The sequence below is a fragment of the Leguminivora glycinivorella genome, chromosome 5 (genome assembly GCF_023078275.1).
Source record: "Leguminivora glycinivorella isolate SPB_JAAS2020 chromosome 5, LegGlyc_1.1, whole genome shotgun sequence".
Classification (NCBI taxonomy): domain Eukaryota; kingdom Metazoa; phylum Arthropoda; class Insecta; order Lepidoptera; family Tortricidae; genus Leguminivora; species Leguminivora glycinivorella.
Genome location: NC_062975.1, coordinates 19,307,478 through 19,426,358, shown reverse-complemented (window position 1 = coordinate 19,426,358; position 118,881 = coordinate 19,307,478). Strand labels below are relative to the sequence as shown.

At 38.1% G+C, this 118,881-nt stretch overlaps 4 protein-coding genes and 1 long non-coding RNA gene across 10 annotated transcripts; 2 read left to right on the top strand and 3 right to left on the bottom strand.

Moving 5' to 3' along the window:
• Positions 1-1,473: 1,473 nt before the first annotated feature.
• Positions 1,474-22,317, bottom strand: LOC125226212 (calcium uptake protein 1 homolog, mitochondrial-like). The gene is made up of 10 exons (XM_048130128.1): positions 21,952-22,317; positions 21,644-21,767; positions 20,722-20,881; positions 17,648-17,685; positions 13,662-13,776; positions 8,120-8,280; positions 7,586-7,721; positions 5,531-5,636; positions 4,485-4,702; positions 1,474-2,137 (listed from the first exon to the last, which is right to left on the bottom strand). Exons 1-10 carry the CDS (start codon positions 22,188-22,190, stop codon positions 1,983-1,985), a joined length of 1,452 nt encoding a protein of 483 aa, XP_047986085.1. The 5' UTR covers positions 22,191-22,317; the 3' UTR covers positions 1,474-1,982.
• LOC125226213 (carbohydrate sulfotransferase 11) lies at positions 9,153-13,249 on the top strand. The gene is made up of 4 exons (XM_048130129.1): positions 9,153-9,546; positions 10,340-10,589; positions 12,040-12,359; positions 12,861-13,249. Exons 1-4 carry the CDS (start codon positions 9,352-9,354, stop codon positions 13,227-13,229), a joined length of 1,134 nt encoding a protein of 377 aa, XP_047986086.1. The 5' UTR covers positions 9,153-9,351; the 3' UTR covers positions 13,230-13,249.
• Positions 22,318-23,405: 1,088 nt separating the features above from the next.
• On the top strand, positions 23,406-81,198 carry LOC125226688 (2-oxoglutarate dehydrogenase, mitochondrial). 6 transcript variants are annotated; one of them, XM_048130749.1, is made up of 23 exons: positions 23,406-23,555; positions 25,531-25,658; positions 36,529-36,663; positions 40,868-41,018; positions 42,059-42,126; positions 46,597-46,729; positions 57,519-57,597; positions 58,868-59,044; positions 64,235-64,383; positions 66,836-66,921; positions 67,651-67,830; positions 68,938-69,118; positions 69,475-69,693; positions 70,168-70,361; positions 71,562-71,815; positions 72,887-72,999; positions 73,573-73,760; positions 75,443-75,536; positions 76,280-76,472; positions 76,933-77,070; positions 77,537-77,701; positions 78,359-78,448; positions 79,202-81,198. In XM_048130749.1, the coding sequence occupies exons 2-23, from the start codon at positions 25,572-25,574 to the stop codon at positions 79,299-79,301; spliced, it is 3,174 nt and encodes a 1,057-aa protein (XP_047986706.1). In that variant the 5' UTR covers positions 23,406-23,555; positions 25,531-25,571; the 3' UTR covers positions 79,302-81,198. The 6 variants fall into 6 exon arrangements, with proteins under 6 accessions (XP_047986706.1, XP_047986708.1, XP_047986705.1 ...); XM_048130751.1 differs by lacking the exons at positions 23,406-23,555; positions 46,597-46,729 and adding exons at positions 23,580-23,773; positions 50,151-50,253; XM_048130748.1 differs by lacking the exon at positions 23,406-23,555 and adding an exon at positions 23,580-23,773.
• Positions 59,100-63,601, bottom strand: LOC125226691. The gene is made up of 2 exons (XM_048130755.1): positions 62,587-63,601; positions 59,100-59,824 (listed from the first exon to the last, which is right to left on the bottom strand). The coding sequence occupies exons 1-2, from the start codon at positions 63,449-63,451 to the stop codon at positions 59,811-59,813; spliced, it is 879 nt and encodes a 292-aa protein (XP_047986712.1). The 5' UTR covers positions 63,452-63,601; the 3' UTR covers positions 59,100-59,810.
• A 7,266-nt stretch (positions 81,199-88,464) lies between the features above and the next one.
• On the bottom strand, positions 88,465-90,991 carry LOC125226692. The gene is made up of 3 exons (XR_007177110.1): positions 90,841-90,991; positions 90,184-90,250; positions 88,465-89,223 (listed from the first exon to the last, which is right to left on the bottom strand). It is a non-coding gene; the product is annotated as an uncharacterized LOC125226692 (long non-coding RNA).
• Between the last annotated feature and the right edge of the window lie 27,890 nt (positions 90,992-118,881).

Here is a 118,881-nt window from a genome sequence, read left to right as displayed (position 1 = left end):
CAATGGGAAATAAATAGTCAGTTAAAAACCTGATTTTGGTACCAATTGAGTTGAATGTAATAATTAGTGAGTTTTGGTTGACACCTTTACGTATTATACTTAACACTAGCATAGACAAAAATATATAGACGCACCCAGCACAACATTTTTTTGTCAATAGATTGCTGCATTGCGATACGGGTTTTGTTGCTTGAGTGCTGGGAAAAAAATTGTTCTTCTATATATAATTAATTTGTCTAGAAAACACTAAAGCCGAACGTGAGGGTAAATTACACAAATGATGGACCTTACGATATATTAACAGTTGGAAAAGCAGCAGTGGTGAATTTCATACGTAAACTGGAGGCCAAGGATCTGATAGTGTACCCTAAACTTATTACAACAATTAAAATATACATATTTATACATATTTGAGCAGCCAAAAGTAAACGACGTAAATTAACGCTTTAAACGCCACGGTCGAAATTGAAAGCCTCGGTCAAAAACTAAACATCTTACATACGTTTGTATTATTATTATAATATCTTATTTATGACGTTTACACGTTCACGGACGCCTAGTGACGTCATCTGTCATAGACCAAAGGAAACGAATGACTACGCGGATGCTATAGAATACGTGTCCACGAATGTGTTAAAAATAGTTCTTACGTCAAATGCAAAACCATAACTATACAAAAGATCTTTAAATGTATCTAAAGAATTGTATTCTAACAAAAATGTTGTTTGGCGATATGAAAAAAAAACTTAACTATGTAGGTATGTATCTGTGTATTTATGTATGAATGGTAACTTGTGATGTGATTGCCATAGTAATCAAATTTGAACCTTTCAAGAACTGAATAAAGTAGAATTTCCATTGTTACATTGATTTTTGAAACAAACGAAAATCTTACCAATTTATTTATAGAATAAGGTTAAAATTTAAAATGGGAAAACTAACTAAAGTTAAGATACATTTTAAAACATAAAATAATTGGCTCCTAACTATTTGCTTCATATCAATTTTGAAACATGTACGAGTAAATGAGTGGTTTTCTTATTATTTAATATTTGATAAGATTCTTTACAGATCGTAGAATATATAAGTAATAAAAAAAATCTAAGGCCTAACCAATTTAATCCCCGACATCAAAGTTTGACGTTCATTCTTATTAATTTGACCTCAGTAGTATATCGTAAATTGAATGCGGATTTAGCGTAATCGGATATCTATATTTTATGAAATCCGATGAATTCGTTTTCCAAAAAGTACCTATAGCATCACTTGTCTTGCGGTTCGAGAGATTCGTCTAGGCCTAAAATAGTCGAGTGTACAACCTTAGAAATCCAAGATGGTGGGTTTGGTTTGGCGTCGCGAGCGAGTGACTCAATTTGATATAAAGTATATCGACAGTTAGGGGCCAAGGTTCATCTAGGCCTACTCAAATTGGAATCAACAAACTCAGAAATTCAATATGGCGAGTAATATCAAGGTGCACTTTTCGTGGCAAATGGTACGGTTGGCAAAAAAAACAAATACATTTAAATATTCACTTTGTTCTTAACTACAAAATAAATACTTACCTTCTTTGGATTACACCTCTAGGGTACAAAGCCTTTTCCGACCAACTATATATTTTTAAAACAATATACGTCAAATGACATTAATTATGTCATAAAAATACATTACGCGAAGTGTATATTATTTTAATCCAAATAATCAAATGCACTCTAGATACGAATATCTAGAATTGTTATTCAAGTATAGTTCAAGTCAAAAGTAGTGCACGAAGCCAAATCTGTTGAACAAATTTTAGTTATTTATTCAATGTAATTTAGATATATTTCAGAATTTGTTAATATAAAATGTTTTAAATACTTGTGTACTTGTTTTTTTGCCAGTCATTGTCTGCCACCAATACAGCACGCTGATAACGATCTTTAATTATAGCTGCAGTTGAGGGCCGAGCTTCGTCTAGGTCTAAAGAGTAGTGTACAACCTTAGAAATCCAAGATGGCGGGTTTGGTGTCGCGAGCGCACTTGATCAGCGAATGCATCAGTTTGACGAAGCCGGTGTCTTTGGGCTTCTCGAGGCCGCGGAGGAGGCGGTTCTTCATCACGGCCACGAACTCGCGGTTGGAAAGTTGTCCGTCCACTGGAAAGATGATTATTTATTATACGTTAAATATGTTTGGCATGGGACTTCAAAATTGTACAGACACAGACAGCAAAGACAAAAAATCAAAGATTATTTATATAGGCATAGTTATAGTGACATCTAGCGACAATCATGCGTCAATTAGCTTAAATTATCAGTACTGCTACTTGTCAATAGATGTCGCGACGAACGAAGAGTCTAATACTCACCAATTTTTAGCTAATATTACAATAGTATTAACCAGTATTCTGTTAACACTTTCGCTACCAAGAACCCGACTGTCGGGTACACCGCTCGTAGAAGCGTAGCCGATTACATGGGTTTCCCCGTATGTAGCGAAAATGTCGTAGCGCCGCGTAGAGCCCGGTTTCGAAAGTGTTAATTTACGCTAGTTGACGCTTGATTGTCGCTAGATGTCACTATAACTATGCCTATTCAAATAACTCGCATTTACTGATGTATGGTGTTACAACTCTTCCCTTACTTATTCCTCTATGGGTGTGTTGTAAGTTATAACAAAATATGTACCACCCCCTTTCTTCCCGTGGGTGTCGTAGAAGTCGACTGTGGGATATGGGTTAAATTGTGGCGTGGGTGAGAGGCTGGCAAACTGTCACTGCAATGTCACAATTTGGATTTCTTTCAACCCCTTTTTGCCAAGAGTGGCACTGAAACTTAGTAGTTCATGTGCTCTGCCTACCCCTTTATGGGATACAGGCGTGATTATATGTATGTATGTATGTATGTATGTAGGTATAGGGGACATGGTGAGGACAATGTTGATTCCATATGTATAGACTATCGAGCATAGCGAAAACGCATACAATTTAGAAGTCGATAATCCCTTATTTTATTACATATGTACTCATAAGTTTATAGACTGGTCTATTGGGACCGTGCGCGACGACAACGCCACGTGACAGTGACAATATTGTAGCCGCTGCCAAGCGAGAAGTAAGTAAACATTGTGAAAAAATTAATGAAATCTTGTGCTATTTTACTATTAGACAATTTTGGACGATGGTGGTTACAACATTATCGCCAATAACATTAAAATCGTTGTTTTCAGTGAGAAATTAACAAACTGGTGACTAAAACGGGGTTTCGTGCCATCGCTCACGAAATCATTTTCCAACCTGAGACGATGAATAAAGGCAATAAATTGGTGCTAGCTGGGCATTTTCTACAGATTGAAGACATTATTCCACCATTTATACCTATGTGCAATAAAGTATAAATAAATCATTGGCTTTTGAAATAGTTGATCAGTTCACTGCTATCCTGTCATTTTCATAGGCTAACTATCTATGTATTATAAGTATCATTGCAGGGTACAGGGTTTATTGTAAAATAAAAACAAACTAGCTATAATAACGTTTAATTATAATATACATTACAAAAACTTGTTATACATTACAAAATATTGGAGGTTTACCAGATATCACATCAAATACAATCATGAATGCGATGAAATAAGTTCTCAGGAATTTTATTTAAAATGTGATAAGCCTTCAGTGGATGGACTGCTTCTGCTTCTATTGTTCTCGTGCTCCTTCTTCCCATTGAAACCTCGATATTTACGCATTTTCGTCAATCCGTTTCGATTTGTAAACAGGAGCACTGATGAGGAAACAAATAAAATGATTTTCGAACATAAGTAACTGGGATTGGCTTCCACGTCGGCTTTTCTACCTCCAATGAAATTTGCACTATAAATTCACCGTAAATTCAATTCAATACTTGTGTCAAATGATTACGCACTTTAAGTAAAACTTCAGAGATTGGACGACACTTTTCTTCTTACGGCAACTATTCACTTAAACGGTGGTTCCGTTTCCACCACGGTCTTGGAAATAGCTAGAATTTATTCGCTACTTTTCTTGGAGTTATTACAATTCGCCATAACAAATTTTACTGGGCCCGTATTAAATTTATCTCAAAAACGACATGAAAATGTTTACTGCAATATGGATTTGACAGCGCAAGTCAGCGACTAAGATGTCAATTTTGGCCGTAGTGAGCGCTGTGATCGTTTTAGCTACCCCCTCCACCCGCTTTGCACCCTGCCAATAAGGCCGCGGCGATGTAGTAAGTATTGTATCCTAATATTATTGTTGAGTTGAAACAATATCTTTAATTTATGCTATACACTTACTGTTCTCATCAAAGATGGTGAACACCGAATTTATAATATGTGCGTCTAGATCCACGTGTGCGACGGTTCGCGCGACGTGTCTCAGTGTCGGTAGGTCTATAGAGGCCCCGGCGCTGTGATAAAACATTAGTACTGTGTCCATGCTAATATTATTGAGAAGTTGAAACTATATGAGCTATAAATACTTACTGTTCTCATCAAAGATGGTGAACACCACATTGATCACATGTGCGTCTAGATCCACGTGCGCGACGGTCCGTGCCACGTGTCTCAGTGTCGGTTGGTCTATAGAGGCCCCGGCGATGTGGTAAAACGTCAGTGCGGTGTCCACATCGTTAATGTTGTTGAGGAGATGGAAGAACGAGAGGTAGTCTTCTTTGGTGATTCCTACTCCATGGTCGCGGAAACTGGAATGTTATAGGTAGTTTATGAGTTCGTAATAACATTTTTACAGCTATTGACAACATGCATGAAGAAGTGGAGGAATTTTATGGATATGTCAAATATTAACGCTATCGGTCGTTGGAATTAACCATAAGTTGACTATAGTATCCATACTAATATTATAAATGAGAAAGTGTGTGTGTCTGTTTGTTTGTCCGTCCTTCACGGCAAAACGGAGCGACGAATTGTCGTGATTTTTTAAGTGGAGATAGTTGAAGGGATGGAGAGTGACATAGGCTACTTTTTGTCTCTTTCTAACGCGAGCGAAGCCGCGGGCAAAAGCTAGTAGTCTATAAAATGAGGGATTCACCAGTCGTACACATGACGAAGCCATCAACTGACCCTAGCGGCCGTCACCTACCTAATTCGTGTATGCAGAATAGGTTGAAAAGTGCGCACGTTAGATGGTGTACAATGGGATAAAAAACCGACAACGTAACAATTTTAACTAAATAATGCAAATAAAAATGGTTGCCACTGACTTTGTAATTTGCTTCTAATATGTATTAGAGAATGAAGTCATAATAATCTATTTTCCTATACTTAAAATAAAATATTTTATGCAGTGCGCGAAATAATTAGTAGAAAAATATGGAAAGTGGTTATGTTTAAATCTAATTTCTATTTAATAAGTCACAGAGAAAGATATAACGTAAATAAATTGACTGTGACGTCACTCCTCAAGCATTTTCATAAAAATTCCATATTAGCAAATCGTTTTGACAGTTTTTAAAAAGAAGCTGATTTGAATAGTAGTAAACTAGCCTATTATGGAACTAAATTATACGTACGCTTTTTTAACTCTTTTGAGCATCCTCGCCTTCTTCTTAGCCGGGTAGCCTGCGTACGCTAGCAGCAACTCAGCGAAGTCCGCCTCAGTGATGCGACCATTTTCATCTGAAAACAAGTTTTTTTTAATTCAGTTAAAAATATCTTTAACTAGACGATTTTAATTTTGATCAACAGGAAGGCCTATATAGGTATAGTAGTAGGCAGACAGTCACCAGCAATAAAATGTTACTCCTTGAAGGCCGCAAAATAGTTATTTGTTATACAAGGGTGCAAAGTTGTATTTTAACGCCGAGTGTGGAATTGAAAAACGAGCAAGCGAAAGGATTCTATAGTTGAACCACGACCGAAGCGAGTGGTTCGAGAATAGAATCCTGAACTTGGCGAGTTTTTCAACACACGAGAAGTGAAATACATTTGCACCCGTGTGTAACACAAAACATTTCCCCTCACTATAGCGAGGAAAGTACAACGCAAAAAACGCGTTTATCACGGTTTCCAGTAGTTCTATAGGTGGTAATTCATCTTAATCACTAGATTCACCCAGTTTTATCAATTTTAAAGCAGAAAATTTGACTATATTCAAGGTAAATTACTTTATCCACTAGTGGATAAAATGCGTTTTTACCCGCTGGTATTAAAGGACAAAACACGTGTTTCCGAGCTAGTGAGGGGAAAAATATATGATACACTCTTATAACTGAGGAGTGTCTTTTCAAAAGGGCTTATTTCCATTTTTTCTTTTTTTTAAACTATGAATGCAGTTTTTCTTAGTATAGAAAATTACGTGTTGTTTTGATATTAAAGCTCAAAAAGTCTCGCCTTGATCTTTAAAAAAAAGAGTAACATCAAAGTTAATACAAAGTTAGTACAACAAACATTAAACCAATGTATGTAGTACAACAACATTGATATCAACTAACTTAATACAAAATCCAAAAATAAAATACAACTATTTTAAAATAATAACATTTACGCTACAAGGCCACAACAAAAGGGCTTAATTCCCAAAAGTTCGCATCAAAAGTGCTTAATTCTGAAAAAAATTACCTGATATGGTAATTAAATATTTATTTAGGTACACATGTTACGTTTGAAGTAATCATAGCATTAACGTCAACTTACAATATTACAATTTTGCAAATTAAATATTAATTTCAAAATAAATACCGTGGAATTATGTTTTTCTCGATTTCCCAAAAAAAGTTCAAAGTGGAAATAAGCCCTTTTGAAAATACACTCCTCAACTAGAGAGCGGATTTCAGGTAGCGATTTAAATATTAATATGGATATGACTAGTGCAATCTTTTAAATAAGGGTCGGTTGCACCAAACCCTCTGTCACTGTTAATGCGTTTGTTAAATTTTATAGTATGGGAAGTTCTATAGACGTCTGCTGCGTGACGATGATGTGTCTGTCAAATGTGGTTGATGCAATTGGCCTTTAATGTCATGTGGTTTACAATAAGGTCTTACAATCTATTATTATTTCCTTTATTTATCTTTTCTCTTAGATTAGGCTATTTTATAATATGATTATAAAAGTAAAATACAAAACCACATACAAAACAATACAAAATATATAAACACATTATAAAAAACCTAACCTAGGGTGCCGCCAGCAGCGGGGTAGGGCCCAAGCTGCCGGTGGTTAGGGCTGCAGAGAGAGGAACCGTCGGACTATCCGCGCCGTGTCCAAGATCACCGCCTTCTGCATCTGGCCCTTGATCCAGCCACCTAGCGAGAGTCTCTTAAGATGTTTACAATCTATTATTATTACATCGCACACCGCAAACTTCGCTCTTCATCTTAGATATTTATTGCGGTCTTTGCATGTTGTTCACATATTATTGCAGATGATTGGACAGGGGTTGTTTTGAATTGTAGTGTACCTACATTTTAATTCATAAATTGGACGCAGTAAAAGGAAAAGGATCCGATCTACAAAAATTTGTCAATAGAAAGTGAACTTAAAGTCAAAAAGAATAGTAATTCTTTTGAATGGCAATTTTCAGGGGATACATGTTTTTCGCTTAACTATTTTACGTAAAAAAATACCTGGTTGCTTTCTCTGGAACTCGAGAGATAATATCTCTTTCTGCAGCTGATGCTGGAAGTCGAGGAATTTCTCTATCGTCAGTTTCTCGTTCAGCTTCGGCCCGAAGAAGTATGTTGTGAGCGCCGAGTTGATACCCTGAAAACATGTTTGCATTTATAAACTAACTGTTCGAGACGCACTTAACTGGTTGTAAAACTGCAGGTTTGTCAGTGTTACCACTTTATACGTAGCTTTCTAGCTTTACTTTTAAATGAAAAATAAAAGCCATCTTTACGCCCGCGTTCCTTAGACGTCCAGCTACTGTTATATTAACTCGGTGCATTTCTGTCACATGGCGACCCTGTCATATCTTGAAAGTGTTTCCAGTGTTAACGTGAAACCAAGTTCTTGATCCATGCTCTGCTGTCGGACAAAAGTGGCGACTTTTACAAACTACTAGCAAGCTACGTCACAGTCTTCGTTTAGAGCATACTGTTTAACAAACCTTAACAAAATTGTTCTAATAACCTACGTTTTACTAGTGAACAACTAACCTTAAAAGTGTTGCCAGTGTTAGCGTGATCCCTATGTCTTGATCCAATGCTGCTCTGCTGTCGGATCAAAGCGGCGACTTTTTCGAACTCCTCGCAATCAACGTCTCCATCGCCGTTGAGGTCGAACATGCGGAACGCGATCTCGAAGTGGCGGCGGGATGCTGAAAGAGAACGTGGGATATCGTTTATTTACTCATATTAAACGAGTTCACTGTGGTTTTATAATTTTCTTCGGTGATTCTGCCAACTAGTCCAGCCAAAGTGACAAAAATCGTTGATGTTACGTGGCGAACGAAGGGCAGCCTTGCTCCGTCGTTCCACTACAGAAGAGCGACGCTAGCTAGCTACGAAAACGAAATGCTTAGGAAGCATTTCTGACGCTGGTACCTAGGTAACCCCGATCAGTAAGAGCTGTTGGTGGAAAACTGACAGCGCGTCTCGTAGTTACGAGTAGTAAGGTAAATTACCCTGGAGGTAAGATTTGGTGGTGTTACAGCACTGTCTGGGGGGAATTATTTCCTCTATCATGGACAGTTTTATCTGCAGGTGGATGGAGTAGTCCAGTGGGCAGTCCAGTAGCCCCAGTAATTGCTAACATGCGTAAAGTAATGAAAATATTACGGCGAGATTGGATAAAGGTCGTACGTGGGGTTAAGAATTTCACCACCCAAGAACTATAAAAATGGGTCACTATAGGTATGGTTTTATTTTTAAGTGCAACGTTTTGATTCCTTTTATTCTGAGATAAATATATAAATTCAGGTTTCACTTTTGGCCATTGTATACATATTTTGTGTATTTTCATTCAACTTAAAAATCTCATTGCTAAAATAAATTGAAATAGCATATTTGGATTGACACAGTGGAACTACTTATAAAAATGTATATAAATAATTTTGGCCAGATTTTTTAGTCAAATACCCCTATGTGCGGCGGTAAACCTATTCAAATAGATATATTTATGTCATTGAATCTAAATTTTTAAATGTATACCCTAAATAAAGCATAAATAAATACATATACATACGATAAGAGAGATTATACAGACAATTTACGATGTCCCATCGCAACCATCATCCCTCTGTATAAATTCCCATCTTAAACTAGCGGGATAATAAAATCGATAAGCCCGCTCATGCCCAGTACCGGGATGCTGCGCTCATCAAAACAAATGTTTTAGCGCCTTCGTCACAACTTTAATAAAATATTAAATTTCCACATGTCGCAACAAAATGATCTCAGTGAAACGTATCAGAGCGAAAATCAAGACGAAAACGACGCACTATTTGAGATGCGGGGCGAAAACGGCCACTTTTCTGTTCTGGGCCTCGCTTTATATGATTGTGATGAGGATGACGATATTCAAAGGAAGCTCGGAGCCACCTGTGAAGGAGTGGACCATTCCTGACAATTACACGAAGTGGCTGGTAAATGTTTGCTGAAGTTTTTCTGTTTTGTTACTGTGCCTGTTGCTTCGCCGGACAAGCAACGTCAGGTGACAACCAAAACTCGTCCATTGTAAAAAAGTCATTGAACAAAAGTTTACCTTATTTTGGTACTACTTAGCACAGTTAATTATGACTCTTAACTTGTAGTAATAAGTGAATAAAATAGATATTGTTTTTTCCCGAAGTACACGAAAATATTTTCTGTGTGTTTCGACTTTCAGCTAATACCTAGATCAGGATAGATTTGCCCGATGAAACTCCCGGATTGTAAGTTTAATTCACATTGTTAACCCTTTGACCGCCAAAAATATCAACAAACGCGCGCAAACATTATCAACAATCTTCCTTTTGCCGCGCATGATAGTCGTGTCAATCGAAGGGTATTTCCTATATTAGGTATATCTACTAGGGTCCTTATTGAGGTCACGGTGAAAGGACACTTTATTACTTGTCTCGTGCTCGAATGCCATTCTGGCATAAAAGGGTCTCTCCAAACCTATCGACTCGGAATCGGCTCTAGCCGACCAAAAAATCGCTCGATATTATGAAGACGCTCACGCGTCGTCACCGCTGAACGCATGTTCATATCTACTAACAAGCGGAGACCCTAAGTGCGTTTCCACATTATCCGATCCGATATCGGATGTCGGACCGATATCCCATACGTTACAGGCGCCATCTTGGATTTTTTCTATTGAAATCCTTCCGACATCCGATATCGGATCGGATAATGTGAAAACGGACTAAGGCACTACGGAAACTTTTTCTTTAGTTACAGGGCCCAGTTCTAGGCGAGGACGAGACAGACTCCGAACCAACCATAGACTGGTCTGAGCCCGACAACACCACAATAATCGAGCTGGAGAAGCGAGCTGCGCGCGCGCAAGCCGTGTGCAAACAAAGAGGGATCAGACAGACTGTCAATAGCAAGGAGTTCTTTGTGGACCACGCGCACAACCTGGTGTGGTGCAACATTTTTAAGGCGGCCAGCTCGAGTTGGTTGTACAAGTTTAATATTTTAGGTGCGTAATGAAATATGGTATTGGGCATGATAGCGTGCTGCCTGCCTGCTGATAGGGCCTATTATTTGCACGGTGCGAGAGCTCGCATGCGAATTTCATTACATTGAATTATTTGGCGTGGTGATACTGAATTCAATGTATTGTATAGCCTCAACAGTCCGCAATGTAGGGGAAAGTGGGGTAAAACCGGGACCTTAAGGAAAAATAATAATAAAAAAAATATTATTAGAAAAATAAACAATATTTAATAGCCTCTGCTTAATTTATTTAATTGACAACATATTTATTAGGTGAGAACACTGTTAGCATTATCATACGTAGAATAATAAAATCAACTTCAAATCTCACTATTTTACGTTTTTGCCCCATGGGTAGTCCAAAGCCGGGTATACCCGGTTTTGGAACAGCTCTTATACCCGATATTACCCCGGCAACGATAGCAATGGACCTCGTCAAGATCTTCAAGTTTCATTTTCATTCATTTCTCACTCCAAGATTGTCGTGTTGCAGTTATTTTACAATTTTGCGGCATTTTCCTTAGATCTGTAACAATTATTTAAATTATATAAAATCAAAACACCTGACTCAGTTACTTGTACAAAACCGGGTACTACCCGGTATTACCCCGTACGGTTTTGACCCAAACGCACCTACAAGAAACTAAAAAATCCACTAATCTAAAAAGATGTTGCAATAACAATCAAAGTTATGTTTGTTCAAATGTACAACATACTTAATCGTATAAAAAATACAAATGGTACTTACCTCAACGTACGAAAGATTAGTCTGCTTATGAATTCCATGAAATTTTAGATCAAACACTGCTAAAAACTTTTTTCTCTAATTATTTTTACACACCGGCACGCACGCCTTCTAACTTTTGTTGAAAAACTAACCGAGATGGCTGACAGCTGTCACCAAAGCACGCGTAAATTTGAATCGATCTAAGTAGCCATACTGCCACGTCCCGGTTTTACCCCCATACCCGGTTTTGGACTAATCTCCCCTAACTAATAAAATCGCAAATTCGCCCCCTAAGGCCACGAAAGCCGTGCAAGAACGCGTAAACAAATAGTAACACTTAATTAACTTCGCCTCGCTCAACGCAGCTCTTGTGAAGACAGCGCTAAGTGGATAATGGTTTTTGAACAATAAACGTCAATGTGACTTTTAAATCTTTTAATGGCAAATAGAACACGGTTTCAATGAGACAGGGTTCTAGAGTGGCCTAGGATTCGAATTGGTTAACCGTACATAAAAAAAGGTAAAAGATGTGACCGCGCAATGTGTTATGCTTGATAGCTCCAATCACGTATGGACTTCACACTACTCACTTATTTGAAACAGACCGCCACACACCGTCGCTATTATACTCATCCTCGTACCGCTCGACACAGCATAATTTATAGAAATGCAGCAGTAGTTTTAAAACACTGATTTATTTTTTCAGGAGGCTACGAAAAGAAATTCCTAGCCCGGAGTCGTCACACACCCCTCACACTAGCCCGTTGGAAATTCCCCCGACCAAGCCTAGATGAGCTCAAAGACGCCATCAACACACCAGGGGTAATCTCCATGCTTATAGTCCGGGAGCCCTTCGTACGGCTGCTCTCGGCCTATAGAGACAAGCTGGAGAATATAACGCCGCCGTATTATAGGAAGCTGGCGAGAGCTATAGTCGCTGAGCATAGAGAGAACGCGGCGAAGGTTTTAGGACCAATAAAGAGCTACGGACCGACGTTTTATGAGTTCGTCGCGTATTTAATACAGGTAACTTAACATTAAAACGAATGTGCTAATAACTTTCCAGCATGATGCACTTTTGATACCATCTGAGATAACTGCATTGTTTTGGCAAATTCCTACGTTTATTTTTAAGCTTTGTCAAACTTTGCCGCTGCCAAGTCGTAGCATTCTTTAAGCGTTCACATTTATAGCTGAAAGTTCTTGTTACATTATATTATCTTGCTGACGAAACAGTTATAGGAGTACAGTACAGTTGGCTGAAAGCGCCGCCCACCCCCGCTCGGTTAGTTTGGAACAGTCGAGTCATATCTCTCATACAAGCATAGTACGCGAACTGTGTGTTAGAACGCGCCTCTTTTTATTTGATCGCCAATATAGGGACAGTTTGGCTAAAGTCTCTTGAATAGGCAATTAAAACGTCAATGCCCCAAATAAATTAACCTGCATACCATGTTGATATCATTTAACGCGCATATTTTTGTATCGATATATGTTTCTTATCTAAAAATCGTGTATTTCTTTCAGAAACACAAGGACCTGGACGACAAATTCCCATTCGACGAACACTGGGCCCCGTATTACCACTTTTGCTCTCCGTGCGCCGTCAATTTCACGGTGATAGCCAAAGTTGAAACTCTTTCAAGGGACTCAGGGTACGTTATATACGAATTAGGGTTGTCCCATGTATTAGGAAGAAGAGTAAGGGATCGAAGAACAAGACTAAGGACAGTTATGAACAAATCCAGAGACGGAAAGAACACGACAGCCCTATTAAAATATTATTTTAACCAGTTGGATGGAAGTATGCTGAATGACTTGTTGAGAATATATGGAATAGATTTTGAGATGTTTGGATATGATCCTAAAATTTATAGAAGTTATGTGAGAAAATAAAGTCTATGTGATGTGTTGAACATGTCGTTTCACTTTGAAGCTTCAAAAACTCAAAAGAAGATCCTTACAATACAAGACCAATAAAATATATAAGGATGTCCTGCATTTTTTTTACTAAACCAGAGACCAAATTTAAGTTTAATTGTTATTTTTTAATACGAAGGCATGCAGCTTGAGCATGTGACTTTTCGTTGGCGTGATTTGACGTCAATGATTTACTTTGAAAACTTTTCATTTATTCCAGGAAAGTATAAAGTAAATTGTAAAGTATGTAACCGATCATAAAATAATCATTTATTCAGTAAATATTAGGCCACAGGGACACTTTTAGGGGAAATCCAGTCATATGATCTTCTAACGCATTTATGAAAGTTGAAAAAAATCAGGCGTCGTTACTTATCAAGCTAATAATTAATAATAAGGTTTACTTACTTGACAGAACAGTCAGCAGAAAGATGTAGTCACTGAAGGTGATGAGACCCGAAGACCCCAGTTTGTAGAAGATCGAATCCTCGTCGAGGTCCAAGTTCAAGCGTTGGCTGATGCTCTGTACATACAATAATCCAATTAACAAAACATATTTAAAACTTTTTACGTCATGTTATTCTTGGGTTTGTTCTACAACATGTCTGTCCGGGGCAAAATATCAACGCCCACAAGTTACGAAAACGATTAAAAGTTACAAACTCAAGAATAAACGATTGTCTTATTCATCTAAGAGCTTTTAGAAAAACACTACTTAGTTAAATGCTATTTAGCAAATTCCTTGCATTTATTTATTGCCATTGCATATTTTATCACACAATTTATCATTTCATTCGACCAAACGAGAATAGAGAATTTGTGATCACATTCCAATTTAGACGCTCAATCTAGTTTCATGTTATTCAGAGTTTGGTCAAATCAGTCGTAAGACTATATCTTGCTGTGAATGTTCTAATTGTAAACAAAACACAAACACTTGGATGAACTAACTGAAAAGCAGTGGTATAGAAAGTATTTGTGCATGGAAACTGAGGTGCTCGTGAGAAGGCCAATAAGATCTGTCCGTATGATCATGCCTTGTGACAAATTTAGAAAGAATTTGAAGTCTATTCATCCTTTCGTTTTAGATAGTATATGGAACAGATAGATTTTATTTTTGTTTTGAATGAAAAACGAACAGTTGAATATAAAGAAATTAGGGATGACAAAAAAACACAAAAAAAAAATATGTTTACCTGAGATAATTTTTAAATTTCAAATTGAAAATATGAGCACGTATATAAAAATCGTGACAGGTATATAAAAATATCTTTCCTTCTTCGTCAGCAGAAAAGTGATTTTAAAATAAATAAATACATAAGAATTACACAAAGACAGAGGGAATATTCAAGGTTATAAGTATATTGGTATCAACATTGATAGGAATAAGGTTTCACCAGAAATAGGCGCGGAAGGATGAACTGACTTTATGGCACTACACAATCGCCCTGACAGTGAAAATGAAACATAACAAGATAAGGTAGAAGAAGTAAACTCTATGTCCTGGATAAGTACTAAGTGGGTAAAATCGCATACTCGGCAGTCCTTGCTAACTATTCTAAAAGCCGGCAAGTCGTGTAAAAACCGTTGTTTTATACCCAACTAATACTGAATCGTTTAGGGTTTCCATTCTAAGCACAAACCTATACTATAAAAACACAAGCCAAGAACGAAATCTACGTCTATATCTACAGGAAGTCATATCATAAATATATATTCAGGTATAGAAAATGATCGAGACAGTAGGGAAAAACAAAAAAGAGCTTGCACTGACAGAACAACCAATTGAGTGCAAACTTTAATGGTGGGTCAAGAAGACAGTACCTCTTCGAAATTCTGAAAAGACAAGAAAGTGGTGTGAGTAGGGGAGTGCCGGTGCAAAAAATATAGAGGGTAGGCGATAAAATTATGTAAGTAGTAGGGATGTACCGACTATTGATTTGGCCGACTAGGCCGACTACCGACTAGTCGGCACTAGGGTGGCCGATTAGTCGGCCAAGACAGGTTTTTCGACTAAATTGACATTTTGAATGTCGTCTTTGGTCCTTCGTTCGCGCTTTTCATGTTTTTTTACAGGTTCAAAGGTCTATGAGAATATTTATGTACATTTTCTATTTTTAACAACCGGTTTGGCGCAGGTAGTGAATTAGTGATCCTACCTATGAAGTTGATAGTCCTAAGTTTCTGTGATGACTGATATTTGTTGTTTTGACTAAGAAATGCATAACAAATAGGTACATAATACAACCACATCATCTGTTGATTTATCTTTGTACTGTTTTTCTATCACTTATGAAGTGCCGACTAGTCGGCCTTTTTTGCCGACTAGTCGCCGACTAATCGCCGACTACAAAAGTGGCCGGATAGTCGGCTTTCCCGACTAGTCGGCGACTAGTCGGTACATCCCTAGTAAGTAGCCATATCAGAGGTACTTTCAACAAAGATTTGTTTTCATGGTGGTCTACTTTGAGCATTAGGTAATATGCTATGAAGCCTATGAACAATTAAAATTACGTCTGAACGTTTTTATGGATACTATCATAATATCAATACACATTTACATTTTTTTCCCCCAGTTTACTTGCACCTTTATGAGATATTATAGAAAGTGTATTCATGTCATTAGGTACACAACTTGTTGAAATTTATAAACTCCAATTTAAAACGTACAAACATGGACAATGCTGTTTAGTACTTAAGGGCCCATTTACACGGAGCGCGAATCCGTATGTCATTTTAGTTGGCTACATTGCGGTTAATTACAATTCACTACACCAATTAAACACAAAAATGTATTGAAATTCTCATGCGACATGTAAATGGGCCCTAACGCTGGCAAATGATGTGGTACAAGACACATATTTCATTAACTTACAAAACAAGTTCTTTGTTGATAATGTATTATTTTCAAAATCCGAGATAGGTAGAAAGAAGTAGGACAACAACAAAAGCATAAAATGTAATGTGAAATAATTTCTTCACAACAATAAGTGCCATTAAAGCACGGTAAAATAGGTCAGTCAGGTATTATAAAATATATTTAAAAAAAATTCAATAACACATTTATATAAACAGTCACGGTAGTAGGTAATTAGTACAATCAGGTACCTCGTTAAAGAAATTCATTAAGAATCAATATCGTTATAGATGAGTGAAGCATCGCGACACGAGTCACGTAATAGCGTGGCATTAATTATTTGACAAACACGATTACTTAACAAGGCATTTGATCTTGTATAAGGTTATTGTCACTGACAATAATTATTACAAAATTTCTGACATGATAATGATTTTAGAGAATGTAGAGCCTTAGAGCGTGTCACATATTTTTGCGGCCCTGGCAGGCAAGTATGGTCGCGCGATAAATGATAAAACATCTGGGCCGTATTTTATAAAGTTACAAGTTACAGGTTACAAGTGTACAGGCTACAGGTACCTGTAATGCACTGTGCACGATTACAGGTGTTTTATAAATACACACAAAAGTTTACAATTGTAATGGACCACGGTAAATCTCGATTACAAGTGACATCTACAGGTGTGGCGGACATCACTATTTAAAAACAAAACATCTGTCATAAAAACTCGTTCTACTTAAGTATTATTTATAGCCTTAACAACGCCATGGACAGCTTTGCACACACTTGACTTGGAGACGCCGTGCATGTCACCCACAGCATGGTATTGGCAGCCAGTTCCGAGCTAGTGCAAGGCAACGCAGAGCTACAACTTCGAGCTCATTGCGTGATTGGTGTTGGTCGGGGACTCCAAGGAATCTCCAATCTCGGCAAGCATGTTCTCCATTTGCGTGGAGTTCATTCTAAATCGTTCGTTGAACTCGTACGGCGTCCGAAAGTCCAAATTTGTTCGAGACCGAAACAACCTAGATACGCTGTCGCGGTATCTCGTCATCTGAAGAATCGGATGAAGAATCTCTCAAGAGACGGATCATTTTATTAACACTGTTGAATGAAATAACCGAGAAAACTGAACTACTTAGATGCCGTTACAGGACTCAAGACCCCTGTAAGTTTTTGTTACAAGTGTACCAACCTACACTTGTAATTTACAATATTTTTATAAAATGCCTGTTCGATTATGAGTTTAAAACTATTAAACTCCCATATTTTTGTCTTTGGTTAAGCTACAGGCACTTGTTCCTGTAACCTGTAAAATTGTAACACAGTACTTTTATAAAACGCAAATTGTAAAAAACGGGGCAAGTGTTGCCAGAAAACGCCTGTAAACTTGTAACTTGTAAGTTTATAAAATACGGCCCTGGCCGTCCCTATCGCACTTACTATAGTGCGATAGGGACGGCCTGATGTTTTATCGTCTATCGCGCGACCATGCTACCCGTGCTGTACAATCTGTAAAAGAATTTATTGACTCACCTTAGGGTCATATCTCCGATATTGATCAAGTCCCAACCCTGTGAATAAATAAAAAGAGTAAAAACAATGAAATATATTAACATATTAATGATATTAAACATGTAAAATCGGGTAAGTCACGTAAAATTGTCGAAGGTCGCTCGACATGTTTCGCTCCGTAGCGAGGAGCATTTTCATGGGCATCGCGCGTGCTCAATGAAAATGCTCCTCGTTACGGAGCGAAACAAGTCGAGCTACCTTCGACAATTTTACGTGAGTTACCCGATTTTACATGTTTAACCCTTAAATGCATGATTTTTTCTTTTAACGAGAAGTTAAAAATATATGTGATAGACAATGGATTTCTGACTCTAGGAAAAATAATAAAAAAAAATTTAACATCGATTTTAATAATAAATCAGTGTTAGAAGTAAAATCGGCTAAATCTTATTTATATAAATAATATCATTATTGGTAAAATTGATATGAAAAGTTTTACTAATTTTAGAAAGGTACACTATTTAAGAAACCCCTATGGTAAAATATTTAAATAAATTAATTACTAACTTTGAAAAAATCGGCCTAAATCATATACTAAAACTCACCATCATCCAGTTTTTTTAATACTTTTCCGCCATTTTATCTTAATTTATAATTCTTAAATGAATAGGTTTTTAGTTTTGGTTGGAAATAATGATTTTATTTAGTTATTTAGATGTAGGATCTAGGAAAAATAAATAAAAAAGTTCAGCTTATATTTTGGCTAGTTTATTTACAAATATATGCATTGCAGCCAAATGGCAACAATATGCAATTAAGGGTTAAGTCGGTAACCCTACATTTTCGTTGGTGCAAGTGGCCCTAAAAGGAAAAACCAAAAAGACACTATGTAATGTTTCTATTATAATGTTCATTTCATACCTTGGTCGGGTATGGCCGACCGTGGCGATGAAAAGGTTAAACGTGTTAAACCAAGCAGGGACTAATGCAAAGAGGCATATATGGGTTCTTCTGTATGTACAGAATACGCTAAAACACATCCAACTGGTCAGTAGAAAAAAGTGAAAAAGTCTAATTTAATTCTCTATGAGGAGTCAAATCTTCGAGCCAAAATTTATTTCATTTCCCGCTTTTTCCTACTGACAAGATCTCTGTGCCAGAGTATATAGTTCTTGCCAAAGAACTAGATTTAGATAGAAGAAACAAGTTCGTCTATTTCTATGGCGGCCGAGCGTGTCAGATTTTGTACTGAAGTTGTTACTTGCCTGTGATTTTAAATATGTCTCAGGCCCTAGAGTGTTCATAATTTTTGTGTTGTTGCAATTAAATATCACGTAACGTTCTTGTTGACTTCAACTTACAAAAATTGACGTCCGAAAGCTGCAAGCTGCGATTAAAGACGGACAACTCAGTGGATTTTACTGAGTCCATTTGGCACGCTAAATAAATACATTTGATTGATCTATACACATGACATCATGCTGGAAGGCCCTCAAGTGTTCCAAGGGTGCTTTCAGCGGAGTAGGCTGCATGACCAACCACAAGAGCCGGGCCCGCAAGGGCAACGCTGGTGGGGCAACGGTGGTTACAACCGTGGACCCCGCCCAGGCGAGCGTCGGAACACCCGAGGGGGTTTAGTCCGTGGGAGTCGGACATACCCACTTGGCTCTCCCGGGCCGGTGGGATCCATAACGGATTCCCCCTGGGTAAACAAAAAAAAAGGTATATATGTCATCTGTGGTTCTTACCATCAGGCTGCTTGACCCCAGGCGTCATGGATCTCAGGAAGTCATCCGGGGTCATGAACACCTCATGCTGATCATGGTGCGTGGCCTGAACGGTGGCAAAGTAACGGAATACCTTGTCTGGGGTGGAATACTGGCGCATGCGGTTTTCATACTCAATGATCTGGCAGCGTCCGGGACAAAAATAATGTGGTGTATAGGTCTACCATAACCTTGAACTGTGTTGCAATGTTTTAAGGTTGATGCTGTGGTATTGGTCACGTGTGTCAATAGCTGGGTCTACACGGGGCGAGAAAATTCGCGTGGTAATATGATCGCGCAGCATATGCTCAATGTAAACACCTCGGACATTGGCGATCAAATATATGAATGAGGCGCGTTCCTAGCACACAGTCTGAGCTCGTGAAGGTGAACGCGTAGGTACTATGCTTGTATGAGTGAAATATGACGGGTCGACTGTTCGTGTTTTTGACAGGCGCAAACTGTGAGGTAACCGAGAGGGGGTGGGCGGCACTTTCAGCGGGGAGCGGGAGTGGCCATACTGTATGGTAGTACTCTTTATTATACTGTGATGTAGACATGCCTTGGCCGAAGCAAGTTGCTCACGTTTGCCGCTCGAGGGGCATTCCACGATGCTTTTGCCTTGTATGGCAGTTATATCAATCAAATCCGTAAAGTTCGAGAAAATACTGCCTATTGGCAAAGAGGATCGAGTATTATAGAGAGTTACTATCGAAGTAAAATGTGTAATCACAGTGCATAGACTGCCATTTCTTGACACCGACTTCAAACTTTTGAACCTCAGTTTTGACAATTTGGCCCATATTCTTAGCTTGATATGTGTTAAAATGTCAAATATTAATATTAGCGCCATCTAGCTGAGCGTACCCCAAAGATGTAATGCCATCTAGGCCACCGTACCTTTTTCTGTATGGTAATGAGGTACGTTTTTTTCTTAGACTATATCTGTCTATACGGAGTTATATATGTCTGCTACTGGCTAACCAAGTCATGAAAGGTTGTCAGACACAACTTCGCTTTCTTAGCGAAAGAAGTATTAGAAGAATTGCATGTCGTAAGCGACATTCTCGTGGAATGCCCCTTGAGCACATTAGGTACCTCGCGACGTGATTCGCCCCGTGTGGACCCAGCTAATTAACATCTTTAATGGTCAAAGGTTAATGTGGGTGGTTAGTACAATGTTATTATACTTATTATGGTTCATTACAGAGTGGTTAATCAGTTTTTTAACATAACCTTAACCAGTGATGTTCAATATAGATAATGAAATCATGTATAAAACATTTAAAAAAATGGATAATAAAAACCGAAAATTAAAAAAAAAAATACCATCAGGTTGCTTCATGCCAGGTGTGATAGCTCGTAAAAAGTCATCAGGAGTCATGTAAACTTCCGTACTGTCACCAACTGCTAATTTGACAGTGGCGAAATATCGGAATATTTTATCAGGCGTTGAGTATGACCTCATTCGGTTCTCATATTCAATAATCTGTAGCAAATTAAAATAAAAAGGAATTAAAAGAAAATAAATTAAATGAAAATAAACACATGTAGAAAAAAAGGGACAGTTTTAAAACACCCACGAATGTAGTCAAAAGAAAATTATTATTTGTAGGGAGTAATAGTTTTATGCATCCGATATCCGATCGGATATTGTGAAAATGCACTAGGACTCAGATATATAACTATACCTAGATATTTTTTGGCATTAACATCAAGTTGCAAGTGCTTGACAAAATAAAAACATCGACAATCTTTTTATCAATAAAATAGCCTAAGGTTTTTAATCAATGAATAAATAGCCTATTAAAATAAGGTTTATTAATTGTCTAAAAATACTAACATTATTAATATCTAATAATAATAACCTCTGAAAAATCTTGAATAACAATGTAAGAACTTATGTACTCTATTAAAATATAGTTTGTTTTATTGTTGGTTGTTTGAGACCCTGAAAAGGTATGGCAGCTCAAATAAATAATAAATAAATAGAAGGCTTGTGTTGTGGGTACTCAGACAACGATAAATATTAAATATACAAATACTTACATACATAATATATAATATTATTTAATATACACAGAAAACATCCATGACTCAGGAACAAATATCTGTGCTCATCACACAAATATATGCCCTTACCGGGATTTGAACCCGGGACCGCGGCTTAGCACACTACCCGCTAGGCCAGACTGGTCATCAAATACTTACTTATACTTTTGGTGATATAATTTTGTTGTTTCATACATACCTTCCTATCTCTGAATCCTATTTTTTCCTTCCTATACCTTTTCTTTTTCGTGTCTGCATCCTCAGAGTCAGTTTCAACTAGCTCTTCAGCAGCTGTTATCGAGGGAAACACTTGATACCTTATCCTAAAACAAGAACAGATTTTAAGAAAAATAACTATACCTTTTGTTAAATAAGCTTCTACTTTGTGTAAATGGGCATATAAGACATGATAATAAACAGTCCAAGTAGAATTATCGATTTATAAGTAATAATATCACTACATAAAAACAAGCCATTTCATAACAAGTACTACAGTTAGACACTTACCAAAGTTTATAGGATGTGAAAGCTGCAGCACCAAACAACAAGGAATAACATAAATATTTCAACGATCTTTGCCGCAAATTTTCTTTATTGTCATTTTTCTTGTAGTCGTGATAGTTACGAACCAAATTATGAGAATTGGAAGCTAGGATAGGCTTGGATGTCTCTGTGATCAATGTGATTCGACGCAATGTAGCCAAATCCTTTGGCAATTTGAGGAGGTATGATGATATGCTGTACATTGTGGCTAAAGTAAATGCTCAGGTGAAATGTTACACAGCTCTTTTAGTAATTGTCTTCTATTTCTATTCGTTCATCGAGAAAAATATGTCCTCAAATTTTATGTGGCCACAGATAACTTTAACTATTTTATTTTGAACTGCCAGTGTCAAGCGGCTGTCAGCTGTGACAGCTGTCAAAAGCTTGAAAGGAAGAAAACATGAAGAATAGAGATAAAGGAGCAACCTCTTTATGTATCAGAACTCAGAAGTGCACATATTAAAGAAAAGATAGGTGGCGCTGCAATCGCAGGTGCAATAACGGTTTGACAATCTCTTAGCCTTCTCGGTAGTGATCCCGCCTACGGAGCAAGAGGTCCCGGGTTCAAATCCTGATGAGAGCTTTTTTATTCTTTTCAAATACAATTATATTTTTTTATCAATTATTTTAGTATTTTTAATATCAAAAGACAAAAAAAATAAAGTCGGTTTTGTTTTTAACGTATTACAGTAGAAGGGGCGGTCAGATTAGCAAAAAATACGGTTTTTTGTTCTTATTTGAAAGAAGGCATTAAAAAAATCTTTTATAAAAAAGTTTTTTTAAAAACCTACTAATTTAGGAGTTAGAGTGGTGCAAAGTTACGAGTTATTAGACGTTATCACGTCAAAAAATCGCTGTCAGGATCGAACCTGAGAACATCCGCATACGAAGCCAGCGCACTACCACGGGACTACGTCTTGACTGGCTCAGTCCGACGAAATCAGTCTGGAGTAAAGAACGTCTAATGACATGTCACGTCTCTGAGTATTGAGCGAGACATGCGCTCCTACCGGAGAGATTTGTAACTGCAATTAATAGGCCTCAGCTGGTCATTTTTGCGACGTTCTACTTCGACAGATTGTTCACCTAACCTCTATTCTCCATGGAAGAAAACTTGACACGTTTAATTGCGTTTAATTCTTTCAGTAAGACAACAGCACGGATGTTGTAAAAATATTGTTTCACATTAATTTACGAGCAATTTCTGATAACCAATCAACGTATATATTAGATAAACTATGTAAAATTATACATAGTATTTTTGTCTTAACTCATGTTTCAATAAAAATGAGTGTTCATATTTGATTTAGAAAATCAAAGAATTCATTTAGACACAACATATTTCTTATAAAGAATTTTAAAGGTTGAGTACGTATATTTTGTGTTCATTTATATCTTTCATATTAATTATTGATATATGTCAGCCAGAAATTTAAGAAAACAAAACGAAAATTTCGCTGAAAAAAGAAAAAAATATAGAACGTAGTAGTCTTGTCTGTGGTTGTTCTTTAAAATCAAAAAATTGACTACGCTTGCTTTGCAAGATCTACTTTCGAATAGTGTCAAAGGTAAATATCGATAAAGATAAAAAATAAGTAAAAAAATAGAACCACGTTTCAACAGTGCCATGCGGAGAAATTATTTTTTTGTGTGAATTTGTGTGCTATAATTTTGTCGCAGACGAGCGGATTACATAACCTTGAATCACGGGACTTCAGTATTGATCACATTAATTTTATTTATATTTTCTTGAAATTATAACGAGTTTACGGTACTACCACATCAGGTACGTATTTTTATTACCTATGTTATAGTTACAGTATTTAAATACGTTTTTTATTTCGGGTGACTACGAATTGGTTTTATGAATTTTGTTCAGAATTGTAATAAAAATGTTATTTTTCAATAAATATTTCAACTCTACATTGTAATTTAGAGAAGAAAAAGATATACATGTCTCATTTTAAATGTATAACTAACAAGGTTACTTTCTAAATTAAACAATATGTTATACATGCTAATGTAAATTGCCATCAAATATAACATGTAAGCAATCAAATGATCCCTACATACTGTACTTAATAGAAATTTCATAAAACTGTCCCAGTTTATTGTAACAAATTTGCAGATCCTATATGTGGGTATCATGGGGGTTTCCCATGACCTGGTGACTCATATAGTAACCTAAATAATCAAATTTATGTTCATAGGTATTTAAATGTATATATTTGTGTTCTACAATATAGTCACTATATTATTACCATATAATAATATACTTATATTTCAATTTAGTTTGTTTATTTAATTATTCCAAATTTTAAATAATTTGTTTTTTGAACATTAGGTCATAAAATACTATAACAATTATTTACATTTTGAAATTGGAGCATTTTTAAAAATAATCCCTGTAATTTTACATATGAAAGTTAATAAATATTGTTCTGGGAAAAAACTTATTTACTTATATTTATTTATAATCTATAATTCTTCATTGTATTCATTTTTTAATTACTCAGGAGTAAATAATATATACATGTACACAACACAATACTTTAAAACTAGCATTAAATTACAATTCATTAATACAGTAGTTAATTAGTTACTATCAGTACCATCACATTCTACTATTATCATTTCACCTATGCCCTTGATCTAAATTTAGCCTAAATTCACATAGACAACTAAAATAGTGGCTGCAAATTTTGAACCTGTGCCAAAATGAAATGTTTAAAAGTCAATGTCAATTATTAGATTATTTACTAGTTTTAGTATAATTAGAAACTTAGTGATTGTTACATAAACTTTTACACTTGACAGTTTGGCATTGTGATCAAGGTGCCCTAAATGCAGGTTTTATTATTACTTTTTTCGTCTTATGCTGTTAATGAATTACCTTGACATTATTATGAGTTCTTTTTATATTTATTATTAAGTTCACACAGTAAATGCACATTCATGTATAGTATATAGTATAATTGTAATGTCAGTTTAATTCTTATATGTAAGGGATAAAGTGGAAAATTGTGTACTCCTGTGTGACTGGGTCATGTTTGATTTATTAGATTATTGAAGAAGAAAAACATTCAACACTTAAGTCAAGCAGGGAATAATATTCACTGTACGTGTGGTGTTGTGTTTTTTAAATAGTGCATAAGGTTTCTCAACATTAACTGGCAATTTTGTCATGATTGGCAATCCAAACAGTAATACCTATGGAAGAACAGATTATTATTTACAATGTTCTTGAGACAATTTTCTTTAATTTTATGTTTTAAAAGTATCAACATTTTTGCTATGGCAATTATGGATTGAATCAACCATACTAAATTAGGTAAACTAAACCAATATCAGTGTTAAGTCCCATCAGCGGAGACAAAAAATAGGGTCAGTGTTTGGAAGACAAAGAAGTTTGAAAGTTACATTGAGAACGGATGGTGTATGCATTTGTTTGTGTTTTCAGTGTTGAAACAATGGCGTCTCAACTAAAATAATTTATACTGATTCTTATTTATAATTAATAATTCCATTTTATTTTGTTGGCAGACCTGACACTTCACCAGTAAGGAGCCAGGCATACCACAGCCATGCATCGCGCAAGGGTAGTTTTTAACATCTCCAACAAAGTTGGCAACACAGAGAGATTTGCATCATGGCTCCTCAACAAACCACAGGTGAGAATTTTATCAATATCATTCCTGATTTATTCATTAGCATTGTGATAAGGATGGGTGATATGCTGTCTCTTTTGTTTATATCTTTTATTTCTACATACCAACAATGTTCCTTTTAGACCCAGATTTTTACTAGAAATATCATACAAAACAAGTCATACAACATAAGCAATTGACAGTAGAATGTATTTTTGACGAAATTTACTCGACCTTGCTTACTTCCGTTCAATATTGTAGTATGGGATAATCATGTGGGGTTCTCGAGTCTGCTATTATCTGAACAGAACTGTCTGTTTACCCATAAAATGATGTGCCATTACAGGCAATCACACTGTAATTGGCAAGTGATCTTTATTTCAGAGACTTAAGACCCCTTATTCCTTAGAGCGCTCATCAATTTCACGAAACGGCCATCGATAGATGGCGTTGGCGCTCGGTACGCGAGCACCGGCAACTCAACGCGCGTTTCAACGCAGACACGAATAATCTTGATAGTTTTAATAACATAATTTTCAATTTTATATGGGGACTCTTTATTTAATTTCATATTCATGGTATGGTAGTAGTAAATAAGGTATATGAATGTAGTAAAAGTATAGTATTAGTCTACATGTACATATATAAATTCAGGTTTCCTAATTGATTGATTCAACAACCAACACCGCTGAGCCGAAACTACGAAAGCTAGAAAGTCGAAATTTGTATAGATTGCATTAACAAAATTTCGAAGAGATAAGAATCGATTATGAAAATTTACACCCCTAGTAGAGGGAAAAAAGGGGGTGAAAGTTTGTAGCGGGATCAATTTGTTTTAATTTTATTAGGAAAATTTTAGTTAGGAACTTGAAATTAGAGAATAGTTTAATAGTGATTTCTGTTTTTTAGGGTTCAGTAGTCAACTAGGAACTCTTATAGTTTCGCCATGTCTGTCTGTCCATCCGTCCGTCCGTCCGTCCGTCCGCGGATAATCTCAGTAACCGTAAGCACTAGAAATCTGAAATTTAGTAACAATATGTATATCAATCACGTCAACAAAGTGCAAAAATAAAAAATGGAAAAAAATGTTTTATTAGGGTACCCCCCCCTACATGTAAAGTGGGGGCTGATTTTTTTTTTCATTCCAACCCCAACGTGTGATATATTTTTGGATAGGTATTTAAAAATGAATAAGGGTTTACTAAGATCGTTTTTTGATAATATTAATATTTTCGGAAATTATCACAGTTATAGTGACTTTCATATTTTTATAAGAACAGCATGCACTTACGTCCAGAACAGTGACATTTGGTGCATTGGAACTGCTCATGATGTGTCACTTTTTAACCGTCGCCTCAAATCTGAGAGATTTGAGGCGAGGATTCGTCTGTATGTTTATTTATTTTTTTAGAATAGAATAGAATAGAATATTTTTATTCGAAAGCACACAGATAATAAACAATTTTACACTGACATAAAATAGTAATAAAGTGCCACGAAATGGCTTCACCTCAGCATATTGCTGGCGACTTCCAGCGCTGGTCTTCCGGTGAGACCATTAAGTGAGAAAAATCACGGAAGGTAACATAACATACAAAAGAAGAACAAAAGGAACAAAAAAAGCATAATTTAAAAATAAAAAACATGTCAAGAATAAAAACATGGCTAGACGGACTTTATGTTTTGATAGCGACCGAACCTGTATCAGTCCGGTCGGATATAGCGTGGCGTGACATTAAACGCTCGTGTACTAGCGCCAACGGACGTTACATGAACTAAAGATGACAATTGACACAAGACAACAGATTTAACAACGTGACGTGATAATGAGGATGGATTACAAAACTGTACCAAATATAAACTAATTGAACAACTATCTTAATAAGGTTTGCAAGTTGTCGATTCCATTCCCAGGCCGATGGAACATAAATATTGTGGTGAGTATTAACTACAGGCAACTCGTGTCAAGTGCGCAGGTTTCTTGGTTAAGTTGGTGATCGAACAAATACTGTTTAAGCTTTCAAGCTTACTGTGCAAGTTTTCATTTTTTTATGTTTGTTCCTCGATATCTCCGTTGTTACTGGACCGATTTAAAAAAAAAACATTGAATGTATATGAATACAGATAAAAAAAAAGTAGTAGATAAAAAAAAAATATCTGCTCCCTCTTTACATGTAGGGGTACCCTAATAAAACATTTATTATTATTAACGACCTTCCACATATTTATAATGAGCCCAAACATGATGGGGTTATGATGAGGAGAATAGCAGTTCTGTTGACCACCTCCTGACTCCATCATGAGAACTTGGACCTCGTCTAGTTCGATGATGCTCGTCAGCCCAAATCGAATGAGCCCGAACATGATGGGGTTATGATGAGGAGAATAGCAGTTCTGTTGGCCACCTCCTGACTCCATCATGAGACCCTGGACCTCATCTAGTTCGATGGTGCTCGTCAGCCCAAACATGATGGGGTTATGATGAGGAGAATAGCAGTTCTGTTGACCACCTCCTGACTCCATCATGAGACCTTGGACCTCATCTAGTTCGATGGTGCTCGTCAGCCCAAATCTAATGAGCCCAAACATGATGGGGTTATGATGAGGAGAATAGCAGTTCTGTTGACCACCTCCTGACTCCATCATGAGACCTTGGACCTCATCTAGTTCGATGGTGCTCGTCAGCCCAAATCTAATGAGCCCGAACATGATGGGGTTATGATGAGGAGAATAGCAGTTCTGTTGGCCACCTGCTGACCCCGTCATGAGACCTTGGACCTCATCTAGTTCGATGTGTTGGGGATATTACCAGGTTGGTGATGAAAACTATTACTTGTACCATCACATTTACTTTATTCACTTATAACAACCAATTTACAATAAATAATTCAAGACTTCTTCACTACTACTCGTCTGTACTCGAACTGCCCACCGTCACTGCTTGTCCGCCATTTTTATAACATTCCAACATGGCGGAAACCCAGTGACTACTATTAGTCAATTGATATTCTTTAATACTTTCATCATAAATGACAGTAAGATAAATCAAAATAAGGCATTAATAAATAATTACTCTAACAGCTCGGCCATCCTGTTCGAGGCGAGACCCTTCGCCAAAACTTAATGTGAAATAATTCAAAAGAAAGACAATATCAGTTTATACAAGAAAGATTATAAAAGTGTAGTATAATATGCATTTGAAATAATTCTTAAACAATAGAAATACAAAACATCACTTAACTTCATACCGATACCTTAACCACATAATTACGATATGCTATAAAATGGATTTTTAAATATTTCCATAAATCTTATCAAGAAATATAGGCCCGTGAAAAATAAATATATGAATAACATTAACTTCGATACAATTAAATTAATTAAATTAATTACATCTAATTAAATTCATTACATCCAATTGAATTAAATTATGATAATTAAATTAATTTCACAAGTTATAAACATATTTAAGTAAACAATGCAATACTTCACTTCACACTTCACTCGCAAAACAAGCAAAAAGAACATATTTACACGGTTTTATGACATCACCACCTTATCACACGATTGAATGAAATTCCTGTGCCGCCACGGGCTTCGGCAACATGATGTACTCGTCCGCTGCAACAGCATCATGGGCCACCCAAGCTCTGTCAGCCTGGATAGTGCTGCCGATGCTGCTCATCACGGACGCCGGACATTGCGCCGCCAGACGCAAGCTCGCATACCATGCCAGCGTATGAGGACCCACGGTGGACGATCGAAACAGAGGTATCTTTACCCTGACCCTCTCACCTGGGCACTCCTGGGTCGGAAGTGAATCTACACCCCGACCCTCTCACCTGGGCACTCCTGGGTGGTAAACGAATACCAGACCCTGGCCCTTTCACCTGGACGCTCCTCGGTCCTTGATCTGAAACTTGCACCACTTTCTTTAGGAACATAATTTCGACTGTCTTCGAAATTATGGTAAAACGATTATGGTTCGGTAATCAATTCAATAAGTCATAATGTATCGATAGTCGTTATGATTAATTAAATTATTGTCATCGCCTATTAATATATCTACTGTTTATATATACTGAGTATATTCAAGATTTTTCAGATGTATATATCATACACATTTACAGAATCTTTAAATACTCAAATGACCTGTCAATAAAATATCGCGCCTAGTTAATATTTACCATTTGTAACGTACACATATTATATTACGCAACCATTTAAGACTAATCGCAAGTACACGACTACGGTGTAGGTCCTTATTATTTTTTTTTTATCCAGTTATTATTATTATTATTTTAGGTACTAGCTAAGATTGATGCAATAGTATGCCGAAATAGAAAAACTCTTTGTACATATACTATTTAGGTTACAGGTCAACAATAGCGACACCCGTTAGACATTATATACATAATCTCTTTTTTTTTTTTATATATACCGTGTCGTATGAAAAACCAAATACGATATCCGACGTATCTTTATTCGCGCTGATTACAAGCCGCTAGTGGTAAGCAATTCATTTAATTATCAAAAGATCTATTCACACATAAAGCAAGTATATATTTTCTTTTCATGAAGAGCTATCGCGAATTTAAAGACAAAAGATTATTAATGTTTGCTCTCTAGATTTCAAATTGCACATTTTCAATTTATTTCTTTTATCTATGAAAGGGAAACTAGTCGTTAGTAACGATTTTATTTTAAATCTAATAGGTCTCTTCATAACCGATACAAAGTTTAAGTACTTCACTTTTAATATTTTACGAGCTAAACCTGCTAGGTAATAAGTTTTATATGTTATTAATAAAGTCTCTTTTTTTGTTACTTTATTCTTGATCACCTAAGACTATAAAATATGTAAAGAACTGGATACACGTATTACACGTAGCCAAAAGATAAATATGTAATTATTGCTGTACTGCTTTATCCAATCAAAAGTCGCAAATAATATACATTCTGATATTAAGGCACAGTCATTTATGTTGTACTTTTATATTAATGTTTCATGTATTTATAAAGGTTGAAATGAAAGTCTTTCACGTTCATCAACGTGCTTAAATGTTATGCACGTATATCCACGCGCTTTGAATCTCGCACGTCCATCCACGCGCTTTAAATCTCGCACGTTCATCCACGCGCTCTAAATCCCGCACGTCCATCCGCGTGCGTCAACCATATTCCACAAGATACGATTCATTGTGCAATACCCTGGCTCAAGTCATTATTTTATACTGGGGCCAAAATACTCGAGTTTACGCGTACATATGACTCTATGACCTACATATGACTGACTGTACATATGACTGACTCTACATATGACTGACTCTACATATGACTGACTCTACATATGCTGACTCTACATATGACTGACTCTACATATGACTGACTCTACATATGACTGACTCTACATATGACTGACTCTACATATGACTGACTCTACATATGACTGACTCTACATATGACTGACTCTACATATGACTGACTCTACATATGACTGACTCTACATATGACTGACTCTACATATGACTGACTCTACATATGACTGACTCTACATATGACTGACTCTACATATGACTGACTCTACATATGACTGACTCTACATATGACTGACTCTACATATGACTGACTCTACATATGACTGACTCTACATATGACTGACTCTACATATGACTGACTCTACATATGACTGACTCTACATATGACTGACTCTACATATGACTGACTCTACATATGACTGACTCTACATATGACTGACTCTACATATGACTGACTCTACATATGACTGACTCTACATATGACTGACTCTACATATGACTCTACATATGACTCCATATGACTCTACATATGACTCTACATATGACTCTACATATGACACTACATATGACTACATATGACTCTACATATGACTCTACATATGACTCTACATATGACTCTACATATGAGTCTACACATGACTCTACATATGACTACATATGACTCTACATATGACTCTATATATGACTACATGTGACCATCACCCGTCATGTCACGTGCACCATAATATATAAGCATATCAAGATTGAATCGTTATTCTCAAGAAGCAAACAGATATTACTAATAGTCTGAAACATGTCTTAATGATATTTATTCACACCATAGATGTAATTTTTCGATTTCCCATCGAATTATCACCCATGATCACCATGGTAAAATGCGAAGAATTTTATTTTATACGTTACTTTGATTAAATAATTCTGCCATCACTGGCCATTATAAAATAGTATTCATAAATGTGGTAGCATACCGTCAACAATCAAAATGAGATCAATCAGTCCAATTCGTGAAATAAAACGTTGAAAAACAACACATTTCAATTCGTTGAGTTTTAAAACTTTAAAACGCTAAACATTTTTATAACTAGTTATCATAAAATATCTGAAGATGATTAGAGATACAACTTACTCTCCATTATTCATACCAGGGGTTGGCAACCTTATTATCAAAGTTGTTTATTTAAATTCAGTACTTAACAGAATTAAACTACCCACAATTGCACAACTTCAATTTTAACGGTTAATATAATATGTTAAATTCACTATTAAATATGTATTTGCAAATGAACAGGAATCGTTTTTGTTCAAAATCGTACTTAAAGCATTAAATATCAAAATTAAGAACTGCATTATAATTCTCAGTTTGAATTGAGATCAACTTCTCATAAGTATACATAATTTTTACCAATCTTGTGTTACCGGACACGAGGGATTAAATTATTGAAGTACTTTATGAGAACATATTTTACACAGCGTATTTCATTCAGTATGAATGTTTAATTGTTTATCTGATCTGTATAACTTGATAAGCTCGAATATGTATAATTATATTATAATAACAGAATACAACAGCAGGACAATTGCCTCGTTGGAATAAATTACACCACTTTTCGGAAACAACATAAAATGGCTTGTGTTTAACAACTCGAGGCATCGTTAAATAAAGCAATCGTTTAATCAGAACTTTATTTCTATTGATAAGATACAAATTTACTTAACTCATAATTCCACGATTTCCTTATGCCAATTAATTTATGAAATTTTACTGTCACAAACTGAATGACGTATCATATGACGGCGCTTATTGTGTATCCAGAATATACTAGTCATATAGTTATCAGATTTATGTGTTTCAATAACTAATGGGCAATGTAATGTTACACACCTTTTGTAAAAAATTTTTAGGTACAAAAGTAAGTCATCTTTTAAATAAAACAATAATGAGAGCTCATCAATTTATACTGCCATGAGGGTAGATTATCAAACCAGTTTCAGAACATGAAGTTTAATTTTAAGAAATAAATATAATACATGTCTCACTTACCAAAGCAATTTAAATGCACGTTTCGTTAAATAAATCCGTTACATTATTTTGACTAAAAAAAAAAAAACCTTACACTTGTGCGGCGTGGCAAAAATCTTATCGATTTTTGTTTCGTCCAACTTCTGAACTGTTGGGGATATTACCAGGTTGGTGATGAAAACTATTACTTGTACCATCACATTTACTTTATTCACTTATAACAACCAATTTACAATAAATAATTCAAGACTTCTTCACTACTACTCGTCTGTACTCGAACTGCCCACCGTCACTGCTTGTCCGCCATTTTTATAACATTCCAACATGGCGGAAACCCAGTGACTACTATTAGTCAATTGATATTCTTTAATACTTTCATCATAAATGACAGTAAGATAAATCAAAATAAGGCATTAATAAATAATTACTCTAACAGATGGTGCTCGTCAGCCCAAATCTAATGAGCCCAAACATGATGGGGTTATGATGAGGAGAATAGCAGTTCTGTTGACCACCTCCTGACTCCAACATGAGACCCTGGACCTCATCTAGTTCGATGGTGCTCGTCAGCCCAAATCTAATGAGCCCAAACATGATGGGGTTATGATGAGGAGAATAGCAGTTCTGTTGACCACCTCCTGACTCCATCATGAGACCTTGGACCTCATCTAGTTCGATGGTGCTCGTCAGCCCAAATCTAATGAGCCCGAACATGATGGGGTTATGATGAGGAGAATAGCAGTTCTGTTGGCCACCTCCTGACTCCATCATGAGACCTTGGACCTCATCTAGATCGATGGTGCTCATCAGCCCAAATCTAATGAGCCCAAACATGGTGGAGTTATGATAAGTAGAATAGCAGTTCTGTTGAACATCTCCTGCCTGACTCCATCATCATGAGAACCAGAACCTCATCCTGGTCCCAAAATATAATAATAATTCAAACTCTCAACAAACTTTACGTATAACTTAAAATCCAAAATCATATGAAAAGCATGTCGAATGCTAAAATTGCATAAGGTGTAAAAAGGATCAAGATTTGTTTAGTCGCAGTTTACGGCACTTCTCGGAACTATCGAGCTGCTTACGAAAGCTAGGTGCGCCGGACGATCAAACGCAGGTCAGTTGTCTTCGAGCGCTCGGCGCAGACTGAGCGGGCTCGCGTTAGCACAGTGTCTTTTATTCTTAAAGCTCACTGCTTGCTGTTAGTACATTTATATGTGCACAGATGTCCAACATATTGTTAGTAATTTCAGTTCTACGAAATGTCTTCTAACTTATGTTTACGTATTTTTCGTCGGCTAAGACTATAAAATAATTGGCACTATCTTGTACTTTGTAAAGCCAGACAATGATAAGATAAGATTATCATTCAGTAATCAATTTGAATGACGAAAAGGTTATAATAAACTGAACAAGTAAATGATTGTTCACATACAAACTTACGACTAATCCCAAAGGAAGTAGAGAGGCACATGAAAGTGCTCAACATTCTGAGGCACTTTAGCCGTGATCCACACACAGCACGTTGCGCGTCCTACGACATGTGTCGCCTATGTGTGGGTTGCCCCCAAAGGTTGGCAAAAGGAGTAGAAATTAAAAAGTGGCCATATCATAGTGCCATCTCGTTTTCTCACACGTATGGATTTGAAAATGACAACATTACAATCTTGCCCTTTGTGTTCTTTATTGCCAGTCTGATTTACCTACTCAATAACTAAATAGGGATCATCCACATATTACGATGACGCCATAAATAAACCCAGCAACTCCTATCAATCAAAGATTTGTCTTCCCATCACACTCTTATTAAATATCGAATGCAAATATGCTTAGAACAAAGAATCATCGAAAAATCGAGTAATACATTAAACGAAATGATAACCCCACTACAACAGAATAAACAAATGAAACCCAGCAACTATTATCTATCAAGATGTTTGTCGTCCCGTGGTTTTGTTTTGAGTGTATGTTATGATCACGCCCCATGACGGGACGAGCCTCCAGCGCGATAGCGGCGAGACGTTATCACTTATCCCTTATCAGACAGCTGGCAAAGTCCACGACATCAATCTTTGCTTTATCTATTTTGCCACTCCTTAAACACTGAATAATAATGACGACTTCTTTTATTTCAATGATGCAATCGGTTGTTTTTAAGTTTACGAGAAAGTTCTACATTTATCATGATTTACGTATGTTTTGAAACTATGCCTAAAACTTTTGTTCCTTGTGATATGTACTTCACTGTTGGTCTCATTGTTGTTCTTTTAGAATGCAATCATTAGATCCTAATGTTTCGATTCTCAAGTAGATACCTAATCTGAACTGTACTAATATGCGTGCACTATTTGGTCAACTAGAAGCTGAAAACACACTCGTGATTTGTCTTGTTTAAAAAAAATAAAAAGCTAAAAACCTACGATCTCGACATTGGCATTGAGCCGATTAAGCGTTGAAAATGACCATACAAATCGTAATGGAAATGCAAATAACCAATGGACTGTAAAACCAAGTAAATTGCACTATACTTTTCATTGAACTGCACGAATACATACGTTTGTTGTTAGGCAGTTCTATTCAGACCTAATTTATGATACAGAACAGAACGACAGCTTTTTAAAATACGCCGTAAAAGTTTAAAGAACATCTTAATGTCACATTCATTATACTTAAAATTATATGGAGAAACTCTCCGGCATGTGACTGCGGAGCCTCTATCCAGACAATACAACACATTATTCATGACTGCCCTAAGAGGAAATAAGCAGGCTGTTCCCTGGAATTGCTCAGCCTTGATGTGACCGCAGCCCGTGGAGTGAAAAAGCTAGATGTAAATAAAATTGTAGTCCTTAAATTGATAATATTTTGTTAGTTTAGTAAGCGACCAGTTTGTAGCTATACGATTAAATAAATAAAACTTAAAAATCATACATGGTTTAAAGGGGCTCCTTTGCTTTACCGAGCGATTCTTTCCCCTAGTTAATAATTGAGCCCTATTTATTTTTATACTGGTAATAACCACGACGCGATAGGTAGGTATTAATAATTACCCAGTGCTTAGAATATTCAAGACGGCGGCTTGGGAAATGCTTACGCATATTAGGTACTGTTTTCAACGTGATACTATTATTATGCTAATTATAGTTCATTATTGTGTTAAACGGTTATATATTTAACGACCGGACGTCATATTCAGTAATTTTACGGAAATATGACGCAGTTTTAGTTAAGAACAATCAACTTCATATATATCGAAGCGGCTCGAGTGCTCACAAATATTTGAACACGCTTCTATTGGCAAAGCGCTGAAGTGTTTCCATATTGGCAGACCTGATATTGGAGAGATACAGTCGAGTTAGTTTCTGTTTACACATAAGTGAACAAGAATAACTGATTGTTTAGAAATTTTCGTTCGTAAAGTGTTTAGGTAGAGATGTAAACGAACTCAACTGCACTATGACAAATTGTCTAAAACATTGACACCTCTGTTTTGTCCTTTTAAAATCTTTAACAGGTTAAGAATAACTTTTTATGTGTTCTTCTTTGCCCGCAGACCGCCGCTGTGACAGTAAACGCCAACAGGCTGAAAAGTTCCACAGCGGCCGAACCCTTCCTCAATGGCTCCAGCTCAGCGTACGTCGAGACCATGTACAACTCGTGGCTGTCTGACCCCAACTCCGTACATGCCGTAAGTGCACTCATCATCTTATATGTAGTTTGTGTAGTGTAGTTTTTAGGATATTTTGGTGGAGAACTCTCCACCAAAATGTAACTACGCAGCGTCAGCAGAACATTTCCCGATCAGCGTTCGACCATGTCTAGTGGCTTTATGACTCCAACTCTGCATATGTCGTAAGTGAACTTGTCATCTTAACAAGATTGTTTTAGATCGTTAATGCTATCTCATACACTTACAGCACAGTATAATAAAGAGTACTATCGTACAGTATGGCCACTCCCGCTCCCCGCTGAAAGTGCCGCACACCCCCTCTCGGTTACCTCACAGTTACCGCGTGTCGAAAACGCGAACAGTAGACCTGTCATATTTCACTCATACAAGCATAGTACGCGTTCACCTACACGAGCTTAGACTGTGTGCTAGGAAAGCGCCTCTTTCTTATATTTGATCGCCAGTGTCCGAAGTGTGCTTACAGTAAAGTTTGACGTAGAGTTTGAGTTAGTGAATACTCTCGGACGAACGTTTAGGTTGAATTTTCAAGAGGATAGACACTGATCACTGATTTGTCTTATTTCCTTATTATCACTCTAAAGTCCGAAGGCCCTTTAAAAAGCTTACGCACTGTACCTACATATTGTACAATGCCTGATTATGAACAGTAAGGTGCAAAAAAAATAAAACGTCTGACGCTGTTTGTAGATATGTAATACAGTATAGCATTTGTCGACTTCCAAAGAGCATGTTTCGTTAAAAAATTATCCGAATTCAGTATCGTTTTCAATCGTTTTAATGTTTTTGTTATCAATAAGTTCGTAATTTCTGAGAACGTGGTCAACAGGAAAACCCTGTGATTTTCCTCAATGTAAAAGGTTGAGCACATCTACAAAACAAATTAAGAATAACTTAAATCGCCTTTAGAATATTGCGCATGAAATGCCAACCCTGATATTACTAATTTAACTAAGCATTAAACTTTGAAAAAGGTCTTAACACCAATGCGACAAATACGTCAGTCTTTTGTACAATATATGATTAGACAAATGATTTTTCACCACACCAACTGGTAAAGGCTTTCTTTGATATTCGAAAACAGATAGCAAAATTGCATTTTATCCACAAGGGGGCAAAGTAATTTCATACAAATTTTAACTCGATGTCTTGATCTGGCTGCTAGATTTTACCTATAAATGATGATTTTGAATCATAAATACTGAATAAATTGACGGATTTGATTTATTTTGATGTTTTATAGTCAGTATTTTGTTCGTGTTGGTGTGGTGAAAAATTGTTTGTTTCACTCGGTGGCAAAATTTGTTTAACCTTCGTGCCTTGATACCCTCGCAACGCTCAAGATTCCACTTTTGAATCACTCGCTACGCTCGCGGTTCAATATTGGAATTTTTTGCTTGCTCAGGTATCAATATTGGCACGTGCGGTTAAACAACTACTTTGCCCCTTTGTAAAACAAATAACTATTCCCTGCAGGTAATGATTAACAGTAGAAGTAAGACTGTTAATTTCTCCTGTCTAAAGTCTCAAAATGAATTAATTATTATTGAACTTCACCTGTTTATTCATTTGTTACTGTGGAAGTTTTGATATTCTTCGATTGATAGTTAATAGTGTGGTGTCACAAGGGTCAACAAGGTGCAAGTGCATGATTATATATTTGATTGGTCACTTGAGCATAATTATTTATTCGACGCGTTATATCGCGGTTCCTGACATCCAACCTTATTATTTCTAAAATGATGTAAGTCAGTAGACTAAATATGTCATATACTTCCTTTTAGAACAATCGGTAATGTTGACTGAATGCATGTTTATATATGGACCTTCTTTCCTTTCATTAAGAATCATTATGATCAGTTTCATATCTCCGGTCACAACTGACCCAGACGGACGACAGACTATCGTCTTATAGGCTTGTCAGTTAATAGTGAGCCTTGTTGTCTGTGGATTATAGTCTATTTACATAAACAATTTATAATAATTTACTCAAATCAATGTCCCTTGTTTAATAGCGTGTTGAATACAGCTGTAAATATGGTCATAGTGTAGTCATACTTAGGTGTGTAAAGTGCATGCTCAATAGGCTACTTGACCCTTTTTAGGGTTCCGTAGCCAAAATGGCAAAAACGGAACCCTTATAGTTTCGTCATGTCCGTCTGTCCGTCTGTCCCACTTTTTTAAAGTTTATCTTATATTATTACTTACTGTCCAATTAACCGAAAAAAATATCACTATATTTTATTATGACTTATAAACCGCAAAAATATTTTTAAAGAATACTTTTACGTAATCAGGCAAAACCAACATCAGCCATGTCATCTATAGATTTTCTGACACTTTAAGTACGAGGCATAAAGGTCATTAGTGGTTGATTTGACATGAATTCTATGACGTTACTACGCGGCCGACAGCGTTTTCGTTGGGCAGAATTAAAAAAAATTACTCGCATTTTTAAATTAACAATACGTAATCAATTAATCATCGTACACATTTAATACCCAAAATCATTAAATATTGGTTTCTTATGTCAAATATTACTGAATACGATCATTTGTTGTGCCAAATTAGATATGAGTCTAGTAGCCTATTCCATACCCATCTTGTTGCAATATTGGAGAGAGGTCTACATCTTCACAACAAGTATTTGTCTTAGTTATGATATTCGGCGTCTCTTTTATTTACACGGGAACGACTATCTTTTGTTCGTTTCTACCGCCAACAGCTCATTGCTCAGGTACAGTCACCGGCATAAATAAGTGATGATTTCTGTACCTTGTCACTTTAACGTCGTGTTTGAAATGTCATACGAAATTGTCAAACGACAAGGTATCGAAATCATCATATTTATGACGGTGAGTGTACTAGCTTTTGGTACTGGGACCAGTGTCTATACGACTTACCGTAGTCGTGTAAAAATGAGTCTCAAGTGTCTCAACCTCATAATCGTGTCAATGTTAAACGTCATTTGATCCGCTCGGAAGCGTGCGCCGGCAATTCTCGACTCACCACTAACTCGATCCAGTTAACACCAGCTTCAACTTATTGCACCAGTGTAACTTGACCTTAAATCCGTAGTAACTATGGTCGAGGATTAAAACTGGTGGATTTTTGCGGTAGAGCGAAGAGGAAAGAAGTCGTCATGATTGTATCTACCAGTACCAGTATACCTTGAGCTTGGAACCGTAATTAGTGTAGCTGAGGTCTTGAGAGGAAATGCGAAGGGCTAAAAGTCCTTACTTCCACGAATTCAGTGCGGCCCAAATTGTTACGACATGATTACATTTTCTGAAGGCTACGATGCCTGCGATTAAAGTCCATGTGATTTTACATACGGTAACTATACAATGACAACAAGTTAAGTATGACTCAGATGTCTGACTATTAAGATGTTCTAGTAACATACAAAAACAACCAATATAAAAACAATCAATACTATTGAGTTTTGACCGTAAATAAGAAGTTAGAGCTTGTTAAAATTTGTCGTTTGTGATAAGTCCTGAATGTCACGGACTGGACTACTCTCCAATTTATTTAGGTAACCTTTTAAGACTGCAAAGGAATATGCCGTGCTTCATCGACAGGCGATCGCGGGAGTCCCTATTGCATTGGCTAAGCGAACTTCGTATGCAGTTTTTAGCAACTTTGATGGCGGTGAAAACGTTATAGAGGTACTTATGACCAATTGACCATGTCTTATCTGTCCCCGACATGCGTTGAGCTACTTGTAAAAAACATCATTTATTTCGCCCAGAGAATATCCCCCTTATTCATAAACGTTTACTAAAGTTATCAAGCCGATAAAGTTCGTTTATCCCTTTCTATCTCACCAATACCACAGTATAATAAAGAGTACTATAGTACAGTATGGCCACTCCCGCTCCTCGCTGAAAGTGCCGCCCACCCCCTCTCGGTTATCTCACAGTTACCACCTGTCAAAAACTGGAATCGACCTGTCATATTTCACTCATACAAGCATAGTACGCGTTCACCTACACGAGATCAGACTGTGTGCTAGGAACGTGCCTCTTTCATATATTTGATCGGCAATGTCGGAGGTCTGTCTACATTGAGCATATGCTGCGCGATCATATTACCACGCGACGCGACTTTTCCCGGCCTGTGTGCCAATTGCCAATACGTCAGAGGGGTATATGTAATTGCGGGAAAGTTCTACATAATGCTCTATCAATATTGTTAACAGTCCTGGGACGCGTTCTTCCGCAACGCGACCGCGGGCGCGGCTCCGGGTGCTGCCTACACTTCCCCGCCGAACCTGGCGCCCTACAACAAAAACGAGATGCCCCTCAGTGCTCTAGTGCCTGCGTCTGGTGGCATGCCTTCTATATCTGCTGGTAAGTTTTATGACAAAATGGTAAATTAGAATAGGTATGACGACTACATAAAAAAATGACATTCTGTTTAGTCCGTCATCAGTTAGATCGTCCAAAAATACCGAACACATATTTTTCGCTTTTTCTAATTAATGAAAAAATACAAAGATATAGAGCATCAAAGTTCCATAGTGGGGGCTTGTGACGTCACGTTTAAGTAAAAATTGATACCTAAGGCGTGACGTCATGCGAAACTTCAACGCAATGTACCGTCGTCATTTTTCGTTTACGAGAAAAAAGAAAAAATACGTGTCTAAAATTCTTTGAAAATCTAAATGACGGACTAATTAGTTTTTTTTGTCGTCTCGCCTATTATTTAGGCCCACCAAGTAAGAGTCCGAAAGACATACGTGGTCAAAACCGCTCATGCTTAAAGAGTCAGGCGAAGCCAGTCTTACGCGGTCGAAAGTAGGGCGCCTTGGTCGCCCTCTTACTTCAAGAGTCGAGCGAAGATGTACAGTGAGCAGCAAAAGTGCATGGTGAATTTATCAATGAATTAATTCATAATTTCTCCATGCAATTTTGCATCTCATTGAACACGGTTCAAAAGCCGGGCGCATTCGGCCAACGTCTTAAAGAAACAAATCTCACTCTTTACTGAGTTATGGATCCTTTGTATTTAAATATTAGTACCGCTTATAAAATATTATGACTCAAACACAAGTCCTATTGGACATAATTATTATGCTGTATAGCGTGATATTGCTGTAATAAACAACGTAATTATAAAAGCAAATAAATTCCAAGGGTAACTGCAATAAATCTTATCATAACTCGTCAACAGGATATGGAAAGAACTAAATCTATGAGACGACTGGTGATGTGACATTACCAGACAAAAAATGGCGCACTACGTCAAAATCCGGTCGTAAATAATAACCGCCCGCTTGTATGACGAGAACCCGCCCAGTGAGTGCTCCGGTATCTGAGCAAAGTTCACGAGTACCCACCAGGCGGGTTCTTGGTTGTGAAAGTCTTAAATCCGTATTTCTTTCCAACAGGATCTCCAATCAATGAAAAGATCATCGACGACCATCTGGCTGTACAGGCCATCATCAGGAGTTACCAGGTGAAATATGTTCCATATACAAACCTATTTATTAGTAATTAGAATAAGTGTTTACCTCTATATTTTTTGCACCTTTTGTTTAGACCTTTAGACCCATGGTTACCTTAGCTAGTTTCCTATTAAATGTGACAATACTGATACACACTCACAGTAAAAATAAGTTACTAGTTTTCAAGTAATAAATCATAGGAATAGGTATAGGGCGGTGTATGATCATTGTAAATTTACATTAGGTATGACACGAATGCATGTAATTTTAGAATCTCCCTAAAACAACACTGGTTTCATAGGATTTGGATACCTATGCCAATAGTCAAAGAAATACAAAAACTAAATGAATTTATTTATTCGTGATTACCAGGCAAGGCAGGAGGTTCGGAAAATATCACTGAATTTCAGACTATAAATATTTTAAAATAAATTCAATCGGACTGAAAACAAATCAAATTGTTTATCTTATTTTTTTTTTTTTTTTATCCGCGGTCCCGGGTTCGGGTAAGGCATTTATTTGTGTGATGAGCACAGATAATAAATGGACATGGAAATTTTGTTATATCTTAGTACCCGCAACACAAGCCATCTTTTACCGTGGGATCATATTTTTGTCCTATAATATTTATATTTATTTAATATATTTGTGTAAATGTTCAATTTTTATTTGTGTGTCAATAAATGTTTTCTTATTCTTATTCAAATGAGGTTCTAGACTATGTCAAAGTTTGACACACTTCTATGTTAAACTGTCTGAATGAATTTATGGTCAAATAACTTTTTAAAGTACTTACTTACCTATGTCAAATTACGACTACTATAAATTCCCCAAAAACGCCTCTAATTCATAAACGACTGATTCCCAAGTTTTTGTATTTCTTGACTGTGATGCGATCATAAGACTAATATGGTTGTCATATGCAATGCATTACGCACCTGTATTCATATTTCTTTAAACCGTAGTTTCTTAAAATACATGCGCCTCAGATTGCTAGGAAATAATGTAGAATTTGATATAAATGGATCTACTTATGGGATATTTTAGGTAAAATTGGTTTTTCGTGCTTCGACATAGATAGGGAGTATTAAGTAAGATTATTAAGACTATATTTATTAAGAGTTTCTAATACTCAAATAGATAAAATATATGCTAAACAGCAAAATAAAATCTTCATTCTTTGGTCAGTGTAACCACCGCTTAATTTTTTTTTACATTATCTACTTAATATCTCAATTTTCAGGTAGTTAGGTAATTAGGTATTGAATAATGTGAATTTCAGTGGATTATTCTGAACGAAAAACGAGATAGGCATATAGTTAAGATAGGGTTTCCTCAATCCGATGTCATAAAACTCATAAATTTATTGTGCCTATTTTAAGATGAAGATACAAGGAGTACGTTTTTTAAGTTAGTCTCGTGAAGATCAGTCGCGTCGTATTTTGCCTGAAGCATTTGAAAATTGTGAATCAAAGTATGTGTCGAATTTAGCCAAAAAGTTCAAAAGTCCTACTTTGTCGCTTATAACAAGGACGAAATTGACCTGTAAGGTCAATGTGGCCAATACCATCATAGGGGATAATCTGTCCACGAGCTTAGGAATATTTTATTTTAAGTTCAAAAGTAATCGCTGCTTTGTCGGTGAAATTATCAACTCGGAAATTTGCGCCTTTGACGAATTTCACTTTGTTCTTTCGTCCTTAGGGTGAATCCACGTAAAAGTAACATGCGTCACGACACGACTTCATTGAGTGTATATTTGAACTACACCTGCAAATTAAAGAATCTATTCATATATCTGGAAAGTAACACTTATTTATAGATAGATTATCACTAGAACTTGCGTCGTGAATAAATGGAACATGCTATAAAATCGTGACTCATGTTACTCTTGCCGCGGCCTCGGTCGTTCTAACGCGGGCCACCCTCGGCGCCTGTCTTATGTACAGTCATGTTCGGGAGTGTCCGTTCTCATTTGCGGCGAAAAGCGACAAAGTAGGACCATTTCCATGGAACCGACACATATCTCTAAAAATTGGTCCTGGGCATGAGCAGGCGCGCGGTCACCTGGCAGCAGACGTGGACCCGCTCGGGATCACCACGGCCAACCTGCCCGCGCTCGGCATGCGCGGGCCGCGCTCCGAGCAGTCCGAGCTCATCATGCGGAAATATTTCAACTTCGGTACGAACTGTCACATCCGACGCCTGCCGACTTGTACAGGAATCGACACTGAGGGTGTCCCCGCGAGTATCGACGCGAAGTCTGCAATAGTCGATAGCGGAAAATACGTTGATGATGATCACGGGAAGCATCGGCCGATGCGAGCCGAGCCGAACAGCGATTTTTCGCTTTTTTCTATTCGTTTTTCGCGTCGGTAGATGTGTGGAGACTCTTAATTTTTAGACCTTATCTACTTAAGGTTTACGAATTGTTTAGTGTGGTGCGCAGTATTACTTCATGATAAAGCGGAGTGTTTACCTCGCGTTCGTGGTTATCAGGAAGAAGTACTGATGTATTGATTCTATGCTGTCAAGTCAAGGGCTTTAAGGTGTGATTCCGATATCGACTGCAGTGAAGCTGACGGATCTGCAGTCGGCGACGATATCATGCCTTTGTCTGTATGATTTTCAAGGTCAACATCGTTGTCGATTCGATTCATATTTTAGGCACAGCAACAGAATTATCTACGAAAGAAAGCTCAACACCGTTTTTAAACGCCGATGTGGTCCTTTACGCGGAGATCTTAAAGTGAATAATTTAGAGCATTTCGCGTAGATACTTTTAACGCAGAGTGATGCTTAAATGAGTGCAAAGAGCGATGTTTACTTGATAATTTCATACAGATGGAAGCGACTACTCGGTTCTACCAATGGACTCCGACTTTCGAAATAACTAGTTAGCGATTTGCATTTCGTTTTGAGTAGTGTTTGAAAGCTTATATGATACGAGTACGATAGTTAAAACCTTGTTTTCATACCAGACACTGAACTAACAGTTCGATTGCAACTTTTCCGACTGATCAATCGTTTTAGTATCAAACTAGTATTAATATTCCAATGGAGTTTTCAATGGGCTGTCCGGTACAAATTTCATGTTTTGCGATTTTTTTTCGGCGTTTTAAGCAGGCGATCAAGGTAAAGATCGTCTTACACCAGCCAATTTGCAGATAATTCACGTTTGTACGGGACAACTCGTGTTTGTACTATACTCTTTCATGGAATGCTTCTGGAGCTGTTATTTTAGCATTTGGATATGGAAACTGCTTAGTGTGTCGATGTTTATGAAAGTCTGAGCCGGTTAGTGGATTTCATTGGCATTTTTGTATGTTACCATTGGTGTGCTAAATTCAAAATTCATCAAAATTTTACCGAGTGGTTGCTGCCTTTTCGTGGATGTAGCGTGCGATCTCGGTAGACATTCAGTCATACAAACTTGTTGCCACAACACACAAATTACACTCTCATTTTAAAAATATGAGAAGAGTAATTTAATTTGACATGAACATTAAAGTATTGAAGTATGAGTAACATATCTATGGTATGTTTTCAAGTTATAACTTGAAACCAAACCAAACCAAAGGCGTACAGTGTGTAGAACTTTTCTGTGTGCAACTATTACTTGCTATAATTTATTTGTAGCTGTACTACGATTTGTAGCAATGGTATTTGCATGTTAATTTAGTGTATCATTTTAAAATAAGAGTGTTAATTCGATTATAATAATGGTGACAAAGTTCGTATGATTCTTTAACGTTCTTGCCTAACTAAACGGTCTACCGAAATCAACCAAATTTCATGGCAGAAGTAATTTCATTCGTTACGTAGAGTGGTCATTAAAGTACTCGTTTTCTTCATTCAACTAAGTAATTAACATTTCATTTTTAAACTAAAGATTTTTCTTTTCGACTAACGTTTCTACCGTTAAACGATTGCTAGTCTCAAATAGTTTTATACTTGATGTGATGATATGTAAATGAAGGAATTTTAGTTATTTTATAATTTTATGTTATTTTAGTTTGTTTAGTGTAGGTCAAGAATAGGATAGGTGTAATCTATTTTAGTACAAAATATGAATGATTTTGGAGGTCAGCCACGATGCGCTTAGGTAATTTTAGATAGACGGTGTATGCAGCTGAAAGTCGTTACTACACGTATTGCTGAAATAAACTAGCTTGTGATTTTTACTATATGTACAAGAATATTATAAAATTATTTTATTATTTGCGTTTATACATGCAAATGTTAGTAAATGGTTATCAACCTAGAAGGTCTAGCACAGCTTGCGTATGGACTTCTAATATGGACTCGCGAGCGAAAGCGCAAGTTGTGCTAAATCGCCTGTTGACCAAAAAAGTCAGTTATTGATGTACCTCAACCTAAAGTCGTAATAAGGTGCACCAAAGTGTTGAATGTCCTTAAGCCGCTTTAATCAGGGCACTAAACATTTTTATCTTGGGATTAAAACTTTTCTCTCCGGCCAGTCTCGAGGTCACCTAGTGGCGCATCTAGACCCTCTGGGCATATCCACGGGGGACCCCGTAGAGAGCACGGAGTGGCACGGAGGCCTACGGGGCTTCGCCAGCGAGGCGGTGGTTAGGCAACACGTGCGATTTGGTATGATATATTCTATCGTGATTGTCGGTTAGGGAGATGTCGGCCTTTCGTCAATGTAAATGTAAAAAGTATTATTCGAATTTTGAACGCTCGTTGCGGTACGCTTCGCGGCAATCTCAGTCCTAAAGCTAGGGTTTCCTAGAATAAGGGTCGTCTTATAGCTGCCGTCTTTCTTTGTACCAGTAGGTATGAAGTTTGCAGACGGTCACTATATGACGTCATCGCTATCATAGGAAACCAGAGCTGAATGATATAAAATACTACATTTGAAGTGTGTGGAGACTGGAGTAACGTTCCTTTACTATATTTCTCCGATTCCATTCACTTCAAATTGAAGTTTTTTTTTAAATATCATTAAGGATTATTTATATTCGGGGAAGTGTGCTCTTGCTTGTGTTTGGAATTTGAATTTTACTTTTAAGGTGTTATTCTGCGCTCGACTTCAGTTTTATCAAGAGTAAAAAAAATGTTGCAATAATATAAAACAAACTAAATATGTATGCAGTGAGTTTATGTTTGTAACATCTTTTTGACTGAAATACTGCAATTTGATTGTTACCAAAATAAATCATTTACAGTTGAATTTAGCTAATTGCGGTCGAGTATGGAACGTAACTTTTATTGGTTATGGGTTCTTTTCTATCGGTGGCGGAAAGCTATTGCATATAAAGCGTATATATGTATTAATATTGCTGCATCTAGCTCCCATGAGGCCTAACTCTTTGATCGAAGCAGTTGACTAACAAAGTTCGAATCGACGTTCAACTGCGGAGTTTTCCGTTTACAACAGTCAAAGGGTTACATATTTTTGATATTATTACAATGCTACATAAGTATTTTTTTAAAAATATATTTTAAAGTTTCCGTTATCTCCCAGACTACCACATGTCTGTATTTAAGTCATCGTAAGCCACGTTTATACGATTAAGTTGCATACGATTTTCGTAATTGGTTGTTCGACTGATGAAATACGACAAAAGTACTATTTTATATTTGTGTGCGTGCGTTAGTAACATTACTTGAGATGTGAGGGGCGTGAACTTTAAAAAGAAAATATTTATGTCTATATATTTATCAGAATATTCATTTAATACTATTTTTGAGTTAAACAGTATTTTTTTATATTATAAATGGGCTTACTCTTGGCCACAGACTAGCCAAGTATTATACCTACGTATTATAAGCTACTGCACTTTTGGTCGATACATCTCTCTAACTTTCAATAAACGATCCGATTTAATATGGTGTAGGGTCTCGCTTCGGCACTTGAATTTTTCAACACTAAGCGTAGTGAGGGTTTACGGTTCTAATACATTGTTAACTGTATTTTCGGTGTTTTATCGGCCTTTCGTTTTCTTATTTTTGTGAATTATAATAATACGATTTATGACAGTGAATTTATGCGGACTTATGTCTGCTGGTTATCAATAGGTCATTAGGAGTTCGGAGGTCTATCATACTCTAATATGACTGTATGTCATAGAGGTTTTCGAAAACAATTCATATCATTTTTCACATTAACTGTCCGTTGAAACACCATGTTTAGAAAAACAGACACAACTTTGGGAACATAATAAATGCCTAACACTTAAGGGCTATTAAGTATAACTTACGGCACGAAAATTATAGTTAATAATGTTATTAGAAAATGTAGGTATATGATTTATTTCAAGGGAATCCAATAAATAATATATATTAGTAGTTAGTTCTAAAATCTGCTTAATTTTCCTATGCTTTTTATGCAAATCGATATCTACGTATCGTCAACTATTATTACTTATTTTATTACACACTATATTTTTATATGCGGTGCTTGGTTATTAGACTGAATAGTCATCACTAGCTTTAACAAATTATTTATATTGACGAAAAGCTTTAGTGGTTTCATGTGCTCTGCCTACCCCTTTACGGGATACAGGCGTTATTTGCCAAGAGTGGCCCTGAAGCTTTAGTGGTTTCATGTGCTCTGCCTACCCCTTTACGGGATACAGGCGTGGAAAGCGTTATTTTGAATATTTTTTACGTATGAGACTAGCTTTGAAATATTCGGTCAAACTATTACTAATCCACGGCTGAGGCTTTAACTAATAAAGAACTATTAAGTTTAGGTTTTTACGTATTTTAGCTACTAACCTCACGCACGCAGTCATATTCCTTTACTAGAACTAGTACCGGTACCTAATACTTGATATATTATTAAGTAAAATATGTGTGGCTCCATATCGAAAACCCTGATGGCTTTCGACACTTACGTTGTACGTATAGGTATGGCGTAAGCGTCATCCATCATAAGGTCCCTTTTCTTATGGGCTATCACATTTTTGTTGCCGTTTTGCTTAGTAATATAAATGAGTACCTACCAATAATGTCATTTAACAGTCATAAGTATAGTACTTAATAACTGCGGAAATGTCTGGAATTTCATGATTTTTAGTCCATCATCGGTTTCACTGGACATTTGGAAGTGATTTTAATAGTCGATACGGACGGACTGCAATATATACTAGTATGTGCAATTGTGCACTGCATACTAACTGTTCCCATACAAGTTTCAATTGTATTGAAGTCTGTCTAAATCGGTTCTAAGTAGAATATACCTTAGTATAAGATTCGTTCATATTCCTAAAAATATCTGTGTCCCTTTGCGTTAGGAAACATTCGTAAGAAACATATACCTACTTAAACATTAAATAAATGTCATATACAAAGAAAAAGTGACCAAAGCCTCCAGCATATACCTACTTATTGTCTCTGTAACTAACCCGCAACATATGAGTGTGTTCAAATAAATATATTTACTAGACATGTAAGGTAAAGTCCTCATTAACCGTGATAAAAACCAATGTTTACGTGCACGTTATCGTTACTGTCAACTAATTTGACGTAGACGCTTGGTCAATTAACACTTGATAATTATTGTTTGATTGTTTAATAACATTATTTATTTATTTTAATGATGTTTTGTGAGTCAGTTTTGCATTTCTTGACAGGTTCTTTACTTTTTATGTTGATTTGTATTGTAGACGTGATCGAATTGATAATGATAAGACATAGAAACAAGTAAGATTATAATTTTACTTGAGCATATATTATTATAATACTTAAATATGTCTTCAATAGGTACTTTGTGTCCTACTTATACTCATAATATTACTTCTAGAGAACAATTTCTGTTTGTTACATTGCCAATATTGTCGGTCACAAATTATTTCTGATCAGTGATCACGTCACAATCTTAATATTAGTTTTTTTTTATTTCGAGGTATTTCTTAAATGTACACGATGTTAAACTGACTAATTTCGGCGCTACAGTATATCTATATACGGTCCATTTCTTTAAGCTTTTTCTTCTTATTTAAATTTACTTTCTAACGCACAAGCAGTTGTACTTTCGCATACTAAAACCCGACCAAAACGACAGATCCGAGGACATCATATAGCGAATCTCGACCCGTTGGAAATATCGAACGCCGACCTGGGCGGTAAAAACCCGAGGGAGGTCATACACAACAGTTACCGGTTCGGTAAGAGGGCTTTCAGAAAATATCTCGAACCGGCCTCTAGCCTATATTCGCCGCAATACTAACAGGCGACTGAAGTCATATTCCTGTCTCTTTCATGCCCAGTGAGATAGAGAGGGATTGTACTATAACATCAGTCGCCACTTGGTATTGCAGCAAGTATAGAGTAAAATCTTTGACGTCCCGTAGCGTACAATTAGCTCTCTCTATCGCTCGGTACTGGTGCGACAGACCGTGACGTGTCGCTCGCCACTGAGCGTCAATGATTGTATTCTTTGCTACAGAACCTGATTCTCACAAATCCTGGTGTTTTTGATCTCATTCAACTCAGAATCGACAGCACTCCGTCGCCATTAAAAACACACATTATGTTTAGAGGAACCAAACATATCCTTCCATTTTTTTTTTCAATTTTTTGATCATTACTGTGAATCTGCTAATGATTCTGAGCTCAACTGACCCAAAAGTATTAGGATCTATGAGATATCAGGCTTTCGGCCTCTTAGAAAAAGCCCATGAACCCTGACCGATTCTCCTTTTGAAATCTCTATTTGTTATTGTTCTGATAAAGTAAACTGAGAATCAAGATTTTCTACCCCTCTCGTACAGTAGTACCAACGGCCGGTATTTATTGTCAGCATTGACTATATTTTGACAGCCAAAGCGCCAAATACCCATATCTTAGAAATACCTTAGAAACAAAGATGTGTTCCGGTATGTTTATATATTCCATGTTGCCTGTACAGTAATAAAATTCTATGCGTGCACCATACCGGCCTTTTAATGTACCAAATTTTTGGTGATTAGCGTTGTTACTTTGTCAAGACTCGCTGGTCTAGCAGTGAGGTATTATAACAATATCAAAAATAGAGATTTTAAAATTTTAATATATCCCTGAATGTGGTAGCATGGAGTAATGGCTGGATGGGGGTCGGTCGGAGACGTCTAGTGTCAATTTTGTCACATGTGTTTATCTTTCAAATAAACTTGATTTACCTATGAATTGACTAACGTTCACTCTTCTTATAGTTTGACTGAAAACTGCCTGAATATAATTTTTTTTTATTCATGTTGTGTTTAATTGTTTGTTATCGCTGTAATTCTCTTCATTAGATTTCTTATAATGTTTATATCTATATTTTATTTGGGACGCCACTTTGTTTATAGTGGTTCCTCTAAAATGTCAAAAATGAGAATCATTTTTGCAATTTTGACTTTATACGTCACTGCTGACTTTTAAACCCTTGATTTTTGATCCCAACATACATATGAAAGGTGAACTACCAACCCAGATTTGACATAAGATCTCCCGTCCGTTCCCCAGTAATAACTTATGAACAGAAGCGAATCAACTGCGGTGCAAAGTTAAATTTGATTGCATTAGCTTTTTGTTATGATTTCTTTTTCTGTTCGTAATTTATTTTCGGTCTCCATAACCGTAGCAGCACTGGTCCTCGGCTCGCACGTTGTGTCATGTCACGCACGTATACTAGTGCGTATGCTTAGACGAAGAGTTGGCTCCAGAAAATTGTTCACAATTTTTAAAGCAACGTAACAAAGGTGCTACTGGACTACTACGGCAAAGGCATGCTAATGCCCAATAGATGTCACTCCTATCACATTTATAAACAATGACTTGAAGATGGAAAGAGGCATCTACTGGTAGTTACACTGTCGAGCATTTGTACTTTTATCTTGTCAATAATATGTGCCTACCTGTATCATTCAGAAAACTAACCCGACATTAGGCGGAATTATTACCGATTTTGCTTTGAAAGCATTTTTTTTAATATGACATAATTTTCCATGTATTTTTGGGGTGTATTAAAATAAACTGTCTGTCACTGATTAGATAGTTTTCTGCCATCAGCCGTTAGACGCCAGTACATATAAATAGTTAGTAAGAAAGGAAAATATGTATTGACAGGTTACGTTGCTTAATAAATCGTTGGCCGTTTTCGGGGCTAGCTCTTAGGTATATCTATTGTAAATACATACCTATTATATTTTGGTGCATGTTGAATGTAACGTTACTTCACAGCATTTGTTGTAATGATATCTCTAAAAAAGTGAGAAATCTAATAAAGGCATGCGAAATGCCATCATTAATGTAATCAGACGCATGTTGGTAATCCGTTAATTTTCAGTTATATTCATCATTTTAGTTTATAAAGCACATTTATTTTTTGTATAATTTTATTCCTTTCCGTTACCTACATAAAACATAGAACATTGGTAAATACTTTATATTCAATACAAAAATCTACATCTGTTTATATGGATGATACTGGTCCATAATACATTTGAAAAGGAAAATACTTATTGTAATTACAATATAGTGTAGGTATTTTAATACAACGTAAACAAAAAAAACACAGATAAGACAGTAATGCGTAAAAAGGTCACGTGGGGTCGTTTTGGACCCAGACCAAATAAACAAAGCGTAATCTTTCACTCTTTTGCACTCGTTATGTAAGATTTGTAAAAATTGGCCGCGATTCAACTATTACTCTGGCTAAATTTATCACTTCATTCACTGTTAAATTGTAGTCATCTGAGCCAGCGAGATGCTCAGATATATCTATACATGATCGGTTTAACCTTTTCTACTCGTAAATGTTATATTTCAAGCATTGTACTTTTTCAACAGATTATTCTACTTACCCAAATAATGGCACTTTTACCGTCAATTCAAAATTGGTTCTACAGAAAAATAATTATGTTTATTTTATTTAGTATAGTTCCAGCGACTTACATGTTTATCTATCAATGAATGAAATTATTAAAAAAAACACTTTGTAGGTAATTTGTATTTTGAGAGGGGACACTATTATAAAAAATATAATTACATATTAATATGTTCGTATACTTACGTTTATTTACTTACTTCTTATTATCTTATATACTTACACTAACCTTGCTTTCTATTGAAAACAAATATGAAATTTAATGTGCATTGGAGTTCATCATCGTTGTGATTCCATTGTACGAAATTGTATCCATAAATCCAACACTCAATTGGGTCGCTTTGATTACAAATATGTATACGTTTCATACTTTTTATTAAGAGCGTTATAACATTTCGGCGTCGGGCGAAATTAGGTATTTTACCCGCCGCGCGAGCCCAATATGCCGACCCTTTCTAGCACGTCTTATCACTCGCTCGCACTACAATAATGGACAAAACAATCTTGATCCTTTCTATGGAATTTTGATAACAACCACAATCTACTATCTCGATATAAACTTTTGGTTTCTAATAAACATTATTTTGTACGAAAATACGAGAATATAGCGCGAAATAATATCAATTATGTTAAAATTTATTTAAAAATTTAAAGTAATAATTATAAAAGTAGATCCCATCCCAAATATTTGCTTTTGTTATATGATAAGTATTAGAGTAAAGTATAATTATATTAATATGATGATAAAATAAGACAAATACAATTCTAATTACTTCAAGGTGGTGCTCAGGGTCTGATGATGGAGCCAGATGGTGGTCACCAATACCAATGAACAATATGACTATACAACTTCGTGGTTTACATGTCATTCTAGCATTTTCACTTTCACATTTCAAGTGCATATACCACGAGTATAGGTTTTCGGGTGTGCTGATTTAAAAATTAATGACCGATTTGGAATCTGACATTGCTGACTGTCACTTTGACACAAAAGTCGTCATGGGTGTCGTAAAATAGGTTTTAGGGGGTGCTTATTCCAAAACTAATGGCCAATGTGGAATCTGACATTGCTGACTGTCACTTTGACACAAAAGTCGTCATGGGTGTCGTCAAATAGGTTTGCGGGGGTGCTGATTCCAAAATTAATGAACAATGTGGAATCTGACATTGCTGACTGTCACTTTGACACAAAAGTCGTCATGGGTATCGTAAAATTGGTTTTAGGGGGTGCTGATTCCAAAATTAATGACCAATGTGGAATCTAACATTGCTGAATGCCACTTTGACACAAAAGTCATCATGGGTGTCGTAAAATAGGTTTTAGGGGTGCTGATTCCAAAAATAATGACTAATGTGGAATCTAACATTGCTGACTGTCACTTTGACACAAAAGTCGTCATGGGTGTCGTCAAATAGGTTTCCGGAGGTGCTGATTTGAAAATTAATGACCGATTTGGAATCTTGACATTGCTGACTGTCACTTTGACACAAAAGTCGTCATGGGTGTCTTCAAAAAGGTTTCCGGGGGTGCTGATTCCAAAATTAACGACTATTTTGGAATCTCACAGTGCCAATTGTAATTTTGACACAAAAGGAATCATGGGTGTAGTCAAATAGTTTTTAGGGGGCACTGATTCCAAAATTAATGAAATGATTTAAAAAGTAATGACCGATTTGGAACCTGACATTGCACAGTACCCCTGGAAAGGAAACCTATTTGACGACACCCATAACGACTTTTATGTCAAAGTGACAGTCAGCAATGTCAGATTCCAAATTGATCATTAATATTGAGATCAGTACCCATGAAAACCTATTTGATGACACCCATGATCACTTTTGTGTCAAAGTGACAGGCAACAGTGTCAGATTCCAAATTGGTCATTAGTTTTCAAACACCTCCGGATACCTATTTGACGACACCCATGACGACTTTTGTGTCAAAGTGACAGTCAGCAATGTCAGATTCCAAATTGGTCACTAATTTTGGAATCAGCACCCCTAAAACCTATTTTACGACACCCATGACGACTTTTGTGTCAAAGTGACAGTCAGCAATGTCAGATTGAACATTGGTCATTAATTTTGGAATCAGCACCCCTAAAACCTATTTTACGACACCCATGACGACTTTTGTGTCAGAGTGACAGTCAGCAATGTCAGATTGAACATTGGTCATTAATTTTGGAATCAGCACCCCCTAAAACCTATTTTACGACACCCATGACGACTTTTGTGTCAGAGTGACAGTCAGCAATGTCAGATTGAACATTGGTCATTAATTTTGGAATCAGCACCCCCTAAAACCTATTTTACGACACCCATGACGACTTTTGTGTCAAAGTGACAGTCAGCAATGTCAGATTCCAAATTGGTCATTCATTTTGGAATCAGCACCCCCTAAAACCTATTTTACGACACCCATGACGACTTTTGTGTCAAAGTGACAGTCAGCAATCTGAGGTACTACATATTCGTAATCTGAAAGTAATCAAGTCAATAATTTCAGTTATTTTGAATCGACTATGATTCCGAATTATTGGTAATAGTAATGATTGTATAGATGATTAGTGATTCCTTTACATGTAATGGTAATTTACCGTTTCACTTGATTACATTACAAGTAATCTGACACCCAGTAGTGTCAGATTACAAAGTAAAATCAAGTAATCGTGTAATCCGGAATCGATTACGATTTCCCCATCTCTGGGTTTAGTTATATGGTTCATTGGTACTGGTGACCACCATCTGGCTCCATCATCAGACCCTGAGTACCACCTCTTGTCAAAGGTCTTGTTGAGACGAACCCAACGAGCCTAAACACGAAGTCGTTTACTTACATGGTTCACTGGTACTGGTGACCACCTTCTGGCTCCATCATCAGATCCCGAGTACCATCTTGATGTGTCTTATCATCTTGACCGTATTGTAATTTTCACATTTTTATCATCACAACGTTGTAATACTTTAACATTTAAACATAACAAAGTATTACAAAAGCAAATATTTACGGATCTAGGATCAAATTCGTTGGTCGCTGTTTACACACACACAATGCGAGGATAGCCCGTGTAGAAACAAGGCGTCCGACCCACACAACAATAAATATTCTCGACGTTTGCGATGAAAACTCGGAGACCAAAGCGACATACGTCTTACCTCCTCGAGCTCCGGCGCGGCACTGAAATCGCAGGCGTCCGTCGCCGGTAAAATAGCGACAGGAAGGCTAGTTTTCAAAAAATTGGCAAAAAATCATGATAAAATATTATAACGACAAATGGATAACAGCAGTTTAAGCACATTGTGCAGATTATTTATATACTAAAATAACTTCGATAACATGTAGATTTTCGGAGAAATGATCACTTGTTTCGATGTATTTTCAAGACAAAATTGAGTTCGTTTTACTTTCAATTTCTCAATTTCAAAGGATTAAATGATAAATATTGTTTAATGGGCCTTAAGTACAAGATATTTGGAACTTAAATTTACCTCATTTATGAGAGTGATCTTATCAAATTGTACATAATAAGAGCTCCGAATTATGTGCTTCACTCGGTTTTTCCTAAACGAGCATCAGAAAAACAATCATTACTAATTGAAAAAGCTTTTTTTTTCATATGTTTTTTATTTAACCGACAGTTAATAAGATGTTCTAACTGAAACAAGTACTTTCACTGTCTTTTAGTATGAGTAAAGTGTACAATTTTGTCGATAAATATTGTGCATTTTACAATATATCGCCTTTTTTTGTCATAGCGCTCTTAATTCGAATAAAATATCTAAATTTCTTAATGACTTGTTGAATTTCCACTTTAAAAGTCAGTTTTTTTAATGACGTTGTCATAAATAATTCCGTATACGTATTTGTACCTCATTCATTATATAAGAGGTATCACCCATGCAAGAAGCACTGGGTTATGCGAACACAGGTGTTATACCATATTGTGATGTGTCATTATCATTACGGCACGCTAGTAAAGGGATATGAGATTTATATTTCACTATTTGCTTGTCTTGCTCTGCTTTCTTTTGTATGTAGACGTTAGAAAGTCAAATAAAGAATAGTTTTATACTTTTTTAAACTAGATGTCAGTATACAAGTAATATTTTTACACCAATCGATTATCAGAACTGTTGGTCAGTTTCAAAAGGTGTAAAACTGTTTTTTTCTTCGACTCGTTTAGATACCTAGTATATGTCATGCATTAATTCTTGGTAGAATATACTTAAGTCAAATCAGATGGGGTAAAAAAGACAATTGCCTTTTTTAAAAGAAGGGTTTCCGATGTTTTTGGTAGAATTTACATTATCGTCCTTTTTGCCCCTTCTCACCTTAACATAAGGACATTCATGAAAAAAAACCATAAGGATATGTACTTTGGCACACAGACACATCATACATTTGAATACACTTAAAAATCGAATACAAGTCAAACTTCTTATTGGCTACTTCGCTCACTTCTAACAGACTTGTCTTTTTCGCGTTATAATCTGGGGTAAAGTAAGCCCAGTGTTCATGTTTATGAGTGTCTGGCAGCGAAACAGATGTTCCTTCTCTTATGAGCACTTGTGTTTTAGATGAAGCCGACATGGACAGGGTGTTCAAACTGCCCTCCACCACTTTTATTGGAGAGAAGGAGAAGGCACTTCCTCTCAGGTATTGTGAAATTATTGTTAAAATGAGTAAATGCAAACTAGTTTTGCCCCATTAGCTGTAAAACCTGTACAGAACCTACGTATACATTAAAATAGTTATCTACATACCTCTGCGTTATGCACACTTAAGTATGTTGGTATACATTTTTCAAATACTGGTAACGTTATCTGCCCTGCAAGTATGGTCGCGCGATAAATGATAAAACATCTGGCCGTCCCTATCGTCACTTACAAAAGTGCTTGCCTGCCTGGCCTGTATTACACTGTCCTTATATTTTTCATAGCCATACCTGTATAGTATGAAAACCCTGGCTTTCTAAATTAGCTGTCCTTGAAATCAAAGCAAATTACCACAAATATCATTCAGCGAATACTTACGTTGATGAAATGATGACGGATTATGAAGAATGACTTCCAATTCGTTTGACCGCCGAGTAAGGTCATAAATGCATCGTATGTTTTCTCAAGCTGTAAAACCTTGTAGCAGACACATACGATCTACAATTGGACATTTATTATTGTATGTAATTTGCGTTGGTTTAAGAGGGTGTATTGCAGATCAAACAGCTCCATTCAGCAATTCTAACCGGCTGGATAACTGATTTTATGCGATTTACTGATCCTATTCATACAGCGCTGTAAACACTTCGAAATGCAAAAGGAATGTGTATATAACGTCAGTGCAGATAATTCATAGATAATCATTTATTTTATAACGTCACGTTCGTAATATTTAACAATGTTTGAAATATAATTGAAATCAATAAGTCTGCCCGATGCTGAAAAACGCAACCCTAATAAATGTTTTTAAACAGAAATGATTGTGGATAATCACCTTACTAGTTTACGCTTTTAAGTTACCCTATACCAGTGCTGGGCAAAGTACGGCCCGCGGGCCATGTCCGGCTTGCGAAAGAAGTGTATCCGGCCTGCCACAGGTCCTCCAAAATAGTGTTATGGCCAGATTTGCACCATAAATCCATTTCGCAATTTTGGTGTAAATCTGGCCCTTTAAAATTCCTTAAAATTTTGGCAAGTTTGCCCACCACCGCCATACGACCTAATAAGATCCATGAGTAACTTAAAAAGATGATAAGTATGAATAATATATCGTCACTACTTTTAAAAAACTTGTATCTTCGTCTGTCAATGAAAAGAAAATTGTAGTAAAGTATGTATGGAATGCATATAGACTTACTGCGTTTTAACTTTGAGGAACAGCGTGAGATACGAGATTTTTTAAAAGTAGTGACGATATACTGTTTCTCCAGGGAAATCCTGTACCGCCTCGAGCAAGCGTACTGCAATAACATCGGCATCGAGTTCATGTTCATCAACTCCTTGGAGCAATGCAACTGGATCCGGCAACGGATGGAACCCCCGGATGTCACCAAAATGAGCAACGACCAGAAGAGACTCATCCTCGCCCGTCTCACACGATCCGCCGGGTAAGTTACTGTTAGTGAGGGGTGCGGGGCGGGGCAGAGAAATGAAATACGTGCGTCTCGCGTAGGTGCATCTATTCGACTAATTTGCATGCGGGCGCAGCCGCACTCTTATACTAACATCCCTCCACCCTTAGCCTAAAAATATTGTTTGTAATTAACTATGTTTCGATTTCTCCTCGGGGGAGGCGGCTCAGCAGTTGGAGAAGAGTCAGGTGACTCAAACCGCTCGGCGAGTTCTCCGGCCGACTCTGACGTAGGCTCTGCCTGGCATGCCACAGTTTGCTCAGAGTGTGGAGATTCGAGTGAGCTGATTCCGGGTTGCTGCTCTGCGTGCTGTCCAGCCACTTCATGGCTTTCTTCACATGGAGTCGCATCAGTGGTAGGAATCGGTTCCGGCTCCGCCTCAGTAGGTACTACTGTAATGTGCGTATCAGCGCGCTGTGTTGGAGTCATGTCGTTTCGATGTACTAGTGGCAAAATAATTGTAGGCATCTCTGATACGATAGGCTCCACGTTAGAGGAACTTGGTTGAGTCGCCGAGTCATTACGATATCCTTGATATCCTTCCTCCCCATTTAATTTCAGAAGTTGGTTAGCGTGTCTTTTAATAATGTTTTGAGAACCACTTAACTTGACAGTGTACAAACTTTTACCTAATTGTTCAATTATTGTTCCCTTCACCCAATAGTTTTTTTGTGCACTGTACATTTTAACTAAAACTATATCGTTCAGTTTAAAGTCAACAACTCGCTTGCCGCCGTAATGTTTACACTGCGAAAACTGGTTTTCTTTTACAACGCATTCGAGTGCTGCGTCAGCTGTTGCTGGGCGATGCATGGCTAGTGTATCTAATCTACTTCTCAACTTGTGGCCAAAAACGATCTCTGCTGGTGACTTACCTGTCGTGCTATGCACTGAGTTTCTGTATCGCATCAGGAATTCGTACATTTTGCAATTGAATGATTTTGGATTAATCCCAGACAAAATGAATGATTTTAACGCTTTTTTTACTATTTTACAATATGCCTCAACCTGACCGTTGCTACTTGGTTTATAAGTAGGGGAAGTTAAATGAGTGATTCCATTTCGCAAACAAAAGTCCTTAAATTCAGCTGAGACAAAAGAAGTTCCGTTGTCAGTACATATAGTATGAAATAAGCCAAACCTTGACATTAACTCACATACCTTTTCTATTACTATTTTAGATCCATATCCGTTTGAAACATCGAAGCATTCAGGCCATTTCGAATATGCATCGATTGCAATTAAATACATTTTATTGTTTAACGGCCCTAAAAAATCTAAATGTACTCGATGGAATGCATGTGGCGGAAACGGCCAAGGCGTGAGAGGGGCGCGCGGGGGCGAAGGTCGTAAGGAAGTACATATATCGCAGGACGCAACAAAGTTATCTATGTCTGCAGACATGCCTGGCCACCAAAACCGACTCCGCGCCTCCACTCTCATTTTATTAGACCCTAAGTGCCCAATATGCAGTTCAGTTAGGATTTTATTACGACAATTAGTAGGAATCACTACCTTATGCCCTCTAGTTACGCATGATTTTTCTACTGATAACTCGTTCCTGACAGAGAAAAATGGTTTTAAATAATCACTAACTTGGCTAGGCCACCCTTGCAATACATATGTCCGTACAGTTGAAAGCACGCTATCTGCTGAGGTATGTTTACCCAATTCGCTAATAGTTATTAACTGCTCGTCCTCGTAAACAAAGTTAATATAAGTAGCTCTGTCGATAACTGCGGCCGGCTCGGCGGCGGCGTCAGCTGTTCCCTTATCAGTGACCGAGCGACTCAGGTAGTCAGCTGCGTTGCGTGCACTGCTAACATACTCAATGACGAAGTTATATGACATTAGGTATATAGCATACCGCTGTAACCTATTTGCCGTTACCTCCGGTATCCCTTTGTCTGAACTAAATATTGACAACAACGGTTTGTGATCAGTTCTAAGCACGAAAGGAACTGAACGGCCGTACAAATAATGGTGATATTTCCGTACCGCATATATTAAAGCAGTTGCTTCCTTTTGGATCTGACTGTAGCTCTTCTCGGCCGAAGTAAGCGACCTAGACGCGTATGATACCGGCCTCTCGACTCCATCGGCCCCGACTAGGGACAGAATAGCCCCAAGGCCCCAAGGTGACGCGTCTGCAGTCAGAATTAACTTAGCATTGGGATCAAAGTGTGCTAACGTTTTTTCGGAAATTAATTCGCCTTTGATGGTAGATACAGCTATGTCATGCTCTTTCCTCCATTGCCACGGAACATTTTTTTCAACAGGTTATGTAATGGGCTTAAAATAGTCGATGCATTTTTTACAAAATTACGGTAATAATTTACCATTCCTAAAAAGACTTAAGTTCGGTGACATTGGTTGGAACTTTTGCATCACTTATTGCTTTTATTTTGTCTTGACATTTGTGAAGACCATGGCGATCAATTTTAAATCCCAAGTATGACACCGAGTCTTGAAACAACATGCATTTATCTTTTTGCAATACTAAGCCCGATGCTTCCAGTCTTTCAAACACTTTATTTAGCCTTGACAAGTGTTCCGACCGATCGCGCCCTGTGACTAGAATATCGTCTTGAAAAATTAGAACACCCTCTAACCCTGACAATATCGTATCCAAAGTCCGTTGGAATATAGACGCCGCCGACGCTAAACCAAAGACGAGCCTTGTAAATTTAAACAAACCTTTAACTGTATTTATTGTTGTTAACAATTGCGAAGATTCACTCAACATTAACTGGTTGTAGGCCTGTGATAAATCAAGCTTAGAGAATTGCTGACCGCCATGTAACTTTGCGAATAGCTCTTCGATGCGCGGCAGCGGGTACTTTTCTATCACTAACTGCTTATTTAAACTGACCGAATAATCGGCGCATAAGCGTATGCTACCATTGTGTTTTAAAACGGGCACGACGGGGCTAGCATAGTCTGAAAATGTCACTGGTACTAAAATTCCTAGTCCTACTAGCCTATCTATCTCATTTTCGACCTTTGGCCTTAAAGCGAACGGTACTGGTCGTGATTTAAAAATACCGGTTTGGCCTCTGGCTTTAAACGCAAATCGACGTAAACATCTTTACAGCAACCCAGTCCACCTGTAAATAGTTTTGGGTACATGTGTTCGGCCTTTTCAATAAAATTTTCTACTTCGCATTTTTTTACTTTTACCATCTGCAAATTGAATTTTGATATAAAATTCCTACCTAGCAATGAAGGGCCTTTGCCTTGCACTACAAATACCTGTAATGTGATCGTTTCACCGTCATAAGTGAAAGGCAGGTTGAGGGTACCTAAAATCGGAATATTACTTTCATTATATGTGATTAAAACCGTGCGATTCGGACATAGCGGTATGTTACTAAAATATGAATCATACATTTTGTCTGGCATAATTGTAACCGCCGAACCTGTGTCCAGCTCAAAAGATAAGTTATATTCCGCAACCTGGACAGTCACCATCATCGGTTCGCCACGTGATGAACGAATATGATACACTACAAGCTTACCATCATCGCCAGCATCAGCATCCACATCACCGTGTTCACCACCGATATAATTTTGACGATACACTTTTCTGCCGGGACACACGCGCCGTAGGTGACCCTTTAAGCCGCATTTACCGCACTTATACCGAGAAAACTTGCACGTAGCCACTTCATGTCCTTCATAACCGCAAGCCGCACAAACCACCTGTGGTTTTTGGTTCATGCTACCGCTACCGAAGCTCCCTCCTGCGCCGCCAGGCCTCGCGCCACGTGGAACCGGCGCCATTTTATACACTGGCACGTCGGGACATGGCAGCGTGCTCGATGCCGCCGGTAACGCCTGTGCAGCGCCCTGCCGAGCACACTGGATCCTCTCCGCTACTTCCAGTGCTTTAGTAATGGTCAACTTCTCCATATCCATGGTGAAGAGCTTATCTCGCTCATGCCCCGGGGTCATACCGAGTACAAAGCGATCTCGAAGCGTTTCGTCTAAAGTTGTGGCAGAAAACCCGCAGTCGACTGCTAGTCCACGAATGCGTGCTGCCCATTCTGCCATACTTTCTGTAGATTTTTGAGTCGACGAGTAGAACCTGTTGCGCTCCGCAAACCCGCACTTTGCCGATTTTAAGTGACCATCCAAAAGTTTCACCAGTTCATCATACTCTAGGGTTCCCACGACCTTGGGTAATGCTAAGTCCCTCAGCAGCTTATATGAACCCTCGGTAAGGCTGCTCAACAATATAGCTCGACGCTTACACTTGGCCTTGTCCACCGTGGCGTCTATATCGTTGGCTACGAACCATTGTTCCAGACGTTCTTTGAACACTAACCAATCTTGCACTTCATGGTTAAACATGGTTAACGCTCCTATCGACACTTTAGCCATGATCACTATTTATTTTTGCACGCGTAATAATTAAAGGTACAGCCCGTCGCCACTGTTAGTGAGGGGTGCGGGGCGGGGCAGAGAAATGAAATACGTGCGTCTCGCGTAGGTGCATCTATTCGACTAATTTGCATGCGGGCGCAGCCGCACTCTTATACTAACAGTTTATAACCATGTAGCATGTGTACCAACTAGGGTCCTATACAACAGCTCATAGAATGGAATTTTCTGATGTGACCAAAAAAGCAACGACCAGAAAGACATGTTCATAAACTCTCTAGAACAGTGCAACTGAGACTTATCCGCGTACAACTTACAATTCCTCCGGGTAAATTACTTTCTTATAACTTACTTACTGCTGTGACGGATCGACCCGTAACTTGGTTTTTGACACCAAAGACTATGACGGCTCTTGATCCAAAATTGTGTCGAGCCGACGCCGCAGAAATCTCAGGAAGACCTGTTATAAATAAAAAAGATTCGGTTCCTTTAATCGATTGCATTAATTCTATAGATCCTGAAACTTAATGGTTCCAGCAAAGTGTGGAATCTCCGGATATCACCAAAATGTAAAACGACAAAAATAAAATGTTTAATGTCATTTGCTCCAATCAGTACGCAAGTCATGTTCAGCCAAAATAGGGGAGCGGTCGATAGCTATACAGTCTGTTGTACGGTTTATACTCTCTGTTACGAAATGTTCACCGAGACGGTGTCTAAGCTAACCTATCCTATCCGTGATAGATTTTCATAGCTCATTTTCAACATGTAATCTGTTTTCAGATTCGAAAACTTCCTCGCGAAGAAGTGGTCTTCGGAGAAGCGTTTCGGTCTCGAGGGCTGCGAGATCCTGATACCTGCTATGAAGCAGGTCATCGACATGTCCACCAAACTTGGCGTGGAGTCCATCATCATGGGCATGCCTCACAGAGGTGAGTGAACTTAAAGTGGACTGCAGAGAAGGGCTTGGTTTCGAAGGATATAGATCCTAATCCCTGCTATGAAGCAAGTCATTGACGTGTCCACCAAACTTGGCGTGGAGTCCATCATCATGGGCATGCCTCACAGAGGTGAGTGAAATTAAAGTGGACTGCAGAGAAGGGCTTGGTTTTGAAGGATCTAGATCCTAATCCCTGCTATGAAGCAAGTCATCGACGTGTCCACCAAACTTGGCGTGGAGTCCATCATCATGGGCATGCCTCACAGAGGTGAGTGAAATTAAAGTGGACTGCTGAGAAGGGCTTGGTTTCGAAGGATCTAGATCCTAATCCCTGCTATTTATTTATTTATTTAATCAAAAAGTAACACAGCACTAAGGCACTGTGAAACTACAAAATACAAAACAAGACATAAACGATAAATAATACAAAAAATAATACAAATTAAACATTCGATTTGGGCGACGACATAACAGCGCTATGAAACAAGTCATTGACGTGTCCACCAAACTTGGCGTGGATTCCATCATTATGGGCATGCCTCACGGAGGTGAGAATAATGAAAATAAAATACTTGTAAAGATTCCCGCTGTATACTTTGGGACATACTTAGGTTAATAGTAAACTGCATAGAAAACTTGATATTATGTCAGCTGTTTTTCGACTCCGGTTGGGTCGATTTCCTTTAAAATTATGTAAATACTATGTGTAGGTGTAGCCAGAACTATTGATATTGCCTTGTCTTTTTTTAGGTTTTCCGGGTCTATAAAATTCAATTTTAAGTTACTTCTATGCATATTTAAATTAAGTTCAAGTAAACAAATACCCATACAAACAAACATATCAATGTCGATTAAGCAACTGAACCTTGAATTTAGTATTGTTACTCAATTGGCCCCTGCGACCTATTATATCAATGGAACGTTTCATAATCACGAAAAAATCTTGCCCTGATAGTACTGATACTTTTTCGGTTGGTAATCATAACTGACTATTATCACCGACCAAGTTGAACACCGAACATGCTGTAATGGTATCGTAAGTTTCGCCCTTTATGTAAAATTTGCTCTGACGGTTGGTAGTTAGATTATACCAATACTTAAAATACAGATTCAGAGGATTGCCTAAGAATTTCACGATTTGGCGGACTTACTGTAACCAAACTCCGTACTCTTTTTCTATCATGTTTTTTGAGCGTATAACTCAATCTGATCAATAAGATTCGTTTCGTGAGACACCTATGTCTCAACATCTAATGAAATGACAGGTCTCAGGCTGGTTTCAGTGTCACGCGGACCGTCGTGATGTTGTCGTCCGCGCGGACCCGTCCGCGCCACTCTAAAACGCTCTCTAAACTTCATACATATTATAAGTATGAATTTTCTGAGATGAACTTTTCGGTTTTGCCCTAATCTGTTAAACAAAGGCCTTTTTTTTTTCTATTATTCGCCGCGGTTAGCTCCCGTTTCCACAGCACGTGCCAAAGTCTCAGTGTAGTTAAAAAGCAACTATCATGATAGCAATAAGGTTCAAATTTATTAAACAGTTTGCAGTGTGCAGGTAACTTTTTTTGAAGATGACAAAACGTGTTATCTCCGAAAGGGCTTTTTATGGATTTGAACCTTATTGCTATCATGATAGTTGCTTTTTAACTACACTGAGACTTTGGCACGTGCTGTGGAAACGGGAGGTAACCGCGGCGAATAATAGAAACAAAGGCCTTTGTTTAACAGATTAGGGCAAAAGCGAAAAGTGCATCTCAGAAAATTCATACTATAGTCCGGTGCGGATCGCTCCGCGCTGACGGTCCGCGTGACACTAAAACCAGCCTCAAAATTATCTACCTGCTTAACGACGTCTCATTGACAAGGATTTTCCCAGAAACGTCGTTGTACTACTTTTCCAGAAACTCCGCTATACCATGTATTTAAAAATATTCTTTATCACACTTGCATTGTTACGCGGCTACCTACTTCACTTATCGGGAATTTATGTGACCAATAAATATGATAAAGCCTTATTACAAGGGCAGCACAAACAATGGAAAATGTTATTAAATCGTCCATACTGTTGCAATTTCCATCGATGGTTAGCTGCTGGTATGTATAGTGAACAAACTGTATAAATGTTTCTTTAGCGCCATTCGTCTATCTTCATATAATAAAGAGAGGCCTCATTGAAACTCAAAATGGAGTAAAGTAAAAACTACAAAGAACTCAAAACACTATCATCATCATCAATTCATCAAATTGTTATCAATTTAGCTCTTGTTTCGTGGAACACAATAAACTAACAAGTCCACTCAACTGTACTATTAAGCGCGAAATAACGTTTTACGTTAGATTACTGACAAAATGTATGATCCTAGTTAATGTTACTATGATAGTTAAGTAAAAATGTACTTGTTTATTTACTAGTTTGCCTAATATGAGTTTCCTCTGCATAGGCCGTCTCAACGTTCTGGCAAACGTGTGTCGCAAGCCGCTGCATCAGCTGTTCACCCAGTTCGCCGGTCTGGAAGCCGAAGATGACGTAAGCATCGTTTTATTTTGTAGCTTCCCATACAGAAAGATTCCTAATAATACACTCTCATTCATTGGCATTTGAGTATTTTACAGACTATTCAATTACATACATACATACAATCACGCCTGTATCCCATAAAGGGGTAGGCAGAACACATGAAACTAGAATATAATAGAATAGAATAGAAATCATTTATTCGTGACAAGTGAAAACAGAAATTATTTACACAACACAAAAATATAGGTACATACATAATAATTGCCACGAAATGGTCCCGACTCAGCATGGTGTTAGCCTACTAAAGCTTCAGTGCCACTCTTGGCAAATAAGGGGTTGAAAGAAAACGAAACTGTGACATTGCAGTGACAGGTTGCCAGCCTCTCGCCTACGCCACAATTCAACCCACCCACCCACTATTCAATTAGGGTACTAAAAGGGCTTTTCATTTGATAATCTGATCTGCAATCCTGAATTTTCAACAGAAATTCGTCCTTATTGCAGATCAAACTAAGGGAACCTTCTGGCTGGAAAGCCACATGTTGCTAAAGAAGAGCTAGTTTTCATACATTTTCCTGCCTTGGCACTATTGCATTTACGACGAGATACTTTTTCAAGACATAATCCTATGAGAAAATACGTCTTTGTTACTTTGTTTGCTTCTATAACCTGTAAAAAGTTTTCAAGAGGGTTGAATATTTATTTTTCTTGCAAAACTTAAGAACATTTCTCTCACAGGGCTCCGGTGACGTCAAATACCACTTGGGAACGTACATCGAGCGCCTCAACCGCGTCACGAACAAGAACATCCGCCTCGCCGTCTGCGCCAACCCATCCCATCTCGAGGCCGTTGACCCCGTCGTGCAGGGCAAGACTCGCGCTGAGCAATTCTACCGTGGCGATAATGAGGGCAAGAAGGTAAATTACACCTCATTTCATTCACAGTCATATCCAAGCGACAAACTGAAACGTATGAACCGAATAGAAACGTATGGACCAAATTTAGAAGCTAGCGACGTTTCGCGGGTATTAGGCAAGAAGATAAATCATCGGACCGTCGACGCTGAGCATTTCTACTGTGGTGATAAATGAGAGCAAGAAGGTAAATCACACCAGGCAGGCAAGTATGGTTGCGCGATAAATGATAAAACATCAGGCCGTCCCTATCGAACTTACAAATAGTGCGATAGGGACGGCCTGATGTTTTATCATTTATCGCGCGACCATGCTTGCCTGCCTGATTACCTTACCGATGAGGTTGGTAAAAAGGTAGACTCAATATGTATGAACTGGCAATCTCTGGTCCATGGTCGAGTTATCCTATTCGTCCTTTACGACATATTAGATAATGAGTCGCTGAAACTAAGTGGTGTTCTAATACTCGTGGGTAGGTAGGTAGGGTAGATTTAATTTGTGGATACTGGAGATGGTTCATTAATGTAATGAACAGTAGCAATAACCACTCGAAAATCCATTGAATTCTTACTTTTAATCACCTGTAGACAACTTGAAATCTAATCGTAAGTGGACATTTCTCAAGATTTGTCTGTGATTAGACGTCAAGATATATATAATATAATTTTTTGATAATAATTAGCAAATTATTTGATAATAATGACAGATATTGCTAGTTTATTTTTTGGTTGAATCATAAATTAAATATAACAAGATCATACCATCCCATACATTAAAATGCGACCGCCTACGAACGCGCTTACACTCCACCACACATAGATGGCGCCACAAAAAAAATGTCTTGTAGTTTTCGATTATACTTGTAGATGGCGTTAAGTGTCACTTTTGACATAGATTTACGGCTCGGAATTGACACTTAATGCCAATCTACAAATAATCGGTGGCAACAAGGCATTTTTTGTGGCGCCATCTATGTGTGGTGGAGTGTAAGCGCGTTCGTAGGCGGTCGCATTTTAATGTATGGGATGGTATGATCTTGTTATATTTAATTTATGGTTGAATCCAGTACCGCTTCTCCAAAACACATGACTCAATGTATTTATTTTGCAGGTTATGTCCATCCTTCTCCACGGTGACGCGGCGTTCGCCGGTCAGGGCGTGGTGTTCGAGACCATGCACTTGTCGGACCTGCCCGCCTACACCACACACGGCACCATCCACATCGTCGCCAACAACCAGATCGGCTTCACCACCGACCCTCGCCACTCGCGCTCGTCCGCCTACTGCACAGGTAAGTCTATCCTTTTGGACAGTGGGCAGAGCGTGGTGTAAACCATGCCCTTGTCAGACCTGCCCGCCTACAATACCCAAGGCACCATCCGCATCGTTGCCAGCAACCAGATGTCCTGTGGGACAGCGACCAGTTACCAATCTGACCATCAGACAAATCTAACCTAACCAGAACGGATATCATGGTCGCGCGATAAACGATAACACATCACGCCGTCCCTATCGCACTTACAAATAGTGCGAAAGGGACGCCTGCAAGTTTCACAAAATTTCAAATCGGCTTAACAAACATTGATTCCATTTTAGACATCGTAACTTTGATGTCATACCTAACTATATATAACATTTTTCTTCCAGACGTGGCCCGCGTAGTGAACGCGCCAATCTTCCACGTGAACGGCGACAACCCCGAAGCCGTCATGCACGTGTGCAACGTGGCTGCCGAGTGGCGCGCCACTTTCCACAAGGACGTGGTCATCGACATCGTCTCCTACCGCCGCAACGGACACAACGAGGTCGATGAGCCCATGTTCACGCAACCCCTTATGTACCAGAAGATCAGGAATACTAAGCCTGGTAAGTATATAAAGAATTTGTTCGGCGAAATGAGGAAATGCTGCAGGACCGTTTGGCAGGCCAAATGGCATCTCCTTCAATTCATAGGTTCCACGCGGAGTAATAAAAGCCATCTTCTATATGTCAGCGTTGAGTCACAGTATAATAAATAGTTCTATCGGTAGTATGGCCAATTGGCCACTCCCGCTCCCCACTGAGTGACGCACACCCGCTCTCGGTTACCTCCTTTCAAAAACGCGACCAGTCGACCTGTCATATCTCACTCATACAAGCATGGTACGCGTTCACGTACACGAGCTTAGACTGTGTGCGTAGGAACGCGCCTCTTTCATAAATTTGATTGCCTTAGTTGAGTCGTATCATCTTTTGCATTAAATATTAAAACAAAAGCACACTTCTCTACATATAGGTAATGTTGTAATCAAATGTGACCAACTAGTCAATAGTAACACTTGACTATTTCTCTATTCCCAGTGCTGGACAAATACGCAGCCCAGCTCATCGCCGAAGGCGTCGTCACCGCCGAAGAAGTGAAAGACGTTCGAGACAAATACGAGAAGATCTGCGAAGACGCATACAACCAGGCCAAGCAGGAGACCCACATTAAGTACAAGGACTGGCTCGACTCGCCCTGGTCCGGCTTCTTCGAGGGCAAGGACCCGCTCAAGGTAACCAACGTCTTTATGGCTTTTGTTATTTTTATTTCAACTTTATGGTCGCGGCGAAATATGGCGAAATGTTCTCTTACGTAACGTCAATCTTCTAGTGCTCTGTGCCTGAGCTGTAAGTTCACATTTTTGACACATTTGTTTTGAAGTATGTTGCGATGTGGCTAAGACGTATCGTTTGCCAAATCTAGCGATTATTTACGAATTGGTTGAATCGATTAGGCCCTACATAGGGTTGCAAAAAAACGGTTTTTTTTCTGGCTTGAAAAAAAACATGAAAAAAAACCGTGAAAAAAAACAGTTTTTTTTCTGGAGTATGTTTTTTTTCTAAAGTACGAAATCTCAAAATTCGCAAAGTAGTTAATACTTTTATACGGTTTTTTAGACTTAATGTTAACTATTAAACGAATTTAATCAAATGACTTTAATTTCTGGTCTTATAAAAGTAACATTTACGAAATCTATAGTTGGTAGTTATCACTATTTACTGTTGGCAACACCACCGCCTCTCCACGCTACACGCAGCATCGGGAATTCCCTAATAAACGTTTGTATTACTGAATGTTAATTGAATTAAAATGTACGTTATTGTTATTGAAACACGTTACAACTCACGAAAAACCGTTATTGTCGTATTATTTGTTCATCTGAAAAAAAAAACCATATTTAGAAAAAAAACCATGGTGCTCGGTTTTTTTTCATGTTTTTTTTCACAATTCTGAAAAAAAAAACATTTGGTTTTTTTTTCTATTTACAACCCTAGCCCTACAGGTACAAGGAGGCGCTTAAACAAATATACGATTTCTATCGACTTACTGAAATGTCATTTGAATCGAAATGATAGACTCTGCCAGAGCCCTAGTTTAAAAATGAATGATAAATGACATAATAAGTAAATCCTGCGTGATAAATTAATATCGTAAAATACTCACAAACGAAGATCCGCAAAAATGTAACATGTGTTAGATTATGTTTAAAGTTAGCGATATATTGTTTTTAACTTTTGTACTTGATTTTTTTAAATATTATTACAGGATTTTATTTAAAATTTCATTAGGTCGCGCCAGTTTACGTTTTGTGGAGGCTGTCATGTGTCAAAAATGTGAACTTACAGCTCCGGGACAATAGTACTCCGGCTATACTTACCTATAACTAAATATACGTAGAACTACTTAAGAGTTTTTTCTTTTTTTTGTGTAGATGTCCCCGACTGGTGTCGTAGAGGAAACGCTCGTCCACATCGGCAAGCGATTCTCTGCGCCTCCCCCCAACGCGGCCGAATTCGAGATCCACAAGGGTCTGCTCCGTATCCTCAAGTCGCGTATGGAGATGGTCGAGAACCGAACCGTCGACTGGGCTCTGGCTGAAGCCATGGCGTTTGGTTCCCTCTTGAAGGAGGGTATCCACGTCAGGCTGTCTGGAGAGGACGTGGAGCGTGGTACCTTCTCGCATAGGTGAGTGCAACATTCACAGTGGTCTATGTCGAATAGCGTGCGAGCCCAAGTATCGATTCCCAAGAACTGAGCGATAAACAGGTCTCGCTTTAACTCTAGTTTCCCGAACGGCTCTCTTTTAAGACGGTCATGAAGATTCTGAAAAACAGTACTGTCGATTGGCCTAGATCCCAACAGGCAGAAGTGCCTGAGACAATTGCAATTGACAACGTTTCAAAATTTTCAATGTCCCTAAATCGAAAACCATTTCGAGATATACGCTTGTAGATCACATAAATCATTTTTTTAATTTTCTTCCGCATTTTTAGTATAAAAAATCTTAAAAATAGTTTAAAGGGGAAGTGACGTCAAATAGCTGATTTAGAGCTGCCACTATATCAAAAAAATCTTCCAGTTGGGATGTCACTTGAGTTTGACAGTGAAACTTATCACAGTTCGTAGCAAAGATATTAAAAAATTCATGGCTTAGTCTATGATTCGTAGTCATTCACTATGCATTCACTATTGGTTGACAGTGAAACTTGACAGTCAGACATAACGGACTGTTTAAGCTGACTGTTAAAACTTTTTTTTTAGGAATGATTTTGTCGTTTTCTTAGGTGTATGAAACAACACATGTGACGTCACGAAGCTGTGTCTTGACGTTTGTAACTTACGCTCTTTCTGCTCGAAGCAGTAATAAAAAGGGAATTTCTCATTAAAATAGCAGTTTTTGAAAAAAATAAAAAATACGTGTATCTTTTAGTATTGAGTTCTTTCAAACCAAACAATAAAAAGTAGTACTCAAAAATATGAAATGTTGTCAATTGGCGTTTGGTTCCTTAAAGGATGGTATCCTTGTCAGGCTGTCAAAAGAGTATATTGAGCATGGCACCTTATTCTGTTGTATCAGTTCAGAAATATCGTTCCTTTGTGTTACACCTACCGAGAAAACGAACGAGCTAAATAAGGCGACGATTATGAAGATGATTTTTAAATTCTTGCACACAGAGGTCTTTGCATCGTTCTCTTATCAGACAGGACTACAATAAAAAGTTGATCGTATCATGTAACCGTGTGTACTGTTTGCAGGCATCACGTGCTCCACCACCAGAAGGTGGACAAGGCGACGTACTGCCCGCTCGCGCACCTGTACCCTGACCAGGCGCCCTACACTGTGTGCAACAGCTCGCTGTCAGAATACGGTTAGTATTTAGTGTGTGTTGTAGTCCTAAGGCACCCCAGAGGTGCAAAGTGCCTTCACAAGCTCGCGCCACGCCTTCCTATCTTCAGCTACCCTCGTGGCCTCCAGCTCAAGCCGGCCGCTAGTAACTCATTCTCCATCATTTAGAACTTAGTAGTAGCAGAAAATTGGAAGGAACTGTATATTAAATTTGTTCGATGTTTGAGCACAGATCCCTTGAATGCTTCGAGCCTTTGGCCGGATGCGGAGCTTGACCTTCGACTTTCGCCTTTAGGCACGTGTATTTGTTTTATGTTAGAGGTGTTAGTCAGCAGATCTTCTGGACGCCTCGGGTTTTTGGCCCTAGACTTAGGCCATTTGGACATTTAGACACTTATTTTGTTTTTGAGCACTGACTCCCTGGAAGCATCGAGCTTTCGGTTCAGCGTGGAGCTTCGCTATCGGTCTTCGCATTTAGCCACTCACTATTGCCGCTGTGTTCTTGATGCATCCTACCCTAATCTTACTTAGGTCTAAATATCTTGTTGAAATGAATTATAGAGAATTGAACAGTAAAGATCCTTGTTTTCTGCAGGCGTGCTCGGCTTCGAAGTCGGTTACTCCGTGACCAACCCCAACGCGCTGGTGCTGTGGGAAGCGCAGTTCGGCGACTTCAACAACGTGGCGCAGTGCATCATCGACCAGTTCATCTCGTCCGGGCAGGCCAAGTGGGTGCGCCAGTCCGGCATCGTGCTGCTGCAGCCGCACGGCATGGAGGGCATGGTGAGTACGGGGAAACATTTATCCATACTAATATTATAAATGGGAAAGTGTGTGTGTCTGTTTGTTTGTCCGTCTTTCACGGCAAAACGGAGCGACGAATTGACGTGATTTTTTAAGTGGAGATATTTGAAGGGATGGAGAGTGACATAGGCTACTTTTTGTCTCTTTCTAACGCGAGCGAAGCCGCGGGCAAAAGCTAGTAAATAATAAATAAATAAATATTGGGGACACCTTACACAGATCAACTTAGCCCCAAACTTAGCAAAGCTTGTACTATGGGTGCTATCGATGGCGAAGTGCCATGAACTCCTAACTAAGTACGAAAACCTAACTAGTTGGGAGTTCGTGGTACTTCACCGTCGTTATATATGTCGGAGTGCTGCCATCTATCAGACAGACGTCAAACAACTACAGACGCACTTACACTCATCTTACACTTAGATTAAGTAGATCGATGGGTTCTCAGTTGACTATTTTAAGAAAGAAACGTCAGGTAGTTTTACCTGAGTGGAATCAGAGATGGCGTTGCGTACCTGAAAACTGGTATTCGGTAGGGTAGTACGGCCGGAGCGGGCATTATGATTCTGACAGACAAACAGTGCGGTCGTCCACGTGACGTCATCTCTGGGATCACTGCGTTTCTTTGTTGTGATTTTGTAATCCAGTCGAATTAAAGCAATCGCTTGTTATTTTGGTGTTTGATCATTAGTGCACAATACAGTCGATCATTCTTTATCACGACGTGTTATTATTTCATCGCCCACGTGTGTATTTCACCAATATGAACTCTGATGAAAATATACCCGAGGAACGGGTTCCTACTGCGAGTCCTGTGCTACCATCGAGCCGAGGCCCTGTCACGCCTTTGTCATATAGTTTAGAAAGAGACAAAAAGTAGCCTATGTCACTCTCCATCCCTTTAACTATCTCCACTTAGAAAAATCACTTCAATTCGTCGCTCCGTTTTGCCGTGAAAGACAGACTAACAAACAGACACACACACTTTCCCATTTATAATATTAGTATGGACTAGCTTTTTCCCCGCGGCTTCGCTCGTGTTAAATTAGAAATTTACGGAATGCTCCATACAAATATTATCCCCCTATTTAAGGGAAGTGGGGGGTTAGAAAGGGACAAAAAATCGCCTATGTCACTCTCCATCCCTTCAACTATCTCCACTAAGAAAATCACGTCAATTTGTCGCTCCGTTTCGCCGTGAAAGACGGAAAAACAAACAAGTCTCCAATAGTGCGTTTTACTAGAACTGTCTACGTCGAATAACTGAACTCTGAAGAACTCGGGCCTGTGGTGTTCCTAAGCGATATTTCCGAACCTTCAAGAAAACAAATGTACCCCCATCTCAAAGGCTCCTTTGCAATGCGAGTGTCCATCATGAGCGGCAGTAATAGCTTACAATCGGGCGATGTTACTGCTCCCATTCCTCGTACAGTCAAGTGCAAAAATACGTATCGATTTTATCCGCTCAAAAATATGTACCGAGACCTTATTCCGCCGACATAAAGTGCTATGGGACATATTTTTGATAAGTTGTACGCACCCATATTTTTACACTTGACTGTACATTAAATAAAAAGTAGCGTCATTATCATTTGCTGGTCAGATGCATAAAAATAAAGTAGCTCATAGAAAACATTATTGAACTATTGTATTAATTTCTGCAGGGCCCTGAGCACTCGTCGGCGCGCCTTGAGCGTTTCCTGCAGATGAGCTCTGATGACCCCGACTACATGCCGCCTGAGAGCAACGACTACGAAGGTCTGTCTCTACACGTTACCTTTAATATTTAAATCATCTCTTCGCAGAATAGAAATAATGCTAGCTTGAAATACTTGTCATCAACATTGGACGAACGTTTGTTCTTGCATCGGGATCAGAGGTCGGATAACTAGGTTCATTATTCCGTAAACGTTCTACAAATGACGCCCAACTATTCGATCTCTGATTGGGATTGAGACTTACTAATTGCAAATAATAATAAATAAATAAATATTGGGGGACACCTTACATAGATCAACCAAGCCCACAACTAAGCAAAGCTTGTACAAATACATACTTATATACATAGAAAACATCCATGACTCAAGAACAAATATTTGTGCTCATCGCACAAATAAATGCTCTTACCGGGATTCGAACCCGGGACCGCGGCTTAGCAGGCAAGGTCACTACGCGCTATGCCAGACCGGTCGTTAAACCAGAAATACCTACCTTAGCACATTCTAAATTGTTTTGGTAACATTTCGCAACTTGCAAGTCAGCACTCAAGGAGCAATGAACAGTGTTATTTAAAAATGCTGACGTTCTCTGGACTGAAGTTCTGACCCTGCTAAAAACAAAGACGACGCACAGGAATAACCTGCGTTGACTCAAGACGAAAACCGTTGACTGATCAACATGCAAACTCAGATTTTAAATTAAAATCTCCGTAAATGCTATCAGCTCGCAAGTCCATTCAAGAGGCTTAACGACTCAGACTAACTTTAACGTTTGTTATCCAGTACGCCAACTCCACGACTGCAACTGGATCGTGGCCAACTGCTCGACCCCGGCGTCCCTGTTCCACATCCTGCGCCGCCAGATCGCGCTGCCCTTCCGCAAGCCGCTCATCATCATGACGCCCAAGTCTCTGCTGCGCCACCCCGAGTGCAAGAGCTCTTTCGATGACATGAAGGAAGGAACCAGCTTTAGGAGGTACTTATTCAGCTTGTTTTTCTTTCAAACTCGTCGTAATATTGAAGGCCTTCTATAACGTGAAGAAGAACAACAGCAGAAGGTCAAAGTCCGTCAAAATCTTGCCTTTTGAATGGAGCAGAAAACTTGACTAAAAGTACGTGAGAGACACAAAAAGTCTTAGGTGGCAACAAAGAAGAAGTTTGTAGGTTTTTTCCTAAAGCTATTTTGTTACCAACTGGATCGTGGTGTGGAAAGTATTGCTGGTATGTCAGCTTTCTGTAGTATTTAGCCCTGCAACGAAGTAGTCCGTCACAGGTTCCCACAAAGTTTTTTAGATTTTTCTTCCATAAAAGTACTGTTATTACACTCAGAAAGCAACTTTACATCTAATCGAATGGCAACTAAATCATTCTATTTACAGAATATACAGGTCCGTTTTTTCCTAAACATTTTTCTAAACACTTATTTCAATCTATAGGGTGATCCCAGAGGAAGGCCCCGCCTCCAAGAACCCGAGCGGTGTGAAGAAACTGGCCTTCTGTACCGGCCGCGTGTACTACGACCTGCTGAAGGAGCGTCGCGAAAAGGGACTCGAAAATGACATTGCTATCTGCAGGTAATTATTGATATCTTAATAGCCCCTTGAGTGCGGATGCATTAAAAAATCGTGGGTTGCAACCTCGGCTATGTCATGCAAAAAAAAAAATCCAAAATAAATGCAAAAAGATGACCTAATTTTACGCAGTGATCCGTGCATAAGCATACGATGGGTTAAGGGTTAGTTGATAGACTTTCAAAAACCTAAACTAGTGGCGTAGCTACCGTCCAATAATAACCTGCGCTCCTTCCTCCAAAGTTCGAAGTTTCAAACCCTTTGGTCTTCAAAGAAATCAACTGACCGTCGTATCCATGTCATCGCAGTTTTCTAACACTTACGAGGAAGTAATGACGCAGACAGATAGACAAAGAGACATTTGGTCGAGGCGAAACTTTATGGATCTTATTTATCTTCCGAACCCTAAAGAATTACGATGCATTTTCAATGTCAATAAAATAGATTTTAACGTGCTGTCTATTTGCAGGCTGGAGCAAATCTCGCCGTTCCCCTACGACCTGATCAAGGCCGAGGCCGCCAAGTACGGCAACGCGCAGCTCGTGTGGTCCCAGGAGGAGCACAAGAACATGGGCTCCTGGAGCTACATCGAGCCCCGCTTCCGCACGCTGCTGCAGAACCAGCGCACCCTCAGGTAAACTCACACAAACCAGAAAATTATACCGTCAAAACGTTCTGCACATTGCGCGCAGTCTCTTTATTAGTATGACCATATGAATGAGGCTCTAAGCACGCATTTTCGTGAAATTCACGAACTGTAACTGACTGAAAACCGAAAACTGTGTGTGTGTGAAATCGTGTGTCAAACCTCTTACGCAAATACGCACCATAAAAGTGAAGAAATTGGTATATTTCTTGACCTTTATTGTACAGGCTAAAAATTCAATAATTTGCATGGTAGGCATGAATTCTGCTTAATTACATACATTGCTTGGTCGCGCTTTTTAGAAATCACTATTAACATGTATTATTATCATACTTTCAAACTCATTTTCAAATAAGGTGGGCGTTAAAGTCTCGTTTAAAACTTAATCAACACATTTTTGAATTTTGAAGGTGATTTGAATTTGTATTCTCAATATTGCCGATTGAAAAGTACCTCTACAATACAATTTATATTTCGGTTACAACGTAGAAAATGTAATAAAGTATTATAAACACGCTTAAGAGGACATTGGACGACTTCTTCTTTATAAAAATCGCGGTCACCCATTTTCCTCTAAAAATGTACACGACACTGTTCATAACCACTCATGTGGGACTAACTCATGCCTAACCCGGTTGGTTGCAGACAAAAGTCAGGGGGTAGCTGGCTAGGGCAACTATTCGGGCGCGCGCCGCCGCCTAGCGATGAGACAGAGACGGTGCCGCGCACCATTAGGTGAGCCAGACTAACAAGGCTTAACCGCAACGCTTTTCATTGCATGGCTTTGGATGTTCACTGCATGCTTGCTTTATAAACAACCTTTATGCTTCTGGCTACCTTCGACACTGTTAATACATACTGAACACATTCAGGCGCGTAATAGGCGTGCAGCATTTTGGGCTAGTGCGGCAAAAGAATCCCGCTTAGAAGAGTATAATATAATGCTTTGTCCTTTTTGGAACCCTCATACTAAAACTCTATGACTAGGAGAATACAGGACTACAAAGCTTCTCACTGCATGGCTTGGGATATTCACACAGCATGCTTGGCTTATAAAAGAACTATGCTTCTGTCTACGTCCAACAATCTTACATCATACATACCTACTGAACACGTTCAACGCAATGCGAGCACCGCATGTCAGGCTAGTAATCAGTTATCTTTATTGCTTCCATAGGTAGCATAACGACTAACGACCCTAGTAGGTATGACATCAATGCCGGCATTTTGGAGTCCCTTATAATACTAAGAGAGACGGATATATATTGCCACTTTTAAGTTCTACTCTTCAAAAATACATCTACAGCTACACGACACACGTTTTCTGGAACCTAATCCATTTTACTTCAACATCTTAGTTCGTTAGGGCTTAGACATCTTTCTGTTTATTTATTGCAAGACTGATATACTGTAAGCTTATTTTTCTCTTGTGATATAAAAATAGCTCGAACATGAAATTCGTTTGTAACTCCAACATATTTGTTGCAGCTACAACGGCCGCCCGACCGCCGCCTCGCCCGCCACCGGCTCCAAGGCGGCCCACAACAAGGAGCTCAAGAGTCTTCTCAACGAGTTCTGCGAGTTATAAACACCACACTTTGTTCACACGTAACTTTGTAAACACGTGCAACTGTAGGTGCGACACTTTTTAAAATGTTATTGTTCGTTATACCACCCCCACCATCACCATGTTGAAACACTAATATGACTTTAGGTGAGCCACTTTAAAAAATGCTAAAATCGACTTTGGCGGAAGGCAGCAATTTCTTTGCACACGGCGAAAAAAATTGAGTCGACGAAATCTCCATGGTGATAATTCGGGGACTGAGTGTTTGAGAGTGGAATACCTACTGTTGTATGTATTGTAAGCCATAACATCGGCAAAACGCGACCGCGTACTTCACCGAATCTTAATTTCTAAATTGTATTAATTCATAGGCTTTATCTCGAAAACGAAATTGTCGACTGCGTTGTTTTCTGTCATTCTGTTACTCGTCAGTATTTTGGTGTAACTCTCCACGATTAGGTAGGATAGTTAGATAAATTCTAATTTATTTATTTAATGTAGCTTATCGAGACATGTAGGTTTCACTATTTATTTTTATAATTAAAAGCAATAATGCTTATCGTCTCCACTGTGTTAATTTAGAATTTAATTTACATTATTCAATGTAGCCATTTGACAGTTTGTACATAAATTTAATCAAATGTTATTTTTTGTATGATTTTACAAATATCAGTTCTAACGGGTTAACCATAATACGTTCCTTATGCTAGTCCGAATCGTCATCTGTTTATGTAATATTAGGACGCACTTACGATATTATATACAAGATATTACGTATATATTAGCTAGTATTATTAATAAATAAAATCCCGCACTATTACTGAAGAATGCACAGTAGGCTAATGTGTAATTTAGATTCACCGACATGGTTTCGCATTCTACTCCAATCAACGAGTATGGTGATTCTTTTAGATAAGACGGCGGCTTACTTTGACGCGCGATCACGCTACATATAAAGGTATCCTTAAACTGCACTGTTAAACTAAATCGTTTGACTTGGATCGTTCATTTTACAATTTATAACAATCTTTAATGGTACAATTTAAAGAAAAAATATTACCACAGCGAAAATCCCTTTTCAGCGACGTTCGTTCTAATACGTATCATGTGTTACAGTCGGTTGCCGCTTCTAACAAAACATAATCATAGCATCATATTTCCCACTCGTTGATCGGTCTACGCTGTAAATACGCTAGTAGTTACCACTGTCGGCTTGTAAGGAGCAACACCAATCCCCTCTTGTACAAAACCTACTATATCTCGTATTTCGAGTATGTATCTAATACCTAATCTCTACGTAGAATTAACGTATTTCACTGATAGAGGAATGTTTTGACTTGCCTCAAGCAAAGAGTTATTGGTTGTGCATTGTAATTGAGTCTAAGAAAGTTCCTTTTTTGGTAAAACTTTAAAAAATAGGCTTTCTAGTTTGACAGACGAATGAGATGGCTCTATATTTACAAACCAATATGGCGTGCCAAACCTAAAGTGTCCTTATGACAAGTGTCCTTTGATGGAAAGCCTGTTTTCTGGTCACTGAATTCACATAAATTATTGAAAAGCAGCTAGCGCATATTGTATGGAATAGTACATCGTTCTCATTTACCTGTCAAATTGGAAACAAAAGTTTATTACACATAAAAACCTTAAACAACCAATGAGTCTTTGCCCCAAGTATTATGGCTACGTCAGTGAAATTGTAGTCATATTTCGATTGGCTTTATATTATTAGTGTTTTAGATGCCACGTTATTGTTTAATAATTTTGATGTTCTGTATTGAAATGCTCAGAGAATGGAGAGTGACAGGTATTTTGACAAGGTATTGGATGCAAGGTCTGTGGAAGGGAAACTGAGCTGATTTATTGCTATATGTTAGTTCGAACAAGTTAATTTACAAATAAATATATATTAAATAAACTATTTGTTTTATTTGTTGTATTAGAATATACTATGTCAAAACTGTCCCAACTTGTCCTGTGTATTCTGTACGGCCCATAATTCGACCCGGGCTTGAAGTTACTAAAAGAATGTACCGATGCGATAGTGTATATCACATTAACATGCTAGCCCCGCGGCTTTCGTGAGCAACAGAACAAAAGATAAGCACTCCCGTGCAAATAAAAGAGACACGGCGATATTGATAGCTCACCGCTGGGCAAGTAACTATAAACGTTCGTTTTAATAGCCGATAGCTCATAGCTTATGTAGATAAATATACAAATTCGGTTGTTTTTTTTTTCTACTTTTGTTTTGACCTGTTTTTAGGGTTCCGTACCTCAAAGAGGAAAAACGGAACCCTTATAGGATCACTCGCGTGTCTGTCTGTCCCTCTGTCACAGCCGATTTCTCCGAAACTACTAGACCGATTTACTTGAAATTTGGCACACGTATGTAAACAAGTGGCCCAAAGACGGACATGTAATATAATTAACTGAAATTAAACGAAATTTAATCATAGGGGCCACTTTTGGGGGTAAAATTGAAAATTAAAAATCAAAGTTATTAGAACTATATTGTGCTACATATCAAATGAAAGAGCATTTTATAAGCATCTCAAAAATATTTTTTTTATAGTTTTTATTTTGGTAATTTAGAAGTAATTTAAGAAAATAAGCAAAAAATGACCATTCCCCCCCCCTTATCTCCGAAACTACTTCGCGTAAAATTTTCAAAAAAATACACGAGATAGCCCTCTACCTGTAGATTACAGGAAAACCTATTAGAAATCTACAGTCAAGCGTAAGTCGGAGTTAAGAGAAAAAAACTCTAATTGAGATTTTTCACTCACTGCCGCTGCAAGTACTTACTAAATGTTTTGAAATTTTGTGAGCGCCATGGACAGGTAGAAAGAAATTCATTTCTGTTTAGAAATTGTTAAAAATTTTAAGCATTTGCCAAAATGACTTAAGTTCCTACTAAAAAAGAGGCGCTTACGACTGTTTAGAACTGCACTGACCATAATATTGCCCTAATAGGTCCAAAAAATGGTGTATATATACGAAAACAAAAAAATTGTGCCACCGACAACCAAAATCTGAAGTCTATTTGCTCTATCTCTTATAGTTTCCAAAATATACGCAAAATCTTTAAAGTACAAATCTAGTGTACACGTTGCCATCACATGTCGTCAGGCGCTCATGACCTTTTTGTATGGAAATGTCGAAATCCGACTCGCACTTTACCGATTTTCATAGAAAGTTGTGTTTTATTATAGTTTTGAAGGAGGTTTCTTGTTTTTAACCACCAACGCAAAAATATTATAATAATAATAGGTTTGACGCTTGACATGTCTGTCTGGCATCATAGCTCCCGAACGAATCAATCGATTTTGATTTAGTTTTTAATGTTTAAGGTGAATTCGTCAAGAGTTTTTTTTTGTACCACGTAGGTGGTAAACATGCATACGGTCCGTCTGATGGAAAGCGGTGACTGTTACATATGGACGCCTGCACTCAAGGAGTGGCACATGTGCGTTGCCGACTCGACTCATTAGAAACTTGTACAAACCTGTACTTAGAAGGGGCCTGGGTGCCGACGACTCAAAGGACCGAAGGAAGGAGGGGGAAGGAAGGAAGGAGTACCGCACCCTCGTTGAGCTCTGGCTGCCTTACTCACCGGCAGGAACACAACAATGAGTAAAGTCTAGTGCTACTTGATTGCGGTCTTTTGTAAAGCGGAGGTATTAGACTCTGCTCTACCTTAGAGTATATTCAATTTAGTATTAGAGTTATCAGTCAAGAAATTTAAATGCAGCGCCATCTATTATTAGTTTCGACAACTTTTCATGTGACTTTCCATGCCTAAAGGTTCGCACAAGTCTCAAGTCGCGTAAATTACCTACTTAGTAAATTTTGCCGAGAGACGGCGCTAAATACAATAATACTCATTAGAGTACCTATACTTCTAGTCAAAGACATTTAACTCCGTATAGACAGATAAAGTCTAAGAATAAAACGTACTTACCTCAGTACCACACAGAAGAAGGGCTCAGCTAGATGGCGCTAATATTAATATTAACACGCTTTTATTAGGTCGTCGTGTATGTAACTAACTATGTAATGGAATCTACGGAGGCTAATTTAACCATCTTCCAAGGATCGTAGCGTAATGATAATTGGCAGCTGTATGTAGTTCTGATGACAGTACAATAATATGGTACTGTTGAACTGATCTGATGATGGAGCCAGAAGATATGAACTGGAACTACGATGGTATCATAGCTATTTTTGGGTTTCTTAGAAAAGTCTTGTAATGAACTTTGACTACGATTAGGTTTCAAGGTCTGATGATGGAGCCGGAAGATATGAACTGGAACTACATGATGGAACATCGTATCATAGCAGTTTTTGGGTTTCTTAGAAAAGTCTTGAAATGAACTTTGTCTACGATAAGGTTTCAAGGTCTGATGATGAAGCCGGAAGATATGAACTGGAACTACATGATGTAACATCGTATCATAGCTGTTTTTGCGTTTCTTAGAAAAGTCTTGTAATGAACTTTGACTACGATTAGGTTTCAAGGTCTGATGATGGAGCCGGAAGATATGAACTGGAACTACATGATAGAACATCGTATCATAGTAGTTTTTGGGTTTCTTAGAAAAGTCTTGTAATGAACTTTGACTACGATTAGGTTTCAAGGTCTGATGATGGAGCCGGAAGATATGAACTGGAACTACTAAAAAGATCAACGTAGTATTTAAAATAAGTTGGGATAGGGTTTTCTTGAGACCCTTAAGAGCAAGTAAAGGGGGGCTCAGGGGCGATCGAAGCCCCCCACAAAAAGACTGATCAACGTAGTATTTAAAATAATTTGGGTTAAGGTTTTCTTGTGACCCTCCAGAGGAAATAAAGGGGGGGCTCGGGGGCGAAGCCCCCCGCAAAAAAGAAAGATCAACGTAGTATTTAAAATAAATTGGGTTAGGGTTTTCTTGTGACCGTTCAGAGTAAATAAGGGGGGCTCGGGGGCGAAGCCCCCGCAAAAAGAAAGATCAACGTAGTATTTAAAATAAGTTGGGATAGGGTTTTCTTGTGACCCTTAAGAGCAAGTAAAGAGGGGCTCGGGGGCGAAGCTCCCCACAAAAAAAGATCAACATAGTATTTAAAATAAGTTGGGATAGGGTTTTCTTGAGACCCTTAAGAGGAAATAAAGGGGGGCTCGGTGGGCGAAGCCCTCCGGATAAAATAAACATCAACGTAGTATTTAAAGTAAGTTGGGATAGGGTTTTCTTGTGACCCTGAAGAGCATGAATAAGGGGGCTCGAGGGCGAAGCCCCCGCATAAAAGAAAGATCAACGTAGTATTTAAAATAAGTTGGGATAGGGTTTTCTTGAGACCCTTAAGAGCATATAAAGGAGGGCTCGGGGGGCAAAGCCCCCCGCATAAAAGAAAGATCAACATAGTAGAGAATGCCTTAAAGCATGAGTCCGCCTTTTGTACTGCAAGATTTTCTTTTATCACTGCTTCCAGTAGTTCCACAGGTGGTAAATGATCTTTATTACTAGATTCACCTACTTTTATCAATTTTAAAGCACTAGTGGATAAAATGCGTTTTTACCCGCTGGTATTAAAGGACAAAACACGTGTTTCCGAGCTAGTGAGGGGAAAAATTCAATGTTGGCTGCTCGCGTGCGGTCCGTTTGTTAATGTAGGTAAGAATTTAGAATAGCGTCATTTTGTGAACATCAAAGGAGTGAGCCTTCTGTACTTGTACTATTATACATATATTCCGTGACAAAACTAAGAACATGTGTTCCAAGTACAACATTCGAAATGCCGGAAAGTTAGTAGGTATCGACCGTAAATTGGCGAAATCCAATTTACGGTCAAATTAACACATGTGATGGACCCTGCCGTCTATAATAAATTGCCGCAATATGTGGTTGAAGCGCCTAGTGTGTCGAACTTTAAGTACCTATCGCTTAAAAAATTGGCTGGTCGAGCACCCGTTCACTTATGACAATTTTTTTATTACCTAATTAGAAAAATATTTTTGTGCATTTTTTATGTGAATATTGCCTAACTTTTTGTAATTTCAATCTTCTGTCTATTTATTCTCTAAGTATTATTGTTGTATGAATATTATTTTTTTAAATCAAATCTTGACGTGTAAAATGGCGTTGAATGAAAAAATGAATATGAGTATGAGTAGTATGGTTATTTTAACCATTGAAAGTTTGTACGGAACCCTCGGTGGGCGAGTCCGACTCGCACTTGGCCGGTTTTTTATAATGAGTTTGTATAGTTATTGTTAATAATATGAAGTGGCCTAACGGAGCCGGCATAATGGACCAAGGCTTATATAAATTAAAAAACAGATTTAAAAAAAAAAAAGCTCATAGCTTAGGTACTACCTCGTGGTGGGACCAGTGCCTAAACGAAAAGAGTAAAATGATGGGTAAATCTTCAATCAATAAATGACATGGCTAAACTTCGACAGTGCCGGTATAAAATCAATGCAGCTATAACAACTTTGTACTAGTTAGAACGGCGGAGGTTTGCGTGCTGCACTCTTGATCGCAGGTGCTACTGTACCACTAACACGAGTTTTCGACACTTAGAATACGTACCTTCTCGATAGTGAATATGACACGGAAAATGTTTGGTTCAAGTAACTGTTTTAGGGGCGCTGTTCATTTTCTCTATACAATTTATTTATTTATCGTATGGCATATACCGTTTCTCTACTTTTAAATGTTTAAAAAGTCAGACTGCAGAGCAGATACTCGATTGCAGTCGTCGACAAGGTCTTAAGATCTGCCATACAATGAATGCCATTTTCCGGGACGTTTACGCTATCGAATTGTTATTTGAGCATTTCTTTTTTTTTTTGCCATTTTTTTTTAATTATGGAATTTTAGGTCAATTTGTACTCAGAATCACGAGTACTTTCAATCTCACTGGGAGACAAAAAGTGTCCCAGAATTTCCTTACATTTTTGTTACTTTCCTCTTTTGTTACCCCAGACAACATGTACGGGAAATGGTAACAAAATAAGAAAAAATCGTATGGGACAATTTTTTAACTACTAGGATTGAAAAAGCTAGTGATTCTGAGTAGAAATAGAATAATTTTTTTCAAAAATTTCACATTTCATAAAAGTGGCGAAAAAAAAGAAATGCTCATTTAGTTCATAAATAATGAAATAACCACTGAATAAAACATATCAAGAATTCCGTGAACTAAATTCTCAATAAAAGAGAAGCTTTTTGATGCTGTATAGGTACAGAATCAAAGAATAGTACACTGATTTTATAATTAATAAAGACGAAAAATTAAGCTGAACAATTACTTAGGTATTTATAACATTACAACGTAGCCTATGGGCTCTTGGCTCTCCTGCGGCTTAGGGAACCCTTTAGATAACAATGCTACAAGAAACTCCACCACCAAATAGCCAGATAGGTAAACATATTGCTTCTCATCAAGAAAGGTTTCATTATCTTACAGAGCTACCAAAAATTGGAGTTTAGAAACCACAAATTAACTGTAGATAGTAAATAAAATGAATTTGTATCATATTTATCTCTTATAAACATGCCATAAAGATACAAAAGAAATATAGCGGCATCATTATTTAGGAATTACAATTCAGGCGGAGCCGATTTGGCTGCGACATCGAGCGATTTATTAAAGAGCTCCGTGAATAATTTATTTTAATTAACCACCAAAGACAGCTCCATTTTTCGCTTCCATCTAATTTGCGGTTTCTTGACGGCGGTTTGTAAACCGAGACATTAATTCGAAAAGTTTGAGATGGAATCAAATTCGCCCCTTTAACTCGATTTTCTTTCACGACTTCATTAGGATAAAGTTGGTGAATAGGGCCTGTAGCCAAGAGTGCATTTCATATCGTAGTCAGACTCTCTCTATGCGACTTGCTGGAGCGTCAACAATTTTGGCGTTTGACTAGAGGCCCAGTGATGGTCTCGGACGACGTCAAATGTAGATCGAAGTCAAATAATAAAATTAATAAGTTACTGAAGCTTAATGCTTTTACCAAATATTGACTGTCTTTGCCTGCTTCGTCTCATGTTAGGTCCTGATTTATCAAAAATTGGACAGAAACTTTATTCAGCAAGGCCCAGAATCCAGATAATCAAAAACTTTAGAAGAATGCCAAATGAAAGGACAAGTTAAAGTTACTAATTAATTTGAAAAATAAACGGTATTATTATAACTACAAATTACTAATTTGTATCACATAAAAGTTATTTTCTGTATAAAATATAGAGTACATTGCCATCAAGTTATGCTAAGTGGAAAACTTTATGAACACTTTTATAAACTTGTTAAAAGTTACTCAACTTTCAGTTATGGATGCAAAGTCTGTTATCATTATTATACTCGTTATAAATACCTAATATACATTTTAAGTAAGTATCTCGTATTTCAACATTTACCTATGGAATGGACCGTCAGAAAATATCTATTTAATGTGTCACTTTTGAATGAATTACTAAACTTCTTCACTATTTATGCGTGGTTTGGCAGACAGGTACAACTTGTTAAGTAGGTACAGCCTGGTAAATATTTATAGAAATTAGAAAACTAGTGGCAAGATCCAACTCAGAACTCAATCAGGTAACCACTAATCAAGCAGCGTTGAAAGTTCTTCTTTAAATTAAAAGTAGAGGAAGGGTTGCAATAAACACAAGCTTAGAATGTGTGCTAGGAACGCGCCTCTTTCGTATATTTGATCGCCAGTGTCCGAGATGTGGTAATATGCAAGGGGTAATGTCATGTATTTCTGTTTAGGTTTTACATGGGTAGTTAAATGTAGAAATAAAACAAAATAATAGTTATTTTTGTTTATTTTTTAACTTTTTTCTGTATTTTACAAATGCTTTTTTTTGCGTTTGAGGCAAATTATCCTTCAATCTACAAATATCTGTGCCTTTCAATATTTTATTAATTATGTTGCACCAGTTAAATATCGACAACTTTACACTGGCAGTCAGTAATGTGTCAAGCACAACTGTCTTGTGAGCTGCGCATTTGAGGAAATCGAATGAATACTTGGAGAGGATGTGCCTTTTAATATTTTCTGAAATATTATTTACATGGGGCTGCCTCTCCAGGTATTCATTTGACTCCTTTACAATATCGCCAAACATCCTCACGGCATACTCCGATGGGTACGACAGCTTTTTTTTCTTTATGGAATTATATACCCTTTCACTGATCCAACTGTGACAGGGCCCTTCTTGGGGCGCAGTCAGATCAGTGAAACAGTTTTCGCATTTATTTTTTTGCAAAATTTTCCTGACTACCCATCCCGCAGTGTATGCCCGTGAGTGTACATTCAAGCGCTCACGGCGTACTTGTGCTTGCACGCTTTCAATATCGCATTCGATACTTGAACTGTCAAGAGGATTACTGGTCTCTGGTTGTGTTTGATCTTTCGCCTCAAACAATTTTTTTATATTTATTAACAGAGCACCAGAATCCTCTTCGCAGTTGAATCCCGCCGAGTGAAATTTAATGAACCTGGTGATCAACAGCGATTTGAACGTGCTTATAAAGCTGTGGCAACTTGGGTCGTTACTGCGATAATTGTACGCCCGTACTTGCTCAAAAAAATTTTCAATGGGGTCGGAATTGAAGTACCTTGGCCGCATTATTTTTATATTTTTGTTTTTAAAAAGCTGCCACAGCCTTATATAACTTTTTAAAGTTACGATCCAATTTTTTATTGAAGGCACAGATACATCACCCCGTATAGCATCAATAAATCTTATGGTCTCCAATTTCTTAATTGCTTGCCGCCAGAAATCGTGGTGCTGCGAGCTCTCTGTGACCGCCTTCTTCAGCGATTTCCCACCTGCTTCTTTGCTATTGAGTGTGGCTCCGTTGCACGAGTCAAATAATTCATCAAAAAAGGACACCACTTTTGAAGTGTCCTTCATCGTCTCACTCACTTTTCTTCCGTCCGAGTAGTGAGCTGCAAACAAAAATAGTATTAGTATTTCACTATATGTACACACTGTAACGAAATGTAGCTGTGACATTTAACAAATTTAGTATAAAGAAATAAAAACTATGGAATCGGATTGCATGAATAACTATCGCGCTAAACGATGACAATTTAACTGAATAATACCCATTTAAGAATATTATAAGTGCCTTTTTAATTTTTATTCATTAAGTCGGCATCCACGGCATCAGTGACATACATAACAAGCATTAGAAACATGAACATTTTATCGATTACTATCAAACGTGGTGCCGTGGCTCGTTTTGCGAAGCAAAAAGTTTCAAATTATACGTGGAAGTCTCTATCCAATGTGACAAGATGAAAAAGGACCCCCACTTGTAATTTTGTGACTTGTAGTTTTGTGAAATGGGCCATTGATCTACTGATTGTTAGGTCATTCTGCTAGTTTTCGTAATTAATATTGTTTAGACAGTAGGATCGCAATCAGTACGGCAAAGGAAGATTAATACCTATTCAAAATACTATGGCCAACATCGCCCTAAAAGCAACAAACATGAGAGTTGGAACATTATAAATTTATAGTCTTTAAAACTACTTTATTTCATTTTATAGGCACCAAGTCGAATTCCATTGCAGAACTGAGATATTGTGTGCACTGAGATATAGTGCATAGTATGTACCTACTAGGTACTACCTAGTATAAAAAAGCGCTAGTGGCCTAAGGTATGAGCGTGCGACTTTCAATCCGGAGGGCGCTAAAAATCTAGCTAAAATTATCCATGCAGCCATAATAGATACGAAAATCGCCGCACTGGCGTGTTTTTAGGCGCTCTGACTGCAGCTTGTAATGTGAAGCGCTACATGCGGCCGCTGCCTGCTCGCGCGCTGCACGCGGGCCGAGGGCCGCTCCCGTCACGCTGTCGACCCGCGCATGTTTAGCGAAAGGGCGAAGAGTGGCATACTTACAAAATTTTGACGTATACGATAAGGCGGACGCCACGGTATTGCTCAGAACTCGTGTGCAAGTCTTGACCTGTAAAATGATTGCAAAATTATTTTTTATACTGTTGTGATGCTCCTGTCGTTTATAAACGGAAAGATCTCTCACTCCTTCCTGATTCTCTGTTTTATTTTCCTGAGTTTTCTACAATATTTTTGTTTATATATGTAACTAACCAGTGCAATACTGACGGATTTCATAAACATTTGCATTGCATTTAATTTTGTCAAGAAATAAATTATGTATAACACTCTCAATAACATAAATACGAATGTAGTGAGGAGGTACTAAGTATACTAATCAGTAATTATTTATTGCTTTCATATGTACATAAGTTGGTACATTTCAGTATACCATAGCTATGAACCGGTAAGGGCACTGCAAATATAATTATTACGGCTCAGCCACGACATTGGTCTAAGCGCGACAGCGGTGAGCGGCGGCCATAGATTGGAGCGAGACACAGCGATTGGACTTTTCATTCGCACGTATGGCTGCCGTTCACCGCTGTCGCGCTTAGACCAATGTCGTGGCTGAGCCGTTAATATATATATGCATAGGCGATTTAAATGAAAAAGGAATTCATATCTCTACTATAAAGAAGCAACGGAGTATTAGTTTACCTTCATTTTATTAATCTTTTCAGGAATCACATGCGTGTCGTTCAGTTTATGCAGAAGCCGAGCCTCGGCATGCTCACAGTCGGTCTGGTACACATCGACGATGTCGCTCCACTTGCAAACCTTTCCTTCAAATTTAATATCCTTTGTTAGGAAATTATTTCGGATTCCCTTTATGAGATGGTACGGGTCATAAATGACACTTATGTCGTGGCCTTTGATTGTTATGACGTCGTCTGAAAAAATATAAAAACAATATGTATTCAGTAATTTAATACAAATGACGAAATCTAAAAATGACGTGTCGTGTCTAAATATAATATGCTAGTTTCCTATACTTAAAATAAAATAGTTTATGCAGTGCACGAAATAAAGCACCACATAATTATAAGAAAAATACGGACAGTCGTTATGTTTAAACATAATTTCTATTTAATAAGTCAAAGAGAAAGATATAAAGTAAATGAATTGACCGTGACGTCACTCCTCGCGATTTCATATTAATTCCATATTAGCAAATCGTTTTGACAGTTCTTAAATAGAAGCTGATTTGACTAGCAGGAAACTAGCCAATTATAATTAGTAATTAAAGTTCAACGAAGTTTAAAAAGGACAAGTCTAAATATAATTAGAATCATTGCTTCAAATCATGACCATGTAGTTAAAAACAATCTCCTACTTTCTGTTACATATTCCAGATCGCTTTGGCAACAAATCCCAGAATTTAGAAAAGTCATTAGTATTTGCGAAAGCAACTGCTATCTAACCAAACCCATTGGTGCCATTTTACTAAAAAAACGACTTTCATAAAAATGTAATAATGAATCTTACCAGTCTGACATCCGGCCTTAATCTGGTCGCTCCGTGTCTCTTCCATGAGACCCTTTAAGGCCGACTGGAAGGATTGGCCCTGGTGACTGATGACCGCGACGGGTACCAGGCCCGTGTCTATGACGGCGCCGATGACTCTTTTCAGAATCACTCTCAGCTCCTCATTTTTCGTCGCCCCTTCACAAAAATAAAATGCTATTGGCTGTTGCCACTTGTGAATGGCGCCTCGCACCATAAAGGCTAAGGCATGGTCCGCCAAATCACTGGTCTTTTTATTCAGGTGGACAAATCCATTGATGTGGTCCATCCCCTTTTGGTAGTCCAAGCCGGGTTCCAGTTTTACCTCGTCAAATATAATGGAACAGTACTGTTTGTTCACTGGCCAGTTCTTTACCTGAAATTGAATAAATGACTTAATGTAACAAAAAGTATAATTAAATAAATAAAGAAACAATGTCCACATCAAAGAGGACTTTTATGTGCCATAAATATTGTGACCAAAATAAATCAATTAACCTATGCGGCAAGCTCATTGCTCAAAGCTTGTTGTGTTCTGGGTATATCCATACTAATATTATAAATGGGAAAGTGTGCGTGTTCGTTTGTTTGTCGGTCTTTCACGGAAAAACGGAGTAACGAATTGACGTGATTTTTTAAAGTGGAGATAGTTGAAGGGCTGGAGAGCGACATAGGCTACTTTTAGTCTCTAGTACAATATACATTTCAATACACAGAAAACATCCATGATCCAGGAACAAATATCTGTGCTCATCGCACACATAAATGCCCTTACCGGGATTCGAACCCAGGACCATTGAACTGATTGAACACACGCCCACATGGCCCTCTCAGTTTTCTGAAAATGTAATAATAGTATTTTCACCACACCAACTGGTAAATGCTGTATTGATTCTTCAAAAAAGGATGAGAAAATTACATTTGACGTTTTGCAGTTTATCATGTTGGTGTGCTGAAAAATTTAACTTGGTGGCAAAATTTGTTTAACCTTCGCCACGAAACCCTCGCAACGCTCATGATTCCACTTCTTGAAGCGCTCACTTCGTTCGCAGTCTAATATTGGAATCTTTCGCAAGCTCTGGTATCAATATTGGCACGTTGAGGTTAAACAACTACTTTGCCTCCTTGTACACAAATAAGTATTAAGTATGTTATTGTTTTACCTGATCCTTAATTGCATCAAAAATTTGAACATTGATGCCCGGCTGCACTTTGAGCATTGATGTTAATTTATTTAAAGTATTCCTTGATGGCAAAATGAATATTTGTTGCAAAAATCTATAAGCCTTTGGACTTTGTTTCATGATTGCCAGTGAAATCATGTTTTCTTCCTCTGTAAATCGTCTTCCTTTTTGTTTCTTGTTGCTTTGGGTTATTTGCATCCAAATCATTTTCCTTGCCAGGGGATTTAAGTTGCTGGTTAACTTTTCAAAACATTGCGTCTTTGAAAATGTCATGGCCCTCTTGGCTCTTTTCATAAAGTCCAACTGCTTCTTGGATTTCTTGTACTCGTCGTATATTTTGCGACAGTACGGAGGCAAGGCTGCCACTCTAGGTACGATTCGTTTCCGTTGGCCGGGTCGGGAATCGGTACCTCTGGTACCACGTTTACGTTTCCGGTTACTCTCGTTTCCTGAAACAAAGAGGTTATTTTTAGTAATACATTCGATACTAAAAATGCAATAGAATTAATTCGATTTCTAATCCTCTTATGTGTCATTATCTCGTCACAAGACTTGAAGGTCGTATCGGTCCGGAAAACGTTAAAAAAAGAGCGTACACCTATCTTAAAGGCCGGCAACGCGCCTCCTACACTTCTGGTGTTTCGGGTGTCTATGGACGGCAGTGATCGCTTACCATCAGGCGACGTGCTTGCTCATTTGCGTCCTATCCCAAAAAAAATACAAGTCTCAATTCGGAGTAACAATGATTAAAAAAATACCTGATTCACGAGTCTTGTCGGGCAGATCAGGGGTTTCTTTCAAAACAGTTGAGTTCCGTGTTGAGCCTGCAATGAATAAAACCAGGCTATTAAAGGTATTATCTGAGGTTCAATATCTACAAAACTGCATTAAAAATTCTAATCATGACTATTTATGGGCTTTTCTATGTTATGTTTACCTGGCACTGTAGACTGGCATGGTATATTTTGGATTTCCCGAAGCACTGGCCGTTGCTCTAGTAATGAGTCTGTAATTTAAACAAAATAGTGTCATTCAAAAAGTTTTTTAGTCTTAGTACACATCATGTCAATTACTTATTTCGTTTTTTTTATCTTAATAATTCATAATTATTTGGGCTTTCAAAGTCAGCCACAAAAGAAAACCGTACAAAAAACGGACTTAGAGCGGTTTCATACCACGTCCAAACCGAACTCGTGAAAGTATAATCCATAATAGCCATATAACTATTTGTATGGTAATTTACGCACTACATCCGAAGAATGACGGAAAGAAATCTGATGACGAGATCGAATATAAGTAACGTCTATCAATTGGGACATACACTTTGCACTTTAATCAATGCAGGCTGGGCTATCAAGATTTCTGTTAGCATGGTATGGTATGAGTTCAGTAATGTTTATAGTTTCATTTAAATAACGCAAATAAACATATGTCAATAAGGGCCCTTTACTTATGGACGATCACATATTGACGTTATTTTTAAATAGAGATAATCGAAGGGTTGGAGAGTGACATAGGCTACTTTGTGTCTCCCTGTAACCCCCACTTCACTAAAATAGGAGTGGAAGTATGTATGGAGCATTTCGCAATTTTCTAATTTAACGCGAGCGAAGCCGCGGGCAAAAGCTAGTTAAGTTAATCAATAAAATCAAAACCTTTTTTTATAACAGTGTCATCCCTGCGGCAACTGCCTGCTGCTGCTGTGCCGAGTCCGCAGGCGGCGCCCGAGCCGCTTGCTGCCACAGGTAACCACTTTACAGACTTTACTTGACAGTAGAACGAGGTGAACAAATGTAGACATCGACTGTACCTATATATTTACTTGATTAACCGCGAACGTCCGGACTTCTTATTCGGTCTCCGTGCGGAATGTTGTGTCTACAAATATATAGTCTGTATTGTACTCTGTACCTATCGTTCACACGGCGTTTCGCATAAGAGTCAATGAAATCCCCACTTTAAAGCATTTCTCGTTTATCGTGAATGCTATGCTTTCTACTCCAGTATATAAGTTTCAAGTCCCAAACTGGAATGTTGCTATCAGCCACTTTATCGCTCTTGTCTTACAGTCTAGCGCTACTTTAGTGTTAGAGAGGCAAATAAATTAATAGGTAAATTACACATATCGTTTTCAGTGTGATCCACGGGTCTGCTTAGTAACAAGAGCACAATTTCAATAATGTCTTTATTTTATTAAATAACTTATTTCAGGCTCTCCATTGGATCATCAGGCAGAAGTGCTAAAACCACAGGGCCGCGAGGAGCCTAATGTATCAGGTATTTTTTATGCTTTATTTTATTAACCCCCAACGCAAAAACGACGGCGTGTTATAAATTGTACGTGTCTGTATGTCTGCCTGAGGAATCGTAGCTCCCGAACGGACGAACAGATTTAGATAAGAAATGTTGCAATTTAATTCCAGGTTTTTAGATACATCAACTGCATAAATAACTTAGTAATCTCATATCAATATATGGGATTACCAAGTTATATTTGCAGTTGATTTGCAGTGAGTACCTAAATCAGTGTACCTGTCTATGTAAAATAATAAATTTATACAGATGCCCGGTGTGGTGATGGGTTAAAAATCTCACAACCCCATTTCCTCACATGGAAGTCGTAGAAGTCAACTATGGGATATGGATTCCATTGTGGTGTGTGCGAATAGGCTGACAACCCTTTAATAATTTGCCAACTGTGGCACTGAAAAGTGTAGTTTCGTGTGCTCTGCTTACCCTGTTTGGGAATACATATCTGTGTAAACGAAATTTTCAAACAATCAGTTTTCCTACATCACCAACCGCATAACTAACTTTGTAATCCCATATCAATATATAGGATTGCAAGGTTACATGTGCAGTAATTACAGTGAATAAATCAGTGTGTTGTAAAATACAATTAAATAATATGTACCTAAATATTATGATCAAATGTGAAAAAAACTTGTATGTTTCGTTAAATCGTTGATAGTAGGTACAGTCGAAATCATAAATATGTGTACATTTTTTTTCAACTAATTTGCAATGGGTTAAGGTGAAAGAATGTGTAGCTGATTATAAGCGTAGAGCAAGTAGAGCGACCACCAGTAAGGGGGCCACCAAAATCGTATAGCTACATGTGAAAAAAAATCAAATAAAAGTATTACTTAGATTGCGTGGGCGCGTACATATTCCAAAATAGCGAGAGGTGTCAGGAATTAATTCAGATATTGAAGTGATTGTGGAACGATGTAAAAAAATGTCGCAGTGTACAACATTCATAAGGCGCTTGCTGCTGCTAAGGTGCCATGAAAGGAGGATTTTAGTCATTGACAAACCTTTGAAAGACAATACCTATTCTATTGAAATTGTATCAATTATGAGGTGTTGCCTTACATCAAATAAAGTTACGTAGTTACAAAGTTACGTCGTAATCCAAATAGTTAAAATACAGTCCGAAGTGGAGTTCTCCATAAAGCTAAAGCCGCCAAAGGCGCAAAACGTCTCAGAGAGTCAAAGGAGCGTAAGCGTGGAGCACACTAGGGAACCGAAGTAAAAAAAAAAACGCCGAAATGGGCATGCTGACAGAGTTACTGGACCTATAAGTATATTTGGCCTATGAAAGCCAGCTTTTATATAATCTCCCCCTTCCTCTCCACTTGCGGGTTGAGTCTTGATAAATTGAGTCAATAATAGGAAAAAAATTCGCGCTCGCTTCGCTCGCGTTTACTGGTTCCGCCAAATGTCTTTTATTTGTTGGACATAAAGAAATAAGTGCAAATGGTGAACAGAATGCATTTTTCACTTACATACTTAGTCAAAATTTCGCGTTTGCTACGCTCACGTTCTTATTTAAAGTCGGGTTTCTGACTCCGTTATGTCGTAGGTACATGAACACGATATCCCCTATCAGCCCCAGAGCCATATACCTATTAGGGCGTGTATGAGGAGGTTCAAATGTATAATGTATATTAAGCTTATAAATAGGAAAGAAGGAAAAAAGTTGGACTATCTACAGAGAGTCTACAAAAAGAAATGAGATCCCATCAAAAACAAAACTTGTAAAAACACCAAGTCTTCGCAACTCTTCTTCTGGCGTAAAAGGAGTTGAGATCCCTGTAATACCAAGTCGGTTAATTTATTCAGTCCCTACTTAAAGGACCTTCTGCCACAAGTTATTACGTAGTTTATCTATAGCTAACCTAATAACATATTACTCATAGCGATATATCAATATGAAAAATATTTCATGTTTTAAAGAAAATGGACTGACTTGGCAATCGCATGAAAATACAATGTATCTCACAAGTTATCATATTACTTACACCGATGACAAAATTGTTTCATGCGATTGCCAAGTCAGTCCATTTTCTTTAAAACATGAAATATTTTTCATATTGATATGATCGCTATGAGTAATATGTTATTAGGTTAGCTATAGGTAAACTACGTAATAACTTGTGGCAAAAGGTCCTTTAAGTAGGGACTGAATAAATTAACCGACTTGGTATTACAGGGATCTCAACTCTTTTTACGCCAGAAGAAGAGTTGCGAAGACTTGGTGTTTTTACAAGTTTTGTTTTTGATGGGATTTATTATTTCTACTTGACGCGCGTGACTACCCAACCCTTATGTCATTAATATGTGACGTTATCTGGGTAAAGGGACCTTGTTGTCGATGGCGCTTACGTCCCGCGGCGTCGTATTTGTACACGAACATCGCTCATAACGCCGTAAGCGCCATCGACAATAAGGTCCCTTTACCCAGATAATGGCACATATTATGATTAGAAAATGGCATATGATTCGTAAATAAATATATGTCGCAGCGAGATTTAATCGCGTTAACTACGTGTCAGGTCTGCAAAAGTACCTATTAGAATAAACTCGAACAATATGTGATATTATTTGGTTTGATTTAATAGTCTACCTACAATACAATAATTTACAAATACTATTTATTGCTCACCAATATAACAAGATGACATTAAATAAATAACCTAACCACAAAATTAAAATTTTGAAAAAACCCCCGACCGCGACCTAGTGGACTGATTTTCATGAAACATGGCTAAGAACACTCCCGACTAACTCAGCTTTCAGACAAAAAAACAATCAAAATCGGTTCATCCGTTCGAGAGCTACGATGCAACAGACAGACACACACACAGACAGACAAACAAACAGACAGACAGACACGTCAAACTTATAACACCCCTTCGTTTTTGCGTCGGGGGTTAAAAAATAAGCACGTAACTTTAATTAACTATGGTTGACAACAGACGGTCTTATCGCTAAAGAGCGATTTCTTCTAGACAACCTTTGGGTAGTGGAGACAAGACAAAAAACAACTGACCTACCTATGGGGACATCAAAATGCAACAAATGCTCAGTTAATTTTTTTGATAAAAATACATGCATGACATACTCACATCTATATATTCCTAAAATGGGTGGACAGAGCCTATGAAGGTGCTCAAGTCTCAGTGCCACTATTATTAATAATGGGTTTGACAGAAAAGGAAATTGTGTTTTTGGTAGCTTACTAGTGTATTGCCTATACAATCAGACCCATATCCCATAATCAACTTCTACAATACTCACAGGATCCCTCCTCCCTCCAGGCGTGTTGAAATTTTCAATCCAATCACCACACAGCAATAATACTTTTAATAATATATTACCATCTAATTTTAATGAGAAGTAAAAATCTAAATAAGATATATGTCATATATTAAAGAAAAAATGACGAGCACCACCAGTGATGAAGGCCGGATTCGAACCGGCGTCTTAATGACCGGTGTTGGTTTAATAAGAAGTGTTAAACTAACAGCCGGCGTATCATGCTGCCAATTTTATCACTTATCCACGTGGATAAAGCATCCGTCACGCTTTAGCAAGTATGTCAGTGTGAGAGTGACAGATGTCTTATCCACGTGGATAAGTGATAAAATTGGCAGCATGATACGACGGGGTCCCACATTGTCAATTATCAATATTGAAGCTTTATGTAATTAGAAACTTATTGTAATTAAACTAACAGGCAGTAAGTACCTTTTTGGCACAGTATAAGTACACGTACATAAGTAAATGAGAATGATTCATTCTTGTTCATTCTCATACGCTAGCACGTTTTGCATACATACTGAGTGTACATACCACATGGTGTATGTTTGTTAGAAGAGTTATTACTGGCGTTATTCTGTGCTTTTGAAAAGAATATTCACATAAATTTGTATATCACGGTGCTCCCACGTTATATAACATTTCATAACAGCCTGGTGTGGAAGCACCTGGTGATCATACAGTGAAAATTTATTTAGTTTTAGTATAAACTCAGGAATGTGTTTTCTGCACCTCACATATAAAAGCTCTTATAGGATTTCAATAAGAGAGCCAGTTTAAAGCTATATTATATTCCATTAGAATAATTATCCAATGTCATGGATAATTACTAATTAGGTACCTACCAGCAATTTCTGAAGAGATGACTTTAGAGTAGGTGTGATCGTCATGCTGGCGACGTCTATCATAGCAATGATCAAACGTTATATGCGCTGAAAGAAAGATGAAATATATATAAATAATAGATATTACAATAAAGCATTCAAAATGTAAATAAGTGTATTTAAAAGAACATATAGTAGCTAAACTAAATCTTTATGACCAGGTTTGATAAGGAGACAAGGATCCGACAACAGGGACATTTATAAAATCTGTGCAAGAGGGCTTTAATTGAAGCATTGCTCATTTCTGAATATGTGCACCACCTCAGCCACATCATTTAAAAAAATACCATGTTTCAATCATTCAATCTTTGGCGTAAAATAATTATTATCACTGATTTAACTTGGGAGGATAAGCTCGGATGGAAATCAACGATACTTCACTCGACCAACGATAAAACAGCAATGGCGCATATCGCAATGGCTTTGAAAAGTATTTTAAAACTAGCGCCAATATGGCGGCATCAGCGCTAGCCTGTATCTGCGGGGTGGGGTGCGACATGGAGGGGGCAAAAGGAGCGGAAAGAACGGAACGAGATCGGAGTGAACTGTCATTTGTAATACTAGCCATTCGAAATTAAGGCTAAAATTCGATGTATGAAGATTAAAGCCCGTTCCACGACAATCATGACATACAAACTGAGCTCCTCTATTTTTTACGGCAGCCAGCAGGGTAATGAAATTTAAATTGCCATTTTATAATTCCGTAGGTGCTCCAACATGAGTTCCACTGAAACTGCAAAGAAAAGTACGTAAATTCAAATATGAATTTAAAACGTTCTCAACTTATCATGCATCAAAGAGCACTAGAAACTGGAAATAAATCCCAGGTTGTTTTAGCTTTATGACGTTTTTAGCTGTGTGCCGTTTTTATTCGTAGGTACTTTTATAGGCGAGCGCGAGACCGTGAGGAATGGGGGAATGATGGCAACTAATTAAAAAGTGGGGACGAGCGGGCGAAAGATTCCTTACTAAAAGGCAAGGTCCTAAAATTCAAAAACGGAATTCTTCTCGTGCATAGTAATTATGTCCTGAATGCCGTCGTTGGCAAAATGGCCAAAAGAGAGGTTTTGACACCGACACGTCCGATTCACAACGCTTTCGGTCTGTCGATTTTGATCATTGAAAAAGTGACAATTTACAAAGGTTAAATTTCCCAGGCACGGGTCCGTGTCTTTTAAGCGTACGAGGGGTTAAGTTACGAAATGTCAAATGTAATGTAACTAAATAAATAAACCCATTCGTCTAATCCTCTCCTCCGTCTCTTTAGATAGGGTATTATTACAGGGTGGCTAGCCGAATGGCACAATCGCTCACGAAACGCTCACGAAACGAAGCGCTAGTAGATATCTATCTCTATCGCGCTTGCGTATTGGCGCGACAGAGCCAGCGGCGTATCGCTTTCGTTTGGCGTCGGAGAAATGCCATTCGGCTACGGGGCCAGATCAGATGCAGTGTGAAATGTTTTCCTTGGTATTTTCACGGACACTCAAGATTTCACGAACGTGTCATGATATTTCAGTCTTTTTTAGGGTTTTTTTGACAGAGGTGGAGCCAGCATATAGATTTTTTTTGCTGTTTCAGTCGATCTCAGTACTAGAAGTACTGACTCTAACGTTAACTGAACTAGCACGTCAAATAGGTACTAACATTTCCGAGGAAATACGATGGAAAATCATTATGCACTACATTTGTACCTGATTTTCTATTTCCAATAAACTTAAATGAAGACGCTAGAAGTGCACTTTGCTGGAGTAATTCCTGGAATGCGATTTACAGTTCTAATTTAATTTGCCTGAATGCAGGAGTGCTGTAAAATGCGTCCGCCAAGGAGCTTTCTAATTTGATCACACGTGTAAATCTTTATTTTTTACGAATTAAAGTATGTACCTACTCGCGCGAGATTTTATCTACTAAGCACTAACTACTTAATTATTTATTTTCCTCTCGACGTGTAGGTATTTAGGTAATAAAATGTTTAGTCTTAATTCGTCGTATATTAACAGTGTAGCGGCGTTTAATTGGTGAGGCTACTTACATTTGTCCAGAGGCGCTTGTGGGGCCACGTGGAAACACTTTGGGAAAATCCTCACACTAAAACGATTGTCACATATAAACGGAAGCTTAGGTCACTGGTCGGAATATCACTTAAAATGTCAATTTTCACGTTTGTGTCGCGCCGGTGCACCGATAACTATTTTTAATTCGTAATAACGGGAGCGCAGATCATGGCGCTCGCACGGTCGAAGAGAGAGTTTTTTCTATATATCCGCCAGGTGGCGTGGCAGGCACACCGGAAAGTCGCTTTGGGACTTCTGTAATTGCCAGCTCCAAAAAACTGTGCTACATATACATGGAAAAAAGTATTCTTTCAAAATTGTGTTGCCTTGTATGTATGAAAATGAAATAACTATTTAACTATATCAAGAAAAGAAATTAAAACTAAAAATCTCTGTTCCTCGACGGAACATGCCGCTCACCTTAAAAGACACGGAGTGACTTTTAAAAGAAAATAAAAAAAAGAAAAAACTATACGAAAGTATACCAAAATATTTTATGAAACTTATATTTAACTTAACATTAAGAGTCGTAACGATTGTATAAGTTTATTCTAAAGGTAAGGGACAGACCTTCACAACAGGTCGTTTGAACAACGTGTTCCCGCTTTTCAATGTTACGACGCGAATAACTTGATCGCTGCCCGGATGGACAGCATGAACGCGCGCGAGTTTCCACTGCAGCGGCGGCAGGTGGTCGTCGCATACCACAACAACAGTACCTTCACGAACGGCGGGACCGCGGTCTTGAAGCCACTTTGTACTTTGTTGCAGTTGATGGAGATATTCACGACTCCATCGACGCCAGAAATGCTGGACAGCTTGCTGTATCCAGCGCCAACGTGTAAGACGATTAGGGTTCTCGTCTATCAGAGAAACGTCCGGTAGGGCCGTTAAGGGCTCACCGATTAAGAAATGGGCCGGCGTAAGAGGTAAAGGATCCGCGGAGTCCGAACTTAGAACGCAGAGCGGACGACTGTTTAATACAGCTTCGATTTGACACGTCAAAGTGTGCATACAATCATATGTTTGCGTTTGTGTACCTATTACGCGATGTAAATGAGCTTTGAAACTCTTAACAGCCGCTTCAAATAATCCACCGAAATGACTAGCATAAGGTGGTTGAAAATGCCAAGTTAATCCTTGTTTTAAAGTTTGTTGATTAAGGGCACTCATGACCGAATCATTACGTAAAAAAATATATAACTCTTGAAGGTAATTATTACAACCAACAAAGTTACGTCCGCAATCGGTATATATATCCGTACAATATCCTCGACGGGACGTGAAACGTCGCAACGCAGCTAAAAAACCTTCCGTGGAAAGTTCGGAAACTAACTCAAGATGTACAGCTTTAACGCTCATACATACGAAAACTGCAACGTAACATTTTATTATTTTTGCATTACGAACCTTATTAGCGCGTACGTAGAATGGCCCACAAAAGTCACAAGACGTTTTACTAAACACACGTGCGGGGCGTAGCCGAACCGAGGGTAACATTCCCATGCGGGGCTGGCAGCGAGTCGGTCGAGCGCGGAAGCATTTGATACAACGATGTACGCGGAGGCGAACAATATCACGACCAGAGATAATCCAGTATCGCTGTAAGAGCGAGTTTTGCACGCACTGCGAACCGGCATGTAGTTCTTTTATATGCGCATCGTCAATAATAAGATTTGTAAGAGGATGTCTTTTAGGTAAAATCAATTGATGTTTTGATTCAAAAGGTAAAAGTGATTTGTGAATACGTCCGCCGACGCGTAACAAACCATCCCTATCTAACATGGGCGTGAGACGCCGCAAACGAATTGACGGAAGTTTATTTGACGAAATCCTTTTAATGTCGTCTTCGAACACTTTTTGTTGTGTAATCAATATTAGTCGATTTAATGCAAAATTGTACTCTGGTACGGTGACGTACTTTGGGAATGTTTGTTTATGTTTCCTGCATTTATTGTAGAAACGAAATATGACTGCCGTGACGCGAACTAATTTACCTAGCGACGAAAATCGCGTTATAAGAGTGTCGTCGTCCGGGGAAGGAGGCAATGTGGACACACATGCATAACTAAGACTTGCCGAGTCATGTGTATTGCGTTTTTCCTCGTTCGTGTTTACCACCGGTTTTGGTATAGGCCAGGAGTCGCGACTTTGTTGGAGCCATGTAGGACCATGGAACCACAAGTCATTTTGTACGAGCGCGGCGGGGAGCAGACCGCGAGACGCCGGGTCAGCGCTGTTATCAGCTGACGGGACGTGACGCCAACAGCGCGCCGGGACACGGGACAAAATCTCACTAGTGCGGTTCGAGACAAACGTTTTCCATTCGTGCGGGGGTGACTGAAGCCACGCGAGCACGACGGAACTGTCAGACCATGCGTACACTTGATCGGGGTGAATGTGACCACCGTAAAGATGCATAACTCTTTCAATTAATTTTGATAGGATTACACAACCCATCAATTCCATTCTAGGTATAGTAAGGCATACCCGAAGAGGTGCAACGCGACTTTTAGCCATGACTAAATAGGTTTGAACTCGCCCGGTGTTGTCCGTCAGACGTATATAAACACATGCTGCGTATGCAATTTTGCTTGCGTCGGCAAATCCGTGAATTTCGATTGAATCGAAGTCGTCAGTATTGAAAATATGACGAGGAAAAGAAATTTGCGATAGGAGCGGTAGCTCGTTAATAAAACTCGTCCATGAGTTAATAATATCGATAGGGGTTCTGAGTCCCAGGAAATTTTGGCTAACCATAGCAATTGAATTAAATGTTTGGCAAACAATGTCACCGGAGATAATAACCCGAGGGGGTCGTAAATTTTTGCAATTTCGGAAAGAATCGCCCGCTTTGTACAGGCCTGCGAAGAACTTTGAACTTTGAAACTAAATGCGTCAGATCTTGGATTCCATTGAAGTCCAAGGACCTTGACCCCTTTGTCATTTTCCATTTCGGCAAAATGAACATTTTCGCGCCGCTCACCATGAAACTCTGTCGGTCGCGTGGCAGCGAGAATGGCTGGCGAGTTACTTTGCCACTTTCGCAATTCGAACCCGGCCGTGGCACAAATACCTATCAGCTCCTGCTGCAGATTGAGGGCTTCGGCTAAGGTATCTGCGCCGGTCACCACATCGTCGACGAACATGTCATTTAGGAGGACTGGCGAGGCGAGCGGGAAACGCTCGGCTTCGTCATGCGCGAGCTGTTTAATTGTGCGCAAGGCGAGATAAGGGGAACTACTGATACCGAAAGTAACGGTACCTACCGACACCGAGTGGTGCGGGATGTAATAACTCGCGCCAGCGGGGGGGTTATCGTCCGCGAGCTCCATGTGGTTAAGATCCACATACTCCTGGAGGCACGCGTGATACTCCGCCTTCAGCTGGGGGTTTCGTTCTAGACGGTATTCCAGTTTGTGGAAACGTGCTAGAGCAATTTGCCGAGACTCGCCGAGGGGCGGTGCATCGGGCTTGAATGGCAGAGCAACTATGTATCGCCCTGTCTCTTCGCGCGTATGCGTCTTTTGGAAAAAGGATTCGCATAGCTTTTCTTCGGGAGTGTAACTCCGCATCTCTGGAACTGACTCCAGCTCCCAAAACTTCTCGAGATTGTCGTTGTCGAACGACGTAAAACAAGTATGGCGTGGAGTCGAAATATTAGAAGTAAAGTTGACTTTACCCCCTAGTAAATAACCAAATACACTATTGATTGCTGTGGGTGTGCCAGGTTTACCCCTGACTATACCCTCGCGAATGACATCCATGAAAATGTCCTCGCCAAGTATCATGTCAACCGGCTGAGGTTTATGAAATTCAGGGTCGGCTAGAGCGAGCCCTTGCAAATGAGGCCATTCCCCGTACGGTGCTAGTGGTACACTAGGCATTTGACGGGTTAATTTTGACAAAATAGTAGCCTCCAAAGGAATACTTGGACTTTGTTTGCCCTTGGGCGAAATTGAGCACACGAAGGTACCCCTAGGGTTGAGCGGTAAATCACCGACACCTACCAACGGCTCGCTGACATTTCGTCGCGGTAAATTTAATCGTTGCATACACGATTCAGTAATAAGAGCTGCTTGTGAGCCCCCGTCTAACATACAACGAATTGTAGCAATTTTATTACCTTCGTAATAAAGGTCAACCAACGCAGTTGACAGTAACACCGTATGAGGCTCAATACCTAAACCTAGATTATTTTGATTCACGCCGTGAACAGCTGATGGGCTCGGGACAGCGCCCGCGCCGGGCTGCGACTGCTCCGTTAGAGCGAGCGAGACGGCAACTAGTTCCGCGGCTTCATTGTTCGCCGGGAAGGGTCGCGTACGCGTAAGGTCCGAATCTAAATGAATTAAGGTGTGGTGTTTCTTATTGCACTTACGACACTTAAAACTTGATTTACAATTACGTAAGTCATGTCCGGAACATAAACAATTATAACAAATGTTATTTGTTTGAACAAATGTGAATCTATCTTTAGTAGACAAATTTAAAAACTCCAAACATTTGTGAAGGGCATGCGAGCCTTTGCACTTCACGCAAGATCGAACCTTATTCGTATCGACATACGGTCGAGTTTGGTCTGACGTATTCGTAATTAAAACCCGTTTAGGTGTAATTTGATTTGAAATTAAATTATTTTTATTTGTTGTACTTAAGGAATTATTTTTTGTGGACTGTATATGGGAAACTGTAATCATCTGTTCCGCCGTAAGTTCGCGCTCTAAGAATGTTATTAAGGTTTGGACTTTAGGTATTTCACTTGGGTTGGTTAAAGAACGTTCATATTCTTTTCGCGTATTAACGGGAATTTTACGTAATAATAAATTTAACAGAACGAAGTCCCATTCTTTAACCGGAAACTCCAAAACTTCAAGTGCTTTAATATTTTCGTGGTAAACATTAAGCAAATTTCGCATAGCAACAACTGATGAGCGCGCGGAACAAGAATCGATATCGAATAATTTATCTAGATGTTGTGACGCAATAATGCGTTTGTTGTCATAACGGGATTTTAGAACATCGATCGCAATTGAATAATTACTTTCCGTTATGGGAATTGATTTAATTAAATTAAATGGTTCGTTTTTAACCGAAAGTAGTAAATACCTAAACTTTTCCGCGTCAGTGTAGGCATTGTTGTTGTGGACCAACGATTGAAATAAGTCGAAAAAGGCGGGCCAGCCCGTAGGTTCACCGTGAAATTCAGGAAGCGACAATTTAGGCAAGTTTCGACGGTCGTTCATAAACGTGTCGTGTTGGCTAGGCACAGGAATGCGGCTCGCTCGCCGCTTTTCTACATCTACCTCCTTTAGGTTATTTAAATGCGTAACTATCGCGTAATATAAATCGTTGAAATCATTTCGAATCTTAATGTTGGCTTCTTTGTTGAAGCTATTAGACTTAATTAATGCCTTTTCGATCTTAGTTTGAATTTTGGTAAACTTTCGCTGGTGCGCTGTTAAATCGGAAGTTCTTGAACGAAATTGTTCTATATTCGTTGCTGCGAACTGTAATGTTCGTTTTAATTCGTCGAGAATTAGATCTCGCTCGAATAAATCTTGTGTCATACACGATGTGTCGGTTTCGACACCGTCTGTAGGATTCGGTACCATTTTGCCGTGAGCAAAGATGGCGGAAATTACAATGAAAAATTGAACTACAAACGTATGTAATTGGAATGATGGGTACGTAATACCGCAAAATACACGGGCAACACAACGTGAGAAAGAAAAATCCGGATCGAACGGATCAAAAAACTCTATGTAGCGGCGTTTAATTGGTGAGGCTACTTACATTTGTCCAGAGGCGCTTGTGGGGCCACGTGGAAACACTTTGGGAAAATCCTCACACTAAAACGATTGTCACATATAAACGGAAGCTTAGGTCACTGGTCGGAATATCACTTAAAATGTCAATTTTCACGTTTGTGTCGCGCCGGTGCACCGATAACTATTTTTAATTCGTAATAACGGGAGCGCAGATCATGGCGCTCGCACGGTCGAAGAGAGAGTTTTTTCTATATATCCGCCAGGTGGCGTGGCAGGCACACCGGAAAGTCGCTTTGGGACTTCTGTAATTGCCAGCTCCAAAAAACTGTGCTACATATACATGGAAAAAAGTATTCTTTCAAAATTGTGTTGCCTTGTATGTATGAAAATGAAATAACTATTTAACTATATCAAGAAAAGAAATTAAAACTAAAAATCTCTGTTCCTCGACGGAACAAACAGCTACGTCTCTGCGTTTATTTTTTCAGACTTTCAATTAGTATGTGGGTAGACTATTATTAGATGTTAGGTAATTATATATTTTTTTACAGCAAAATCGAGAAAAGTCATACGCAGGAGCATAGATGGGTAGCTATGTATAAAATATATTTTTCACCACACCAACTGGTAAAGACTCACTTTGCTATTCGAAAACAGATAGCAAAATTGCATTTTAATTATCCACAAGAGTGCAAAGTAATTTAATAAAATTTTCAACTTGATGTCTTAAGCTGGCTGGTAGAATTTACCTATAAATGATGATTTTGAATCATAAATATTGAATAAATCGATGGTTTTAATTTAGTTTGATGTTTCATAGTCAATATTCTGTTCGTGTTGGTGTGGTGAAAATTTTTGTGTTTTACTCGGGTGGTAATAGTACATTACATCAGAGGCCGGGAAAATGAGGATTTCCGGCCAAGTGGGTATATAGGATAGGGATACGAGGCCGGGAATCCGTTTTCACGCCGAGGCATGTATAGTGCTTTTCTCAAACATACAATGAAATAAATAAAAAATGCTCTAAAGGACAATATTTTATAAAAAAAAGTTACTTTGCAGGCCTAGGCCTAAAAAATAATATGAAATCCCTTTACAGTCCTCTCGAGTTGTTGCGCCCAAAAAGCGATACTTCCCAGCCCATTTTAAGGAACGTAAAGACAATATTTCATTGCATGTTTGAGAAAAGTTTATTTAATCTTCGTGCCTTGAAACCCTCGCAACGCTCAAGATTCCACTTATTGAAATATTTTGCTTGCTCGGGTATCTGCGGTCAAGCGAAAGATTCCAAAATTGAACCGCGAGCGTAGCGAGTGGTTCAAAAAGTGGAATCTTGAGCGTTGCGAGGGTATCAAGGCACGAAGGTTAAACAAACTTTGCCACCGAGTGAAACACAAAATTTTTCACCACACCAACACGAACAAAATACTGACTATAAAACATCAAAATAAATGAAATCCATCAATTTATTCAATATTTATGATTCAAAATCATCATTTATAGGTAAAATCTAGCAGCCAGATTAAGACATCGAGTTAAAATTCGTATGAAATTACTTTGCCCCCTTGTGGATAAAATGCAATTTTGCTATCTGTTTTCGAATAGCAAAGAAAGCCTTTACCAGTTGGTGCGGTGAAAAGTAATTTCCTATAGTGTAAATACCCAGATAGGAAAAAAAGGACTACTTATGTTTGTAAGGAAAAGCAGGCGTCCTCTTTTCTCTTAAGGAGAGAATTCTAAAAATATTAAGGCATTAGGACGGCATTTAAACCTACTCGGATTTTTATCAGATATTTTTCCGTCTTATTAAGCCCGTTCTTAGAGGTATTTGGCTTCTGCATCGAGTTGTAATCAAGTTAAAATGGTTTGAATCGGACAAATTAAGTATTAGGTTACACACGCCAATAAGACCCTTTCCCTGAATAGGAAAATTATTTGATAACTTTTGTTGACGACCGGCCTGGACTCTACTAGAGGGTACTGATAGAGGGTATAAGTTTAAGACGCTACAGGAGCGAAAATGCTAAAATGTCAAGGAGCCCCCCTTTTCCATTTGGGAATTCTAGTTAAATATACTAGTGTTATTAACTATATTTATCGAAAAAGATTGTCCATTAAGAACAACTCAGTTAAAAGATATTGCGAAAAAATGTTTAAAATCGAGGTCCCTCTCTCGACTGTTTCCTCCTTCAAAACTTAATCAATCGTTACGAAATTTGAGAATCTGAATAACAATGAAATAATCTATGTCGGACCGTTTAGTTTTTTTGGCTAATTGTTACCAATCTTGAGTAGGTATCACTCCTTTCTTTGCGCCATAATGAAAAAGACCGTTTTTGGAAAGTTTTGATTGGCTCTAGCGTCTTTAAAAATAAAAATATCAAAAAAATCAAAACGGTCCAACACAGATAAAAATAATAATAATCTGTGTTGACAAAATCATTGCTCTATCTTCAAAAACCAGGGAGGAAATAGTCGAGAGCGTTTGTATGGAGAATTGTCCCCTCCTGTATCGTCTTAATTATGCCACGTGTATTAATGATGTCACGGGCTTCTACTGAAACAAAATTGGTATCCTTTTAGGATGAAAATGAAATTATAAAAGGAACATTTTATGATGAAGCGTCCCTATCGAACTATTTGTAAGTGCGATAGGGACGGCCTGCTGTTTTATCATTTATAGCGCAACCATACTTGCCTGCCTGAGTTCTAACGTGTGTAGTCCAGGCAGGCAAGCATGGTCGCGTGATAAATGATAAAACATTAAGCCGTCATATCGCCAGATATTTTATCGTTTATCGCGTGACCATACTTGTCTGCCAGGTTGTTCACACAAATTGACCACGTGACCCTCCTCTCCCAAATACTAATACACTTGATAAGGGACTGAACTGTTGTAAGATCAGCTTTTCAGTCGTCCAATAGTAGGACACTGTTTAATAGGCTAAGCGAAAAGGCTCTATGATTTTACTTTAAAATCCAGAGCGCCCCAAACGATACCTTTGTTGGTGGACGTGACACCACCAACAAAGGTATCGTTTGTACGTCACGGGACATTACAACTCCTTTGTTGCCTGCGGGGATAACTGTCAGCCAGTAGCGCCATAACACGCCGCGCCACAAGGGTTAAGAGGATACGGTAGCAAAAATGCTAAAATGGAAAGGAGCCCCCCTTTCAACTTGGGAATTTTAGTTAAATATACAAGTGTTATTATCTAGATTTATCGAAAAAAAAAAATGTCCATTAAGAACAACTCAGTCAAAAGATATTTCAAAAAAATCTTTAAAATCGAGGTTCCGCTCTCGACTCTTTCCTCCTTCAAAACTTAATCAATCGGAACGTAATTTGAGAATCTGAATAACAATGAAATAATCTATGTCGGACCGTTTAGCTTTTTTGGTTAATTGTTACCAATCTTGAGTATCACACCTTTTTTTGCGCCACAATGAAAAAGGCCGTTTTTGGAAATTTTTGATTGGCTCTAGAATCTTTAAAAAGCAGAATATCAAAAAAATCAAAACGGTCCGACACAGATAAAAATAATAACAATCTGTGTTGAAAAAATCATTGCTCTATCTTCAAAAACCAGGGAGGAAATAATCGAGAGCGTTTGTATGGAGAATTGACCTAGTACCGTATCGTCTTAAAAGCGATATTTTATTATGTTGAGATTTTAATACCTAGGTAAAGTTTATGTTCTCATTTATACATTGTTCTATAATTTAGACAAAAGAGAAGATCTATACTTATTACTTATATATAAGTAATAAGTATAGATCCATACTTACTAATATTATAAATAGGAAAATGTGTGTGTCTGTTTGTTCGTCCTTCACGGCAAAAACGGAACGACGAATTGACGCGATTTTTTAAGTGGAGATAGTTGGAGGGACGGAGAGTGACATAGGCTACTTTTTGTCTCTTTCTAACCCCCCACTTCCCTAAAATGGGGATTGGAAGTTTGTATGAAGCATTGCGCAATTTTCGGATGAAGCGCGAGCGAAGAAAGTTAGTACCTTATAGATATGTACCTAGGTAATTACAGTTTATTTATCATTGACAAATCTCGAAGATTATTAACCTCATCATCGTTATTTACATAAACGTTAAAACAAACGAATTTCACTAAGCAATCTTAAGGATGTTCTCTACGCGTTAATTTGATTAAAATCTCGTTCCAAAATAAGGTCTAATTTTCTCTGAAAAACCTACGTTTCTGCTTTAATATGACATATTACTGAATAGGTGGGTCAAAAGTGAAAACTGATTCAATACATTCACGTTAATTAGATAATATATGTAGGTCTACAATTAATAACAGTTTTTGCAGAAAAGGTATATTTATAAATTGCTTCTGAAGAAAAAGCAGTATTTGCAGAATTTTCTTCAATAAACCTCATCAACTACTTAAAAAATATTTTTTAAGAAAAAAAAACCGCCTTCCTTTGGGGTTCTGGTGATAAATACTTTCAAATGTTGGATTATGTTATCAATATATTCGTCTGTATATTTTTTAATGTTTGTTATTCGATATCTCCATCATTTCTGAACCAATTTTGAAATTTGGATGATTCTGAAGTAGGTACTTACAGATGAGAATGATTATCAGAACGGAACTCTAACCAGGGGCGGCTCACTCTTTATCAGCAGTTCCACTGCACCAAATGTCACTGTTCTGGACGTAAGTGCATGCTGTTCTTATAAAAATACCAAAGTCACTATAAGTGTGCCGTTCAGATTTGAGGAGTTCCGTTCTGACCATCATCAGCAGTTCCACTGCACCAAATGTCACTGTTCTGGACGTAAGTGCATGCTGCTTTTATAAAAATACCAAAGTCACTACAAGTGTGCCGTTCAGATTTGAGGAGTTCCATTCTGACCATCATCAGGAGTTCCACTGCACCAAATGTCACTGTTCCGTACGTAAATGCATGCTGTTCCTTTAAAAACACAAAAATCACCATATGTATGGCTTTCAGATTTGAGGAGTTCCCTCGATTTCTCCAGGATCCCACCACCAGAACTGGGTTCTGAGAAAAATGGGACCAATCTGTATGCATATACATTCAATAAAAATAAAAAAATTTCATCGGTCCAGTAACGACGGAGATATCGAGGAACAAACATAAAAAAAAATACAGACGAATTGAGAACCCCTTCCCTTGAGATTTGGAAGGCGGTTAAAAATACTGCAGTTTTCATTTCAGCATAAACTGAAACAGTCCATCGAAAACCATTCGAGTTCAATCTATGAATAATTTTCTCAACCCGCGGTATCGCCGTGTGAATTTAATGCCGGGACCGGTTCTGAATTTTCTAGAACATCGTAGAATCGCCTTACCGGCCAGTAAAGTAAAGAGTAAAATGTGTCCGGTGCACAAGACTTTATAGTGACACGTTGCGTTATAATATATGTATGTAGGTATATAATAAATGTAAGCAGTATGTATGTATATGTATGTGTAGGTATTATATGTATTATGTAGGTATATGCTTTTTAGCTACAATTAATTACTTTTAATTTAGTTTTTTTTGCACCTCCTAATTAGTTAAAGTTATGAATACCATTTTTCCACTACCCAAAGGTTGCCTGGAAGAGATCGCTCTTTAGCGTTAAGGCCGCCTGTTGTTTACCTCTGTAATAAAATTTATTGTAATGTGTGTGTTCCTATGTACATTTCTGAGGTTGTGCAATAAAGTGGATTTGTATTGTATTGTACTGTATTGTATTGTATTTTTGTCACAGCGACATGACCTTTGTGCAGTAATAATTGTAATAAGCCTGTAAGATACCCTGAAAGGTGGATGAAGTAAGGAAACAGGGTAACATTGAAGGGGTTCTCGTTATAAGAAACACTTTTCATCTAAACCTTAACCTTAAAGAAAATGTTGTAGGTAGTTTTCTTAGCAGTAACTGAAACAGTCCATCGAAAACGAGTTCAGTTCAATCTATAATTAAATAGTTTTCTTAACTCGCGGTATCTCCGTGTGAATTTATTGTCGGGACCGCTTCTAATTTTCCAGAACATTGTAGAACGAAGGTCTTACCGGCCAGTAAAATAAAGAGTAAAATGTGTCCGGTGCACACTGTTTATAGCGTCACCGCTACCGCAGCCACCTGACCTTTATGCCGTAGGTAATATAAGCATGTAAGATACCGTGATAGGTGAATAAAGTTTACTGGTTAATTAGGGGCAATGCATTGTATTACTCTCAAAGGATTTAGCCGAAAATGACAATCGTTTATAGAAAACTCGTATAACGGTATTGGAATTTAGGTGGAGCATTTACCATGACTTATTGTTGACATTTTAGAATAAGACTACTCGATAGCGTAGATGTCACGGAAAATTACAGTTGTTGTTACATGGAGAATGTGAATAGCATCTGAAACGGTTACTCACTGTTCTTGCCAAAGAAATAACCCCTTAGTCCGTTTTCACATTATCCGATCCGATATCGGATGTCGGAAAGATTTCAATAGAATAAATCCAAGATGGCGCCTGTAATGTATGGGATATTGGGCCGACATCCGATATCGGATCGGATAATGTGAAAACGCACTTACAAGCAATGCTTACAACAGTAAGAAGTGTGTTTTTCTTTATACGAGTGCCGCCATGTTGTCTACTTAGTCCGCGTGAGAGTACCACAAACAATACATACCTAGTTACCTATGTGTGAATGACTGAACGTAATTATTGGAGATAATTCTGTTTGTAAGTGTCGTGTATTTTTGTTTATATTGACATCATAAGTCTACTTAATAAGATAATTGTAGATTTTTTATGTTAAGGTAAAAAAAAACTTGTTACAAATTCTTATGGGAATAAGTGCGTTTTTACATTATCCGATCCGATATCGGATGTAGGACCGATATCCCATACATTACAGGTGCCATCTTGGATTTTTTCTGTTTAAATCCTTCCGACATCCGATATTGGATCGGATAATATGAAAACGGACTAAAAAATCCCTAGACTACGTAGGTTAAAAACAATAGAAGATTACAGAGGTAGATTCTAGGTGGCTTTCTTAATTGCTAGACTTACCGTTTGTCGCGTCCGAAGCCCGACAGAAACTTTATAAATCTATTTGAACACCGTCCCCAACGAATCCTAGTTTCAATTAAAACTTTACGTCATTAATTAGCTGCCTTAATAGTTACATAAGCGCACCTGTTTTGAGACATTCTCCATACAAAAGTCCTTATTTTTCTGTGATCCTAGTTGTGATTTATTTCAAATATACAGTAATTTATATTAGTATCGACTGGTGTATTTAAAATTTTGTTATAATTCAGTTTTGAAGCAATTTTGATAACTCCGCCAGTGCAACTGGTATTTCAAACGTTAAAATTTGATGAAATATAACGTTTACTTATCCATTCCACAAGCGGAGCTATCAAAGTCGTTGCCAAATGCCAACTTAGGTTGATCTGACTTTAATATAATAACCTAACCACAAAATTTACTTTCAAAAACCTCCGACATAGTGCACTGATTTCCATGAAACTTGGCTAAGAACACTCCAGACTAATTCAGCCTTAAAAAAAAAAAAAAAAACTAAATCTAAATCGGGTTTAAGTTTTTGCGTCGGGGGTTAAAAAATAAAATCAAACTTAGAGGCATGACAATCAATAGCTTAAATTAAAATACATCGAATTGTGTAAAAAGTTAAAAAAATCTTTCTAATTAAGACAGGAAAATCAGGACTACGATTGTAGGAACGACCATTTTTGGGGTAGTCATACTCTTCTATCTTAATCATCCGGGTACAGGTCTAATTATCCTTCTTAAGGAGAATTTAACTTTTAAAACGATTTAGTTTGGATGACAAAGGAATTGCGAACGTTTAAAAACTAGCGCGATTACCGGACCATGCGGCAGGGAAAATTAAATTGTCTCATCTGAGACCTGTCTTAGTTAAGATAGGGTTGCCAGCAACGGATTTTTGGTGACGTGAAATAACTTTTCGCAATTTTAGGTAAAAAGAGTAGAGAAATAATCAGTTATCTTAATAAAATGCTTGAATTTTTTAGTCATTACTAATTCGACGTTTTGTTCAACCAGAGTTCAACTCAGAGTGCCTCAGAGTCTCGGCTATTGAATTATTTATTTATGCATTTAAATTTTATTGGACAAATTAACAATAAAAATTACAAATGGCGGACTTAGCGCCTTAAGGCATTCTCTACCAGTCAACCATTGGGCAAAACAGAGATACTGTTTGGTGAATTCACCCTCATACTTACTGCTGCAAAATGTAGAACATTCCTGTAATGAAACTTCATTAAGAAATTCCGTGTAGCGATTCCCACAAATCATTCCCAATAATTTAACTACAATGAAGTGTTTAAATCGATCTTATTTATAATTGTGATAATGTTGGAAGCGCTGGTGACCAAGCTGTAAGAGTGCGTTTTGGGTAAGGACCTTGTGATACTCATCATGGGCATGACGCATGACCAACACTAAAGCCAGCAGCGGCTGTGGTATCTAATTTGATTCCACAAGATTTGAAACTGTGGGCTATTCTACCACAAAATGAGGGTAGCACTAGTCATGCACTTAGCGAATCATCATCATCATCATATTAGCTCCTTATCGCTCGCTGCCACTGGTGAGCATAGGCCTCTCTTTTCATGTAGGCCACTTCTCCCGGACATGAGTTAATCTCATCGAGTCGTGTCCACCCAACGAGTCAACGGATGCCAAGCACTTCTTATTTTAGTCCATCTTCCATCACTCTGCCTAGCAATATGTCCCGCCCAACTAGTTTAGTAATAACGAAACCTATTACGTCTTGCAGCCTGGTGCGACGACGAATCTCTGTATTCCTCACTCGATCTTGCATCTTGATACCGGCCATAGCCAAGGTCATAGCGAATACAAAAGGTTAAAGAAACGGTATGTGGCAATCAGTGGCGAGGCGCGCGCGAGGCGTGAAGATTTTCATTGGTAAAGCCGGAGGCGTTTTTGGGATCTGCAGTGTTTTAGGGTCTACAGATGCTGCAGATTTTTAGGGAATCCGTTGGGAATCGAGTTGTGTCGACGCTACGCCACTGGTAGCAACCCTACGTCAGTTGTCTCAGTCCACTTTAAAGTTGCCTTATGGAGCTTCGGCGCGATCATCTTGTTATCTTTCTAGTTTATTCTCGAGACACTTCCTCCGTTTCTTTTCTATTTAAACTCGTCACAGGTACTAGAGAAAATAAAGTTACTCATTAAATAAACTCATTTGTGTAACTATCTAAGTTGCATTTACTTTTCTTAAGTACTTTTATAGAGTTACAGCATGTTCTTAAGTTACTTTAAATGCTAGTCTTATCTTTTAAAGTTTTCGTAGTTTTTAAGTTTATTAAGGTCATTAATCAATAAATCATTAAAATAAATAATTAGACTAATGCGGCTGTAAACACCTACATACCTAAATTCACGTCTATATCACCAGAAGGGATAGGCAGAGTACACGAAGTACTCATATTAACATAATTTTCTTAAGACGTTTTTTCTCGTAGAAAAGCTTTTGTAAAACTGAAAATCTATAAAATGTTTGAAGCTCGCTTCATTATGCAACATAGAACCTACTCGTACACACATAACAATTTCCTTTGACATGGTTGGAAAAGGCATAATAGGTAATAAAATTAGATTTTACATACGAATTTTACGGCATTGGCAAGCTTTAGAAAAATGGAAAAATTCTCGAAAATTCGATTTGGTTCCTTATATTATTTTCGTTTTCAAAATCTTCTTCGGAAGTTTTCGTTTTTACCACGATGACAAAAGTGCCTAGTGTGCTCGAAAAGAGTGAGTACACGTACCCCTGTAGATGAAAAGTCGAATCGAATTATATATATAAAAAAAAACAATTAATTTATTTACAAATAATTCAAATAAACAAGGCTCTCACAAGCGTTAATTCTTCTTCTTACGCCCTTACATGATACTTTAATAAATAATATACTTACGCTGCTATACCCGGATGGGGTTCGTAGAGCATATGAAACTGCTATAAAACCGTGTCCACATTCAAAATTCATCTTCGCAAATTCATACTGGCTAAGCAGAAAAGCAACACTTAGGCAACTGTGCACACTCACACACATTTACATGTACATACATTACACACAAACATTCTAAGACTTTTTATGTTATTTAGTTTCTCAGTGTCGTCTAAATTGTACATAGTCCATTTACTTAGTGCCACCTAGTCCATCTTCTAGGCCTTACAGAAAACCAGCGTCGCGGAGTGTGCCATGTGGCGCATACCGTGACACCTAGCTGAGTAAGGACCATTTAGCGCAACTTATAATTTTTTGTTTGTAACTAGTTTTAGTTTTAGATAGTTATTGATATGTATTTTGTGCTAATAAATGCTTTTTCTTTCTTTCTTTCTATACCTAGTAATGATAATCGAGCATTGTCACTCTTAGCAATTCAGGGGCAACAAATAAACCTAGGTACCTATTAATAACGAAATTAATTCACGAATTATAAATAACCACATAAAGCTATAATTTACGTAGTTCGCCTTTTGCGAAGTTGGCTGGCTAGTCGGCAGTTTGTAATATTCTGGGCATATTTCACCCGGAGGCAAGTCGGCGGGTAAGTTTCCGAGTTAAAGCTTAAAAATGGCTGAGCACTCGAGATAAAGTACAGCAATACTTTAAAGTGTTTATTAAACAAGTGACAGGGTCCTTAAAGTAGAATAAGTTATGATATAGAGATTATAGAGTTGTGCCTGCTCGTTCACTGAAAAGATCGCTCCCAACTAGTACGATCTCCGAAGTGTACTAGTTCGTTCTTTTAGGACATTTTAGAACAGTAGTACACCGAGAGAGCGAGAGATATATTGTGCATATGGCGTACAGTAACGCTCGCTCGTACTAGCCGAGAGCTGATCGGCCGTTTTCGCGCGCTCTCGGTCGGTTTCGATAGGATCACACGGATCGCTTTGCTGTCATTGTTACTCCTCGGCTCGGCTCTTTGCTCTTTTCGCTCCCATTCTGTTGCGCGTGTGTGAGTGTACTAAATGTACTAGAGAGCAGAATCATTTGGGAGTCTAGTTTGGTTAGTACAGTGCAGGGAATCGTGTCTTTTGTACTATTAGTACATGTCCTACATCAGCCTATTATGATAGCTTAATACATATTATTTAAACTAGACTCTAGTCGGGACGTCGTTTGAATGGGATGATGGTTCCTTTAAGCCACAATTAGATTGTTAGTAAAATTGTAGGCAGTTCTCGATGCATTGCTAAATAACTTAGGTACAATTCAAATAAAAGCCAAATTGTAAGATGTACCATAGTAATAATTATATCAGAAAACAAGATTATTATGTAGGTACTTGAAGTCAAGTATATATCCTACAATTACCGGTTATTAACTCGTTCTGGCGCCACACTCTTGAAACTGAATTATAAAATGAAGATACTAGAATTAGTCTCCGTTTGTACGGAAAAGCAGTCCTTAACCACAGGGGAGAGCGGGCAAAATGCGCATTGAGACGGGATGGAAAATTATGTTGTCTTATTTTCGCTATTGAAAATAAAGTGATTTCGATAATAAAACAAGTTGATTATAGTATTTTATGCAGCCGGCGTTTAAAAGAGAGTTTCCTGTATTTTGACGCAAAGGTTTGCACTGTCGCCGAGGCAGCTGCCCAAAGCCATCCCCCGACAGTTTAC

Coding starts and splice junctions, on each gene's coding strand:
- LOC125226213 (XM_048130129.1), top strand. CDS start 9,352: ATGATCTCAGTGAAACGTATCAGAGCGAAAATCAAGACGAAAACGACG. Junction 9,547..10,339: donor ACAATTACACGAAGTGGCTG/GTAAATGTTTGC, acceptor CTTTTTCTTTAG/TTACAGGGCCCAGTTCTAGG. Junction 10,590..12,039: donor GTACAAGTTTAATATTTTAG/GTGCGTAATGAA, acceptor TTATTTTTTCAG/GAGGCTACGAAAAGAAATTC.
- LOC125226212 (XM_048130128.1), bottom strand. CDS start 22,190: ATGTACAGCATATCATCATACCTCCTCAAATTGCCAAAGGATTTGGCT. Junction 21,768..21,951: donor TTCACATCCTATAAACTTTG/GTAAGTGTCTAA, acceptor TTCTTGTTTTAG/GATAAGGTATCAAGTGTTTC. Junction 7,722..8,119: donor ACACTGGCAACACTTTTAAG/GTTAGTTGTTCA, acceptor ACATGTTTTCAG/GGTATCAACTCGGCGCTCAC.
- LOC125226688 (XM_048130749.1), top strand. CDS start 25,572: ATGCATCGCGCAAGGGTAGTTTTTAACATCTCCAACAAAGTTGGCAAC. Junction 57,598..58,867: donor GAGAAGGCACTTCCTCTCAG/GTATTGTGAAAT, acceptor CTGTTTCTCCAG/GGAAATCCTGTACCGCCTCG. Junction 69,694..70,167: donor GATCAGGAATACTAAGCCTG/GTAAGTATATAA, acceptor CTCTATTCCCAG/TGCTGGACAAATACGCAGCC.
- LOC125226691 (XM_048130755.1), bottom strand. CDS start 63,451: ATGGCTAAAGTGTCGATAGGAGCGTTAACCATGTTTAACCATGAAGTG.